The 144,179-nt window shown below is 41.5% G+C and overlaps 1 protein-coding gene across 1 annotated transcript; it reads right to left on the bottom strand.

The window, feature by feature from the left end:
- Positions 1–9,347: 9,347 nt before the first annotated feature.
- On the bottom strand, positions 9,348–96,518 carry LOC132400625 (protein LYRIC-like). Its single transcript, XM_059981783.1, has 12 exons — positions 95,962–96,518; positions 73,090–73,188; positions 61,756–61,840; positions 58,700–58,873; positions 37,478–37,723; positions 33,466–33,540; positions 32,268–32,366; positions 27,361–27,476; positions 15,849–15,965; positions 14,367–14,477; positions 12,890–13,037; positions 9,348–12,071 (listed from the first exon to the last, which is right to left on the bottom strand). Exons 1-12 carry the CDS (start codon positions 96,223–96,225, stop codon positions 12,004–12,006), a joined length of 1,602 nt encoding a protein of 533 aa, XP_059837766.1. The 5' UTR covers positions 96,226–96,518; the 3' UTR covers positions 9,348–12,003.
- Between the last annotated feature and the right edge of the window lie 47,661 nt (positions 96,519–144,179).

Raw genomic sequence — 144,179 nt, forward strand, 5'->3', positions numbered from 1 at the left:
GAGAGAGGGAGAGAGGGAGAGAGGGAGAGAGGGAGAGAGGGAGAGAGGGAGAGAGGGAGAGAGGGGGAGAGAGAGAGAGAGAGAGAGAGAGAGAGAGAGAGAGAGAGAGAGAGAGAGAGAGAGAGAGAATGAGAGAGAATGAATGAGAATTCTGCAGCCCTTCCTAAATAGCAGATCAGGTGCAAGTTCTTTGGGCGGTAAAATCAGCATTGTTTATGCTGCCCCGCTATCTGAACAGTTGCAGCTGCTTTGCGGAGTGTTCCAGTGCTGTACCCATGCATCGCCTGTCCTTTTACAGGTTTGAACTGCTTCATCCTCACCATCCATTGCTAGCAGTGAAGAAGGCAGCAACTTGTGTAAAAAACTGATTTTTGAAATTATGATATTGACTAATCTATTATTTAGGAAATCCAAAAGTTTCACCCTCTTTCTCAGTATAGCAAAAGCAGTCAATACAAAGAAAGCTCGCTTTCTTTGAGAACAATGGAAAATTAGTTACACCCAGATGAGCATCGGAGACATTATCCAAAACATATGAACAGGAAGAGGTTCTTGTTCCAGAACTGAATAAATGACAAGCTGAAGAATTGCTGAATTGCAGTTGGTGCTATCTGCAAAGATTGGCAAGGATATTGCATTCTGTAAATAGTGTGAAGTCCCTTGTTCATGGGTCATTTAGTGAAACAGTATTGCATGTTCAGTCTGAAGCAACTCCTTTGAAAAGGAAAAAAGTCTACAAAACGAAGGACCTCTACCACCCTGCTCATTTTGCAAATCACACCTGAAAATAAATGTCCATGAGGAGATCTTGGAAAATGTGGACCAATTCCCCGAACTCAGGATCCCATATTGACAAAATTATCTATTGTCTTTTATGGAAAAGAGTACAGTCAATGTTTCAAGTCAAGATCCTTCAGCAGGGGTGGAAAAAAAAATAAGGATTGGTCATTGTAAGTTGTCCCACGATTAGGCTAGGGTTAAACGGTAGGCAGGCCTTGAAGGGCCAGAAGGACCTTCTCCACGCTGTGTCTCAATGAATATTGTTTTTTCCCCCAGTCCTACTGAAGGGTCTCAGCCTGAAAGGTCAACTGTACTCTTTTCCATAGCTGCTGTCTGTCCTGCGAGTTCCTTCAGCACTTCATGTCTGTTGCTTGGGTTTTCAACATCTGCATATTTTCTCGATTATGATTGGATTACTACAATGAGAAGTCTTTTCCAGGGATGCCTATCCTGAAGACGTTTAAATCTTCCCTTTGATGGGAGTTCTGTGAAACCCTCTCTCACTGTTCCCCTCTGATCTCTCCAGCTTCTTGTTTTTTCTCCAGTCCTGCTGAAGTGTCTTGGCCCAAAATGTCAATCGTACTCCTTTCCTTAGATGCTGCCTGGCCTATTGAGTTCCTCCAGAACTCTGTGTGTGTTGCTTGGATTTCCAGCATCTGCAGATTTTCACTTGTTTGTGATTTATTATCTTTAGTAAGCCAGTGCAGCCACAAGAACGAGTGTTTAATTATCCAGACCTCCAGTGCAACAGAATTTTCAAGTGCATGGGGAAATATGCAGCAATTAAAAATACATTTAAGTCATGGTAGTGTTGTGGTTAGCACAATTCTTTGCAGTACAGGCAATCTGGGTTCAATTCCTGTAAGGAATTTATACATTCTCCCTGTGACCCTGTAGGATTGCTCCAGGTACTGTTTTCTCCCAGTCCAAAGATCTACTGGTTGGCAGATTGTAAGTTATTGTAAGTTGTAAGTTATTGCAAGTTGTCCAATGATTAGGCTAGGGTTAAATAGTGGGTTGCTGTGCACCATGCCTCGAAGGGCGAAAGGGCCTACTACACGCTATATCTCAATAAATAAATATTTAACAGATCTTCAGTGAAAATTACTGTCATTATGCTTTCATGCCTTGATGCATTCTTGTAAGGCCCTCACAGTGGAATTCAATGATGTCAAAGCTTTAAATTTTGGACGTCTAGAGCAGGATGCTTTGACTGAATCAAAGGATTTAGTAAATAGATTTTCTTTCTCACCAAGTTCAAAGTTTAAAGTAAATTTTATTATCAGAGTACATACATGTCACCACTTACAACCCTGAGGTTCTTTCTTCTGCAGGCAAACTTAGTAAATCTATACAACAGTAACTGTAAACAAGATCATGGACAACAAACCGTGCAAATGCAGGCATAAATAAATATCAAAAAATAATGAGCATGTAATAACAGGATAAAAGAGTTCTTAAATGAGTGTAGTTATCCCCTTTCGCTCAAGAGCCTGATGGCTGAAGGCAGTACCTGTTTTTGAACCTGGTGGTGTGAATCCTGAAGCACCCGTACCTTCTACCTGATGGCAGTAGTGAGAAAAGAGCATGGCTTGGGTGGTGAGGATCTTTGATGATGGATGCTGCTTTTCTACAGCAACATTTCATGTAGAAATGCTCAATGGTTGGGAAGGTTTTACCTGTGATGTACTGGGCCAAATCTACTACCATTTGTAGGATTTTTCAATCAAAAGCATTGGTGTTCACATGCCAGGCCATAATGCAGCCAGTCAGCACGCTTCTAGAGAGGTCTTTGATGTCATGCTGAATCTCCCCAGACCCCTGAGGAAGTAGAAGTGCTGCTGTGCTTTCTTTGCATTATATTTAATGATGGGCCCAGGACAGGTCCCCTGAGAAAATGACATCAAAGAATTCAAAGTTACTAACCTTCCCTATCTCTGATCCTCCTATGATTTCTAGATCATGGATTTCTGGTTTCCTTCTCTTATAGTCTATCAGTGCCTTGGTCTTATTAACACTGAGTGATAAGTTGTTGTTATTACACCATTCAGCCAAATTTTCTATTTCCCCCCATATGCTGATTCATCAGCAGCTTTGATACAGCCCACAACAGTGGTGTCATCAGCAAACTTGTATGTGGTGTGGGAGCTGTACGTAGCCACACAGTCATTATGTGTAAAGCAAATAGAGCAGGAGGCTAAGTACACATCCCTGTGGTGCTCCTGCGCTGATGGGAGATTGTGGAGATGTTTTGCCAACCTGAACTGACTGGGGTCTACAAGTGAGGAAATCCACTATCCAACTGCACAAGGGTACCCAGGTCTTGGAGTTTACTGATTAGTTTGGAGAGGATGATGGTATTAAACGCTGAGCTGTAATCGATAAAGGGCATCCTGATGTACGCATCTTTGCTGTCCAGGTACTCCAGGATTGTGCTTGGTCTCAAGACCTAGCATTATTAAAAACCCATTTCATAAACAATTACACATGGAAGGAGATTCAAAGCTTGCTGTAATCTTTCTTTTTCCAAGTCTCATTCTGTCACTACTTTCCCCTATTGGTAATAACACATCACCCTGCATTTGCACCTCAACTCAGTACTTCTCTTGTACCAGCATATTTGCGGATGCAAGGCTCAAGAAGGGTCTTGGGGCCAATACACAATATGCTGCAATTTATCTGTTGACTATCTTGCTCTCTAGTACCGCTATCACATCTTGGGGAAAAAACCACACGAAGGACAAAAATTGATTTACACTCTATCTCCAAGGCAAATCCCTCACAAATGCTTAATATGGTAAGGCACTTAGTGTATGGCACATTTACTTAAATGTTTCTGTATCTGATGCAAGAAAGGCACATGTTATGTTGAAACAATAACCTGCGTGGCTTGTGTTGTAAGAAAACTCTAATGTATGTAGACAGGATCTTATCAGCAGCCATGAGTTAACCATTGAACCCACACCTATTGTCCTCAAGCCAATAGCCTCCAACTTGTCTGTGGTCTGTTTGGAACAGGGGAGCTGGGGGTTGGTTTTACTGAGTAAAAGTATCACTGCCACGGCCAGGAAGCCTACAAGCAGCCACAGATAATGAGTATTTACAAATGGATACTTGCTGGTTTCAGTGCTCAGGTGGGACCACATGCATCCATTTGTGAAAGCCTGCAAATTCAGGCACATCCCATAGGTTGGTCATTTGCCAGATGCCACTGGGAAGGTGACAAGTCTAAGCCACTTTGCAAATAATTTAGCTGAAAATGAGTGATGCATCTTCAATAACTTTCGGAGACTGGAAGTGAACGATAGGCTTTTATTAACAGCGAAAAGGGAGCACGACATGTCGGAGACTGAGGGAGGAGCAGTGCCCCAATCGCCTTTATACGAGGTCTGTGGGAGGAGTCGCAGGATTAGTCAGCAGAGGGGCATGGCCAGACAGATATACACAGTTTACCACAATGAGTGCCGCAAATGTACTCATGTTTCAGTCAAGCACATTTATTATCAGAGACTGTGTAAATGATACACCTTGATATTTGTTTGCTTACGAGCAGCCACAAACCATGAAGAACCCAATTTTAAAAAAAGGACACCATAACCAGAGAAAGAAGAAAGACACACGTGGCATGCAGACAATAGGTGCAAACAACAGCACTCTGAATGAGACTGAGCTCTTAGATCTGCCCCCCCCCCCCCCCCCCGGAGCAGCAGTAGGTCCAAGCCTCCATCTCAAGTTCATCATTTTAACGGGGCAAAAATGCCGTGAAACTCACAGAGACAACAGCCACTAGGGAGAGGAATGAACATCACGGGACAGCGAGTGAAATGGGCTCAACCCTCGCCTCCAATCCCGACACTCGGGCATTCCAGTCTATCTGGGGAGGCATTTAAATTGTCCAAGCACCGAGTAGGGTCTCGTTCCAAGACCCGGGCCCAGTGCAGTGACACACCCAGACTGCACAGCCTGAAGCCATTCTTGATCTCACCAAATCTGCTCGGCACTTGCAGCGATCCAACCTCACACCCAGGTTAGGCTGAAGGGTATCAGAACTCTTCCGCATTGATTCCTCTCCAATCCAAATGAATGTCTCCAGTTGCTTGAAGTATAGAGGTAGAATTACTCCAGCTGCCACACATAACTGTGGCTAATTTCCTTGTTGTCAGTTCCAGTTGACATAAAACTAAGTGAAGAAGCTTTACAGAGTAATTCACTTTCCATGACAAGATCCTGAAGACTACATGCTGCAATGTCTCCTACACATCCGTTACTTGTTCTCTTCCAGTAGTTCTGACAGTTCCAGGTTTCCCTTCTTATTGATGCTGCTACTTCAAAATGCTAATGTCTTCAAAATTAATGTTAAGTTCAAAGTACAGATTAAAAATTATCAGAGTACTTACATCAACACGTACAACCGAGATTCTTTTTCCTAGCAAACCTATAGAACAGTAACAATGTAACAGTAACAGGATCAATGAACAACAAACTGTGCAAACACAAATATAAATAAATAGCAATAAATAACGAGAGCATGAAATTACATGAAATGAAAGAGCATGAAATAAAAGTTAGACCAAGAGTTGTGGGAACACCAGAAATAGTGTGAGTGTAGTTATCACCTTTTGTTCAAGAACCTAATGGTTGAGGGTTAGTAACTGTTCTTGAACCTGGTGGTGTGAGTCCTGAGGCTCTTGTATTTTCTACTTGATGGCAGCAGCGAGTAAAGAGCAAGGCCTGTATGGTGAGGATCTTTGATAAGGGATACTGCTTTTCTATGGCAATGTTTCATGTAGATGTGCTCAATGGTTGGGACAGCTTTACTGGTGACATACTGGGCGAAATTCACCACCTTCTGTAGGATTTTCTGCTCAAAGGCATTGGTGTTTCCATCCCAAGCCGTGATGCAGCCAGTCAGTGCACTTTCCACCACACATCTATAGATGTTTGCCAAGGTTTTTTGACATGCCAAATCTCCAGACTCCTAAAGTAGCCCTGCTGTGCTTTCTTTGCAATGATCTTTATATGATGGGCTCAGGAGAGGTTCTCTGAGATAGTGACACTCAGGAATTTAAAGTTACCCTCACAATTAAGTGGGTGCATGGAATACACTGCCAGCCAAGGTGGTGGAGGTGGATACAATTGGGTCTTTTTAGAGACTCTTAGGTACCTGGAGCTTAGAAAAATAGAGGCTACGTGGTAGGGAATTTCTAGGCAGTTCTGAGAGTATGTTACATGGTTGGCATAATATTGTGAGCCGAAGGGCCTGTAATGTGATGTAGATTTTCTATGTTCTCTCCACTTATGATCATACAATGCTTACTGGCTCATGGGCCCCTTATTTCCCTCTGCTGATGTCTACTATCAGTCCCTTGGTCCATTGACATTGAGTGAGGGGTTGTTGTTATCACACCACTTGGCCAAATTTTCATTCTCCCTCCTGTATGCTGATTCACCAATGATAAGGCCCAGAACAGGGGTGCCATCAGCAAACTTGTATATGGTGTTGGACTTGTACTCAGCCACACAGTCATAAGTGTGAAGCAAGTAGAGCAGGGGGCTAAGCACACAGCCCTGTGGTTCTTCTGTGCTGATGGAGATTGTGGAGGAGGAGTGGGGTCGTCTGCAAATGAGGAAATCCAAGATCCAATTGCACAAGGCCCTGGTCTTGGAGTTTACTGATTAGTTTTGAGAGGATGATGGTATTAAATTCTGAGCTGTAATAAAGAGCACCCTAATGTATGCACCTTTGCAGTCCACATGTTCCATCGCTGTCTATTTTACCATAAAATGAACCCACAGCCCTCCTGTAGTCCATAATGCATAGGCAAACTAACTAGGAACCCTGAAAATGGTGCTGGGATCAACTTTCCAGATATCAGCATTATGTTTTGCTGAATGGTTATAAGAAAAGATGAATCACACACACCCCGACATCGAATCCAGAAGGACCATTTGCTTTAAGCATGCCCTTATTAATCCAGTAAGCGACTTTCAGGAATATCAATGGAACATTCCAGTAGATGTGTTAGGATGTACTCACAGAGCAAATTGTAAGCTTAATATTTCATTATTAGACTTTCTTTTACTCCTGCTTTAATCCAAAATGAGTGAAATAGCACCAAATTTCCCTCGACATTGAATTCTGAAACTACTCAGACTTACCATATAAGCAGATTGTTCACACCTATTAGGCCCAATTTAATGCCTATCTAACATAGAAAAATACAACTTATTTTCTTTTTTATTTCAATTACAGTATTTGACTTTTACTTAAATTGGAAAATGCAAAAACTGAAGCCTCAATACTGACATAATAGCTCACCACTATATGCATTTTGAAAAGGTGGGTGTGGTGAACTACATATACCTGTCTGGACACGCCCCTCTGCTGACTGCTCCTGTGGCTCTTCCCACAGACCCCTGTATAAAGGAGGTTGGAGGCACTGCTCCTCCCTCAGTCTCCAGGATGTTGTCTGGTGGGCTCTTGCTACTAATCGTGGTCTCTTGCAGCTAATAAAAGCCTATCGTTCGCCTCCCGTCTCCGAGAGTTATTGATGGTGCATCAAAGGGTAACTGGAAATCCAGTTAATACATTTTGAGAGTCAAAATCAGTGCTTCATGAACCAGCAAGCTTCTTATTTTCCCTTGTAAGTTCAAATGAAGATAATTTATTTTAGGATATCTATTGACTTCAAATCATTTAATTAAAGCTTTGAAGCAAATGTGCACTTCTTGGATAAAAAGGGAATTTTTAAAGGACAGTATGGCTTTTGTTGATGTACTGAACATTATCTTTTGTATCTTCTAATGAAGGTTATTTTAGTGAAATTAATGAGACGTTCATCTACAAAAGTAATTGGTATTAAATTTTTGTCTGCCAATTTTCTTTCTTTTTCTCCTGAAGGCACAAGCTCACTTCAATTTGAAGGGCTCCAGCAGCTATCTGTTATGTTGAAGAAGGCACTTTGCATTTTAGACAATATATGCAGGCAGCTTATTTGACGATTAAGCCTGATCCTTTCATTAACAGATTTTTCTCTGTGTGTTAAATTTTACAATGGTAATCAGGATGATAACTTTGAATAACAAAGCTAACACCCATATCATTGAGAAACTCTGGAAAAAAAATGCAACCATATAGTAATGCAGACATTATGAAAAAAAAGTCTATATTGTGCTGTGGTGTATTAAATTTTATAAGAAATATTTGATGCCAGTCTGAACAATGCAAGTGACACTTTAGCTCTGAGTTTGCAGCATTGTGAGATGTCTGTGAAGTCAAACATTGTAGATTTGTTAAATGTTTGTGAATAGTGGCTGCAGTATAGGTCTGTTAAATGTTTGCTAATATCCCCTGGATTCTTTCTTAGCCTCCTGGTGCCAGTGGCACGAGAACGAAAGACCAAAGAGTTTATCTACGGATTGAATCCCTACTCATTGAGGCACCTTCTGCTCCGTTCTTGGGACTTCACCTAGACTGAGGAATTGCAATCAATTGGTGCTTAGGATGAACCCAGGGTGACTTCATGAGTTGGAATTCAGAGCTCCCCCCAACAACAGTAGCAATCAAGCCCCCAATGATGGCAACAAATGAGTGGTGACTAAGAATTATGAGCCTTGAAATCTCTGTGGAAATCTTGCTACATAGTGCTTAGATCACAAACAAGAGAAAAATCGGTAGATGCTAGCAAGCCAAAGACACACACAAAATCCTGGCCTGCTGTGTTCCTCTAGCAATTTGTGTGTGTTGTGTAGTATTTAGTGCAGTTAGGCTCCAAGGTTGAGATAGCCAGAGGTGGTAATGAGGACAAGCTCTCACCTGCCTATAAAGTGCTTCCACATGGCTTGCGTCTCAAATAGCCTCTGTCAACCAAGCCCAGGGCTTCACGTGATGGAATTGTTCCTACCAATGGTAGAAGGGGCAAAGGCAGGTCTCTGGCACCTCAAAACCAGATGCTTCGGGCAGGTGGGGCTTGTTAGTCCTGGTCGACTGCCCACCTAGGAGAAGGAAAACTCTGATTTTAAAACTTCCGCTGCCTTGCGAGCCACACCGAATCATGGGAAAGGCTATGGGAGTAAACCCTGAGAAGAAATCTGGAGCCGGAGTCCCGTAGGCGGTCAATAGGGAGGACTTCATCAATCTATTGTCCGGCAACTCCTGCAGCTGAAGAGGCCACCATGTGTAACGATCTTCGTGCAGGTGGATCCTGACCTCTGGGGCCGAGAGAGTGGGACTGTCTCCATGCCAAGGCTTTTTCACTGTAATATCTTTCACGCACAGGTCCTTGTGTTGTGCATCTTCATCTTGCAATCGTATCTGTGCTTTGGACTTCGGCCTCAGAAGTCATATGCGCGCCCACAGACGTTGACTGCGCAACACATCCGTCTTCCTCGGACTTCGAGAGACTACTACTACTAGTGTAGTTCATTTGTGCTTTTAGCTTTATGATAATAAATTAGGCTTAAGTTACTTTGTTGTGCTTGTACGCTTATTACCACATCTCCTGAACATTCCAGTTGGTTTGGGACTTTTGGGTCTGAAAACCCCAGCCCATTATAGCATTATAAGACTACAAATTCATTTCTAGACCAGTTTTGACCAAAGAACTGCTTTATGAATAGGAAATTTGTAAGCTTCAGAAAATTATAATTCAAATATGAAAATCACAAGTAATTTAGTAACTGACAAAGGTAATTCATTAGTCAAACAATTTTGCTTTCCTACTTAAACCTACCAGAACATCTGGTATATTGGCACTTACTGCAGATTTTAAAGTTTTACAAGCTATAAAGAAACAATTCACATACAGATACTTCATGCAACCTTACTACACAAATAATGAAAACAGAAAAAACAATCCATACACTGGATTTTCTGGTTATACAACATTTAAGTAAAACACCACTTTACAACACCATTTAAAACTCTTATCATTGTTAATATTTGAAATTCAATTTAATATTAACTGATGTAGCTAATTATAATTGCAGCTCAAAATCTTTATTTAAAAAAGCCAGGTACTGAGCCAACACAAAACAGACATAAACTTCAATTACATAACAAGTGGAAGTCAGATTTTTGAAAGAAATGAACCACAGAATTACATGAAAACTATAACAGTAAATGCTACATCACATTCCTATATGAACCACCTTTGCTGCAGGAGGGCATGAAGTGAAACATTCTCATTTATAAAAGGGAAACAAAAATACTGCCTTAATTAGTGAAAATTGTTAAACCTCCTATAAAACTGTTAAGTCAACATTAAGGCTAATATGGCCACTACAAGACCTGATAAAAAGTCATACTTTTGTACAGCTGGAAAATAAATCATTTTTATACAGTTAGAACATTCAGGACCTTGCATGAGTTATCACTGATTGATAAAAAATGTAATGGGTGAGCAACTGTAGCAAACACCTCTATAAATCTGGATAGTTTAGCTCTTTGCAAATAGTAAATACTATATTTAAGGATACTGGCTTAGGAGGTATTGGTTGTATATTAACTAGCAGGCTACTTACATCAAACAATAGGTTGGCTTGACTTCAAATTGCCCTTTGATTGATTTTTCTTCAAATAAAATTGGAGATTCTAACAATATTTTACATTGGTTTATAGCCAAAATTGAAAATGCAAGCAAATGATGTACACTATAGAATGTAGGGAAGTTACAAATACTGATTTATTACCATAAGATAATTTGTTCCAGTTTCTTTGCCTCCAATATGGTCAATTACGCTGGTTTTCCTTTGACTTCTTAAAAATTCATTGATTGTGATTCGGTCACAGCAAATAAACCGTAAACATCTTCTGTTTAAATAATTTTGCTTATTTTCTTGAAGGCTACATGTCTCAAGAGATCACACTGTTTTGTAACAATAGTGATCAACACTCATTAAGGTAAACACACTGGGTAGCTTTAGAAAATAACACAACCATTAATTAAAACTCACATGAGCCAACTAAATTTCAAACTCCACAATTAGCCCATTATATTGTAGAGCTTAGTGCCTATAACTAAATCTTGTATTTTATGATGATGACGACCACATTACATTTTGAAACAGTAACATTTCAAAGCAACACAAGTGGATTATTTCAAAAGGTTCCAGTAACCAACCTGGGTGATTCTTACCTTCATTCAGGAACCATGGTTGGATTTACAGCAAAGTGTCTTAAAGTGGGCACATTTCTTAGAAATGTGTTCCTTTAATACTACTACAGTCAATAACTAATATCAACTTAAAATTCCCTTCTGACTAGAATAAGTACTTCCATGAGTGGTGTCCAGTTGAAACCATTATCGGCTGATCTGACAGTCAGTCTTTTAAGACCTATCCTAATGTCTGGGATTATTTCTCTCTTTGTTTTACATAGATTCTGCAAATAAAATTGTCTAATATGAAACACTTCTAAACACGGAAGGAACAAATTTAAAATTATGGGCACTATGGACAAAATGGTACAAAAGATTTAAGGTAAAAGGGGGTGGGTTCTATGGCATGCTCCCCTGCACAGTTTGCAAAAATTATTTAGTGCATTTTCATCCCAAAAGATGCAAAATTATATTATTTAAATATTAAATCTGGACAAGCAAGGTTACTGAGTAATACCTGAAGTGCTATATTGCTATGAGCTGACAGTGTGGAAGCAAATCCATATGCAACAGCTCAAAACAGAGGTGAGAAATCACCTGTTCAGTTCCATCCTATTTCTCAGAAACCAGGATTAAGATTTAAGACACAGATAGGCAGCCACAGTTATTTGTAAAGTACAATTTCACAATAGGACACAAAATTGAGTATATCAGGAGAAGGAAAGTTTGAAACAGATTTGAATTAAATATGCAACTTTTAAAAAAACATCTAGTCTACTACTTTTATGCTGCCATAAAACAAGGCTGCTTGGAACTGGAAAAGCTACTTTGCATTCCATGTGGCACTAGAATAGAAAAAAAAGTAACAAAGTACATGGGAAATACATTCTTTTTGTGGCTTGTTACCTTTCTGTAACAATAAGTACTTGCCATTAGCAACTCCTTTAACTTTTGCTCTGTGGCTTCCATGTCTACATCAGAGTTTCCTACTCTATGTCCCTTTGTTCATTTTATGGACTTAGTGCAATGCTTCCTGCAAGCACAATGCCTGTGCCTAATTTAGAAGTAACTGGTGACAATTTCAGAATTAAAAATCTGAACCATTTCCATGAATAAAAAGGCAGTGTCAGGTTTCTCTTCTGGCTTTCATTTTCCTCTTCTCTGTTTTGGCACAGTCTAAAGTGAATCCATTTTCTGTGATAAATAAAAAAAAAAGTACTTCAGAATAATGACTTTTTAGAATAATTTGCCAACTGCTCACAGCATGTATAACTTCTTCAGCTGAAGGCAATTTCATAAAATTGCCCTCTTTCCTGTTAATTTTTGAAATCCGTTTTTGTCCGGTAGTTTCCAAAGACAAAAAGGTGATATCACACGTATTTTTAAACATAGAACCCTGAGCATACTTAAAATAAAAAAATGATTCAGCAGGGTAGAATGCATACATGCCAGTCCAGCTTCCTAATCTCAGAAATACAATGACTCTCACAGACCTCCAATGCCTGAAGTTACTAAGGAGGGTGCAGGGAAGCCACAGGCACTGAGGCCCTGCTATTTTAGCAACACCTCATAATTTAGATAGAAGAAAAGGAGATTTGGTGCGGGGTGTGGGGGGGGGGGGGGGAGATGTGGTTAAAGTTAGACCACATAGCAAATTGCTTAATAACTGCTTTACCAAAATACAAGAGTGATTTATTTAAAGCTTGACCATTACCCAATCTGATGACAACTTCTGATTCGGTAAACAAAAGAGGTGCTAATGACATTAAATTGATTGCGGATGAAAAAGAGGAATCACTAAAAACAGGAGAGACTAACTAAGCAATTTTCAATGATTTTGCTGCAAAAATGAGAATGTTTTGTACCAACCAGTGGTTCACTCCCATTCCCACGAATAATTGTAAGAAACTGGCTCAGATGTTGTTTCTTTTCATAGCACGGCCTTGTGAAGTTCTGAAAAATTAAGACATCTAATACTCAAAGTTTATACTACTTTAAAACACATGGCTTACTTTTAGTGCTTGATGTGCTGGTTCCATTATTCCATTGTTCAGTAAGACCAATATCTGTCAAACACTGTTCCACTTCAATTCCTGATCTTTGTGGAATTCCCTCTGGATCCACATCCACCAGAATCTTCTTCTGTACACCATCTCTGAGCTGTCAAGTAAAAAAAAACTATGATTAGCTTTATAACAATAACAGTTCTATTAATGTGCTGAGGTGTTACAAAGGCCTTCACAAGTGCAAGCCAACTCAAGTTTATTATCATTTAACTATATATATGTGTGTATACGTATATGTGTACTATATATGTGTACTATATATGTGTATATGGTCAAATGAAACACCGTTTCTCTGAAGCAGGGCATAAAATACACCTAACACATAATAATAAGGATGAAATCTACAGATGGTTAATATATAAATAAAGTGCATAAATTAAATATTGTAAGATATGGAACAGATAAACCAGTGACACTTAGAATGCGATATGGCAGGAAGTTCAGAAGCCTTATGGCCTGAGGGAAGAAACTGTTTCCTATGTTGACCATTCTTGCTTTAATGTATCAGAGTCCCCTGCCTGATGGTAGAAAGTTAAAGAGGATGCTGGATGGATGGGTGGGATTCTCGATAATATTATGCAGCGGTCCTGATAAATGTCCCCGAAGGATGGTAGGGAGACCGCAGTGATCCTCTCAGTCGTTCTCACAATCCTCTGTGGGGCCTTCCATACCAGATGGTGATGCAACTTGTCGGGATGCTCTCAATGGTGCTCCTGTACAGCGCAGTTAAGATGGCGGGGGGGGGGGGGAGGGAGGGAGGCCTTCCTTTCCTCGGTCTCCCTAGGCACTCACTATCCATTAAAATATGGCACGGAGTCATTAAAGAAATATTCTTGTACTATCTGCTCATCCAAATCACTTCTGTGTCCTGCCAGAACTGTTCACAGATTGGATGCATTGTCTACACACCTGGACAATCATGGCCTCACTTTATTTGAATGCTGTTAGTTATCTGCAGGATAGCCAAAGGCTCCTCAGTAGAGTGGAACCAGAATTATCACTTGCAGTAGTGAGAGGAAGGGAGTCCAGGTGGGAGGACATCAGAGCCGAACACTGGTAGGGCTAAGGGCATGACCACCTTAAGAGTTGTAGAAAGGAAGTCCTGGAGGAAGGAGTTCAACTAGACAATTAGTGGCCATAGAAATTAACATGTTTTTTTATTGTTGTCATTTCGACCATCAGCGTGCATCTATACTGTCCTTCACTATTATGGTGTTCTTTTACAAGCTCGGGAGAGGTTGTTAACTGTCCCTTTTCTGATCATCGAAGTAATTCTCTTGAAAGTCTGACACAAGTTTCAAATGTTAGAATACATCCTATAAACAGGACAGAATTCAAAAAATTCACATTGCAGTCAAACAATGTTTTGCTGTACTTCTACCTCCATCTGAAAAACTTCAGAACAAAACAAAACTTTACCAACCTTTATTTCTGACTCCGTTACAACAAAATGGACATCAGAGAAGCCAGGAGTAACTGGATGTGTTTTGCCTGGCTCATCATGTGATATAGAACCCGGTTTCTCCAATGTCATCTAGAAAACAAAATGCGACCTTACTCCTTGCCTTGTGAAATCTTTCTTACCTAAACCCGAGTCATTCACTTCCCAAAACGAAGAGCGACTTTTCTCCTTTCAAATCATTATGTTCTTGTCCTCCTTCTCCTGCTATTCCATGAAACACAATTTAATAATAAAGCAATAATTTGCAGAATGACAAAATTATTGTGTTTAACTGCAGCTTGTGTTAGCTTTTTGTGCAGTTGATGGAGGATCCAAGTAGCAGTGACTGTTTTTTAAGTGTGCTATTGTGATCTGAAAGGCAGTACTGGCTCAAACAGAGTCAACATTAACTTTGAAAATCAGGTGATATATTAAGGGGGTCGGAAGCAAGTTGGAAGGAAGGGAATGGGGCTAATGGTATAGTCTTTACAAAGAACCAGCTTCAGTCTGGTGAGCTAAACAGAGTTGCTCTAACTGTGATTCTATTGTTATTTGCTTTTGACTTGTAGGAAAGTTGATGAAGCTGGAAGGAAATTGGATTTCAGATGTTGCCACCAGGGAATGATGTGAGGGGACCTTAGAGGAAAGCTACATGTATGTTTGGGCACAATGAAAGCAATAATGCAATCCAGTTGCTGGCTCTCTGCTCAACTGAGCTGAACTCGATTTTAATATTTTCACAGCACAGAAGAAGAATGTGAAAGTCACCCTGCATCAGAGAACTTCCGCACTTCTGCAGTTATACGGCATTTCGCAGACAGAATTGTGTTGTGTTTTTTTTTTAAAAAGGGCTGATGATATAGATCCATCCCATTGTGGCCAAAGTAAGTGTGTTGTACTGAAAATACAAATATGGGCTGGAGTATATTACCAAAAGTCAAATATCACCCTGAACAGGAACAGATTTTATTCTCAGATTGGTATCCTTGTCTTTGAGCATTTAGATGCTTTGCATTCTTCTAGTAGTCTTAAAATGTACAAAATATTTACAGAGATAATCTGTCTCTTCTGCTCAACAATTATTACATTGCATGTCTAAACTCTGAATCCATTTTAAAACCAATTCTAACAAAATGTACTTAAACCAATCTTGTTGAAAGCTCTTAAATACATTGCATAGGAAATTTTACAAACAATTGATGATGCAAATTATTTTACTGTATCCTCTTGATTTAAAGTAAAATATATTCAAAAATATGAAAAAAATGTGAACTGGCAGGAATTACATCAAAAAATCTTACAAGAATAATAATTCAGTGCCATTATGTACTTGCATTGTGCCTTGAGGCATTCTGTTGTATTAGATATGCTCAGTTAGTACCCATATTTCTTGTTAATTAAACAACCATCAAGAATGTTTTTCAAATTTTCAAAAAGACTATTTTTATCTTTCATACCACATACCACTTCCCTTCCAGCAGAATCTTCTATATGCTTGCCCTTCTTCTTTCTCTTCTTTCGTTTTGACTTCCCACTGCTTGCAGGATTCATCTGAGACTTTTCTTCTTCTTCTTCAGACATCTAGGCAATAGGAACAAACGGGCACTCAGTTCATTGCATTGGGTATAACATTCCACAATAAATGTCCTGCTGCATACAAAGCTGCTCCCCGTCTTCACCTTGGATACTCTGACCAGTTACCTGATATGCTAATTCCTGCATACTGACTACTGTCAAACCAGTACAAAGGGAGATACAGACATTGAGTTTAAGAGCCAGGAGGTAATGTTGCAGCTACATAGGACCCTGGTCAGACCCCACTTGGAGTACTGTGCTCAGTTCTGGTCGCCTCACTACAGGAAGGATGTGGAAGCCATAGAAAGGGAGCAGAGGAGATTTACAAGGATGCTGCCTGGATTGTGGAGCATGCCTTATGAAAACAGGTTGAGTGAACTTGGCCTTATTTCCTTGGAGCAACGGAGGATGAGAGGCGACTTGATAGAAGTGTACAAGACGATGAGAGGCATTGATCGTGTGGGTAGTAAAGAGGCTTTTCCCCAGGGCTGAAATGGTTAGCACGAGAGGGCATAGTTTTAAGGTGCTTGGAAGCAGGTACTGAGGAGACGTCAGGGATAAGTTTTTACTCAGAGAGTGGTGAGTGTGTGGAATGGGCTGCCAATGGTGGTGGTGGAGGCGGAAATGATACGGGTCTTTTAAGAGGCTCCTGGATGGCTACATGGAGTTAGAAAAATAGAAGGTTATGGGTAAAGCCTAGGTAGTTCTAAGGTAGGGACATGTTCGGCACAGCTTTGTGGGCCAAAGGGCCTTTATTGTGCTGTAGGTTTTCTATGTTTCTATGTAGATCTGGCCAGCAGGACCAACATCAGTGTTGTGGGACATGTTCAGTGAGGTGGCCATCTACAACCAATATTTTAACATTGATGAATACTGCATGTGAGATCTGTGTTTGGCTACATAGAGAAGTACATTGAGGATGTCACCATTATTAATCACATTTACTGTATCTCAAAGCAAATCAGAAGCCATGGCTGACAGCAGAATCCAGGCATGGCTGAAAGATCAGGATGCTGCATTCAGATTGGGGGATAAGACAGCTCTCAAGTCAGCCAGCTGTGCTTTCCTGCACCAAAGTTCAAAGCAAATTTATTATCGAAATACATTGGTGTCACCATATACAACCCTGAAATTCATTTTCTTGCAAACATTCACAGTAAATACAAGAAACACAATAGAATTCAAGCACAACCACCCCATCCAATATGCAAAAACTAATGTCAGGTTCGTATATAGTGACAAATATGTACTTTGAAAATAAATTTACTTTGAACTTTATGGTGTGGGAAAGCACTGTGTAAGTACAAAAAGAGAATAAAGTAATAACAACAAAAAAGCTTATGTACCTAGTGACACAGCAATTTTTAAGTAAATCTCCAGAAAGCCACAATACTAAACACCACTAGAATAGTCCAAAAGTTCCTAGCAATTGAGAAATGAGTGCACTTGGCTATGCTCATTCCTCAGGTTTTACCAACTTGAACTGAGAAAAAATAAAAATACAACAATAATAAATAAATAAAGCATCAAAAGCATAACACTGAAGAGTCCTTGAAAATGAGTTGATAGGTTGTGGGAATAGTTCAGTGCTGGGATGAATGAGGTTGAGTGAGGAAGGCAAAACAGCTATTTCTGTGACACCAGTGACATGAAGTGCATGTGTCAGGACGTTCAGACAGTAACAGGCTACAAGTCCACCCTGCGCTTCAACAACAGTGACACTTTTTTCCCCTGATAGATACTTTATTGATCCCCAAAGAAGTTACAGTGTCGCAGTAGCATTACAAGTGCATGGATATACAAATACTAGAAGTATGAAAGAATAAAAATAAGTTACCTTAAAAATAAGATGTACAAGATTTACGAGTCAAAGATTACAAGTTCACTTCCCTGGCTATAGGTTGACTCATTATAGAGCCTGATGGCTGAGGATAAGAAAGACCTCATATAGTTCTCTTTGGAGCAGAGCAGTTACCTTAGTCTAGTATAAAAAGTGCTCCTCTGTTCAGCCAAAGTGGCACGTAGGAGGTGAGAAACATTGTCCAGAATTGCCAGGATTTTCTGCAAGGTCCTTTGTTCTGTCACAACAGAACCAGCCTTTCTAATCAGTTTACTGGTATCACCCATGTGGTTGCCATTGCTCCAGCACACATCACATAGATTACACTGGTGATAACAGGCTGGTAGAACATGTGAAGGAGAGCCCTGCATACTCCAAAGGATCTCAGCCTCTTCAGGAAGTAGAGGCTAGTCTGGCCCATTTTGTACCCTGCCTCTGTGTTGGCACTCCACCCATCTGTCATTCAGGTGCAGCCCCCAGGTACTTGTAGGGCCTCACCATATCCACATCTTCACCATCAGTAGTAACAGGGAGCAGTGCAGGCTTAGTCTTCCTAAAGTCCATCACCACCTCCTTTGTCTTACTAATGTTGAGCTGCAGATGATTCAGCTTGCACTATTTAACAAAGGCCTCCAACAGAGCTCTGTATTCATCTTCTTGTCCTCCTTTTATACACCCAACGATTGCCAAGTCATCAGAGGATTTCTGCAGATGGCACGACGCCATGTTCTATCTAAAGTGTGAGATGTACGGGGTAAACAGGAAGGGAGCCAATACAGTCCCTGTGAGGCCTCCACACTGCTTATAGCCATGTCTGACACACAGCTCTGAAGCTGCAGGAGCTGTGGTCTGCTAGTCAGGTAATCCATTATCCAGGATACAATGTAAGTGCCAACTTGCATTGAACAGAGCTTTTCCCCCAGCAATGAGACTGTTTGATATTGAAGGCACTAGAAAGATCTAAAAACATGATCCTCACAGTGCTGCCCTGCCTATCCAAATGGAAGTAAGCTCTGTCCAGCAGGCAGATGACAGTATTATCAACTCCAATGTGCTCCCGGTGGCAAGCCGCAGGGGATCGAGGGCTAATCTGACCAGGATTGGGGGTGAGCTAGGACCAGTCTCTCTAGGGTCTTCATGACGTGTGAGGTCAAGGCTAATGAACTGTAATCATTCAAGACTTTTGGTCATCCCTACTTGGGTACTGGGACCACACATAATATGTTCCCCGCAGTCGGGACCCTTTCCAGGCCGACCTTGAGGTTCACACCATCCAGTCCCAATGCTTTGCCATGTCTGGGTTTCCTCAGAGCCCTTCTCACCTGCTCAGTAGTGAAGACAAGTCCATGATGACCGCGGAGTGGGAGGAAGGTGGGGGATGTGAAGGTGAAGAACGGGATAGTACATGGAGGTATAGCTGGTATGTGCAGGAGGAGGAGGGATGTAGCCTGGGTCGTTCATCTACGTGTTGAACCGGAGGGGGGAGGAGGGAAGAGGGATGGCACTGGAACTGGTGTGCTGAGGGAGGTGACAGGAGGGCAATTGTCAAACTTATTGAAGAAGTGGTTTAGCTCAGGCTTCACGGCAGCTATCACCATTCTGGTGCCTAAGAGTGCTACAGTAATCTGCCTCAATAACTATTGTCCAGTAGCACTGACCTCAACGATAATGAAGTGCTTTAAGCAGATGGTTTGGACCACATTAAATTCCATCTTCCTGCTACATTGGATCCTTTCCAGTTCGCTTATGAATCAAATTGGTCCACTGATGATGCCTGTCTCTGCACTTCAGACCGCCCTGTCCCGCCTGGAAAATGGTGCCTTAAGTGACAGGATGCTGTTTATTGAGCTCAGCATAGCATTTAGTATGATCATCCGATCATCCCTCAGAAGCTGGTGGGTGAACTCTCCTCACTGGATCACAACACCTCTCTCTGTAATTGGATCCTGGACTTCTTGACAGTCTGTGTTGGCAGAAAGATCTCAAGCTCCATCATGTCGAGCACTGGTACTCTCCAGGACTGTGTGCTCAGCCCACTGGTGATACATGACTGCATTGCTAGATCCCGTTCAAGCTGCATCATCAAGTTCGCTAAGGACACAACAGTGGTTAACCTCATCTGTAACAACAACAAGACGGCATACACAGAGGACGTAGAGCAGCTGGTAAATGGTGTGAACACAACTATGTGGAGAAAACCAGACATAATTGTGGACTTTAGGAAGGTACGGGCTGAGCACTCCACTGCACATACATGGCTGCTCCATGGAGAGAGTTAGGAGCAACAAGTTTCTGGGAGTACACATAATGGACGATCTCAGCTGCTTCTTCAATGCCACCTCCTTGGTCAAGAAAGTACAGCAGTATTTACACTTCCCGAGGAGGCTTCATGGTAAATTTGTTATTAAAGTACATATGACAGCATGTACAACCCTGAGATTCATTTTCTTGTGGGGTGTACACAGTAAATCCAAGAAACACCATAGAATCAATGAAAGACTGCACCCAGCACAGAGACAACCAATGTGCAAAAGGCAACAAACTGAGCAAATAAAAAAAGAGAAAGAATTATAATAAGTAAATAAGCAATAAATGTCGGGAACATGAGATGAAGAAACTTTGAAAACGAGTCCATAGGTTGTGAGAGCAGTTTAGTGATAGGGTGAGTGCAGAGCCTGATGGTTGTGGGGCAGTAACTATTCCTGTTCCTGAACCTGATGGTGCGGGTCCCTCAGGCTGCTGTACCTTCCCCTTGATGGCATGACCTGGTTGTGTGGGGGGGGTTCTTTAATAATGGATGCTGCTTTCCTGCGACAATGCTCCATGTAGATGAGCTTTTACTGATGGACTGGCAGTACCCACTACTTTTGTAGGGTTTTCCATTCAAGGGCATTGCTGTTTTCATACCAGGCTGTGTTGCAACCAGTTAATATACTCTCCGTCATCTATCTATAGCTTCTAAGAGGACCACAACCTTGGTGGTTTGGAGGCTTGCATGAGAGCCAAAGCTGTGTTGGCTGGAGTGAGAGCTTTATGCTTTGGCCCTTAGTAAGGTCACCCATGCCAAAGGTGGAAGGCCAGACCTCCAGTCCTCCAGGCTGGGGGGTTCAACTCTGTGCTAACAACCCTGACTGGTAAAACAAAGTTGTTACGGAAACAGCAACGAAGAATCCTTTTACACCTGAGTGGACAAGGACAAACAGATGGGAGGGCCTTCACTGCTGCCCTAAACACCAGCAAAGTAATGAGCAGTAAATAATACATTAATAGAAGTTTGTCAAAGTTCTAAATGTCATGCTGAATCTCTGCAAACTTTTAAAGAAGTAGTTGTTGCTGTGCTTTCTTTGTGATTGCACTTACGTGCTGGGCCCAGGACAGATCCTCTGAAATTATAACACTGAGGAATTTAAAGTGGTGATCCTCCTGAAGTCAATCAGGTTGTTGTATCACCACAATGTCCCTCCTACAAGCTGAATTTGATTTGGCCAACGACAAACTTAAATATGGCATTGGAGCTGTGTTTAAACTCTCAGCCATAAGTATAATAGCAGGTAGAGCAGGGGACTAAGCACACCTGACTGGTAAAACAAAACTGTTATGGAACACCTGTGCTGATGAAGATTGTGGAGATGTTACCACCAATCTGAAATGAGGATCCAATTTCACAAGGAGGTATTGAGGTTAAGGTCTTGAAGTTTATTGATTAGCTTTGAAGAGATGATAGTATTGAATGCCGAGCAGTAATTGATAAAGAGTGTCCTGGTGTACGCACCTTTGATATTCCTGAGTGGAGTAAATAGTCAACGAAATGACATCTGCTGGGGACCTGTTATGTCAGTAGGCAAATTAGAATGGTTCCACTTGGTTTCCTAGGTGGGAGTTGATACGGTTCAACACCAATCTCTCAAAGTGCTTCATTACAATGGATGTAAGTGCTACTGGACAATCATCTTTGAAACAGGTATCACATTCTTCTTACACATCATATAACTGAAACATGCCTGAAGCTGGTGGGCAGACTGCCAAAGCAAGAGGTTAAAGATATCCGTGAACACACCAGCCAACTGATCAGCACAAGTCTTTACTATACTTGGTCATGTATCCCATCTGGGCCAGATGCTTTCAGTGGGTTCACGCTCCTGAAGGATGCTCTCACGTTGGTCTCGGAGACTGAAATCACAGGGTCATCTGGGGCTGTGGGAGTTTGAGAAGGTCCCACCATGTCTTGATGGTCTAAGTGAGCATACAAGGCAATGTGCCCTTCAGGGAGCGTAGCCTTATGACCTCTGTTGCTTGTTTCACTTTGTAAGAGGTAATTGCATTTAAGCCCTATCACAGCTGTCAAGCATCCTTCAGTGATTCAAGGTTAGTCTGGAATTGCCTATTTGTATGTGGGATTGCTTTCCAGAAATCATGCCCTGGACCTCTAGTGGCAAGTGAGGACCCCTCTCTAACCAATTTTCACAGGAGTACACTGTGACCGTCTTGACGAGCTGCATCACCTACTGGAGCAGGAATTGCAAGGCATCTGATTCCAAGTTCCTGCAAAGGGTTGCAAGAACTGCCGAAAGGATCACTGGGCCTCTTCCACCCATCAGAGATATGTATGAGAGCTCTTGGCGTTGTCAATGATCACTCGAGTCCGTTCAATCTCTTTGACCTACTACCATCAGCCAGGAGGTACAGCAGTATTAGGTTAAGAACTGTTAGGATGGGAAAGAGTGTTTTGCTCCAGGCCATAAAGCTACTTAACTCCCCACCGCCATCCAGCTCTCATCACACATGAAGTGCCAGTTGTGTTATATTGTTCACTTTATTATTTGTTAATTTAGAATCAGATTTAATATCACCTGCATATGGTGTGAGATTTTTCAAACTTTACAGCAGCAGAACAATGATATACATGATAAATAAATAGAGGAAAAACTTAGTTACATTAAGTATATGTGTCTATTACATAGTTAAGTTAAAATAAATAGTAGAAAAAAAACCAATAAAGTAATGAGGTAGTGTTCATGGGTTCAATGTCCATTTAGGAATCGGATGGCAGAAGGGAAGAAGCTGTTCCTGAATCACTGAGTGTGGGCCTTCTGACTTCTGTACCTCCTTCCCAATGGTAACAACGAGAAAAGGGCACGTCCAAGGTGGTGTGGGGTCCTTAATGACGTGGTAATATCATTTTATGTGTTATGCATTTGAGATATATGTAGTGTCTTTAGTATATGTATATACAAGTATATGTAGTGACTTTAGTCAGGAGGAACATTGTTTCACTTGGTAGTATACATATGTTCGGTTGAATAACAATGAACTGAATGCGATCTGAACCATCAAGAAATTTGGCTGGCACTCAAGTGTATTGTTGCACTGTTGTTAACTATCAACTACAGCAGGTTGTCATTCAGCTGGGACATTAGACATTAAACCAGTGCCCAAATACTCTTTTAGAAGAATGTAATTAAGATATTTTGACATCTTTCAAAAAAGGAACATGGGTGTAGACTCAGAAGCCTTGTTTGGTATTTATCCCTCAACTCACATCATTAAAAGGAGTGAATTTTACTGATAGCTCACCAAGCTTGCTTAATGGCATTATGTCAAGATAAGGAGTGACTATGAAAGGTGCATTGTAACATGATATTTTTTTTTAAACGTGTATTCACATCAATGCAAATTTCAAAGCTGTATGCTCATAATGACTGATCATATTGGATGATAACATTGAATATTTACAGTAAATGACAAAATATCAATCTAAATATTTAGATTTATAGTTCTAACCCACTACAGGAAGCCTCACAGATGTGTTGCTTGGCTGGAGGATGTTAGTTAAGAGGGAAGATTAGCTTGGCAATATTAAGAGAGAATGGACAGCAAAATTGAGAAGGATTAACTTTTCCCAAGCAGAGAAGTAAATAGCTGGGGTGGATGTTTTGCGTAGTGGTGAAGCAGGTGTATAATTTATCAAAGGATTTGTGGGGTTAGACATTGGAAAAGATAATTTCCCATTATTAAGAGGAATCACAGAAATGTAAAAAGTTGGCCACCTTGTATATGTGAGCCAATTGTACCAGCAAGATAATGGTCTATAGCCTGCAGGTTACTGTAATTCAAGTGCTCAACTAGGTGCTTCAAATAAATATTTATTTAGAGAGACTGCGTAGAACACGCTCTTTCAGTCCAGTGACTCACCCTATTTAACCCCAGCCTAATCACAGAACAATTTACAATGACTAATTTACCTACTAACTGGTATGTCTTTGGAATGTGGGAGGAAACTAGAGTACTTGGAGGAAACACATACAACCACGGGGAGGATGTACAAACTTATCGGAATTGAACTCTGAACTCCCAACACCCCAAGTTGTAATAGTTTCACGCTAACCAATATGCCACCGTGATGAGGGTTGGTGTTTTCCCCCTACACTTCCAGGCAGCAAGTTCCAGATACACACCATTTCCTCAATAATTTTGTTTATTCAAACTCCTCTCAAAACCTTCTAATTAGCTTAATTCTAACAAGGTTCTCCAACCCCATAATCCAGTTATTTATCTCTTTGATAAAGAATTTGAAACCTTCCTAATTATACTGTCTAGGCCTCTCCAAATGTTATATACACCCTATCCTCATTATATGCATCTTCAGACAATGCGGATTCACAATTATGTGAGGAACCTATTTCTACCAACTTGCTTTATGCATCCAAAACTCAGTTATGTGAGGAGCACTGCTTTCCCGCCAATACAAGTCAGGTGCGCGTGCCTCACAGTCTCACTCCCACCAGTCTCGCATTGGTTTTGGCAAGGAGTAGATGTGTGATCTTGCGCTCTTGAACTTCTGTTGTTTTTACCTACGCTGCAATGATTTTGTGTTTGAAATATTTAACTATGCCTCCTAAGCATCCGATGTCATGTCTTGGGCCATCAGCCGAGCAGCAGAGAACCACTTTATAATTTCCAACTTTTTCTCAATTATTAAACAGTGTGGCATCAGGTGAAGGTAACACAGCTCTGGGATGCTACTGCCGGGAACAGTATCTTGCCTTTAAAGTTCTTTTGTTGCTTGATAACGTGCCAGCCCATCCTAAACATTTGGACAGCATTCATCCTAACATAATGGAGTGTTCCCTAACACAATATTGTTAAGTCAGCTACTCAACCAAGGTGTGATATCCACATTCAAGGCATTTTTTTTTTTATGGCGAACTATCTCTCAGATGCTGCAAGCAACAGAAAATTTTGAAAATCCCAGGAGTTTACCAACGGTGAGGGAATGGTGGAAGTCCGAACACTTGGCACAAATGGCGAGGGACATGGACCCAAGTTTAGAATGGAGTCAGCATTTCAGTCGTTCCCAGCTGTCAACCCTTCTTCCCTACAAGCAAATTTATGCTGAGAAACAAAATGCTGCCAAGCAAACAACACTCACCACTTTCTTCAAACCGGTGTCATCTCCTGCTGCCGGCAGTTCTAACAGTTCTGTGAGTCTTCCTTCACCCCTTGCTGTGCTTGATATAATCCTGACGACCACAACCATCCACCTTACCCATGTAAAGCTGCCCGACACCCACAACAACCACTCATCTCCTGGAGCGAACACACCTGCCACTGTTGTTGAGTATTGTATAGTCAGCCCTCCTTATCCGCGAGTTCCGCATGCATGAATTCAACCAGCCACGAATCAAGAAAACCCAGAAGTGCTCTTCCAGCACTCATTCTTCAAACACGTACAGACTTTTATTTTTGTCATTATTCTCTAAACAATGCAGTACAACAACTATTTACATAGCATTTACATTGTATTAGGTATTATAAGTAATGTAGAGATGATTTAAAATATACGGGCGGATGTGCGTGGGTTATCGTGGATCGAGATCGAAAAAAATCATAAGTTCTCTTACTAAGTAAGTCGGAACAGCTACATCCAGTGTTATTTAGCACCAGTCAAATGTTTGTCTCAGAAAATAGTATATATTTAACCTTTCTATGGAGATAAAACACTTAAGAAATGTATGTATTTCAATAATTAAACCACTGCGCTGCTTTGTACTAATTGTAGCTTTCATCGGGGCAGGGCCTTTCTCACTTTATCATTTAAAATTGTTCAGATCGTTGACCGATGTAGCCTAATGCTTTTCCAATGACCGATGGCAATTCACCTCTTTCAGATCGCTTTATTATTTTCACTTTATTTTCAATCGTGATCGTGATTATTTTTGTGAACAGTAACACTGCAAATTCAGAGCTCTGCTGGGTCCTAAAGACCACTGCTCTGAAACTGCTTTAATCAGGTTAAAGGTTCCTAAAGTCCACCGCACTGAAACAGATTAAATAAGGGACTTGAGCATCTTTGTTTTTTGGTATCCGTGAGGGGTCCCAGAACCAATCCCCGTGGATAAGGCGGGCCGACTGTACACCCCAGTATGTTAACTTTCTATGATTTATTACATTAAATATTACCTTAAATTGATGAAATATAATACGAATGTTGCCTTGTGGTACTGCTTTTATGTCGTATTGGTATGAAAATGTGAATAAATTACAGATGAAACATATTTAGGAAGCCCTCTGGAACGCATCCTTATTTTTTCTATTTAAGTACTCACATTATGCGTCGACTGCAGGGAACGTATCCCCCCACATATAACTAGGATAGGGTATACATTCACTAAGACTCCCTTCAGCTTTTCTTTGTCCAAAAATAAACCAGCTTAGCCAATTTCTTCTCATAGCTCCAGCCCTGCAAAAACTTTGTATATCTCCTCTGCAAGTTGTCAAGCCATGTCACATCCTTTCAGTAAGGTGGCGGCCAGAACTGTGGATATGCTATAGCTTACAAGTGCTTAAACCATCCCGTTCCAGCATTATTCTCTTGCTGTTATGTTCTGTGCATCAGCCAATAAATGGATGCATGTTCTACATCTTAATCACCAATTTGTCCACCAGACTACTTTCAGGCAGCTGGGAACATGATCTCTGTTCATCTGCTCAACAGTATCATGCCATTTATCATGCATTCCCATACCTTACCCATACAACTCTTCAAAATGACGATTTATTTCCAAAAATTCATCTACTACCAACGTAAGGCAGAGTGGCCTTTTATTAAGTTTAATGCTTTCTCCACTATTTGAACAACCATCTCACTGGCATCCTTCCATCATTCAGAAATATGCTTGAAGTCAGATAGTACGGAAAATTATGGCTAAAACCACCATCAGTTTCACTACAGCTGGTCTTTTAACTGCACTATTCTGATTGAAAGCTAGTGTGCCAATACCAGTAGACCACCTTCATTCCACCTAAATTCATAACTGCAAGTCTTCTCTTGGTCTTGCGACTTGAAACACATTCTGCGCTCTCTATTCCTTTCCACCTCATTTCTGCCCTGGTTAGTGTTGATGTATTTCAAATCCCCTACAGAACTGGCAACTTTTTTTTCCATTTTTGCAAATTTACCTACATTTTTGAATTAGAACATATTTCTGTACCATAGGACATGAAGAACACCTGAGGCATTTAACTGGAGGTTCTGTTTGGGTACAATCTTCTCATCATTACCTTCAGCTTCTCCTTCTCAACTTCTTGAACTATTAAGATTTCCTCTCCTGTCCAGTTGCCCCATTCCTCTGTTGGTGGACTCCAATCTGAGTTAAGGTCAACTGCAAAGGGGTCATCTATAAAACAAAGATACTCAGGCTATAATTTTAAGCATTCACTCTAATGGATTAAAAATAGTTCTAAAAATATCAGAGATCCAGCAAAGGTGCTCAGTTCAGGAAGAAACTATTCAGTCCATTTTAAAGATCGACTACCTTCAACTTCAGAAAATTTACTCACGAAATGAATGCCTTGGTAAAGCAGGCAACTTACTGAAATTCATTACCTGCCTGATTTGGCCATAATGTGTAAGGAGTAGAATGAGATCTAATGGCTACTGCTCCATTTCTTTTTGTGAAGTAACTTTTAATTGATATAACTTCAAGTGCAAGGACTGACTTATGAGGACAGATTAAAAAGAATATTCAGTGGAGATCATATGAAGTAGAGTTGATCTCACAGAAACAATTTTTTGGTAAGATGACAGTGCATTCCCTCTAGGGGCCCAACCAAAAATGTTTTTGTCATTTTTACAATCGAAAGACAATGCTGGACAGCAAGAACTTCAGGTTGCGCAGGTCTAATCCATCAGCAAGCTGCTCGTTGCTGGAGGACCTGGTCTTTACTGCCTGCTACAGAGAGGTGCCAGAGTCGGTGTATGAAGGCAGCGTGCAGTCTTGCAGAGTGATTGTTTTGGATTTTTCTCCAGCAATTGCAAGACCCTGCTAGACATTGGTAACGTAAAATGCTACAAGTCCATTTTCCTTGTTTATTGGTGAGACAGACAGCAGGGAAACTGTGTGGCCTTGGTTGTAGTGAGGACTAGGCCTCAAGATGCAGGCTTGCCTGTTGCAGCAGTCCAGGAGAGGAGACATCGGAGCAGAGTGCGGTGTCCATACTGTGTTGTGGGGCACTGGCCCTCCCATCCGTGCTGCCCTCTAGTATTCGATTGGTTGAATGACAAGCTGGATTGCGTGTGTGCATATGTTTATCTTTGGACTTCTGAAAACTGCTTGTTCTTGCTGAAGGCATCCATGCACCATCAATTTTCAGGGCATTTCATTCAGGGACTTTGTTTTTTTTTTGTTTGACTGTATGCTTACTTGCTGACTTATATGTATTTTGTGCGGTGTTTGATGCCAATACTGTGTTTTGCACCTTAGCCCCAGAAGAACACTGTCATTTGGCTGAATGCATGGGTATTCACATATGGTTGAATGAGAATTGAACTCAGACTTGAACACTCTGAGAGGACATGAACAGGGTAGATAATGCGAGGCTACTAACACCATAATCAACAATCAAGAAAGCAGCAGTGGTCGCTATTTTCCTTTCACGGCTGGTGTGAGGATAAACCAAACAGTTTAGCATTGGTATACACTCAATTTAAGAATTCTCCGCATTGCAAACAATGTGGTGCAGAATAACTCTCAGCTTTTCCAGTTTCTACACAGCCCATTGATTTCTCTCTCAGGTGCTTGTGCCAAACAAGGAGCTACATTTGCTGTGTACTTATCTACTATAATTCAAGAGCATATCATTGCCCAAGCTCAATTCCTTTACTGAAGACAATAAATGGAAATCTTATCCTCATCAGAGAGGATTGTGTGGAAAGAGTATGGGCAGAATTTTACATGCAGCTGGAAAACTGATGGTATTAGAGAAAGCTTTGTCTAACTTTTCATAAACACTTGTTGGATATCTGATGCAATGTTTGGTTGTGACAAATGAAATGAGAGTGGGTATAAATGGAAGGGTTAATCAAGCGGTTTAGGTATTTATGACTGAATTGCTCACCCAACAGATTGTTTTGCAAGCAATGACTTCAAATTAAAACCTCGACTTCACTTCACCTACATTTGAGCAAACAGCTGTAAGAGTAAACAAAAAATGGTTTCCTTCTAAAGATCAATCAATTCTGTCTCAACAAAATCTCAAGACTAAGTGCAGGAAACTGCCTGACAGTATGTTCTTTGTGAAGGAGAACCAATGAAATTATGTACCCAGACCCCACTCAGTAATACTCAAAGAACATAAGAAAATGAAATAGGAACAGGCCATTTAGATACTTGTGCCTAATCCATTACTCAGTAAAATTTACAGCTAATCTTTCACCTCAGCCACAGTTCCCTGTTCGAATGTAATCCCCTCAGCCCCTTAACATCCAAGTATTTACTATGGTTAGCTTTGAATATACTCAGCATAGTTCTAAGGAATTTACTAAAATAAAAAAAAGAATCCAATTAATACAGGACTGCATGAATGGCTCTGCTGTGGAGAAAAGTAATCATTACAGTCTGTCCTAAGGCATTTATTTGCTTAATGTTTCACCTCAGGGACAGACCTTATGCAAGTTAACCTCTAACGATGTGATCCTGTCTGACCACTTTGACTACTTTAACCCCAGCTTCCAGATGCCACAGGGAATTCCACAAGATGTAACTGTGCCATTAATGAAAACAAAATTCAGAATGCATACACGAGTTTATTAAAAAAGGTTTTAACTTGACTTCCATGACTATATTTACAATATCTGCCGTTATGTGTGATTTCTTAACATGAAAAAAATACCAAAAGCATTTATTAAATTCTAGGAATCTTTTTCCCCCAAACAAAACCTTGCATTGTTGACCCTGTGTTAGATGGTTATGTACGACAATCTTTACCCCCAACCCCTAAAAGAGCTCAAAACTCAGGATGGAATGTACATCAACCACCTATTGGAACTTTGCTGAGAGTAAAGAACCCACTTAACATGGATCAGTTAATTACAAGTAAAAAAAAAGACATTTTCTAGAAAGCAGTGCTTTGTTATCACCAAGTATAATTCTCAAGGTTTTGGAGGATTACTCCAGGGAGGCTGAGGAAAACTGGAAATTTGAGGTCATTGGAAAAGAATAGATCAGGAAACTGAACCAGAATAGATTTCTGCAACAGAAAGCTGTATTCAATAGTAAACAAGTATGGCAAAGAAGAAAAGGAAATCTGATTCAATTTAGAAATGGGAACACAGAGATTTTCGGTGTGCTATAACACTGATCAAATTAATGTTAACTCCTGATGGGATTCTACACTCTACCCAAAAAGTGGAAATTCTTGAAGATGCAGTGTGAACCAGTAATAATGGTGGCTTATACCCAGAGCCAGGGCCAACTGCTGAAATACCACTCGTGAAATACCCAGCTGGATCATCCCAAGTTTCAATCATCTCCTGCCATTTTGCTGCACAATATCGAGGGCTGCAGCTCTTAAAAAGAGTGTTCCCCACAGCACTTATATATGCCAGCAACAGACACTTATAGACTGTCTTGGAGTAAGAAAGAGCAAAGGGAAAGATGGAAATGGTTTCTAGAATCACTGAAAGGATGTCCAAATGGTGAACCATAGGAATACAAGGGTGTCCTCAACATTCCCTAAGTGACCAGTCACAGAGCCATAGCCAAAAGGATGCTTCCAAGAAGGGAGTTCTACCAGAAGGAAAACTACTGAGAATCCATGGAGTAAGATTCTGGAAAAAATACCATCTGTAACTTTAAGTAACTACGGAATTTAGACGAGCACATCTCCCAAAGTTAGCTGACTCCACTTAAATAGTAATACATTAACAACCTGCTTTTACTTTTACGGAGTCTACTTCATGCTGGTTGTGGCGTGGAGCTTACTGTTGCAACTAACATTGATACAGCGAAGAAAATTAAATTTTGCTGTCAAACTTGACTAATTCAGTATTAAGGTGACTGACAGGATAAGAAGCAGACAGGTCTGTCTCGCATGTGCTGGCTAACAACAGATCATATGAATAATGAGGTACTGCTGACCTTTGTCTGAGAAGCAAAATGACTGACAGCTTGTCCGTCTGGCTAACAGGGGAACTGAATGTGGACATGTAGTTCTAATTTTGTGTACTGAATGGAAACATCTGTAAACTGGCTGATAGCTAATGTGTTTCCTGAAGTCATTGACCAAGTACATTTAGCTGAGGCTATTGCCCCAAGATTTACTGTCCAAATTTAAGATGTCACCTGGCATTGACAGAATCTTGAATGGCTCTCCGCGATCATGTATTAAAGTTAACAGGGTAAACTCTCCGACATACAGGTAGAATTGCGAGTTATGTTAACCATAACATAATTCGGTGTACAGTTAATGTCGGGGAATGTCAGATGCAATAACATGAATGGCACACTAAAGTGCAATTGAATCATGAAACATTTAAACAAATATGGCACTTCACCATCCAGTTCCTATTAACTTGATAGCATGAGGAAATTATTGCTAAATGCAAGTTTAATCTATTTCTTGCAAACAACCCAAGAACTGGTGGGAAGCAGCTCTTTTTATCATTTGCAGTTCACATTGTTATACTAATGAATAATTAATTTACAAGATTACTGAAGGCAAATGTTTTTTTTGAAGAAACTGACTTAAAGTAAAAAAGCGAAAGTTTTCAATTCCAATACCATTAAATGTATTGGTACATGAAGGTGATAAAAAATAATTTGCAGAAGTTGGACAGTATACATATGCCACTAAGACATTTGTTTTTAACTGTGCATAGCAGTAAATACCTTATCCACATGTCTCATTGTGCATACCATAAAGATAATTTACATGTTCTAATATGTCAATTTAAATGTGAAGGCTGTTAATGTTTTCACACTACATAGGTAATCTCAGTGTCATTTATTGCTGCTGTGCCACACCACACTTGGAGTGTACCCTCACCAAAAACACTGTAAAGGTTCAAAAAGGCTCATGACAAATTTTCAAGGACAATTAAGTGTGCACAATAAACGCTGACCTTGCTGGTGATATCCAGATATCGAAAATGAGCATAAAATATGTGGATAATGGAAGTACTCCCATACCTAATCCAAGCCATGCTTCATCAACTACATGTGATGACAGTGAGGCACTCAAGTGACATCTGGCTGGGCTATCTTGAGATGAAGTATTCTCTTGGGTAACTGCGGACAGAAAGAACAGTTTTTGTCAAACCAATTCCTGATGTCTTTAAAACACCGTTCAGTTCATAGCATTACTTGAAAGACAAGAATTGACATTACTTTGAACTAATTTACTGATTTTATGGAGATGAAAATATGGTTTGCTAGTAAGTGGTCTGTGTTAAGTTTGCACGTCTCACTGCTACTGTTGAGTATTCCCTCCCCAGTGCTCTGGTTTTCTCCATATTCCAAAAAACATGCAAATTTGCAGGTTAATTGACTACTGTAAATTGTCCCCAGTCTGGTAGAAGGTTGGGAAAATGGGCTACAGTGATATTGCGATTGCTCTGAAAGCTACTATGGACATGCTGGGCTGAACAAGTTCTTCTCTGCCATAAGGAAATTAGGAAAACATGAAGTGGGAGATCAAAGCCTCCATTGGAAAATTGTATGGCCAAGACACTGGATATTTGGAGGTAGTGTCTCGGTTAACTGGGGTCAAAGGTGGGTACTCAGAGGCTGTGGGAAGATTAGTGAGTGAGGAAGGAAGTAGCGTAGAGATGCACATCTCAGTATGCTGCAGCTCAATGAGAATATGGGTTGTCCGAAAATGGTTACTCTCAGGACAACAAGGGGAAATTTCTCCAATGGTGCTCCAAAGGAAATGCACAAGGAATGAAGTTATTTGATGCAACAGAAAGTGACTGGCCAACATTCTGGAGTGTCACAAAACAACTGAGAAATGTTATGGTGTTTCACCCCATCCACCTTTTTATTTCAATAGTGTAAAACAAAATGAATATTATTTACTAGAAGCTTTTTGTTTTTATATGGTGCAATATCTGAGAGGACCCTATGAAAATCAGTGCCTCATGGCTCTTTGTGAATTCAGAACCCCCTTACTGACAATCCAACTGCTGTTGACACTATTTATTAAACGTATCATAAATCACTTATCCTTTAACTGTTGGCATAACTTAATTGAAAATATTCTAATGTCCTGTTGCTTACTGGCTGCCCCACAGTCTCCCTTATTTATGCTACAGGTTGATGTACTGCACCTGCAATTAAATGAGCTCTCCATAGGAATGCATTGTCTTAAGAATTGTTGAACACTTACTAGTTTCAGGTGGATCAGGAAAGGCTCCAAAAGTGACGGGAGGGTTTTTCACACCTGCCTTATTGTCCCAAGTTCCTAAACACAAATCAGCAAAATCAATTCATGACAAAACATAAAATAGTTTGAATTGCTTAACATTAAATTTTGACCTAGCAACTAGGCTAATTCTATAATTTGCCATTCCCAGCAACAAAACACTGCGATGATATTATGGATTAGAAGTGTGCATCCTCTTAGTCATAAAGTAATACTGTATGGTAACAGGCTCTTTGACCCAACTCATCTATGTCAATCAAGCTGCCTGCTTGAGGTAGTCCAATTTACTCTATCTATATCCATGGCACATATCCCTCTACACTTTTCCTATCCATGTACCTATCCAAGTGTTGACATCTCTACTACTTCCTCTGGAAGCTCAGTCTATACATCAACTAACTTCTGTGTGATGAAGTTGCCCAAAGATCCCTCTTAATTCTTCTCCCCTCACCTTAAACCTATTCCCTCTAGTTTTAAACTCCCTGGGAAAAAGACCAGTCTAACTCCCCATATCTATAAGGTTACTGCTGGGCTTCCTATGCTCCTAAGGAAAAAGAAAGTCCCAGTCTCTCCCTATGGCTGAAGCGCTCCACTTTCAGTACCATCAGTGTGAACCTTTTCTGCACCCATTCCAGCTTAATGACATCTTTTCTACACCCAGGCAACCAGAAATGCAGATAGTATTGTTGTGACTAGATCCCCTTGTAAACTTAGTTAACACTTCCACAGTCCACTATACCACCATTAGGGATTCCTCAACAACAGGATGGCAGATTAGTGGAATTTGACTGTAGCTCTGTGTCTGAGATTAAACTAACCAGGCGCCATATTGTACTAGCCCATGCTTCTAAAGTGCTACTAATCCCAACTAGAACATACTGTCAACCTCCAGAATTCACATGATCTCATTGATCTGTCCCTTCCCCTGAAGTATGGAATATGGAATGAAACCACCAAGCTGCTGGAGGGACGCACTGGGTGAAGTAGCATCTGTGAAGGTAAAGGGATGGTCGATGTTTTGGAATTGAGACACTGCACAAGGACTGAAAGGGTAAAGGGAAGGTAGCAGTGAGAAGGATTGTGAGACAGAGGACAGTAGTTGACAAGAGGAATCAGAGAACGTAGGGATGATGAATAGACATAATCTGGTGGGTGTGGAGCGATGTTAAGAAAGGTAAACAATAGGAGGGGGAAACACAGGTACATAGGTATGTGGATGATGGGTGGATGAAACCAGGTGGAAAAGGGTAATAGGTTTCGATACAGATGACAAAAGCAATGGAAAAGGTTGACTAAAGGAGGGATATCTGCATGTTCTGATGGAAGTGGGAACAAACAAGGAGTGAGTTACATGAGATTAAAAGACTCAATGTTCATACAATTGGTCTGTAGGATACCCAAGTGGAAAATGAGGGTTGTTCTTCCAATTTGTGCTTGGTCTCAGTGTGACAGTGCAGAAGGTTGAGGGCATTCAGATCAATGTGCTAATGGGAAAGGGAGCTGAAATGTTATGCAACAAAATGGCTGTTGGTGGCAGTGCACGGTTGCTCTACAAAATGATCACCTACTCGAAATTAGATCCCACCAATGCAGAGGAGACAAGATCACAAGAACTGAACACAATAGACCCCCCAGGCTGAGGAGGTGCAGATGAATCTCTGCTTCCCCTGAAAGGGCTGTTGAGGTTTCTTACTGGTGATGAGGGAGGAGGTGAAGGGGTAAGTGTTGCACCTCCTATGGTGACAATGGGAAGTGCCAGGGAACAAGGAGCAAGTGGAAGGACTAATGAACCACTTATCAGGTGTTTGTCATTGCATGTGTGCTATAGGGACAATAAAATGTCATCCCTACTATATGTGGTGGTGGTGGGAGAGGTGTGAGGCACAAAGGGAAGGCCAGACTTTTTACGATGTCTGTCAATGATTTGGACTATGGGATTAACGGATTTGTCACTAAATTTGCCGATGATACAAAGATAGGTGAAGGAGCGGGTAGTGTTGAGGAAACAGAGAGGCTTAGATAGTTTAGAGAATGGGCAAGGAAGTGGCAAATGAAATACAATGTTGGAAAGTGTATGGTCATGCACTTTGGTGGAAGAAATAAATGGGCAGACTATTATTTAGATGGGGAGAGAATTCAAAATGCAGAGATGCAAAGGGACTTGGGAGTCCTAATGCAGGATACCCTAAAGGCTAACCTCCAGGTTGAGTCAGTGGTGAAGCAGGTGAGTGCAATTGGCATTCATTTCTAGAGGTGAAGAATATAAGAGCAGAGGTGTGATGTTTCAGTTCTATAAGGCACTCGTGGGAACACACTTAGGAGTATTGTGTGCAGTTTTGGGCTCCTTATTTTAGAAAGGACATACTGACATTGGAGAGGGTTCAGAGAAGATTCATGAGAATGATTCCAGGAATGAAAGTGTTACCATTTGAGGAACATCTAGCAGGTCTTGGGCTATATTCCCTGGAGTTCAGGAGAATGAGGGGGGATTTCATTGAAACATTCCAAATGTTAAAAGGCCTGAACAGTTCAGATATGGCAAAGTCATATCTCATGGTACAGGAGTCTAGGACAGGAGGGCACGACTTCAGGATTGAAGGATGTCCATTTAGAACAGAGATGTGGAATTTGTTGCCACGAGTGGCTGTGGAAACCAAGTCATTTGGATGCATTTAAGGCAGAGATAGATAGGTTCTTGATTAACCAGGGCATCAAAGAGTATGGGGAGAAAGCAGGGGAGTGGGGATGACTGGAAGAATTGGATCAGCCCGATTGAATAGTGGAGAAGATTTTATGGGCCAAGTGGCCTGCTTTTGCTCCCATACCTTATGGTCTTATGGACTGGTGGTGGGAGCCTGACAGAGCTGATAGAAATGGCAAAGTACGCGCGGGCTAGTAGGGTGAAAGGTGAGGACTGGAGGGCTGGGAGGGTCTATCTCTGCTCTGCATGTTGTGGTGTTGGGTGAGAGCAAATGTGTGGGAAACGTGTTGGAGGGTTCCATCGAGCATAGCAAAGGAGGAAGAGGATGAAGCAGTACACCGTCAGTATCCTGGTCACATTGACACACACCCACTTTCTCTCAGGCCATCACCACGTTCACTCTGATGATGTCACTTTGTTTGACAGTGTCTGAGGATTTCTACAACTGCATCACCGTACTGGGCAACGCTCATGGCTGTCTGTATGTTCCATTTCCTGCACCTTCCCTCCTCTACTCAGGGTTCTTCTGATCACTCTGTCTCACAAGCCTCTGTATTTATTTGGTCCTGTTCTGACATTACTATCAAGATCCTAGTGCCAACCAAATCCAAAGAAAGTGCTGTCTCCATGGAACGCTGGTAGAGAGTGTTGTTTATCCAGAGACACAAGAGGATGCAGATCTGGAGCTTGGAGCAATGCACAAAACACTGGAGGAACTCAGTGAGTCATGCAGGGGACAGTCGACATTTCAGGTCACAAACCTTCGTAATGACGGAAGGATAGAGGGGGATAGCCAGATAAAGAAGGTGGAGGGGATGAAGCAAGTGACAGAGAATCCAGGTTGGGGAGTGGTGGGGGGGGGGGGGGGGGTTGGTTGGAGTTTGTTGACAGGCTGATGGGGAAAGGAATGGCACTACAATCTGGAAGGTGATAAGTGGAAGTGGCAAAGCTTGAGAAGTAAATGTGGAAGGTGGAATGGGGGAGAAAGATGGGGAGGTCAGATGAGAATAGTGGCTGAGGAAAAGTAGTTGGAGGAGCGTGTGAGTGATAGGCAGATGGAGACACTGAAGAGTCTCAATGATAAGGGCCAGCTATATCAAGAGGGGAAGGGGCAGAGGGGAAACAGTTTCTGAAAGTTGGAGAATTCAATGATCATACTGCCAGTCAAAATGTGAGGCACTGTTCCTCCAATTTGCATTTAGCCTTGACTTGGCACTGTAGGAGCCACCACATCATCCAATCTCTGAATGTACAATCAACTTTAAGGATACTGACCTATATTGGAGAAGATATCCTTTTCAACAGAATCTACAGTCTCCCAGTCAGCTCCACTGCTGCTCAAGTCCTTAGTTGCTACTCCCCAACCTGAGGGAGCTGTTGGTTTGTCCGAGGGTCCCCAACCTACAGTGCCGGTGTCTCCACCCCCAGGAAAGTGCCAAACGTTGGGCTTATCGGTTGCTTCATTCCAGTTGGAAGCTGCATCACTTGCAGAGTCAGGCGGGGCCTTCCACACAATGGTCTCTGGAAGAAAATGAAGAATATCAGGTTACATGCCATTTGCTACAGGACTTGCAGCACTTTTACTATTTTATAATCAATTACAAATTGCAAGGTTCATCATTCAGTTCATATTTTATATTTCAAAACATATCCAGGAAAGGTGCATATCAAACTATAAACCAGTCAACCCAACACCAATATATAAACATTTCAGATAAACCTGAGATACCACACCCTCACTCAGGCTCTTATTGATCAGATACTTCCCCAGGAAAACAACAAAGAAAAATGACAGCTCAGAACAATAACTTTAGCAACTTTGAAGGATGTCAAGCAACACACACAAAATGCTGGAGGAACTCAGCAGGCCAGGCAGCATCAATGGAAAAGAGTACAATCAATGTTTCAGGCCGAGGCCCTTCAGCAGGATGCCAATCTTCTACACGATTGCACCTTCACTCCAATCTGAAAAACTCATTCTTCAGATTCCACCAGCGTGGACAAAAATACTCAATTTTTGCTTCATAGTTACTGAAAAAAAATCTCTAAATTAAGTTGAGTACATAGACAAGTGGGGTTTAAACTTTTAAAATCAACCAACCAGAGCGAAGTATTTAGAAAAAAAACTCTCAAGCTCCTTCTTTGTTCTTGCCAAACTTTACAAGCTGTATAAACTACAGCCTGCAGAAATTCTGACTACAAATAAAAAATGGGTGCATATAAAAAAAAAGAAAAAAAAAGGAAAAACGGTTAATGCTTTCCAGTTTAATACTTAAAAGTGTAAGGATGCCAGGAGAATCTCTCAGCAGAAATATACAGTAACCAAAGAACAGTTGACTAAGTCTGAGCTAATCACAGAGTCAACCATACATCAGGTATGACTAATTTTTGAGAATGACATTAACGCATTGGACAGAGGAACATCAATAGATGATGCTTATAAGACCCAACTGATAAGGTTAATAAAGAGATTATTCACATACAGTATCAGGAACAATGCTGTAACTCAAGTTGAGAGGTAGGACTCCGGCAGAAGAAACGCATAGAATGTGTTAGATTGATGAAAGTAGTACTATGAAAAGTTTCAACTTTTTAAACCACTTATCGTCAGTTAGATATACATCTTGCACATTTACATGAAATTCAGAAGCAGACAAAGGAAAAGGAGGAAGTAAGGAGGCATAAATGTACATGTTGAGTTAAACACTGGCAGACAGAGTTCAATGGAAGAGAATATAGCCATCCAATATGAATCTAAAATGCACTCATCAAAATATATACTCTTAATAGTGCGAGACTAAGAACAACATGGGGGTGTGGGAGGCAAATGTCTCTGTGCCTACAGGTTACTCAAAGTATGCGCAGGTGGTAAAAGTAAAATTATGTGAATGCGGATCTCCACTTCAGTGGGGCTGCAGTAAAACAAATAGTTCCAAAAGAAATAATTTAGTAATAAATGTCTCAGTCAGACTTTATGTTGTCTTAACGTACTCAGTTTTGGGCATTTCACCTCATGAAAGCTTTCCTGGGAGGCGCAGGGCATTTAGTAGAATGATAACAGGATGCAAAGGTTTAATTAGAAGCCAGGTCTCAAAACCGTGACTTTGAGGTTAGAAAGTTGAGGAGTGATCTGATCATTTAAAGTTATAGAAATCTTTCATTGGAAACAGACCATATAATTCCTTTGATGGGAAAATCCAGAATAAAAGGGGGTTAGGATTTAAGACCAAAAAGGCCAATCATAAAATGCACATCACATAAAACTACTTCAAATGTGGAATCTACATGAATACAGGATTAAATGAAATGATTAAGACAGATATGGATTTTTTTTAAAATAAGACTTAAATGATATAGATCCTAGGCAGGTAAATGTGCTGAGGTGTAGATCAAAATACAAATTATAGATTAGACACAAGAAGCTGAATAATCTACTCTTCTTTATGTGTCACTGCCCCTAAAAGTCTGAACTAAATACAATTCATTTTAAACTTTGTACAATGACTTGTGCTTTTGAATAACATCGTGGTTGCAGCATCCTACTACATTTTTCTGCATTAGTAGTTTTTGGATTACTGCTACTAACTCATTTCTTACTAACTGTATATGTTCAGTTATTGTCCAGCAACAGTGAATAAGGGAGCAAATAGACTGCTTCAAGTGAGAACTTCATTGATTCTTCTCTATTCTGAGGAATGGAGGTTCTTGGCAATAGTTCAACGGTAATGACTGCCTGGGAGGAAGTTGACTTCCGAGCCAGGTGTGACCACAATTCTGAGTATTAAAAATAGATGCAAAACTTTCAGTGATACAAAGCCATATTTTAGATCCCAACAAAGAACACAATGCCCATGGTTGTGGTTACCATTTTTATTATCTCAGTATCCATAAACTTACTCTGCAGCTTCTCTTTTCATTGCTGAGTGGGCCTTCAAGTTAATAACAGCTCCCAAAGGAGCAGTTGAAAAAAAAATGCTCATTTCCCTCTCCACTAACACAAATTACAGGACCTTCTTGCACAACAGCATCAAGGAAATACACTCTCTAGTAAAGTCACATGAAATAATGATGCTTGGCCAGCCCAATATCCCTGGAGAAATATAGGTCTTGGGAAAAAGACCTTACATGTCATATCTCAGTCACCTAGTGTTCACTTTACAATAATGGCAAACTTCAGAAGTCATCTGGACTTCTACATATATAAACTCCTCATATATCTGCCATTAAATTTATTGTGGTAGTGTTTTTTCCTAGATTTTCTTTAATGGAGGAACTAATTACTTCATTTAATTTAATCTTAATGTGTAAGGTCAAGGACATGAAAACAATGTTGTCTGCTTTGGAAAATAGAATTACATAGTAAAGAACTGATAGATACTGGTATTGGGAGTGACATCCAGTGTCTTTGTCTACTACTGTAGGATAATCTGCAAGGGACAAGACAACAAGAAATTGCAGTGTTGTTGACATTGTTCAGTCCATCAACAAAACCATCCACCCCACATTAACCATCTACACGTCCCACTGCCTCGAGAAGGTTGCAAACATAATCAAAGATCCTTCCCACCCTGAGCATTCTCCCTCCTTCCCCTTCCATCAGGCAGAACCTACAAAGGGTTCAAAACGTCAATCATCAGATTCTACCCTGATGTTATGACTCTTGAATGCACCTCATATGAAAAAGACGAATTGTTGACCCCCTGTCATGAGCCTTGCACCTTGTGTTGCCTTTATGGCAGTTATTTAGTTTATAATATTTTCGCTTAGTAATTTTTTTGTTAGCATTCTAGTTAAAGTTAGGATTGTTTAAAGTAAATTCGTTGCTGCGATATATCGCGGCATGCGATGACGTCACATCCGGTTTCGCCGCGTCCTGTGGGAAAATACTGGTTTGGAGAAATGGGAAGGTGGGGGGGTGGGGGGGGTGCAAGACATGTGCGAGTCCAGCGCAGCAAAGTTTTCTTTCTACGCACCAGAAACATAGTGAGATCAATGCTGTAAGTCATGAGATAATCGATATGTTGAATTAAAATGTTAACGCCGATCCTGTTAAAAGTAACGACGGTCGATAAGGTTTATGTTTTCGTTAGTTAAACAGTTGCGGATAGTTTGTGTTGAAGTGTATTTAAAGCAGTCAATGGCGTAGGTAGATTCTGACTGTATGCTGCACTTTAATGTAATGTAGTTGTTGTAGTTTTACTTTTGCACGTATTTACGATGTAAATGTAATATCAAGGAAACAAATGCTGTACAAATCTTGTATTGTTTTATCAACAGTTTTCACCATACGTTAATGTGGAAGAGTGAACAGTAAACGGTTAATCTTACTGTGATCCTGTCGTCATTGAAAAAGGTTTAACTCGCTGTTTAGTTCGGCGTTATCTTACACGCTGAGTGAGAACACTATACACCTTATTTGTCTACCTGCAGTACACTTCCTCTGTAATGGTAACACTATACTCTGCATTCCGTTATCGCTTTTCTTTTTGTACTGCGTCGATGTACTTACGTTTGGAATGATTTGTATGGATGGCATGCACAACAAAGTTTCTCACCAATATATCAGATTTTCTTCCAATTAGGAAAGCAAACACTATAGTCACTTTTAACATAAGTGGATTTAAGCACAAAGATGCCCTGCTGAGAATCATACTTGGAATATTGCACACACATCTGGCACCCTTATCCAAGGAAGGACATGCATGCAAATAACTTAATTAGTTCAGTGGATTTTTCCTGATTTATAACAGTGCCATTGAATAGAAATTGCTACCAAACTATCATTATTCATAAGAGGCAATCAAGAAATTACATAAGAACATAAGAGATAGGAGCAGGAGTAGGCCAATCGGCCCCTCAAGCCTGCTCCGCCATTCAACAAGATCATGGCTGATCCAATCTTAACTTTAGTTTTCACCAAATCCCACAAGGCAACAGTGCCAACCAACAGGGCACCATGCCGCCCATTTTATTTTATTATTCATCCCGCCCAAACCCATGTGATCACCCGGGGAAAAAAAACGATTTGCCAATTGAGGAGAAAAAAATCTGGAAAATTCCTCTCCCACCCATCCAGGCTATCGAAAACTGGCCCAGGAGATCATGTGGCTGATCTAAACCTAGCCTCATGTCCACTTACCTGCTCTCTCACCGTATCCCCTAATGCCACTTATATCCAGGAAAATGTCTATCTCCGTTTTGAATTTATTGAGTGTAGTAGCTTCCACAGCTCTCTGGGGCAGTAAATTCCACAGCCAAACTACCCTCTGAGTGAAGAAATTTCTCCTCATCTCAGTCCTGGATGACATCCCCTTATTTTAAGATTATGCCCCCAGTCCTAGTTTCACCCATCATTGGGAACATCCTCCCCGCATCCACCCGATCAAGCCCCTTCACAATCTTATATGTTTCAATAAGATCGCCTCTCATTCTTCGGAACTCCAATGAGTAGAGTCCCAATCTACTCAACCTCTCATCATACATCAACCCACCCATCCCCGGAATTAACCTAGTGAACCTTCTCTGCACTGCCTCGAGAGCCAGTCCTTTCTTAAATATGGACACCAGAACTGCACACAGTACTCCAGGTGTGGTCTCACCAATACTCGGTACAACTGCAGTAAGACCTCCCTGTTCTTATACTCCATCCCCCTAGCAATAAAAGCCAGCATTCCATTGGCCTTCTTGACCACCTGCTGCACTTGCATACTAACTTTTTATGTTTCCTGCACCAGGACCCCCGGATCCCTTTGCACAGAAGCACTCTCCAGTTTCTCTCCATTTAGATAATAACTTGCTCTATTATTTTTCCTGAAAAAGTGCAAGACCTCACACTTGTCAGTATTATATTTCATCTGCCAAATGTCTGCCCAATCACTCAGCCTATCTATGTCCCCCTGCAGGGTTTCAATGTCCTCCGTACTCATTACACTCCCTCCCATCTTTGTGTCATCAGCAAACTTCGATACGTTGCACTTAGTCCCTTTCTCCAGATCATTAATATAGATAGTAAAGAGTTGGGGTCCCAACACTGACCCCTGCGGAACACCACTAGTCACCAACTGCCAGTCTGAGAATAAACCATTTATCCCAACTCTCTGTTTTCTGTTAGAAAGCCAATCCTCCACCCATGCCAGAATATTATCCCCAATCCCATGATTTTTTACTTTAAGTAATAATCTTTGGTGTGGCACCTTGTCAAATGCCTTTTGGAAGTCCAAATACACCACATCCACTGGTTCCCTTTATCTACCCTATATGCTATGTCCTCAAAGAACTCCAACAAATTTGTCAAACATGACTTCCCTTTTGTAAAGCCATGCTGACTTTGTCCTATTAAGCTATGTTTATCCAAATGCCCCGCTACTGTTTCCTTAATTATCGATTCCAACATTTTGCCAACCACAGATGTTAGGCTAAATGGCCTATAATTCCCAGCCTTCTGTCTATTGCCCTTTTTAAATAAAGGAGTAACATTAGCATTTTTCCAATCTGCCGGGACCATTGCCGAGTCCAGCGAGTTTTGAAAAATTATCACTAATGCTTCCACAATCCCGACCGCCACTTCCCTTAAGACCCTAGGATGCAAGCCATCCGGTCCAGGGGATTTATCCACCTTCAGTCCCATTAATTTATCAAGTACCATTTCCTTGGTGATTTGAATCGGAGTTAGCTTCTCTCCCCCTAGAGCCCCCTGTTTATCCAGTGTTGGGATATTTTGAGTGTCCTCTACTGTAAAAACTGATACAAAATATTTGTTCAGCATTTCCGCCATCTCCATGTCCCCTACCATTAATTTCCCGGTCTCATCTTCTAGGGGACCAACATTTACTTTAGCCACCCTTTTTCTTTTTATGTAACTATAAAAACTCTTACTATCTGCTTTTATGTTTTTCGCCAATTTACTTTCATAATCTATCTTCCCCTTCTTAATCAATCTTTTTGTTATTTGCTGCTGATCTTTAAAAGCTTCTCGATCTTCAATCTTCCCACTAGATTTAGCTACTTTATATAACTTTCTTTTTAGTCGTATACTTTGCTTTATTTCTTTACTTAGCCACGGATAACTATTTTTTCTTTTACACCCTTTTTTCTTCAGTGAAATATATTTTTCTTGATAGTTGTAAAATAACTCATTAAATATACACCACTGATCAAGTACCGATCTACCCTTTAATCTATTTTCCTAATCCATCTTAAGCAATTCCGCTCTCATACCATCATAGTCTCCTTTATTTAAGCTCAGTACGCTTGTTTGAGATCCAACCCTCTCATCCTCTAATTGAATATGGAATTCGACCATGTTATGGTCACTCATTCCAAGGGGATCCTTTACTAGGACATTTTTTATTAGTCCTGTCTCATTACACAGGACAAGATCTAAGACTGCTTGCCCTCTTGTCGGCTCAGTAACGTATTGTTCAAGGAACCCATCCCGAATACACTCGATAAACTCTTCTTCAAGGTTGCCGAGTCCGACTTGATTAGTCCAGTCAATATGAAAGTTAAAATCCTCCATAATTACAGCTGTTCCCTTATTACAAGCCCCAACTATTTCCTGATTTATGCTCCGACCAACTGAGTTACAGCTGTTTGGAGGCCTATAGACTACTCCCACCACTGCTTTTTTCCCTTTACTATTTCTTATTTCTACCCAAATTGTTTCATTATCCTGATCCTTTGAGCCAATATCATTTCGCTTTATTGCAGTGATTTATTGCTTTATTAATATAGCCACCCCACCTCCTTTTCCTTCTCGCCTGTCTCTCCTAATTGTCGAATACCCTTGTATGTTTAATTCCCCGTCCTGGTCACCCTGCAGCCATGTTTCCATAATTGCCACAACATCATAACCATACGTAATTATTTGTACTGTCAACTCATCAATTTTATTCCTAATACTATGTGCATACAAATAAAGGACTTTCAAATATGTTTGACACTTATTTCCTACCTTTTCCTTTTGTACAACTTTATGCTTATCTCCATACATTCTTTCCCCTCCTGACACACTGTCTTTTTATTCCTCCACTTTTACCTACATCCATTACCTTCTCCATCGTCTTTTTAATTATTTGCTCTCTAGAATCCTCCCCCCCCCCCCCCCACTAGTTAGTTTAAAGACCTCTCTGCAGCCCTAGTTATATGATTCGTCAGGACACTAACCCCAGCCCGGTTCAGGTGAAGCCCGTCCCTCTGGAACAGTTCTCTCCTGTCCCAGTACTGGTGCCAGTGTCCCAAGAAGCAAAACCCACTTCTCCCACACCAGTCTTTGAGCCACGCGTTTAACTCCCTAATTTTATTTAACCTAGCCAAATTTGCTCGTGGCTCAGGTAATAATCCAGAGATCATTACCCTTGAGGTTCTGTTTTTTAATTTGACCCCTAGCTGCTCATATTCCTGTAACAGAACCTTCTTCCTCGTCCTATCTATGTCATTAGTACCGACGTGTACTAAGACAACTGGATCCTCGCCCTCCCACTGCAAGTTTCTCTCCAGCCCAGAAGAGATGTCCTGAACCCCAGCACCAGGCAGGCAACATAGCCTTCGGAACTCTCGCTCTCAGTTGCAGAGAACCCTATCTATTCCCCCTGACGATACTGTCCCCTATTACTACAACATTTCTATTGACCCCCCCCCTCTGGAATGGTCCCCCACTCCATGGTGCTATGGGCAGGTTGCTCATCCTCCCCACAGTCCCCGCTCCTGCCCTCACAGGGAGTTAAAGCCTCGAATCTGTTGGACAAGAGCAAGGCCTGCATCTCCTCCAGCCCTACCTCCTGGATTCCCCTACTTTTCTCACTCATAGCCACACCATCCTGTGCTTGACTGCAATCTACATTAGTTAATCTATTAGGTGTGGCTATCTCCTGGTACACAGAGCTCCCCCTCCCTGATGTGTCACAGTGTCTGAAGCTCGGACTGCAGCTCATCAATATGAAGCTGGAGTTCCTCGAGCAACAACCACTTGCTGCAAATGTAGTTGCCGTGTCCCTCAATGGGGTCTACCAGTTCCCACATCTCGCAGCAGTAACACATCACCTGCTCCATGCTATATAGTTAATTTAATGTACTAGTATTAGTTATGCAAGAACCCTTTGCCCCAATACAGCTAACTATCACACTACTTAACAATACTTTTAAAGTTATAAGTGTAAAAGGAAGCAGGACTGCTTACCAATACTTACCAAGCAACTAGCTGTGAGAGCTCTGCAGCTCCGGTCTTCCTCGCCTCACCCGGTTCCGCCGAAGCCCGTTGAGCCAAAACCCTTAGGTCTCCACTCTACTCCCGGCTCACTCCACTGCCCGCAACGACGAATTGGGGTCATTCATCTTTGCTTTTGGGCTCTAATAGTTTGAAAATGGATTTGTGGAGATAATGGACATTTGTGCAGCAAATTCTTTCAGAGGCCAGACTGAATATCAAATGCTTTCTGCAGATATACAAGAACCTGGGAATGAGGAACTGTGATAAGTCTCTCACACTTAGAGATCATGGCTGACCAAATTGTAACCGCAACTCACATTGCCCTTTACTTATGGTAAACTTTCAGCAACTTACTTATCAAGTATCCACCTCTGAATTAATAAAGATGCAGCTTCCACTGTACTTTGATATAAAGAAAAAACACTCATGATCCTCTGAGAAAAAAATTACGTTGCATCTGTCTTAAATTAACAATTTCTTGTTTCTAAAAAGAGACCGAGTTCTAGTTTCATCATCTCAATATTTGCCCTGTCATGACCTGGTAGGGATCTTACCACTTAATCAAATCCATCCTGGATGCAAGATTAGCCCCTCTACACTTTCCTTGTGGTATAAACCACCTATTCCAGGTATTAATTTAATTGCTTCTCTGAACAGCTTGTAACACATTATTAACATTCTTTTTTTTAAAAAGAAGATCAATACCGTATACTGCATTGTGTGAAATTTCTGGAATCCATTATAATCTCCACTTTTGTTCTGATGATGAATCTGAACCTGAAGTATTAATTGGTTCTCTTTCCACCGATGCTGCTGACTCCCTGAGTGTTTCCAGTATTTTTTGTTTTTCGACTCAGAGCAATGTAGCACAGATATTTGTCCTTTGACCCACCCAGGCAACACTGACTATAGTGCCCATCCATCTAGCCCAATTTCCCACATTCGGTTAATCCCCTGCTGCTCAACACACCTACCCAAGTGCTTCTTGTACCTGCCTCAACCACTTCCTCTGGCGGCTTATTCTATAAAATTACCAGCCTTTGGGAGGAAAAACATGCACTCAGATTCTTTGTAAATCTTTTTCCTCTCTGCCAAAATCTAAGACCCTAGTTTTGACCTCAGCTACACTGGGAAAAAGACTGTCATCATCCACCTTAACTGTCTCTCTCAAAATTTTAAACATTGGTTCCTCATTCTATTACGCACTTGGAATAAAGACCTACCCAGGCAAACATCTCCTTATAATTCTGGGCCTCTAGTAATGGCAACATCCTTACAAATGCTTTCTGCACTCTCTCCAGTTTAAACGTGGCTTTCCCATGAGTGACAAAAAAAGTTTACACTGTACTCCAACTACAGTTTCACCAATTACTTATACAACTACAACATCAACACCATCTCCTAATTTCTGGCTATCTGCAAACTTTTGATCAAGGCTTGTGTACTTGCATCCAAATCATTTATATAAATAATGAATAACAAGGACCCCTGCAGCACACCACTAGTCTCTGGCCTTCATTCCAAGAAACTCTCATCTAATTTCTAAGATAAAGAAATATTCTCTAAATCTGCAGAATTTTGTAAAATTAAACCAATGCAACACCATCTGGCTAGCCATAATGCAGGCTGGAAAACTTATCTAGCATCTGTGGATAGAAACAATTCACATCTCAGGTGAAAGACCTTTCATCAGAACACAAATATCATTGGGTATTTCTTTAAAATTCAAGAGAAAGTCCATGAATACTCAGATTTATAAGCATTCAGCATCAACTGTTTGAACAAAAATAAGTTGGAAGTTAAAAGTAAAATTTGTTATGAGTACATGCATGTCACCACATACAACCCTGAGGTTCTTTTTCTGCGGGCACACTTTCAGACCTGGTGATACTTTAATTTTACTTTAATTTTCTATTTTAAGTTTGATACACAATTTTCGATTAGGGCACATGGATAACAGAGCGGCTATCTACCATCGCCAGATACTACTACAATACAGAGATCGCCCAAAAACAAACCTCCACAAAGATCTGCTGGCTGAATTACGCAACGTCAGCTTTCTGAGGGGAATGGGCCTACAATCCTCGGACTTGCCTGATGCTGGGAGCCAGAGATGGAGACGTTGAAAGCGATGTGCAGGGAAGCAGAAGCGAGGCAAACGGGCAGGGGTCTGTGCCAGGCTAAAAGCAAACCCTAGCCAGCCAGCTTTCTTGTCCATTCTGCTCTCCAATGTCTGCTCCCTGGACAATAAAATGGACTACATCCGACTCCAACGTAATACTCAGCGGGAGTACAGAGTTTGCTCCGCGTATGTCTTCACAGAGACATGTCTCACTGATGGGATTTCGGACAGTGACATCCAGCTAGATGGGCTAGCTTTGTTTTGTTCGGACAGAGATGCAGCTCTCTCCGGTAAGGCTCGTGGTGGCGGTGTCTGTGTTTACATTGACACAGAATGGTGTAAGAACTCTGTGCTTGTTTCCAGACACTGCTCATCGCTAGTGGAGTTTGTGGCAGTTCGATGCAGACCATTTTATTTGCCACGGGAATTCACCTCTGTCCTTATATTCAGTGTCTACATTCCCCCCAGCACTACTGCTAAGGAGGCGCTCTGTGAACTGTACGGGGCTATTAGCGAACTGCAGAACGCACACCCTGATGGACTGTTTATTGTCACCACGCGAACCTTAAGTCAGCGCTCCCCAAATTCCATCAGTATGTGGACTTTGCAACGAGGGGGGAGAACGTGTTGGACCTTGCTTATACAAACATCCCCGACTCGTACTGGGCAGAGCCCCACCCCCACCTCAGATACTCAGACCACATCTCTGTTATGCTAATCCCAGCACACAGACCGCTCGTCAGGCGCTCCAGACCAGTTCAGAAGCAGGTGAATACCTGGCCAGCAGGAGCCATCTCTGCTCTTCAAGACTGCTTTGAGAACACTGACTGGCACATGTTCAGGGAGGCTGCAACCGATGGCAACTCTACCAACTTAGAGGAGTACACAGCATCAGTGACCAGCTACATCAGCAAGTGCATTGATGATGTTACTCTGTCCAAGACGATCACTATAGGTGCCATCTAGAAGCCATGGATGACCGTGGAGGTGCGTACGCTGCTGAGGTACCATGACTCTGCCTTCAGAGCAGGCGACAAGTCAGCCCTAACAACAGCAAGGGCCAAACTGTCCCGAGCCATCAGAGGGGCAAAGCGAGCACATGCCCAGCTAATCGACAGCCACTTCCAGGACAGCAGTGACACGCAGCACATGTGGAAGGGCATCCAGGACATCACCAATTACAGGACAACATCACCTGACTGTGCAGTGATGCCTCCCTCCCAAATACGCTGAATAACTTCTATGCCCGGTTTGAGGCAGATAACGACGTGGCGGCGAGGAAGTCCACCCCTCCTACAAATGACCAGGTGCTGTGTCTCTCCGTGGCCAACGTGAGAAGAACCATGTACAGGGTCAACCCACGGAAGACTGCTGGACCAGACAACATCCCTGGTAGAGTGCTCAGAGGATGTGCAGACCAGCTAGATGTTCTCACCGAGATCTTCAACATCTCCCTGAGCAGCGCCACCGTTCCAACATGCTTCAAGGCCATCACCATCGCCCCCGTGCCGAAGAAATCTTCAGTGTCCTGCCTATATGACTACCGTCCCGTTGCACTTACATCCATCATCATGAAGTGTTTCGAGAGGCTCGTCATGAGGCATATCAAGACTCTGCTGGCCCCCTCACTGGAACCCCATGCAGTTTACGTACCTTCCCAACCGCTCAACAGATGATGCCATTGCCACCACCCTCTACCTGGCCCTAAGCCACCTGGACAAAAAAGACACATACGTTCGGATGCTGTTCATAGACTTCAGTTCAGCATTCAACACAATCATCCCTCAGAAACTGATTGGAAAGCTGAGCCTATTGGGCCTGAACACCTCCCTCTGCAACTGGATCTTAGACTTCCTGACTGGAAGATCTCAGTCAGTCCGGATTGGGAGCAGCATCTCCAACACCACCACACTGAGCACGGGGGCTCCCCACGGTTGCGTGCTCAGTCCACTGCTGTTCACTCTGCTGACCCACGACTGTGCTGCAACACACAGCTTGAACCACATCATCAAGTTCGCCGATGACACCACCGTGGTGGGTCTCATCAGCAAGAACGAAGAGTCAGCACAGAGAGGAGGTGCAGCGGCTAACGGACTGGTGCAGAGCCAACAACCTGTCTCTTAATGTGAACAAAACTAAGGATATGGTTGTTGACTTCAGGAGGGCACGGAGCAACCACTCCCCGCTGAACATCGACGGCTCCTCGGTAGAGATCATAAAGAGCACCAAATTTCTTGGTGTTCACCTGACGGAGAATCTCACCTGGTCCCTCAACACCAGCTCCATAGCAAAGAAAGCCCAGCAGCGTCTCTACTTTTTACGAAGGCTGAGGAAAGTCTATCGCCCACCCCCCCCCCCCATCCTCATCACATTCTACAGGGGTTGTATTGAGAGCATCCTGAGCAACTGCATCATTACCTGGTTCAGAGTGCATCCACAAAGGAAACAGCATTATGAAGGACCCTATGCATCTCTCATACAATCTCTTCTCCCTCCTGCCTTCTGGGAAAAGGCTCCAAAGCATTTGGGCTCTCACGACCAGACTATGTAACAGTTTCTTCCCCCAAGCTATCAGACTCCTCGATACCTGAAGCCTGGACTGACACCTTGCCCTACTGTCCTGTTTATTATTTATTGTAATGCCTACACTGTTTTTGTGCACTTTATGCAGTCCAGTGTAGGTTGTAGTCTAGTACAGCTTTCTCTGTGGGTTTTTTTTATATATACATAATTCAGTCTAGTTTTTTGTACTGTGTCATGTAAACCATGGTCCTGAAAAACGTCTCATTTTTACTATGCACTGTACCAGCAGTTATGGTCGAAATGACAATAAAAGTTGACTTGACTTGGCAAATCTATAGAACAATAACTGTAAACAGAATCAATAAACAGTCCAACTGCAATAAATAAAGAGCATGAAATAACAAGATAAAGATTCAAAGTGAGAGCATCAGTTGTAGGAACACCAGAAGTAGAATGGGTGTAGTTATCCCTTTTGTTCAAGGGCCTAATGGTTGAGGGGTAGTAACAAAATTACTTTCTTAATACTTACAGTTTTCTTGAGTTTCATCCAAGCAAATTCCAATCTCTTGCTATTTATGGGATGTTACCTGTATCATCTATACTGGAGAATGATGCCAAGTACCTGACTAACTGATCTACTGGCTACTTATTTCCTAGGCTTTCTTTGTTAACTTTTCATTTTAATAAATACGGATGAGAAGATCATTGGTACCTCTCTTCCCACCATCACGGATATTTATACTACACGCTGCATCCGCAAAGGAAACAGCATTATGAAGGACCCCAGGCACCCCTCATATGGATAAATATATTCCTTTTTAAATATGTCTGCTTAGTTTAGACTTCTCCACTAATTCTTCCATCCTTGTTAATATTTTAGCCATTTATTATTGCCTTGTTATTCTTGCCATCCCTTTTACTCAATTATGTTTTTCCAATGAGACTGATATTATCGTCAACTTTTTTTTAAATCAACTAAGCCCAAATAGGTTGTTCTCTTGGAATTTTTCTTTTCCTTCTATATTGTGTATTCTGAACGATTCCCAAACAGGAATGTCACTACTGACTGCCTGGCCCCTTAACCTAATCTGAGGGTTCACTTTAGCTTTAGTTGACAAATGCAGACTTCAGATTTCACTGAACCAACAAGGCTGATTCAACACAGCTCTACCATTTTGGAGCTCATTGCTTCTGTTAATGCCTTCTTTTGACCATGAATAAATGATGCCTGACCAGCTCTATTAAAAGAGCTATGAACTTCCTACAACAGGAGAGGCTGTACTTGATCTGGTATTGGGAAATGAACCTGATCTAGTGTCAGATGTCTCAGTGGGAGAGCATTTTGGATATAGTGATCACAATTTTTACTCCTTTATGACAGTATTGGAGAGGGAAAAAAAAGCAGACAAGTTAGGAAAGTGTTTCATTGGATTCAGGGGAAATATGAAGCTATCAGGCAGGAACACAGATGCTTAAGTTGGGAACAGATGTTCACAGGGAGATGTACAGCAGAAATATGGCAAATGTTCAGGGGATATTTGTGTGGCAGTCTACACAGGTACGTTCCAATGAGACAGAGAAAGGATGGTACGGTGCAGGAACCATGGTGTACAAAGGCTGTTGCAAATCTAGTCAAGAAAAGCTTACGAAAGGTTAAAGAAAAACAACAAAAAAAAAAACAACTAGGCAATGACAGAGATCTATAAAATTATAAGGCTAGCAAGGAGCTTAAGAATGAAATTAGGAGAGCCAAAGGGGCTACGAGAAGGCCTTGGTGAGCAGGATTAAGGAAAACCCTGAGGCATTCTACAAGTATGTGCAGCTTAAGAGGATAATACGTGAGAGAGTAGGACCAATCAAGTGTGACAGTGGAAAAGTGTGTATAGAACTGGAGGAGGTAGCAGAAGAACTTAATGTATATTTTGCTTCAGTATTCAGTAGGACCTTGGTGATTGTAGAGATGACTTACGGCAAACTGAAAAGCTTGAGCATATAGACATTAAGAAAGAGGATGTGCTGGAGCTTAAGGAAACATCAAGTTGGTAACATTACTGGGACCAGATGAGATGTACCCCAGGCCACTGTGAGAGGCAAGGGAGGAGGTTGCTGAGCCTCTGGCAATGATCTTTGCATCATTAATGGGGATGGGAGAGGTTCTGAAGGATTGGAAGGTTGCAGATGTTGTTCCCTTATTCAAGAAAGGGAGTAGAGATAGCCCAGGAAGTTATAGACCAGTGAGTCTTACTTCAATGGTTTGTAAATTGATGATTAAGATCCTGAGCGGCAGTATTTATGAATATTTGGAGAGACATAATATGATTAGGAATAGTCAGCATGGCTTTGTCAAAGGCAAATCGTGCTTTACAAGCCTGATTGAAATGTTTGAGGATGTGACTAAGCACATTGATGAAGGTAGACCAGTAGATGTAGTGTATATGGATTTCAACAAGGCATTTGACAATGTACCCCATGCAGGGCTTATTGAGAAATAAGGAGGAACGGGATCCAAGGGGACATTGCTTTGTTGATCCAGAACTGTCTTGCCCACAGAAAGCAAAGAGTGGTTGTAGACAGGTCATATTCTGCAAGGAGGTCAGTGACCAGTGGTGTGCCTCAGGGATCTGTTCTGGGACCCCTTCTCTTCGTGATTTTTATAAATGACCTGGATGAGGAAGTGGAGGGATGGGTTAGTAGATTTGCCAATGACACAAAGGTTGGGGGTATTGTGGATAGTGTGGAAGGCTGTCAGATGTTACAGTGGTACATCAATATGATGCAAAACTGGGGTGAGGAGTGGTAGATGGAGTTCAACCCAGATAAGTGAGAAGTGGGTCATTTTGGTAGGCCAAATATGATGGCAGAATATAGTATTAATGGTAAGACTCTTGGCTGTGTGGAGGATCAGAGGGATCTTGGGGTCCAAGTCCAGAGGACATTCAAATCTGCAAAGCAGGTTGACTGTGCGGTTAAGAAGGCATACAGTGCACTGGCCCTCATCAACCGTGGGATTGAGTTCAAGAGCTGAGAGATAATGTTACAGCTATAAAGGACCCTGGTCAGACCCCACTTGGAGTACTGTGCTCAGTTCTGGTCACCCCACCACAGGAAGGATATGGATCCACAGAAAGGGTGCAGAGGAGATTTACAAGGATGTTGCCTGGATTGGGGAGCATGTGAACTTGGCCTTTTCGCCTTGGAGCGATGGAGGATGAGAGATGACCTAATAGAGGTGTACAAGATGATGAGAGGAATTGATCGTGTGGAAAGTCAGAGGCTTTTTCCCAGGGCTGAAATGGCTAACACTACAGGGCCCAGTTTTAAGGTGCTTGTAAGCAGGTATAGAGTAGATGTCAGGGGTAAGTTTTTTTTTAATGCACAGAGCGGTAAGTACGTGGAATGGGCTGCCGGCGACGGTGGTGGAGGCGGATACAATAGGGTCTTTTAAGAGGCTCCTGGACAGGTACATGGAGCTTACAAAAATACAGGGCTATGGGTAACCCTAGGTGATTTCTAAAATATGTACATGTTCGGCACAGCATTGTGGACCAAAGGACCTGTATTGTGTAAGTTTACTATGTTTCTATGTAACTGTTTTCATGTTAATTAATAATTTTCTCTACCCGTTGATACAAATCTACAAGTGTCTTTCTGTGACTGGTTCACGTTTCACACTACACGTGACAGAATCCACCCATTCCAGATTGCAACTGGAAATACTTGCCACATGTTAGAGACTGGCATTCAGTACTGTGTGTGGTACAAGGAGCACATTTGGCGTTTTATTCGCTTTTCCCCTAGAGGCTATAGATGGAAAGGACACACAACACTGGTAGGACTATAGGGCTCCTCAGGCACAGTGCTTTGTAAACGTTGCACTTCAACTCTGCACTTTACTTTTCAAAAAGCATTAATTTTGAAGTAAATTAAAAATTAAAAGTTATAAGAAATAACATTAATACAACTTGTAAGTATTTTATAAAAAAGTCAAATTAAGCAAAATCATTGCAAAAAAAGTAATTTACCCACTCCTTTGGTTCCTAGATCTTTGGGCCACATCCACCTGGAACTGCAGACAGCAATCAGTACTACCCTGCCTAGAAAAATTGGGTGTTGCTATCAAGTCAAAATCTTTCAACAGCTTTCTATAACTAATGCAAATTTGTAACTTGAAACAGTAACAAAATGCCAGCAGAATCGCTGCTGAAGGACTTGTTAAATAGTGCTGGTCACAGTGTTTTTCTTCCTTCATAGTCAACAGAGGGCACAAAATGCATTGTTAAGTTGGTCTTTAAGATACAGAAGAACAGCAAGATAGGCATGAGAAGATGTGAGCACTAATTCCAGAGTGGCAGACCCGATTGGAGACCAGGTCAGCACAACTCACCCCATTATTTCAGTACCTTGATGTAAAAGTTCAAACAACCTTTAACCTAGTGCTTGACTGTTTTTTGCTGTGCACTAATAACTTTGTGGGTAGTTTCCACTAACCTGGTACTGAAAGTTAAAGTGTTCCCTGGGGCTTTTCTTTGGTATACTTTACATTGAAGTGTTGACCTCTAGATGTGACTCTTCATGAAACATTGCAAACACTACATGTATTAGAGGATACAATTTCAGCTAGTCACAACCCAGATCAGAATACAGGACATGACAGCCGTAGCTATTTATTACAATATCATCAGCCAACTCAACTTCAATAATAGGATTCATCCAAATCTAATCAAACAGAACAGGCTCTGAAGTACCCACATACGTCTGAATAGGATCCAAACCATTTTATTTCCTAGATATAGCTTTACTTTTAAACTAAAACAAGTTCAGTATTTCTAATTATTTGGTAATATAATTGTATTTTATATTTAATCTATGGCTAGCCACTGAATGCATACTTTAAATACTTGTGATACTGTGTCCAGTCAGTTCCAATTAAGAAAAAGATCAGTCCAAACCCATTTCCTTGTTTGCTGAGGTTATATTTTAGTTTAGTAAAAATTATATTTAGGCTATGTAAAAAATATTTTCCATTTTGCTTTGCCTTGGGGTATTGCTAATTATAGAGTCTGAATCCTACAAGTTTATTTTAGGCAAACAGATGTTTACGAGTCTACCAGACTAAAATTTGGAATGTCCTAATACACTTATTTTGTCATGAAGAGCACATCTTACTGCAGAGTCAGTGTTGCCTATTGTCAACATTTATACTTATACAACAACTTGAATGTATAAGGCCATGCACCAAAGGGCAAAATCACCATTCAGGATGCAGAAGGCCCCTTATCTCTGCTAGGTGGTGCCTTTTCCAGACGCAGTGGGCATTTGATGCGTGAGTGATCGGCAACTCCGCAGTAAGCATGTCAAACCTCACAGGGGATCTGTTGAAGCACTCGGGCACTGAATCCAGGGCTCAAAGGGAGAAGGTTAACTGGGGCGGGGTTATTGTATCAGGATGGAGAGTTGGTAGACAGCAGCAAGCAGATTGTCGATGGTTTCCTGCTGCTCCTGATCATGTGCCCACATCAACAGGCGACTTCCTTCAGATGAGCATACTCTGCTGTATCAATCGATGGTTCACACATCCTCCTGGGAAATGTAGAAGAGGCTTAACCCAAAAGCAGAGTAGTGGAGACAATTCAGTGATGAATGATAACTTTATAGATTAAGAAAATAACAAGCCACAAAGGGACCACAAATGAGAGAGAACAGATATGAAACACCACAAGCAGAGTAAAATTGAAGATTAGGAGCAACTGGGTGAGGCTGACTGGTTCAGTGGGTGAACAAGGACTGTGGATGAGTTCTGACGAAGGGTCTCAGCCCGAAACATCGACAGCGCTTCTCCCTATAAATGCCCCCTGGCCTGCTGTGTTCCACCAGCATTTTGTGTGTGTTGTTGACTGTGGATGAGAGTTGGGTTCAAATAGGTTGCAGGTGATGAGTTGGAAATGAGTGGCAGGCGACTCCTGATAGCTGGTGGAGACTGGGAGCAGCCTGCCTATGCAAGCCTGGCGCTCTCAAATACCAATGCACAAGCAAAATCTTCATTGACATTTACTGTTTTGTTACTGCTGTTAATTCCATACCTTTGACATTTCCTGCCTAAAAGGGTAAGGCAGCAAAGCACCTGGAGTGGAACTATACCTAACATTTAAGCAAAGAGTCATGATGGCAGCTCATACCTTAAACTGGAACTCCACCTAACTTTACCATCCCTACAGCATACCTGCTAAGACAAACAAACTTTCTCTAATTTTAGGTAAAAATCAATAATTCCAAAAATGTAACCTATGGACTACGAAGTAATAGTTTATCCTGGAGAACAATGAAGCACCAGCAACTCTTTGAATCTTATGTTTCTAACATAAAATTACAAAAGAAAGAAAATTATATAAGTACAGAGAAAATTTACAAGCATCTTGCTGGGACTGGAGGACCGGAGTTATAAGACTGAACACATTGGCACCTATTCTATGAAACAAAGAGGATTGAGGGGAGATTTGACAGTGGTATACAAAATTATGAGGGGTATAGATAGGGTAAATGGAAGCAGGCTTTTTCCACTGAGGTTGGGTTGAGCTACAAGCAGAGGCCGCGGGTTAAGGCTGAAAGGTGAAAAGTTTAAGGGGAACATGAGGAGAAACTTCGACACTCAGAGGGATGTGAGAGTGTAGAATAGGCTGCTAGTGCAAGCAGTGAGCTCGATTTCAACGTTTACGAGGAATTTGGATAAGTACATGGACTATAGGGGTATGCAGGCTATGGTCCTGGTGCAGCTTGATGAGAGTAGGAGTAGGCAGCTTGATGGTTTGGCATAGACCAGATGGGCCGAAGGACTTGTTTCTGTGTTGTACCTTTCAGTGACTCTAAGAGAAAAATAAGGTACAGACTACCTGGCAGACCATATACACTGCACCTGTTGAGCCAAAAGAGTTAGTGGATGAGATCCATTATGAGATTGTATTTCTAAATATGAAACTACAGAAATAAAAATAGAAAAATGTAGTTTATTACAAAGTTTACAGATGTGATCTAAAAATGTAGATATTACTCACAAGATGAATTGCTGTAGGAGCTTTCTGATCATCCACTGTAACCTTAGAAACGAATGGTTGGAAGCCCTGTGAGAGTGTACACCTACTACTTAAGTTGCTTCTACAAGGCTACAAGGTTTCTTCAGATCTTTCCATGAAGTTACAGTGAAAGATCTGGAGATCCGTTTGGAAATTCAATCCCACATATTCAATGACTTAGTCAAATAATCAGGTGTCTCAAGAAAACAAACTATCTGTAAATAATACCACTACTCATCTAATCCATTTGAAAGGATCACCATTCACATATTAATCAATTCCTTCAGACTTCAGAAGAATTTTCCTGGCCAATTTTATCTACCTCACAAACTCGAAGCTGTTGTTATTCAAGTCCAAATTTAGTTCTGGTGTTTAGTACATGCTTCTGAGTTTTACTGGTGACCATAATCTAAATTGATTAAATTAAGACTTTATGCCAAAACTGGAAAACAACAAGAAAAAAATAAATTTACTGAAAAATATATTTATTTTCGCCGAAGATAAGCCTCACTGGTTTTTGAATTTTTAAACTTCGACCCAAGCATCTAATAAATCACACTGGTGACATTTTGAAATACCTTCTTGATCATCTGATCCTCTGTAATCCTTCACAGTTCTTGATGCAGTCCTGTTTCCGTCAGAATAAAGAGGAACAGTTGGATCAGCAACGCAGGTCACATCACATTTCTTCTTCTGGCGCTCCTTCCTCTGTTGACGTTTCTCTCGATTACTGATTTTTGTGACCCAGTCTCCTAAAAATCCACAAATGAATAAACCTTTCATTTATTTTGCATACACGAGAAGGTCTGCAGATGCTGAAAATCCAAGGCAACACACAGAAAATGCTGGAGGAATTCAGCAGGTCAGGCAGCGTTCATGGAAAAGAGTAAACAGTTGATGTTTTAGGCTGAGACCCTTCATCAGGACGGGGGGGGGGTGGTGGGGGAGATAACAATTTTTTTAAAAAAATGGAGCGTGGGGAATGATTCTAGCTGAAGGTGATAGGTCAAGCCAGGAGGGTGGGAAAAGTCAAGGGTTGGAGCAGAAAGAATCTGATAAGAGAGTGGACAAGAGGAGAAAAGGGGACCCAGGGAGGAGTAATGGGCAGATGAGAAGAGGTAATGGTCAGAGTGGGGAATAGAGGAAGAAGGGAAGGAAATTTGTTCACTAGAAGGAGAAATCAATATTCAAATTCAATATTCAATATCCATCGTCTTCTCCCCTTCGTTCTCAGCCCTGATGAAGAGTCTTGGCCTAAAACGTCAACTGTCATCATAGATACCCATGGTGAATATACCCGAGAGCAGCATTTCCATCTGTGACTACAAAAGGTATTACAATTTGTAGGTGACACAACTAACTCAAGTCACTGTTCAGTCACTGACTGCTACAAAGGAACAGCTGAAAATCCATGCAAATTGCAGATTTTATTATTATTTCAAAACCAAACAAAAATATTTTAAGTGCCTCTAGGTTTCCTTGTCTCCTTTCCTTAAATTCTAGTTTCTTTTATTAACATATTCCAGTTAGCCAAGCTTGGTAACCTGTAACATTCCTTGATCTTGACAATCACCATCAAAGATCTAACCATTATTATTTTGCAAGAAGAGACACAAAAAAACACTCTGGAATATTCTTTTTTTCCAAAAGATCTTTCTCCCTTCTATAAAAAGCAATAGTTCTTATATTTTCTCAGACTTTTGAATTTGCTTTGTAAAACTTATTTTACAAAGGATGTCCTACTGATAACCTTTAATAAAACATTGAATAAATATGTGTTTTATTTATCCTCAAAGAAGAGCAGTAAATCTTTGGAAACTCTAGTGCTAACTACTACAGATTAGAGTTGGTGATCTCAGTAATGCTTTCTTAAAATTTCTTCCTGTTGCAAGAGCTGCGTGGTCTGGCCAGGCATTTAAAGGATCCAGATTGAATAATGGTTTCTCCAATACAAATTGATCAAGACTCCATGCAGCAATGTTTAGGCCTGTTTTATGTGCCTTGGGACCAATATAACACTTCCTTCCATCAGGTACTTGATTGACTTTAGAATAATGAGGGGGGAAATCTCATTTAAAAAATGACTGAATATAAAAAGTCCTAAATAGAATGGACATAGAAAGGACGTTTCCAATAGTGGAAGAGTCTAGGACCAGAGGGCACAGCATTGGAATAGAAGGGTGTCCCTTTAGAACAGTGATGAGGAGGAATTTTGTACAACCAGATGGTGAATCTGTGGTATTCATTGCCACAGAAGCTGTAGAAGCCAAGTTATTGGGGATTTTTAAAGCAGAGGGTGACAGGTTCGTTATATCAAAGGTTACGGAAGGAAGGCAGGAGAAAGGGGTTGGGAGGGAAAATAAATCAGCCATGATTGAATGATGTAGACCTAATGAGCCAAATGGCCTAATTCTGCACCCATCTCCTCCTTTGTCTTATGGTCTTTCTATTTCCATTTCCCCCCCATCTAAATCAGGTGAATTTATTGAAATAATCACTACATCCAAATTTAACAGGAAGCATTACTTCTCTTTTACAGTTCTCATATTTTAAGAATGGGAATGACACAACTCCATCTAATGTCATGTTAGAACAGAAACGAAACTCAATAGTACATTAGCAGAGAAACTCAGGATAACAGAGTGGAGCAGATTTTCTGCTTGCCCCAAGATTGCCTGCCTTTCCACCAGACATCCTGTTTTTTTTAACCACTGCAATCTCAAGCACAAATGTCTGCTGCAAGGAGAGACAACATAACTCGAGTAGCAAGATCTGCAGGGTTTTCCAGCTTATTGTTAGAGCAATGTTTGGTTTAAAACATCTATCAAATGACTTCAGCCACCAACCGTCAAATCTGAATATAGAGTGTAGGTTTAGTTCAAAATGCAGCTCTGAACAAGAGGTTTCTAAAAGTCGAATCACAGACCAGATAATGCTGATTTCTGTGGTACGGGTGCGAATCAGGATGTTTGAAGTTTGTGTGTAGTTTCAAAGAAAGCATTGTATGGAATTGTTGTTTGATGTTTAGCATATAAAATAACGGATAGCGAGGGCCAGCAAGACCTTTCCACCAAAACTGTCTCAATATGATGCCTGTTGCATCTTGTTTCGTTGAATAAAGAGGCTGCTTCATATCTACCAGTAACTTCCTCTGGTGACTTAATTCATGCAACAATGCTCATAACCAGTTTGAAGCAAGAACTCATGGGAATCTTCATGGAGAAAGAAATTTGACATCTTTGTGAGAAATGCTAATTAAAATTCATCTAGGTTTAAGATTAGTTTATGAGATAGAAGAATACTGAGGACATAGATCCACCATTTCCAGGTTACGACCAGGTCTTAAACATAATCTCACTAGCATCTGCTTTGATTCTTTTTATTTGTTCATGCCTTAATCAATAAGATTTGTAATGGTGGTAGCATGAAGTGCTGAAGCCATTATGAGTTCCCCTCTCTCCCTCGAAATATGTTCAGCCTCATCACCAAGAGAAATTTGGCCATAATTCATCATAGAAAGGTTCTTTAAACTAATGAAGTAGACGGAAAGGAAATTAATCTATGCTCAGAAAATGATTTTCCCTTAACTGTTCTCATTTTTAGGATTCAATTTAATTGCAATTTTCAAACTCACCAGCTTCTTCCTCATTTTTTTCTTTATTTCCTGTAACATTCTTATCCTTAGGTCTCTCGTCAACTCGTTGTTTTTTCTTTTTGGCCTACGAGAGTAAAGTAACAATGACTTCAGATGTTTGTAATGTGCAAAATGCTTCATATAACCACAGGAGGCATAGAATATATGGGGGGAGAAAACAGTTTTACTGAACTTCCTATTTGGGCTGGCTGTTATTTTCATATCAAGTTCAGATACTAATGGGGTTAGATGGGCTCTAAATTACAATGAAATATTGACTAATAGCTTGCCTCAGAGCCCTTTTTTAATCTGGACTTGGCCGAAATACAAACTCAAATGACAAGGTAAACAGTAGCTTAATGCTAGTTTATCATAAAGCAGATGCTGTAAATTATCAGGGCTGTCTTTTTGGAATTGCCATGCAAGTGATCACAATGAAATGCTCAAAACTGTACCATTATATGTATCAATTTACACCCACATTTAACTCTTCTGCATGTCCAATAATAAGAATTTGAAAATAATTAATACATTGAACATAAACTTGGCAACAGATAGGTTTGTGAAAAAGCAGAGAATCAGCTGAAACAGTTTTTAGATTATTTAATGTAAGTAAGGATACATAGTGATTTAGCAGATATGAGCATGAATAGTAATCAACGGTTTCGTTTGTTTCAACTGAACCTTGCAGCTCATAGGAATTATAAGGTTTTTTGGGTTTTAGAAATTTTCAGTTCAATTTCTCAAAATATTTCTGATTGGATGATGGGACAGACCACACAAGGTGGAGAAAAGGTGTGTTTTAATATGGCACCAACTCACTGTCTCAATCTCAATCTTGACTGAAATAATCAGGTTGAACTGAGCTATGCAAAAGTGAGGTTGTGGCCTACCTCATCCCCCGACTTGGGGAAAACTCAACATACAAAGCAAAACTTCAAGGTTCTGCTGCACTCCCACACTTACAGTGGCATGCTGTAATCTCACGGTCAAAATTTCTGCTACTGTGAATAGCTAAGTGAGTAAAAGATGACCTGATTTCCAAAAGGCATAAAGTTAAGATGACACACTTCTTTAATATTTTAAGCATATTACTTTTTTTTATTTCCATCTTTTACAGTTTCAAAATAACAAAAAAGGAAAAGGGCCCAAAACAAATTTTGGGCACCCTGCATGGTCAGTACCTAGTAACACCCTCTTTGGCAAGTATCGCAACTTGTAAATGTTTTCTGTAGCAAGCTAAGAGTCTTTCAGTTCTTGTTTGGGGGATTTTTGCCCATTCTTCCTTGCAAAAGGCTTCTAGTTCTGTGAGATTCTTGGGCCATCTTGCATGCACTGCTCTTTTGAGGTCTATCAACAGATTTTCAATGATGTTTAGGTCAGGGGTCTGTGAGGGCCATGGTAAAACCTTAAGCTTGTGCCGCTTCAGGTAGTCCATTTGCGGATTTTGAGGTGTGTTTAGGATCATTATCCTGTTGTAAAAGTGATCCTCGTTTCAGCTTCAGGTTTTTTACAGACCGTGTGATGTTTGCTTCCAGAATTTGCTGGTATTTAATTGAATTCATTCTTCCCTCTACCAGTGAAATGTCTCCCGTGCCACTGGGTACAACGTAAGCCCAAAGCATGATCAATTTGCCCCCGTGATTAACAGTTAGAGAGGCATTCCTTTCATGAAATTCTGCACCCTTTTTTCTCCAAACATCCCTTTGCTCATTGTGGCAAAAAGTTCTATTTTAACTTCATCAGTCCACAGGACTTGTTTCCAAAATGCATCAAGCTTGTTCAGATGTTCCTGTGCAGACTTCTGACACTGAATTTTGTGGTGAGGACGCAGGAAAGGTTTTCTTCTGATGCCTCTTCAATGAAGGTCATATTTGTGCAGGTGTTGCTACACACTAGAACAGTGCACCACCACTCCAGAGTCTGCTAAATCTTCCTGAAGGTCTTTTGCAGTCAAACAGGGGTTTTGATTTGCCTTTCTAGCAATCCTATGAGCAGTTCTCTCGGAAAGTTTTCTTGGTCTTCCAGACCTCAACTTGACCCCCACTGTTCCTGTTAATTACCATTTCTTAATTACATTACAAACTGAGGAAATGGCTACCTGAAAACCCTTTGCTATCTTCTTATAGCCTTCTCCTGCTTTGTGGGCATCATTTATTTTAATTTTCCAGAGGGCTAGGAAGCTGCTCAGAGGAGCCTATGGCTGCTGATTGTTGGGAGAAGGTTTGAGGAGTCAAGGTACTTAAAAAGCTTTGAAATTTGCATCACCTGGCCTTTCCTAACGATGACTGAACAAACCAGAGCCTTAACAAGCTAATTAAGGTCTGAGACCTTGGTAAAATTATCTGAGAGCTCAAATCTCTTGGGGTGCCCAATCTTAAACATAGTGCTTCTTTCCTTTTTTCCCCCACTCTAAAATTGTACAAACAATAATTAATACAGTAATCTTGCCTTAAAATGTTGAAAAGAATGTTTCATCTTTAACTTTATGACTTTTGGAGATCAGTTCATCTTCTACTCACGTAACTATTCACAGTAACAGAAATTTTGACCAGGGGTGCTCAAACTTTTGTATGTCACTGTATGTAACTGCTGGCTTTTATTAAATATACACTTTAAAATTTGAAAAAAATCCTGGAAAAATATGAAGACCCTGTAATCTGGAGATTTTATAAATGGTACTTCACAAAAGCCGTTCAAATTAGCTCTATTTGCACTCAATATTGTGCTGATTTGCTGGTGAAGCCATACATTTGTATACTAACTGAACTGGAGTACTGATAAAGTACTCCAGTTTACTCCAGTTTAAAGTCACTGGTGGCTAGAATAATACAGTATGGAGAGGTCTTTCACCCCATCATCTAAATCTGACCTTTTACAATAATCCTAAAATTATTCTTTTTTTCCCTATTTCAGAATCAAGAACAGGTTTAACATCACCAACATCAAGAAATTTATTGCCTTGCTTATTTATATGTTTTTTCCCTACTTTCCCCACATTTCTATTAACTCTCCCCAAATTCTCATCTACACTGCATTTGCTTACCAATAGGAGTAACTTACAATGGACAATAGATCAGCATGCCAGCCTGCTGGAGATTTTTAAGGAGGTAGAATAGGCGAGGCAGAACAGTGCCTTTGGACCTTCAGAACATTTTTGACAGGGTCCTAATTAAGAGGCTTGCATACAAGATTAAAGTTCATGGAATACTGGTGTTGCTAAGATTCAGGTGAATAAACAACTGTTGTTCTGGGTGTCAGAGTATAGTTGGGGGCCCTAGCTATAGTAACACCTCCAAATCCACGGATTACACAAAGCTACAGGGTAATAGGTCCATTGGAGAGTAATTTGTGAGGAGGAAGAAGAGGTCCCAATGTAATTTGACAGGTTAAGTGATATCATCAAGGTTCTGAAAACAAAGGCCATTAAACATAGGAGCAAAACTAGGCCAGTCGGCCCATCAGCTACTCCACAATTTGATCTTGGCTGTTTTATTTTCCCTCTCAATCCCATCCTCCTGCCTTTTCCCTATAACCTTTGATGCCCTTATTAATTAGGAAACTATCAATCTCTGCTTTATTAATACACAATAACTTGGCTTCCACAACATCTGTGGCAAAGAATTCACTACCCTCTGTCTAATGAAATTCCTCCTCAAATCTATTTTAAGGGGACATCCTTCTATGCTGAGGCTGTGCCCTCTTGTACTAGACACTCTCAATGGAAACATCCTTTCCATGTCCAATCTATCTGGACCTATTACTATTCAGTAGGTTTCAATGAGATCTCCCCTCATTCTTCAAAACTCCATCAAGTACAGGCCCAGAGACATTAAATGCTCCTGACATGTTAGTCACTTCATTTCCATGATCATTTACTTAAACTTTCTCTGACCCCTCTGCAATGCCAGCACATCCCTTCTTAAATTTGGGGCCCAAAGCTACACACAATACTCCAAACATAGTTTCATCAATACCTTATAAAGCCTCAGCATTACATCCTTGCTCTTATAGTCTCATCCTCTTGAAATGACTGCTAACATTACACTTGCTTTCATTACTATTGATTCAACCTTTAAGTTAACCTTTAGGAATATTGCCCCAGTACTCCCAGATCTCTCTGCAGTTCTAACTTCTGATTTCACTCTGTTTAGAAAATAGTCTACATGTTTCTTCCTTCTACCAAAGTACATGACCATACACTTACCTACACTATATTCCATCTACGACGTCTTTGCCCATTCTCTTAATCTGCCCAAATCCTTCTGCAGACTCCCTACTTCCACTACCTGCCCCTCTACCTATCTTTGTATCATCTGCAAACTTGGTCACAAAGCCATCAATTCTGTCATCAAGATTATTAACATATCATGTGAAAAGTAGTGGTCCTAAAAAAATTACCGCTATGGGACACCTCTAGTCGCTGGCAGCCAACTAGATAAGGCCCTCTTTATCCTCACTCTGCCATACAGCCAATCTTCTGTCCATGCTACTCCCTTTCCTGTAATAACAGGAGCTCTAAGAATCTGGTAGATTCTGAAAGGAGATGCAATGGAACCTGGGTGTCTTTAGAGTGCTGGTCACCGAATTTGTGTTCAGGAGCAGCATGCAGGTAGAAAGGCAAATTATGTTTGCAATTTTTTTTTTATAAACAGGAGTATTTGACTGTAGCAGCAAGGGTTTCTTGCTGTACCTGTCTGAGGCCTCAATGAAATCCCACACAGAGCAGGTGGAGTTTTGCTTTCCTTATCTAAGGAAGGATGTTTTTTGCCAAGCAAGGAGTACAAACAACAGAATTCCACAGGTTCACCAACCTCAGCGTGAAAAAAATTTTCTTGATCTTATGACAGACCCTTTATCTGAGGTTTTAACCTGTGGTTCTGGACTTTACAGTCATGAGGAATAACCCTGTTTCTTGTGTACCTAGTTCTGTTAATATTTTATAGTTTTCTTTTGTGAAGTTCCCTTTCACCCCTCTGTACTTCAGCACATTTCAAGCTCCCTGACCCATGCTCTCTTATATGAGTTTGCATTCTGAGGAATCACATATTAGATCTTTAATATGCTCAACATTTCTGTATCTACTATCTGTTCATGTTGGGTGTTCCAAGCCAATACTCCACATTCAGAGAAAAAAGTCTTCATCACCCATTTAATCCTTCCGTCAATAATTTTAAACCCTTTAGTTTTTCAACATTATCTAAGAGAAGCAGATCTGTTTATTTAATCAATCCAAGCTCCCGATCACCTCCTCCCAGCAATGGGCTAACCACAATCAAAATTAGAATCAGGTTTATCATCAATGGCATACATTCAGTAGCCACTTGATTAGGTACAGGTTTCCCCCACTATCCGAAAGTAGAGCGTTCCTATGAAATCATTTATAAGCCGAAACGTTGTAAAGCGAAGAAAAAATTACCATTAATTTATACGGGAAAAATTTCTGAGCATTCCCAAACCCCAAAAAATAACCTACCAAATAGTACATAAAACCTAAAATAACACTAACATATAGTAAAAGCAAGAATGTATAAAGTAAATAAAGTATAAAGTAGAAAGTAGAAATATAAAGTAGAATAATATATAAAGTAGAAGTAGCTATATAAAGTAGAAATAATGTATGTACAATGTAGTTTCACTTACCAGAATCCGGAAGATTGAGCCAAAACCGATTTGTAGAGAAAGAAAAAAAAAACCAGCACGTACACGCATGTGCACATACCTGCCCGTGCAAGGCTTCAAAGTCATGGTAGTCTTTCTCAGGGTAAACACAAGTTTAAAGTGGGCGTCCTTTATCGTAAAAGCGAAAATCCTCTTTCGGTTAGCGAAAACAGGTAATAATGCAAGTCTTTTGTAAAAGCAAATTTGCGAAAATGAACGTTCAGAAAGCAGGGGGCACCTGTACCTCCTGTACAAATGGTTACTGAGTGTCTGTTCGTTGTCTTGTGCTGCTGTAGACCAAACATTTCAAGGCTTGATGTGTGATGCATTCAGAGATGCTCTTTCGCATACCACTGTTGTAACGTGTGGTTATTTGAGTTCCTGTTGCCTTCCTGTCAATTTGAACCAGTCTGGCCATTCCCCTCTGACCTCTCTCACCAACAAAGCGTTTTCACCCACAGAACTGCTGCTCACCAGATGATTCTTTAAAATTTTACACATTTTCTGTAAACTCTTGAGACTATTGCGTGTGAACTTCCAGATCAGCAGTTTGAGATACTCAAGCCACCCTGTCTGGTACTAACAATCATTCCACAGTCACTTAGATCACATTTCTTCCTGATTCTGATGTTTGGTCTGAACAACAAATGAACCACTCGACCATGTCTGCATGCTTTTATGCATTGAGCTGCTGCCACATAGATGGCTGATTAGATTTTGAATTAATTAGTAGCTGCACTGGTGTACCTAATAAAGTGGCCATTGAATGTGTCACTTTGCAACAGCAGCACATGGAAAACTAGAAATTACAATAAAAATAAACCAATCATGTAAAAGGTGCAAAACGGCCATTTACAAATCTGATGGCAGAGAGGAAGAAATATTTAATGTAGGTCTGCTAGTTCCTGTACCCCCTTCCCTCTGGCAGAAACGTAAAGAGGGCATGACTCTGATGGTGAGGGTCTTTAATGACAGTGCAATCTTCCCAAGGCACCAACTCTTGAAGATGTCATCAATGATGGGTAGGCTTTTGCCTATGATAGAACTGGCTGAGCCTTCAACCCTGTACAGCCTTTTGTGATCCCTGTGCATTGGAGCCTCCATTGCAAACAGTCAGATAGTTCTCCACTGTACATCTGTCGAAATTTGCAGGAATCGTTGATGGCATACCCATTCTCCTCTAACCCCTGATGAAGTAGAGCCTCTGGTGTGCTTTCTTCATGACTACATCAACCTGCTGCATCTAAGATGGATCCTCTGAGATGCTGACACCCAGGTACTTGGAGCTGCTAACTCTATCCACCGCTGATCCTTCAACCAAGACTAGTGTGTGTTCTCCACACTTTCCCCTCTTCAGTCCACAGTCAATTCCTTGGTCTTGAGTACGAGGTTGTTTTGTGACACCACTCAATCAGCTGATCCATCACATCCCTCATTGTTATCTGAGATTCTGCAAGAACAGTGGTGTCACTGGCGAATTTATATATGGTGTTTGAGATGTACCTAGCCACACAGTCATGAGCGTAGAGTAGATCAGTGGGCTAAGCACATATCCTTGAGATGTGCTTGTGCTGATCGTTAGCACTAAGGAGATTCAGACTGAATGCCTGAAAAGGAAATTGATATCCTGAAGTTGATGAGTACTGAGAGGACGATGGTGTTGAATGCCACGCTATAAAGGATAAACAGCAGCTTGATGTGGGTTTTGCTACTCTCTAGGTGTTCCAAAGTTGAATGGAGAGCCAGTGACGGCTGCATCTGCTGTAGACCTGTAGTGTTAGGCAAGACACATCAGGTCCAGCTATTAGGCAGAAGTTAATTCTAGCCATGACCAGCATCTCGAAGTACTTAGTAGATGTGAATGCTACCAGGGGATAGTCTAAATCAGGGTTTCTTAGCAGGGGTTCCACAGAACCCTAGGGTTCTGTGAGAGGTCACTAGTAATTCTGTGAGAGATCAGATTGAAAAAAAAACATTGTTTTTTTGAACTTCGCTCAACATGCGATGCGAGTGCTCGCAGTGATGGGCAATGACTGAGCAATCCTGTAGAGGTCTCTCAGCCCAGTATGGCATATGTTATTTACCTCTTATTATCTCCTCTTATTTACCCCTTGATCACGACCCCACTAAGGAGCACCAGGCCATTGTCTCCTATACCATCACCAACCTTATCAGCTCTGCGGATCTCCCATCCACTGCTACCAACCTCATAGTTCCCACACCCCGCACTTCCCATTTCTACCTCCTACCCAAGATCCACAAACCTGCCTGTCCAGGTAGACCTATTGTCTCAGCTTGCTCCTGCCCCACTGAACTCATTTCTTCATACCTTGACACTGTCTTATCCCCCCTTGTTCAATCTCTTCCTACCCATGTTCGTGACACTTCTCCTGCTTTGAATTTTTTCAAAGATTTTAAGTTCCCTGGCCCCCACCGTCTTATTTTCACCATGGACGTCCAGTCCCTATATACCTCCATCCCCCACCAAGATGGTCTCGAGGCTCTTCGCTTTTTATTTTGGATTCCAGACCAAACCAATTCCCCTTTACCACCACCCTCCTCCGTCTAGTGGAATTAGTTCTTACTCTCAATAATTTCTCCTTTGGCTCCTCCTACTTCCTCCAAACCAAGGGTGTAGCCATGGGCACCCGCACGGATCCCAGTTATGCCTGCCTTTTTGTTGGCTTTGTGGAACAGTCCATGTTCCAAGTCTATATCCATCCCCCTCTTTTCCTTCACTACATTGACGACTGCATTGGCACTGCCTCTTGCACGTATGCTGAGCTTGTCGACTTCATTAACTTTGCCTCCAACTTTCACCCTGCCCTCAAATTTACCTGGTCCATTTCCGACACCTCCCTCCCCTTTCTTGATCTTTCTGTCTGCATCTCTGGAGACGGCCTATCTACTGATATCTACTATAAGCCTACAGACTCTCACAGCTGCCTGGACTATTCCTCTTCCCACCCTGTCTCTTGCAAAAAGGCTATCCCCTCTCACAATTCCTCTGTCTCCATTGCATCTGCTCTCAGGATGAGGCTTTTCATTCCAGGATGAAGGAGATGTCTTCTTTTTTTAAACAAAGGGGCTTCCCTTCGTCCACCATCAACTCTGCTCTCAAATGCATCTCTCCCATTTCCCGCACATCTGCCCCCACCCCATCCACCCGCCACCCCACTCAGGATAGGGTTCCCCTTGTCCTCACCTACCACCCCACCAGCCTCCAGGTCCAACGTATAATTCTCCGTAACTTCCGCCACCTCCAACGGGATCCCACTACCAAACACATTCTTCCCTCCCTGCCCTTTCTGCTTTTCGCAGGGATTGCTCCCTACGCGACTCCCTTGTCCACTCGTCCCCCCCATCCCTTCCCACCGATCTCCCTCCTGGCACTTTTCCTTGTAAACAGAACAAGTGCTACACCTGCCCTTATACTTCCTCCCTCACCACCATTCAGGGCCCAGACAGTCCTTCCAGGTGAGGCGACACTTCACCTGTGAGTCGGTTGGTGTGGTATACTGTGTCTGGTGCTCCCGGTGTGGCCTTTTATATATTGATGAGACCCGACGCAGACTGGGAGAGCATTTCGCTTAACACCTACACTCGGTCCGCCAGAAAAAGCAGGATCTCCCAGTGGCCACACATTTTAATTCCACGTCCCATTTCCATTCTGATATGTCTATCCATGGCCTCCTCTATTGTCAAAATGAATCCAAACTCAGGTTGGAGGAACAACACCTTATATACCGGCTGGGTAGCCTCCAACCTGATGGCATGAACATTAACTTCTCTAACTTCTGTTAATGCCCCTCCTCCCCTTCTAACCCCATCCCTGACATATTTAGTTGTTTGTTTTATTTTCTCTCTCTGCCTGTTCTCCATCTCCCTCTGGTACTCCCCTCCCCCTTTCTTTCTCCCTAGGCCTCCCGCCCCATGATCCTTTCCCTTCTGCAGCTCTGTATCACTTTCACCAATCACCTTTCCAGCTCTTAGCTTCATCCCACCCCCTCCGGTCTTCTATCATTTCGCATTTCCCCCTCCCCCCACTACTTTCAAATCTCTTACTATCTTTCCTTTCGGTTAGTCTTGACGAAGGGTTTCGGCACGAAATGTCGACAGTGCTTTTCCCTATAGATACTGCTTGGCCTGCTGTGTTCCACCAGCATTTTGTGTGTGTTGTTGATGGCATACGTTTATTTGGTTGAGCCCATTCTCAGTTTTTGCCACAAGAGAGGGGAGGCCATTGATAATTGGTGAGTGCTATATTGCACGGAGGATGGTAAGTTGATAACTGGTGGGAACTGTATTGCACGGAGGATGGTAAGGTGATAATTGGTGCGAACTATATTGCACGGAGGGTGGCAAGGTGATAACTGGTGCGAACTATATTGCACGGAGGGTGGTAAGGTGATAACTGGTGGGAACTGTATTGCACGGAGGGTGGTAAGGTGATAATTGGTGCGAACTATATTGCACGGAGGGTGGTAAGGTGATAACTGGTGGGAACTGTATTGCACGGAGGGTGGTAAGGTGATAACTGGTGCGAACTGTATTGCACGGAGGATGGTAAGTTGATAACTGGTGGGAACTGTATTGCACGGAGGATGGTAAGTTGATAACTGGTGGGAACTGTATTGCACGGAGGGTGGTAAGGTGATAACTGGTGGGAACTGTATTGCACGGAGGGTGGTAAGGTGATAACTGGTGGGAACTGTATTGCACGGAGGGTGGAAAGGTGATAACTGGTGGGAACTGTATTGCACGGAGGGTGGTAAGGTGATAACTGGTGGGAACTGTATTGCACGGAGGGTGGAAAGGTGATAACTGGTGGGAACTGTATTGCACGGAGGGTGGTAAGGTGATAACTGGTGGGAACTGTATTGCACGGAGGGTGGTAAGGTGATAACTGGTGGGAACTGTATTGCACGGAGGGTGGTAAGGTGATAACTGGTGGGAACTGTATTGCACGGAGGGTGGTAAGGTGATAACTGGTGGGAACTGTATTGCACGGAGGGTGGTAAGGTGATAACTGGTGGGAACTGTATTGCACGGAGGGTGGTAAGGTGATAACTGGTGGGAACTGTATTGCACGGAGGGTGGTAAGGTGATAACTGGTGGGAACTGTATTGCACGGAGGGTGGTAAGGTGATAACTGGTGGGAACTATATTGCACGGAGGGTGGTAAGGTGATAACTGGTGCGAACTGTATTGCCTGGCCGGGAGGATGGTAAGTTAATAACTGGTGAGTGCTATATTGTCCGGCCGGGAGGGTGGTAGGGTGTTCAGGAGCATGAGGTGTTTTCCGAGCTTTGAATGGACTCGCCCAACTTGGGCTGTGACGTCAACATCCCCCTCCCGAATTACCTCACTGAAATTCCCCTTGCGGGCTGCTGACTGGCTTATGGGAGCAAACAAACTACCAGTGTAGTAGAAAATTGGAGGGAACTTTTCATTCTTTGATCAGCTTGTAATGCAGAATCTGGCCAAAAGTCTACATAAAACCCACTAGATTACTTCAAATATACTGCACGTATTGAATTATCCTCATTATCTCACAATTTTCACTCAAGTTAACCTATCCAGAACAAATGCATGCTGATATGAATTTATTGAATGTGCCATTGAGAAATCTCAAACATAGAATGAATTAAAGTATCACCATCCTCAATGTACCTTGAAAGATTTCTTCTCAGCAGCTTGTGAATCTTTAGTTTCTTCAACAACAGGCAGTTGTATGCCATTGGAAAATGGAGGATGCCCATTCACTGGTTCCTTTAAAAGGAAAGCAAAGGCAGATTTTCTAACTGAAATAAGGATGCAAAGTAAATGGATTGTTTTTGCTTACAAAATCGCTAAGTGTGAGAATACAAATCATTTGAATTATGAAAATGTTGGCTTTAACTCAAGGAAGATTCCTTTAGATATTCCACTTTAAATAATATATTATACAGGGGTTAGGAGCATATTAATCAAAGACTGCTCTTCTGCTTAAAAAGATTGTTCACTTATAATACACTGGTCCCCTTGATCAGGTAATCTCTTATGTACATAATACTGAATATTTTAATGCTAACTATCTGACTTTAATGCCAATCAAAAATGATCAGAAAACTAGAATGCAAAATGCATTTCATTAAATCAAATACAAAAATCCATTTGACAAAATAAATATCTCAAATTCTTGGTATTGAAAAGAGTATTGTTAGGAGCACTCTATTTGAACTGATACATGTGATTCTGGTTTTTGGAATACCTCAGTAGATGGCTAAACAAGCATTAATATTGCATTATTTACAATCAAGTAATGCAATAAAAATTAATTAAAGACTGATGCTCAAATGAATACTTTCATTAGCTTGAAATTTTTACTGTGCCATGCAATATTTCCTCGTAGCCCACAGTAGATAGGAATGAATATAAGCCTAACCTTAAAATGGTTATGTTTAAACCTGAATTAACATCTGCCAATAGGATCACAGTTCTCTGCACTGTTTTATCTTTTGCTTTGCACTTGTTGCAAACGGCTAATGGGAAATGCTTAGTTCAACTGTTTATTACGTTGTCTTTACAAGACTAATCAAAATATTAATGAAAAATTACTTGTAGAAAGTATCTTCCATTATTATTACTCACTGTACAACAATAGGATTTGTTTTCTATTCCCCAAGATGTATGTAAAGCAAAAGTAAAGAACATAATTTGAAAGAAACAGAACTATGAGCTGTTAGCAATTTATACGCGTTTCAGTTGTGGATCTCTGACTGCATTTAAATCAGCAGAGCAATGCAGTGTCAAAATCTACCATCACCGTACCTCAACAATATCAGCACAGCTCTGTCCTAACATAGAGATAAACACGAACCCAGAAAAGCCAATGGCACTTTTAAGAATAGACTAAGTTAATATTCCTAATTTCAGGTACTAGCATGCCTGGAAAGAGCTTCAAAAACAAAGATAATCAATAAGAGGTCAAACAGGCAGCTAATAGTATACTCAAATGAGTCTCAATCAAATTGTTTCTACCATAATCAGCCCAGCAAAAGTGTATTGGTACATTCCTCTGACACGCACACACCATCATATGTATGAAGGATTCCACATATACACTTTATTAAGTACAGGAGGTACATGTGTGTACATTTTGACCCAACTTCTCTATGAACAAAAAGACTATATATCTGAAAACTTCAAATTTGAACAATTACTTAAAGCAACAGTAAAAGTTAATTATTTTTCAATCTGCTTTTCTATTTCCATGTAAACTTCTTAATAAAAAGATGTATTTATACTTAATACCCCAAAATATGATCTGCAGGACAGTACACTACAGATTTATAGCTCTGTATGTCAAACAGCAACATCATATGTAACACACAAAAGCTGGAGGAACTCAGCAGATCAGGTGGCATCTATGGACTTTGAATCTCTGAAGGAAATGTACAGTCAATGTTTTAGATTCACAACTTTTCATTTGGACTAAAAAAATAACAGGGGAGATAGCTAGTATAAAAGGCAGCATCCTGTTCACTTGCATCGAAAGTCTACCACCAGCATCATGTTCTTGCCCTGATTACCTCAAGGAACCAATACAGGCTAAAAAAAATCATCTAAAATATCCATAGAGACTGCCATCTCTTCCCATTGTGATTCTTCAGTAATGCCAGAGAGAAAAAGTGTCAAGTACCTATTACAAAGTGCTTTCTGTCTACTTTCTGCAATGTAGTTTTATCTTTGTTTCTTATCATATTGTAGTACTATACTCAATAAGCAACATCTTCCTAAGCACTAGAGTGTTTACATACACATTGCTGCTCCGCGGACTGTTTCCTTGATTCACACACAGACACAAAGGATATAAGGTTAGATTGGAAGTACACTGCTCATTAAATCATTTTTCCACAGGGTTCAAAATCTGCAATGACATTAAGAGTGTCAATGATTCTATCCGTCTTCTTGATATGGTCCATTATTATAAATATTACATTACATGGATGTACAGGTGGCCCCCGTTTTCCGAACGTTCACTTTACGACACTTTGCTGTTATGAAAGACCTACATTAGTACCGTTTTTGCTAACAGAAGAGTGTTCTCACTGTTACGAAAAAAGGCAGCGCACACCCCGAGCAGCCAAGTGCCTCCCCCGGAACTGCATTCTAGCCAGCATTGCTTAAACACATGCCTGTGAGCATCTGTGCTTTATGTTGATTTATTTTGTGCATCCATTAGCAAGACGAGTTCTAAGGTATCAGAAAGGCCTAAAAGAGATCGTAAGGGTGTTACACTTAGTATAGAACTAGACATAATTAAGCGTTTTGATTGTGGTGAATGAAGTAAAGACATTGTCTGCGTGTTGAACCACTTGCACTTCATACGCAGAGAGAAAGAATCTTGAAAGCTGCCGATGTCATTGTTGGTTCTGCTCATAGCAAAGTGATCTCTCTTAGTTGGCATCCAATAATGGATAAAATGGAAAGTCTATTGCTTGAGTGGATTGATGGGTGTACAAAGCGTGGTATTCCGTTAAGTTAACTTATACTTGAAAAATCAGTCAGTCTTTTTAATAAGCTGAAACAGTAAGCACTGGATGATGGTGATGAAAGTGTTGCAAAAGTGGAATTTAAAGGTAGTCTTGGGTGGTTTGATCGGTTTCTGAGGCGAGGGCAGCTTCATAGCTTAAAGTTTACTGCAGAGAGTGCTTCGGCTGATACTGAAGCTGCCAAAAAGTTCCCAGCAGAAATGAAGAAAGTAATTACAGAAGGTGGTTATTCGTATAAACAAGTGTTCAACTGTGACAAAACTGCAATTTATTGGGAAAAAATTGCCAAGCACCCCAACCTCCTATCACTTAGCCTAACACAAAATTATCAGTGTGTTCGCTGTCTTTCCAATTCCAGTAAGTGAAACTACACTGTACATACATTATTTCTACTTTATATAGGCTGTATATTAATTTCTACTTTATATAGGCTGTATATTTGTCATATCATTTCTGCTTTTACTATATGTTACTATTATTTTAGGTTTTATGTGTTATTTGGCATGATTTTGTAGGTTATTTTTTGGGTCTGGGAACGCTCACAAATTTTTCCCATAAAAATAAGTTATTCACTTTATGACGTTCCGGCTTACGAACTGTTTCATAGGAACACTCTACCTTCGGATAGCGGGGGAAACCCATAATCAATTGAAATATGTGCTCTTAAACAACATATATGGGTTTTATTTAATGTAAAGCATATGCTTTGCAAGACAAATATGTTGCGACAACAATAGTTAGGGGAATTCTGCATGACTTTTAGTCCATTTTGAATGAGTAATGGAGAAACCACCAGCGTCAAGCAAACATTGTAACAAATGTTCTTTGGACACAAATCTATCAGCTTGTTTTCTCCAAAAATCAATGTGTAATTGATTGTAAAATGTTAATCAGGAAAGGACAGGCTGTATTTTGATGCTCAACTCTAAAACTAAATTATGCAATTAATTGTTTGCATTAGCACAGCTATTCAGATGAAAGATATTCCACGTTTTACCCTCTGCCTTTCCTAAATTTGTTGATCTACAGCAGAAAGGGGATGGGTCAGTCTCTCATCCACCTGTCATGGGCCTCTTTGATTCTGCTGAACACCCAACAGATGTCAACAGTCTGTCATTCGGTGAATGCTGCACCATATTGGTCTCATAAGAGAACATGTTAGGTCACATTTCCAGCATCGAACTTGTTCATTATTCCACCATTAATGGAAAACCCCACAAAAACCTGTAACTGACCTGAATCTTCATTATTATTGAGGGGAAGTTTCCTCATATTTAGCTCCACCACCGCACATTTTACCAACACATTTTGTAAACCTGCATTATGAATTGAATGCTACTCTACAGAAGTAAACACAATAGTTTATTTAGACCTTACCCAGATGACTCAAGTATAATCAAATATTTTAACATGGGATCTAAATACAATTTTGTTTTAGCAGTTTTAGTGGTAGCATTAATCTGTTTGATCTCTCATGGGAGCTGACAATCTGTTTGTGTAGAACGTGCCAAATGTATATTTCTGTGTACAACGCTTTTAAATCTGCAGACTTAAGATCCCCAGATAATATTAGAGCATAATTAATTCCACAAACAGAAACAAGGCTAACTCAGTGGTGATGACAAAGGCCAAGTACATCTATTTCTGCCAGTAAAACCACATTTGCTATTGACGGCATGAGCATTAGGCAATGAGGCGAGCTGTGTGAGAGGTGAGAGACTCTACCATCACTTCAGTCAGAATCAATGAAACACCAAGTGCGCATTTCCCAGATAAGTAACCAGGCAAAAATGCAAGTCTCTTCTTTTCCTACGTATATAAGCTGATGTTGCTCATACACAGCACTGCCAGTGGCTGTGTCATTTAACCCAAGTGCTCCAGTTTCCTCCTGCATACTAAAAGTATGGTGGTTGGCAGATTAACTGGCCACAGTGAACAATCCCCAGTATGTAGGTGGGTGGTAAAAATTGGGAGGTGTTAATGAAGAGACAATAAAATCAGTTGGCAGGATTAGTGTAAAATAGTTACTTGATGGTCAAGACACATTCAACAGGCCAAAGGGTGTGTTTCCATACTGACTTATGCACAACAGGTTTAACCATGAAAAAACATACTTGGTATTGACGTAATTACTGTTCATACAAATTCCACAAATGAATTTTATTGCCTATGTCCCATTTTTAGGTGTTGATTTGTAAATTCTTAAGAGCATATTTCCCTAACCCAGATGGTTGCAATGTTGGAATGCAGGGTCGCCTATACTGAGATAAAGATCATACTATGCCAATTCTGAGCAATATTTTTCTTCGCTCCTACTCGTGACACATGGGATCTCGTCAGTGGACACATTTAACCATTCCATCCAACTGTATATCAATTTAACTAGACAGAAGCACTCTAATAGTGCCAGTCCTGCTATCTGATTTTCTTTCCTGTCAGATTAAAATCAAAGCCAAACTACTGGGCAGATTCTTTAAGTATAAAAGAACCAAAATCTCGTCTGCTTGCCCATGTTCTTTTCTTATAGAGGTGCTATACACACAGAGGTTCTTTGGAAGTTCACTGTTTTTGTATAAAGAAATATAAATTTCCATTTTAGAACCAGAAAGAAAGTATTTTTTTCCATTCCGGGGAAGTGATTGAGCTGTGAACGTCAGAATAAAGCATGAGGAAACATCTGGTTTCCTCTTACTTTATTTTTCAAATGTGCAATTTACAGACTAGTTTCCAATGATAGCAGGTCTTTTAGTAAGTGCATTCTCTACCTTTCATTATTCCACTGCCACCCAACGCGCATCCCCCCCCCTCCCACCACCACTCAATTTTTGTACATGATTCAAGGCATCAATACAGTGTTTCCCATTACTCTTATTTGGAGAAAAATAAACTGTGCTTGTAGAAGAGTTAGCAAAGGAACTTCTGTGGATGACAGAGTCTGGGTGAAAAACAGGACGGATCTTGCTGGAAAGCACTCAGCAAGTCTGATAGCATCAGAGGAAAGAGAAACTAAGTTGAAGTTCCAGGTTGATGATCCTTTGATAGAAAGTATTCCCCCATCCCCAAATTGGATACTCTCCTTGAAGTAAACTCCTAAGCAACAGGACACACCAAGAAGGGAAAGGGAGTGGAAGCAAGGCTTACTTTACTTGTGTAGTTGTCCTAGGAATATACAATCCATTGATTTATGATGGATTTGAAAATGCCTAAAATGTTAATAATGTTAATACCTCCCTGATTGTTATGCCATAATTATTGGAAGTTTTCATATCTAGTCTCTAGCGTGTTGGTGAACTGGCATGTGTGCTTAAGGTTGCACACACAAAGAATTTTTTGGCATCGAGCATACAGTACAACCCCTAGATTCTTTAAACCCCACCCATATTAAAAGATACATAATCTTGATTATCTTTATGCAAAATGAAGCACCAATTTTTTTTTACAATCTGAAAGTAAAATGTTTTCACAGGAAATATCTCACATTGGCTTAGGTCCAGCTAGACAGTGACGGATACAAGAAAATTTCTAAGTCACTGAATATCCCTTGGAGTACATTGCCATAAGTCAATCATCAAGAAATGGAAAGAATATGGCAGAGCTGCAAATCTGCCTAGAGCAGGCTGTCCTCAAAAACTGAGTGACTGTGCAAGAACGGGACTAGTTGGGAGGCCACCAAGAGACCCATGACAACTAGAGGAGTTACACGCTTCAGTGGCTGAGATGGGAGAGACTGCGCATACAACTGTTACCCGGGTGCTTCACCAGTCACAGCTTTATGGGAGAGTAGCAAAGAGAAAGCCACTGTTAAAAAAAACTCACATGAAATCTCAGTTATTTGGAAGAAGGCCTATGAGAGATTCTGAAGTCAGCTGGAAGAAGGTCCTATGGTCAGATGAAACCAAAATTGAGTTTTTTTGGCCATCAGACTAAATGCTATGTTTGCACATCATCAAAAACACACCATTCCTGCTGGGAAGCATGATGGTGGCTGCATCGTGCTGTGTGGATGCAGCAGGGGGTAAAATATATACAACAAAATATAAAGGGAAATCCTGGAGGAAAACCTGATGCAGTCTGCAAGAGAACTGTGACTTAGGAGAAGATCTGTTTTCCAGTAAGACAATGACTCCAAATATAAAGCTAAAGCCACACAGGAATGGCTTTAAAACAACAAAGTTAATGTCCTGGAGTGGGCAAGTCGGAGTCCAGACCTCAATCCAATTAAGAATTTGTGGCTGGACTCAAAGGGCTTTTCACTCATGATCCCCATGCAGTTCTGTAATGGGGAAAATTTGCAGTATCCAGATTTGCAAAGCTGATAGAGACCTAGCCACACAGACTCAAGACTGTAATTACTGCCGAAGGTGCATTTACTAAATACTGACTTGAAGGTGTTGAGTAATTATGCAATCAATTATTTTGTGTTTAATAATTGTAATAAATTTGGACCAATTTGTAGAAATTTGTTTTCACTTTGACACAAGAGTCTTTTATGTTGATCGGGGTCAAAAAAGCCAAATTAAATCCACTGTGATTCAACATTGTAAAACAATAAAACACCAAATTTCCAAAGGGGGGGGGGTGAATACTTCTTATAGTCGCTGTATTTATGTCTGTCTCTATTATATTTTGATTAAAACAATGAATACATATAAATACCAGGACTTCCTTAAAGTCCATAATTGTTGCTAACATAGTAATTCAATGGTGGTTGTGATACATCTAGTATGGTAGTTCTTGTCACTCTCATGTTCAGCTTCCACCACTGGCTAGCCGTCTCGCGAAAAGGTGAGCTGAATGTGAATGTCTCTCTCTGCCAGTACATAGTCTCTCCAAAAGCAAGCCTTGTGCCTCCTTGCTGGCGACACGCGGAATCTGAACTCCTTTTGGACTCTGGTTGAACTACAGAGGACGGGGAGGAGGTCTGGCCCCTGCGCATGTAGCACGCAGGCCCACCAGCATGTGGACACACCATGATGCCTGTGAACCAGATCCCCAACTATGGATAAATAACCCCACTACCTTATGGGCAGCCTTGGGAGAGACAAAGGCTATGGGAGTAAATCCAGACAGAAAATCCAGAGTGGAGCTCCTACGGTGGCTGGACATCATTATCATCCTTCCAGCAGCTCCTGCAGCCAAGCAAGTGCCAACGTGTTGCTTCATAAGCTTTCCTTTGGACTACACTGGTGAGGCTGAGAGGGGAATCTTAATGACTGGGCATCTCAGGATCTCCATACCTTCGGGCCTGGCTTTTGATGATGATCATCATCACCCCTTGTCCTTCGAGAAAGACTGATGCTAACCAACCAATAACTCAATAATCAACGATAATCTGCTCAAAGTTACCATGGCAGGTGAGGAATTTTTAAATTTTTTTTTTGAAGATTTTTCACCAATTTGGGCTCTCAAATCAGTTTACCACCGCAGCTTTTGGTATTCTTAGAAGGCACGTGCTATGGCCAGGCTAGCATACCGTGTATATTTCTAATCTCCCTTGCAAAAAGTAATGTAAACCAGTATGGGGCCAACTTCTTGATTCTATCCCAGAATCGACACTGGGGAAAGCAAATACAGACTGGATGACCGTTTTGTGTGGCACCTGCAGAGTCCAGGGGCCCATCACCTTCTGCTTGGTACCGCGCAAGCACTGCCGGACAACTGTTATAACACGCAGCCGGTGTGAACGGCGTGAGAGTTAAATTGTAAAGGGAGTTTCTTAAATAGATCCCCTAAATTGATTTGATTGAGTCTATCTTTAAAAATATTAATGTTAGAAATACTGTGCAGGGCTGGCAGCAGAAGATTCCACTCTCTTGTTGATCTTGGGTAGAGGGAGTACTGGTAGCAAATCTTGTTGAATGAAGGGGTTTCCTGTATGTAAGATCCAGTTTGCTGTCGAGTTGAACTGACCCCATGATGAATTTGGATGTTTGATGGAGGGATATTATGAACTTCTTTGAAAATGGAGATTAACCGTAGTTTAGTTTTCAAGTGGTGCCCACTGAAGGTTAGAGAGCATGTTGGTGACACTGGATTTCCTGCTGTAGTCGTTTAGCACAAAGTGAGCAGCACAGTGTTGGATTTTTTTTGATGGACTTCTTGTTGTTAGCTTGATGGGGATCCCATATGGCCTCGCAATACTCAAGCTCAGGATGGACGAGTGTCTCATATGCCAGGACCTTGACGGGTTTACTACATTACTACTTTAGTTCTCTGCCCCAGTCTGCATTGTGTCTGTTGGCTGCTGCATTGATGACAACACCTAACACGAGTTTGAAGATCCAGCATCAGCTAGGTACATTGCAGCCGCCTTCTTCAGTATCAAATTCAACAACTTCACGTAGTTCACTGTATCAAACTGACTAGGTCATCCATTTGTAATAGCGACTCTGTTTTTTACCTCTGCAGTAGCACAGTCTCATCTGGTGGACATGTTCCATAGCTCTCCATTTCAAAGTTATTACATGTTCCTTTGTTTATTTTCTCCTGCTCACTCCCAGCTCATTAACCTATTAATCACATGTTTCCGCCACAGCCTCTCTTCCTGGTGGGCTGAATGTCTTTGATACATGGTTTGACGTACAGAACAACATCCCAACAAGAACCCCTCTGTGAAGCAGGCACACCACCTGGCCACCACAGATGTGGAAAAAGGCCCTGACCAGGGTCAACCCACATAAAGCTGTGGAGACTGATAACATAACTTTTCAGTTGCTGAGAGACTATGTAGCTCACTAACAGACATCTTCGACATCTCTCTGCAACAGTCAACTGTTGCTGCAGGCTTTAAGGCAGTCACCATCATTCTGGGACCCAAGAGGATAACAGTATTTTGCTTTAATGACTACCGTCAAGTGATACTGAAGAAGTGCTTTGAGCAGCTGGTTATGGATCGCACCAAATCCCATTTTCCTGCTACACTGGACCCTTTTCAGTTTGCTCATCACTCATATCAATCCATTGACCTCCATTCCGTCCTGTCCCACCTGGAAAATGGTGCCTCGTATGTCAGGATGGTGTTTATGAACTTCAGCTCAGGATTTATGATCCTCATACTCATACAAGTACTCTGATAATAAAATTTACTTTAACCTTGTGACATAAATACACCTTGCTATCTGTTGATTTATTTGTGGTAATGTTTGTGAGTTATACGTACTTTGTTGTGAGCACTGGTCAGGAGGAACATTATCTTGTTCAGCAATATACATGTATACAGTTGAAATGATAATAAACTTGAACTTATTACCATGGCAACCTTTAACTGTCTTATTAGAGAGATTCTTTCATGCTACCATGCAACTTTCATGCAACTTGTTATAATATCTTCTCTCATTCTTAGCCCTGTCAAAGTCTCTTCCACCTGACATGTTAACTCAGTTTCTCTTTGTACACTCTGCCTGACTTGCAGTGTTCTTTGCAAGTTTTGTTCTTGTTTCAAATTTCCAGTTTTTAACAGTGTTTTTATTCTCAGGCATTATGGATGTCTCATCTTAGACAGCCAAGTCTGTTCACGGTCCTTGCCAGAAGTGTATAGTTGTCATTTTCAATGGGCAAACTACTGAAATGAAGGCTAGTAATTTTAAACTTGCACTGGTCTCTCACCAATTGCAGGACTAAATCTTCCACACAAAGCAAAACAAAATTAATCTTAACTGTGACACTTTAATGGCCAAACTAGTCTGTGGGCAATAATATTCCAGACTTGCATATAAAGTACCGAAAACAATCAGTGGAACTGCATTCAGACAAGCAGTTAAAATGTTTGGCTGGGGTGTAAAGTAAAAAAAAATTGGTGAAAATGGGAGAAATAGTAAACGTGATTTTTATCCAGTGTATGCTAGACATTCTTTGAGAAATATGATAGCCTCAGGACCAGAACTTTAAAAATACAGTACACCAAATATGCCCAGTGTATAATAGAATTGCACTACATTAACCATTATGGTATCTTGAATTATTTCACCACCCTGAGTTTTAAGCTTTTCTGCACAAGACACTATAAAAGTATGAGTATGCAAAAACATCTGTGAGGGCACTTAATAACATGCCTGGGTATTAATAGGTATCTGCCCACAGCATGCACTTTTGCAATCAAAGTAATGTGCCATCACAGGAAACACTGTATTGCAAATGAACATACAACTCTGCCTTTCTTCTGCAAAAAAAAAACTTCTCTTGACTGGATACCAGAGTTTGGTGCAAAAAGAATGAAAACATTGTCTCCAAATATTGCTAAAAAAAAAATTTTCTCTTGTGCATTTTGAAAATTCTGTGGACTTTCTTCCCCATCTCTGTGATCAGCTCCAGCACAACACTCTGGATCTTAGATCATTGGTTAATTCTGGTTTACACTATCATGTTTTCACACACTTCATGACTGGCAGCTGTGCTTTCAGCCGTTGGTACTCTATGCTCTGGAATTCCCACTCCAGTCTGACCCCCTTTAGGACATTAACTTTTCAACTTAGCACATCTTTTGGCCTTCTATCCCAAAATCAGAGTGCCACACTTTGCGTGATAACGCTTTATGAAGGAATGTGAATCACACCAGACAACACACATGCTGCCGTTGATTTAGGAATTACTCCTTAAGCACCAGAGACCCAGAAGAGCTTGCACATTCCCACGTGACCGTGTGCTCTGGTTTCCTCCTGTGCAGGCCAGCGTGGTATGTTGGTGAGTAGAAGAGCTTGAGAGGAGTTGATGGGATAGTATGAGCTCAAGTTGCTGATAAATGGTCAGTATGGAGTTGGCTGTCCAAAGGCCCCGTCTCACTGCTGTATTTCTCAATAACAGTGACTTGCATATAGGAATCAAAGAATCACAGCAAGTGGCCCTTTCTGCCCACCTTGGCCATGTTGACCGTGGTGTCTAAACCCTTTTGCCTGCATTAGGCCCATATCCTCCTGTGCTTTTTCTATCCAAGTAACTGGTCTCAAATGGTCCCACCACCCAGGTATTTACCACCCTCTACCCTTCAGCTCTCTTTTAAATTGCTGTCCTCTCTCTTTAAACCTGCGCCTTCTAGTTCTAGACTCACCAGTCACAGATCTACTATACCATCTATACCCCTCAATAGACAATAGACAGTAGGTGCAGGAGTAGGCCATTCAGCCCTTCTAGCCAGCACAGCCATTCACTGTGATCATGGCTGATCATACACAATCAGTACCCCGTTCCTGCCCTCTCCCCATATCCCTTGACCCTGCTATCTATAAGAGCTCTATCTAACTCTCTTGAATGCATCCAGAGACTTGGCCTCCACTTCCTTCTGGGGCAGAGCATTCCACATATCCAACACTCTTTGGGTGAAAAAGTTTTTCCGCATCTCAGTTCTAAATGGCCTACCCCTTATTCTTAAACTGTGGCCTCTAGTTCTGGACTCACCCATCAGCGGGAACATGCTTCCTGCCTCCAGTGTGTCCAATCCCTTAATAATCTTATATGTTTCAATCAGATCCCCGCTTATCCTTCTAAATTCCAGTGTATACAAGCCCAGTCGCTCCAATCATTCAACGTATGACAGTCCCGCCATCCCGGGAATTAACTTTGTGAACCTGGGCTGCACTCCCTCAGTAGCAAGAATGTCCTTCCTCAAATTTGGAGCCCAAAACTGCACACAATACTCCAGGTGAGGTCTCACCAGGGCCCTGTACAGCTGCAGAAGGACCTCTTTACTCCTATACTCAATTCCTCTTGTTAAAAAAGCCAGCATGCCATCAGCTTTCTTCACTGCCTGCTGTGCCTGTATGCTTGCTTTCATTGACTTATGTACAAGAACACCTAGATCTCATTGTACTTCCCCTTTTCCTAACTTGACTCCATTTAGATAGTAATCTGCCTTCCTGTTCTTGCCACCAAAGTGGATAACCTCACATTTATCTACATTAAACTGCATCTGCCATACATTTGCCCACTCACCCAACCTTGTCCAAGTCACCCTGCATTCTCATAACATCCTCCTGCCATTTCACACTGCCACCCAGCTTTGTGTCATCATCAAATCTGCTGTTACTTTTAATTCCTTCATCTGAATCATTAATGTATATTGTAAACAGCTGCGGTCCCAGAACCGAACCTCGCAGTACCCCACTGGTCACAGCCTGCCATTCCGAAAGGGACCCGTTAATCACTACTCTCTGTTTCCTGTCAGCCAGCCAATTTTCAATCCATGTCAGTACTCTGCCCCAATACTATGTGCCCTAATTTTGACCACTAATCTCCTATGTGGGACTTTATCAAAAGCTTTCTGGAAGTCCAGGTATACCACATCCACTGGCTCTCCCTTGTCCATTTTCAAAGTTACATCCTCAAAAAAAACTCCAGAAGATTAGTCAAGCATGATTTTCCCTTCATAAGTCCATGCTGACTCAGACTGATCCTTCTACTGCTATCCAAATGTGTCATAACTTCCTCTTTTATAATTGACTCTAGCATCTTTCCCACCACTGACATCAGGCTAACCTGTCTATAATTCCTGTTTTCTCTCTCCCTCCTTTCTTGAAAAGTGGGACAACATTAGCCACCCTCAAATCAGCAGGAACTGTTCCTGAATCTATAGAACATTGGAAAATGATTACCAATGCGTCCACGATTTCTAGAGCCACCTCTTTAAGTACCCTGGGATGCAGACCATCAGGTCCCGAGGACTTATCAGCCTTCAGACTCAGACTATCCAACACCGTTTCTTACCTAATATAAATTTCCTTCAGTTTATCCTTATACCACCTATACCCCTCAAAATATTATAAACCCCTGTCACTTCACCTCCCAGTCCTCTGAACTCCAGTGAGATTAATCCTATGTTTAATCTCTCCTTATAACTACAGTCCTCCTTTTCAGGCAACATCCGAATCAATCTCTTCTGTACCCTTCCCATTGTAATCATACCCTTGCTGCCTATTAACTAAGGATGGGTTATTAGTCGACAATGATGGTGGGTCTGGAGTTAAACATGGTCAAAATTGCAGATTTCTTTCCCTCATAGGACACAGTGAATGAGATGGACATATATGACATTCGTGGTTATTGTTACCGAGACCAATTTATTTCTGGATTTTATTCTATTTCCACTTCATTTACTGAATTTAAATTTCCCAGCAGCCGCAGCGGGATTTTGAACTAGTGATCCCGGACGATCTTGAAATTCAGCTACAGATTGGCAAATACAACGTTGTGGTCATCTCTGAAACTCAGCTAAAGGATGGCTGCCATTGGGAGTTGAATATCCAAGGATATACGGTGTATCGGAAAGATAGGTTAGTAGGCAGAGAGGGTGGTGTGGCCCCATGTATAAAAAATAATATTAAATCATTAGAAAGGGATGACATAGGATTGGAAGGTGTAGAGTCTCTATGGGTTGAGTTAAGAAATGGCAAGGATAAAAGGACCCTAATGGCAGTTGTATACAGGCCTCCAAACAGCAGCTGGGATGTGGATTACAAATTACGGCAGGAGACAGAAAAGGCCTGTCAGAAAGGCAACGTCATGATAACCGTTGGAGATTTTAATATAAAAGTGGATTGGGAAAATCAGGCCAGTACTGGACCTTAAGACAGAAAATTTGTAGAAAGTCCAAGGGATGGCTTTTTATAACAGGTTGTTGAGTCCATTAGGGGATCAGCTGTGCTGGATTAGGTGTTGTGCAATGATCCAGGGGTGATAAGAGAGCTTAAGGTTAAGGAACCCTTAGGAAACAGTGATCACAATATGATGAGTTCACTTTGAAATCTGAGGAGAAAATAAATTCCAATGTGTTGCTATTTCAGTGTAATAAAGGAAATGACAATAGCATGAGAGGGGAACTGGCCAAGGTTGACTGGAAAGGGACACCAGCAGGAAGGACAGCAGAGCAGCAATGGCTAGAGTTTCTGCGAAAAATGAGGGAAGGGCAAGACAGATACATTCCAAATAAGAAGAAATTTTTGAATGGAAGGACACTACCGTGGCTGACAAGTGAAGTCAGAGCCAAAGTAAAAGCAAAAGAGTGCATACAAGGAAGCCAAAGCTAGTGGGAAGATGGAGGATTGGGAAGCTTTTAAAAACTTGCGGAAAGAAACTAAAGGTCATTAGGAGGGAAAAGATAAATTATGAAAGGAAGCTGGCGACTAATATCAAAGAAGATACTAGAAGCTTTTTTTTAAGTATATAAAGGGTAAAAGAAGAGTTGAGGCTAGATAGAAAATGACACTAGAGATAGTGTAATGAGAGATGCAGGACGGAAAAGGAACTGACTGTGTATTTTGCATCAGTCTTCATGGTGGAAGTCGTCTGTAGTATACCGGACATTCAAGATTGTCAGGGAAATGAAGTATGTGCAGTGAAAATTACAACTGAGAAGGTGCTCAGGAAGCTTAATGGTCTGAGGGTGGATAAATCTCCTGGACCTGATGGAATGCACCTTCGGGTTCTGAAGGAAGTAGCTGGAGAGATTGCGGAGCCATCAACAATGATCTTTCAAGAATCGATAGATTCTGGCATTGTACTGGATGACTGGGAAATTTCAAATGTTAATCTGCTATTTAGGAAGGATGGGAGGCAACAGAAAGGAATCTATAGACCAGTTAGCCTGACATCAGTGGTGAGGAAGTTGTTTGAATCAACTTGTTAGGGATGAAATTACAGAATACCTGGAGGCACATGACAAGACAGGCCAAAGCCAGCGATGGTTTCCTGAAAAGAAAATCCTGACAAACCTACTGCAATTTTTTTGAGGAAATTACAAGCAGGGTAGACAAAGGAGATGCAGTAGATTTGGTGTACTTGGATTTTCAGAATCCTTTGACAAGGTGCTGCACATGAGGCTACGTAGCAAGATAAGAGCCCATGGAAATACAGGGGAGTTACTAGCATGGGTGAAACATTGGCCGATCGGCAGAAAACAGAGACTGGGAATAAAGAGATCCTATTCTGGCTGGCTGCTGGTTAACAGTGGAGTTCCACAGGGGTCGGTGTTGGGACCTTTGCCTTTTACAATGTATGTTTTAGACTATGGGATTAATGGATTTGTGGCTAAATTTGCCGATGATACAAAGATAGGCGGAGGTGCGGGCAGTGTTGTGGAAACAGAGAGCCTGCAGAGAGACTTACATAGTTTAGGTGAATGGGCAAAGAAGTGGCAAATGAAATACAATGTTGGAAAGTGCATGGCCATGCACCTTGGTGGAAGAACTAAATGGGCAGACTATTATTTAAATGGGGAGAGAATTCAAAATTAAGAGATGCAAAGGGACTTGGGAGACCTTGTGCAGGATAAACTCCAGGTTAGGAAGGCTAACCCCCAGGTTGAGTCGGTGGTGAAGGCGGATGTGATGTTGAGCCTCTATAAGGCATTCGTGAGACCACACTTGGGAGTATTGTGTGCAATTTTCAGCTCCTTATTTTAGAAAGAACATATTGACACTGGAAAGGGTTCAGAGAAGATTCACGATAATGATCCCAGGAATGAGAGGGTTACTGTATGTGGAACGTCTGGCAGCTCTTGGGCTGTATTCCCTGGGGTTCAGGAGAATGGTGGGGGATCTCATAGAAACATTCCAAATGTTAAAAGGCCTGAACAGATTAGATATGGCAAAGCTACTTCCCATGGTAGGGGAGTCTAGGACAAGAGGGCACGACTTCAGGATTGAAGGACATCCATTTAGACCAGAGATACGGAGAAACTGCTTTAGTCAGAGGGTGGTAAATCTGTGGAATCTGGTGCCATTAGCAGCTGTGGAGGCCAAGTCGTTGGGTGTATTTAAGGCAGAGATAGATATGTTCTTGATTAGCCAGGGCATCAGAGGGTATGGGGTGAAGGCAGGGGAGTAGGGATGACTGGATCAGCCCAAGATTGAATGGTGGAGCAGACTCAATGGGCCAAATGGCCTACTTCTGCTCCTATATCTAATGGTCTTATTCCAGTAGGTTATGTATTTTACAACCAGTGATTATGTAGCAAATTTGCAATGTTGATACCAGGTAGATCATTAGACATTTTGGTTGATTATTTCCAAGCCAATTATGAGTAATTTGCTTTTGTACATTCAACTAAAAATACTCCCTCATTTCATCATCCTCATATGTTCAATCAATTCAAAAAGTCTAATGTAACTGACAATATTAACTATATTGTACGGGCTTATGAGCGACAGATTTTTAAAGATGGTGTGGGTATTGTTTAACAGCTTGTGAAAAGTTACATATCACTGACACTAAATACTAAATCTGATTTACAAATTGATCCATGCAGCACCAATTCTCCAAAACTTTACCTAACTACTGTAGTGTCAGAAAGACCATGCGATTCATCGAACTTAAAACATTTTATAATCAAATCGAGGATGTACTCTCACCAGAGGCTAGAAATTCTGTAGATTTCTAAACCACATTTTTGCAAGAAAATAATAATGGCTCCACAACCATCTGAACATTAATGTCAAAACACAATATTTTTATTGTTGATTCCATAGGAAATCTGTAGCTTAGAACCTAAAGGGAGATTCAGAACTGCCAATTAGTTTTCTATTACTATTGCCTCAGACTGACATGACACAGTGAGAAATAGATTTTGCAAACCATTACCAATAGTCAGATCACTCAGCAGGTTCTTGAGAAAGGGAATTTGCATACAGATTGCCTAGATCAATCCTTAAATGAATAGTTTTGCATGATTCAAGCAGAGGATCTGCCACAGGACCACAAAGGATCTTCAGCATAATGTCTGAACTAAGAGTAACTCATACTAAACTTAAGAGGAAGTGCACTGAAAAGGCAATGGGTTCTCAGCCAAAGAATAAATAATTTTAAAAGAGGATTTGAATTATGTCTATCTATCCCATTCTCTCCTAATTCTGCTACACCTGAAAGGTTAAAAGTTCTCACTTGGGATATTCAATAGAATCGGAAATTCCCGTGTTAAAAAGTTCCTCCAATAATTACAAATTTTAAGGTCCTCTAAAAGTCCTTGTGAATTATGCAAATGTACTTAACCAACATTTGTGTGAATCCTACCAATTACTTGTACTTATAATGTGTGGGTAGTGGTTGCTGCATATAATTCTCCGATCTTCAGAAAGCAATGTTTCAATCCAACTAATAAAATTATAAGGGTAGCTATTGAGTCATTGCCACTGAATCTTGAGTTTTATCACCAACTCCATTGATAAGCAGTGTGAAGTAAAGACAGTTAGCTAATAGTCTTTCACCATCATACATTACAACAGCCTTAAGTATTGTGATAAGCTTTCCTTATCATGTGCACCTTGATAAGTTTAGTTATGAGAGGAGCACTGGGTCCTGATTTTCACTAAGGTGGTATTTCCAATATAAGATTAAAAAGTATATTCCCAGTTTTAATTTACAATGTATATCTTTAATATAACAGGCCCCCCCATTAGAGAACTCAACAGGTTGATGATATTAGGTCACTGTCTTCAAGATTTGATATTGTTTAAATTTATTTCCAGTAAACAAGAACAAAGGAGAATAGAATAATTGTTACTCAGGATCCACTGCAGCACAAAAAAAACCCAATAAGATAATGAACACAGTAACAAAAAAGCACAAGTATAAATACAAAAGATAACCTCATTATACATTGATTGTATGTCCATAAAGTGATGCTGGGCACAGCAGTGTCTGTACATGAGATGGCTGACAAGAAATGATAAAGTAGTGGTGGTGGAGGGTGAGTTATTGGGTGAAGGTGCTGATCAGCCTTACTACTTGGGGAAACTAACAGATTTTGAGTCTGGTGGTTCTGCCGTGGATGCTACATAGCTTCCTCCCTGATGGGAGTGGAACAAACAGTCCATGAGCAGGGTGGGTGGGATCCTTCATGATGTTACTTGCCCTTTTCCACCACCTTTCTGCACACAGTTCCTCGATGGCAGGTAGGCCATCATCTTGATGCCAGTGATGCGTTGGGCAGTTTTGACCACCCATCATAGAATGTTCCTGTCTGCTAAAGTGCAGTTTCCCTACCACGTGGTGATGCTACTTGTTAGAATGCTCTCTACTGCACATCTGTACAATGATGTGGGTAAAGATGTGCACAGTCCATTTCTTTGCAGCAACTTCAGAAAGCAAAAGTGTTGGAGAGCTTTACTGACTGTGTGGAATATGTTCTGAAGCCATGGGAGGTTGTGCCTGATGTACACACCCAGGAGTTTAAAACTGCTTGCAGCTTCCAATGCTGTGCCTCCGATGTGAAGAGTGGGGAGAAGATGAGGAGTTGGAGGCAGAAGGTGGGGAGAGGGGACGATGAATACCTTCTTGTCTAACTTCAAATCCTTCCCCCCACACCCCCCCTCCCCCCGGTCCTGCTGAAGGGTACTGGCCCAAAACATCGACTACTTCCTCTTTTCCACAGATGTTGCCAGGACTGCCAAGTTCCTCCAGCATTTTGTATGTGTTGCCTGAACCATAAAGATTGCCTCCTTAGGCCATACAGCAATGGGTTTTCTTGTCTGGTTTCTCCATTTTCAGCAGCAGCTGGTATGCTGGCATTATCATTATGGAGATGCGGTCAGAGAGGCCAAGATGTGGGCATGAGATGGCTTCGTAAGAATCGCGTCTCTTTGTAGATATGTGCTCCTGTCTCTTTGTTCCCCTAGCGGCCATGCTGACATGTTGGGGGAATATGGGTAAAAGGTCCTGCAGGCTAACATGATTGAAGTTTCCAGCAAACACGAGACCATCTGGATGTTTGTTTTGTAGAGAGCTGACGATACTGTAAAGCTCTCCCAGGGTGTCCTTGGCGTTCACACTCGGGGAAGGGGGGATGCAGACAGCAGATGCAGGAAATGACTCAGACAAGCCAATAGCCCAAACGCTGGTAAGAGCCAACAGATCTTGAGGTGGGAAGAAAGCAATGTGATTTAGAGGGCCAGGGTGATCATGGAATTGTAAACAAAGCCACAGTATTCCAGGAGGGTTCAAATATTATGAGAGGGTACAATTACAAAGAGAAAATCAGACTAGCCTGCTACTTGGATTATAGAATTGCTCGTGTAGATGGCTTCAGTTACAGAACGGCTCGCATTAACATTTAGCAGTCATTTAACAAGAACAATTATAACACAGATGCACAAGAGGAAACCTAAATCAAAATATAAAACATGAAATTACAGAATTATTTACAACTTTTATCTGTTTTGCTAGATATTGCACATCTGTATAAACTCTGGAGGAATTGAGTCCATTGTTAAATGATTTCCTCTCATTAGAGAAGAAAATAGATTTTTTTTCCCCCAGAGATAACATCAACTTCAATTCTCAAATTTAGATTAGTAGATTATGAGAGCAAATATTCATACACAATTCAAGCAATTAAGATTAAAATTCTCTCATTTTATTTATCTTCTGCAACTATGATGAATGAAATGCAGCAAAGTATTAAGCTGGCTGGTCTTAAATCAACTTCAGAAGCTGCTGCTTAGCTTTGAACAGCTATAACTTCAAAGAATGGTGATGGAGTTCTGCACTGTTGATTGTACTAAGATGCTGACAAAAGTCTTTTCTATTTTCCAGATGAAAGTTTAAAAAAATCATAACTGAGCAAGAGATGCATGAGATACATCCTGGACAAATTATCATCAAGGAGTGATAAATAATCACACTGCTGTTTGCAGATGACTCCTACATGCAATGCTTGCTGTTGGATTTCCAATATTAGATAGATTTAATGACAGTGGTTCATTGGCTATAAACTGCTTTGGAGTTGCCAATAGGACAAAAGGCACTATGGTCTTTTATCAACATATTGATCTTGTTTTTCCTGTTCATATACTTTCCACATCCCCATCTATGCATTATACTATTTGCCAAACCATTTCAAGCAGTAGAAATATTAATTATTACAATAATATCTGAGGAACATTACTTTGCAGGTGGTTAACTCAGTTCTGACAAGGATTAGTTCAATGCTAAATTAGATACTAAAATGAAAAAATACTTAAAGGTTTAAAATAAACTACTATTCAATAAATACAGCTGATAAATTATGTGGCTGCTTTATAATGTAGATTGGATAATATATGGAAATATATTCAAATTTTATCTAGACCAGGGATTCCCAACTCTCTTTATGCTGTGAACCTCTACCATTAACCAAGGGGCCCACGGACCCCAGGGTGGGAACCATCAGTCAGCCTTGACTGGCTTGTACTTTTTCTTTTAGTAACACTGTTTTCTACAAAGTGCACTGGGGTAGAATGACAAGAATGAAAACAGTTCTCCTGTTTAATAACCACGTGACTTAAGCAAGAGCACATCATAGAAAGACTTCAGAGTTCTAGTCATATGTATTTAAAGATACATTTACCACAATTTCACAAACAAAATGTAGCTTTATAATAGCTGAAATATCATCTTCAAGTTCACGTTTATTATCATTCAACCATATACAAATGAAACTGTGTTGCTTTGGGTCCAAGATGCAAAGCATAGCATATATAGTCACACACAGCGTATACAGTTATGATTCAGCACATACAGCCATTGCCTGAAGATTGACAGGTTGACAAAAGAGTGCAAAGAGCATGTTTATGTAAGGCAGTATAATGTTACTGGCACTATTATAATTGAGCTAGCAGTTGTATTAATGTATGAAATGGCAGCAATAAAAGATGAAAAGTGACCAGTGTGGGATAAGAGTGTGTGATTTGGGAAGTGGGGCAGGGTGTGGGGGAGGAAGAGGTGGCAGGGCATTCAAACAGAGTATACACGTGCTGGGTGGCAAGAAGGTGTTGTTAAGTTTAACAGCCTGGGGGAAGAAGCTCTGATACTTATGCTGCGCTACCTCCTGCCTGATGCAGAAAGTCAAAAAAATTATGGGAAGGTTGGGAGGCATTTTTGACAACATTGGAGACAATGCACACACAGTGCTTCTGATATATGCTGAATGGCGGGTGGCGAGGGAGGAGAGAAAGAGAAACCCCATATACATGAATTAGTAATTACTTAGTAAAATATAGCAGCTGGTAAAATTAGCAATGGCATTTGGCCTCAGTGATAAGCTGTGTCAGCTCTCTAGGGTAAATTAGTCCTACACATGCTGACTCCCCATGCCGTATTCCTTAATGAAAATGTGTTTTTCAAATGAGGAAAATGAGTAAATAACAGTGACATTAGCATAAAATATTAATCGGTTTCTGATCGCTATTTGAGTGTGATGGATCTCTTCTCCCGCACATACAAGTGTATATTAATTATATCAGGGTCAAAGGCTGCTTAAGTGCAGAGGCCTCATCCATGGTAAATTTTAATAGGATTCCAAAAGGAGCCAGGCAGTATTCCCAGAGCTGGCAATTTATTTTTTATAGAATCAACATGTCTAGCATCAAAAACTGGTGTTTTTTTATGGGAATATACCATAAATGCCACTGTACGGAAAAGAATCATGCCATACACTTTGAAATAAGTTGGGTTTTTTGTAAATATACACACAAGACTAATAGAAAACAGGAAAGGTTTATCGGGCCCGACAAAATGAAAATCTAAGCTGTAGTAAAACTGAAACAATAGCAGAAAATACTGGAAACACTCAGCGAGTCAGTTAGCGTCTGTGGAAAGAGAGGCAAAGTTTGCCTTTCGGGTCGAAGGTCGTTAGTAAAATTAGCGTTTCTAACGAGAGGTCATCAACTCGAAACGGCAACTCCGCTTTGCTCTCCCTCCGCGAGTGTTGCCTGACCTGCTGAATAATTCCAGCGTTGTGTAGTCGTTTCGGGGCTTACAGCATCCGCGGTTTCTTTTTGCTTTTCCATTAATCCTGTCCCATTGTGAAGGACTGTTACATTGCATTGATTAGAAACGCCATTTCTATCTACCATGAACGCAGTATCTTAAAAGTTCCATCATCACGGAAATTCAATACTGGTTTGTTTTTGTTTAACTCGCGGTTCTGAGAATGACCCGGTACAGACTTATTGTTCAGCTGCTGCTTTGAAAACGATCCCGTTCACGCTGTTATTAATCGCCACACGCACCCCGCCTCCCCGTCCCATTCTTCCCTTCAGTATTTTACCTTAGCCTTCTCCTTCCTCTTTTTCTTCTTCGGCTCTTCGTGCTGTTTCGGTTTCTTCCAAGAAGCTGCGGGTGTCTCCAGCAGCAGACGCTGGTCGATGGGCAGGGCCTTGCTGGCACTGGCAGCAGCATGGTGGCCTCGACCCTGCACAAAAACAACAACAACCAGGAGCACCACACCTACCAGCAGGCTGAGAGCGATCGCGGGGTCCGAGAGACCGCCTCCGAACAGCACCTGCAGCCAGCGAGAGAGCGGCTCCGGCATGGCGAGTGGACCGGCCCAGGGGCCGCCGTGTGCTCCAGGTTTGAACGCGAGCCCCCGTCAGCCTCGGGAGGCGACACAAAGCCAAGCTTCACTTTCACACGGGCGACACAAACTTTTCTTCCTGCAATGCTTTAACTTCGGCGTGCTACTGTAAACGTGACGGTGGCCATGGCAGACCAAATCGTTCAAAACACATTTCAAGTTAAAGCTTGATTGCAGGCTGGCAGAGCGCACATAGTAATAGCAGGAGCGGACTAGGCTGTCAGTGTTTGTGGATTAACTAAATTAGTGGGGGGGGGACAATATCCATTCGGGGAGGAGTGATTATTTCCATAGCTTTACGTGTTAGTAATGTTGATTGGACGATTGCAATCGACTGCCTCAGTTTTAGCACCCCACCACCTATTACCCCTCCCCTCCCCCCGTGATTGACTTCAGATTACACAGTGTAACTTGCTTATTGCCTAATACACGGAGGATGAACACCTCAGCTTTGAGAAATGGCCCCAGTGTCGGGCAATACAATTTAATCGAGTTAATTGCCGTGTGCGAATTACTTCCGCAAAATTGCAAAAATAGAGGTAGATTACATTTCAAAACGAGAGCGGTTAACTGACAACCAGTCACAGGGAAAGATTGGTCTTATTCTAGGCGTTTCGGGGAGAGGCTTCGGCGGAATATTTTATACTTAGAAAAAAAATTACAACTTGTCCTCATTGTATGTACAGAAGCATCTTGCTGTACATTTCTTGTGCATTGATTCATGTATCAACTACAAATGTACCTGTAGAAGCTGCATAAGACAGTAGTATATATATAGCTGTCATATATAAAACAATTGTTCCGTTAACACACCGCCCACACCTGCAAAAAACCTCAAAGTAAGAATTGCATTGTTACTGTGTTATAGCTTTGAAACTCATCTCTAATTGATAATTGAAATAAGGAGCAGATTCTTTTGTATTTGGTGTTTGCTAGAAATGTCTCTCAGAGTAAATACTTATGACGATACTTAAACGTAAATGCCTAGAACGACAAAAGCAAGTCTTAACCCAGTGTATTGTAATTCTCGAAAGAGGTAACAGTTGCCGTTCCTCTACCCAATGGGTCACTCAATTAAAGGTACAAATTCCGCTTCTTTCCATGATATGAGAGCGCATATCATGAAATAACAATTTTCCAGTGATTAATGATAGTGAGTTGAATGTTGCTGACTAGGATTTAGCCATTTTTGCATTTTTATACCTTTATTGCCAAGTCAGCCAGCATATTATAAAGTTTTGTGCTCCGAGCCCTAAAGCGTCCTGAGCCTTCAGAGAAGTACCGACGCATTAAAGTTGGAAACTAAAGCCCAACCAAGTTTTCAGAAGCAAGGCTAGAAGGGAATACCCGGTCACAAAGTTTTAATTACTAGATAATTACAGAAATTTGTTTTGTTTGAAGTAAGATGAGCGAAAACATTTTTGACAGTCAAAAGACTTCCTTGTTCTTCAGCAAGTATTAACGGGGGCTAAGAAATCAAATTCGTTCCCGTCTTCTGTAAAACTGCACGAAATGTATAATAAGGAGATGCAGGATTGTAAAATGACCCCCCCCCCCCCCTCCAACACACACACATTCACACACTGTCTCTGTCTGTCTCTCCTCCCCAACCCCACCACCACCTTCGCTGGCTCCCTATTAATTAGCCTGAGCCTGTATTCTGTAATGTTTAGAAAAATCAAACAGGGCTTTTATTGAAACTAATCATTACAGCGTTTGAATGGGTGGACGCAGAGGAAAGGGGAAGAGTGTTTCGACTGGCGGAGAAGCCCAGAATTAGTGTTCACCGCCCCAGAACAAGGTTGTTTCGGATTGCGACGAGGAGATATTTCCTCAGAAAGTGGGTGACAATTCTTAGAATTCTCTATCCCAGAACATCGTTCAGGCTCCATCACGAAGACCATTCCAAACACATTGGTAGATTTCAATTTCTGTTAAGGGAATCAAAGGCATATGGGGGCAGTGCAGGAAAATGGAAAAGGGCTATGCATATCATACACTAACAGGATAACCAACGGAGAAGTTCTGCAGAGAACGAAAGCAAAACGTACATTACTTTAAAAAATCAGAAAACAGCAATCAAAATTCTTTGGACACATCACGCGAAGAAAGACGTTTAGTTACAACTGGAAAGCTGGAAGGAAAAAGAAGCGGAGGCAGAGAGAGAATGAAAATGATAGACGGATTAACATCATGGTTAGAAATGGGAGACAACAACTACAATTCGGAGGGTCAGGGACTGTGATGTCATGACCGCCCACGCCGAACGGCAAGGCACCTGAACACATGCAGGAAAATGGCAGTGAGGTAGAAGATCAGCCATGATCTTGTTGAGTGGCAGAACAAGCTTGAAGGACCAGAGGGCTATTCTACCCCCAAGTAATATTAAACATTAGTAGAGCAATAGGTTTATAATTATTCAGGGAATCTTGGGTAGGAGGAATTAGTGCAAGAAAGTGAACATAGATCAGTACAGCACAGTATGGGCCTTCAACCCACAATGTTGTGCTGACCTATATAAACCTAGTCCATGATCTATCTAAGCTAGAAGATCAGCCATAATCTTATTGAACGGTAGAGCAGACACCATGGGCTGCTTGTTCCTGTTCCTACTTCATATGTTCTTAAATCAAAAGTTTATGTCGGGGATGAAGTTACGAAATTCTCCCGACGTCTCCTCATTATACTTTTGGTATAGTTTTCCTGAAGGTGAAAGTTAGTAAATCTGTGTTGCTCTTTGATGGTTTCATGCTGGTGGTGCTGCACCATGTTGCGTTTTGTTGGCCTATTGTTCTGCAGCTTGTATATTGTGGACAGGTGGCAGCCGTGGTGTTAGTAATGCCATTCCCTAACTCTGTGAAAGCCTACCTCCCAAGAATGGTGGAGAAATCTCTATTTCCTGCGTCACAATCAAACTCTAATTTCTTTATGACATAGGATTCTGCCCATCATGTCCATGGAGGTTCTCAGTCCAATTTTCTTTTTCTGTAATATCTGCTTTAAAATTCTCTTTAATACCCATATTACTCTCTCTTAATGCTGCGGCCATCAACCTAATTTACAGCAGCCAATTGATCAACTAGCACATCTTTGTGATATGGGAGCAAACCAGAACACCTGAAGGAAACCCACAGGAGTTGTACAATGTCCTTCCATTCAGCACCTGAGGTCAGGATTAAACTCAAATCCCTGGAGCTGTGAGCAGCAGTGTTAACTGCCATGCTGTTTAATCTTCCAACTTCACTTGCTTTAGACTCTATTCCGAGAAATAACTTATCCTTCAAGACCTCACAAAAATACCAGCTATTGGTCTTCCATTATCAGCATTAGACTGCTCCCTCCACTGACTCCATCTACATTTCATGCTTTTTCGGGAAGACAGCCAACATAATCAATGACCTCTCACACTCCAGTTATTCATTCTTCTCCGCTCTTCCACCAGGCAGAAGGTACAAGGCATAAGCCACCAGACTCAAGGGCAGCTTCCATGCCACCATTATCAATATACCTGAACAGACCCCTCATATGCTAAAGGAGCCCCTAACCTGCTTAGTCTTGGCCCTTGCATTTTATTTGTCTATCCACTTTGCAATTTCTATAACTAACTTTATATCCTTTTATTCCCCAGTGTAATAATGCATGGCATGATTTGGTTGAGTGGAATGTAAAAAAGAAAAACAAGCTTTTCACTGTATGCTTGTACATGTACCACTAACAAACTAGTACCAATACTTCATGGGTAGGAGTCCAATGGGATCATTCTGATTGTTCTAAGGGCTGATATGGACCCAACGGGCTGAATGGTGAAGGATTTGCACCCGTTACACCCTTATATCTAGCAGTTTGGTTATTTCTTACTCATAGCCAATGAAGTAGTATAGATAAATGATTTGGTGAGAACATATTAAGCTCTCCTCTGCCAAAATCTTCGGTGATTTCAGGATTAACATTAAGACATCTTAAAAGTGATGTGTAAGAAAACCACCTGACTTTTTTTACTACATCTCCATCTATTTCTTAAAGTTCCTTTTCCTGTATGAAGACTTCATGACTTTCCTTGTCATAAAAAGAAAATAGAATAACATCTATGTTTTCCTACAATGATAAAGAGGAGAGGGTAGTAAAAACATTGCATAGACTCCTTTTCACTTGCTCATCAAGAATCATTTCACTTGTAAATGATATTCAAAATAAGCTGTAGTTCAAGACCTGAAGTAAAATCAGAAACTGCTGGAAGCACTCATCAGGTCAGGCAGCTTCTAGGGAAAGTGCAACAGTTAGGGTTTCAAATCGAAAACTCTTCGTAAAAACTGAGAGGAAGAATAACAAGTTAGTTTTGAATTCTCTCCTCCCACCTTCTCTGGAGCTTAAAACTACATTGTTTTTCTAACTTACTCAATTCAAACAAAGGATATTTACCCTAAAACAACTGTTTCTTCTTGCACAGTTACTGCCTGACATGTTGAGTTTTCCCAGCTTTTTCTGTGTTAATTACTATTATAGTTTATTTTACCATTGCCCGTAAGTTACATCATTCTCTAGTTTTTCTCTTATTTCCCCTTTCATTTTATTTTGGTTTATCTAAGAGATCCTGCTTTCCCAATATCTTTCCCATTAAACAGCTGATTATGCAATTTCTATTCCTGGGCCACATTCTTGGTGAAATTGCAAATGGTTCCCTTTCCCTTTCCCTTTCAAACTGGACATCACATCCACTAGCCTTGCTAACTACTACTATCTATAAACTTCCTTATCTCCCCATACTCTATGAATGTCTCGCATACATACATATATATATATATATATCATTCCTGCAGGTCCATGTTTAAAACTCTCCACTTAGGTATGATACAAGCAATGAGATATCTCAGTAAGTTATTACAATCTGCAGCTGTGACAATAGTGCACTACCCTATTCAGTCTTCTCAATCAGTCTAGAGCTATGTACATGGTAATGAGAAGATCTTCTTCTGATCCCTTTACTCTGTTCTCCAGAGTGGCCAGAATATACACTTGACAAAATCTACTCTTCTCTATCCAGTAGCAATAAACCTCTTGCATAATCTTTTTATCCTACCTCCACAATGCCTACAAGGATTCAGTATTAAACTCCTACTTTTCTTAGTCCCATACATCCAGATGTTTCTGAAAGATAGCAAAAATTAAGACAGACAAGGACTTTTAGTCCAATCTTTAAAACTCCCTTAGCATGCATCCCATACAGAAGCAAAACAATCTTCCCAAAAAACTTAAATATCAGGGTTGGAAAAGACACGATCCTCTTGGGAAGGTGTAATTAGTGAGGAGGGAATATGGAAAGCTAACTTCAGTGGGGTCTTCCTCCTGACAAAATGCTTGACACCCAATCTTGTCACAATCAGTCCAATGCATCAACAGACAGCGAACACGATTTGTACAGAATGCAACAGGGTTGAAACAGGGAGAATGCTTTCACTGTCTGAAGCATCTAAACCAGGGGCTGACAATATCTACATTGTAGTTTGGCAAAATAGGCAGGAATCATGAATTTTTTTTACCCAACATGATTAATTCTTGGAATTTGATGACTGAGGTTCAGGATAGTAAGTCACTGATGATGTTCAGCAGAGATTGGTAAATTGCTAGGAAAAGAATCAAGGGATATGAGGTTAGGAAATAAGTGATGAAGTAGAAAATCACCCATCATCTTACTGGATAGTGGATAGACTTAGAGGGGTTGAATGGCCCACTTTTGCTCCTATTTTTTAATGTTCACATGTGATGGAATTTACCTCCTGGGTAGTGGACAACTTGCTCATGTTTACCAAGCTCATTTTCTAAACACAGCAGCTGCCACTTGTAAGTAATGTTCCAACTAATATTTCTTTGTTTAGCTTCTGGTCATAAATAGAAGTCTGTCTTCATTTCTTAAGATATAGCTCACTGCACCTGGATTATTGTTGCTTGCTGTTCAAGAGTGCAGTTTAAGACAATGAACTATTTAATTTGGCCTGTGTAAAAAACAGGCAAACTGACTAAGTTGCTTTATTCAAAGGCGCTTGCAGACCAGATGGATCATAACTGATCCATTAATGTTTGGAGTTTTATGTACTCAAGGAAGTTAGCTTTCCAACATTTAATGCATTAGCTGAGGTCTATGTCTTCAAAAAGGCTTTTAGACTGTTTGTACAAATAGGGTACCCAAGGAAATATTATATGCATGTGAAGTCACCCAAGTGGTAGAGAAAAAGGGTATAAGTGTAGACAATGGTTTAGGCTTGGGAATGGAGTAAGGAACATCATGAGACATCAAAGAAATATGGGGTGAACTAGAATAATAAATTTTCTCTGGTTTTGATATCTGTGATGGATGATTTGCTCGTCTGCATTGTTGGTATGTCTTTCTAGTTTATAGGAATTTTACCTATGTTTTGTAAATAGTTTGTAAGTTGGAAATGTTTAAGCTGGTAGTTAAACACTGTGAGCTTTAAATGTGTTTTAAGAATGTTTTTTTGGATTTGAACATGTATCGATGAACTGTGTTTTAAACTAACTGGTTAGCTGGAACTATCTTCTCCTTGGTAGGGAGAGGGGACCCAAACCTCGAGTAGTGTGTATTGGCAGCTAAACTTGTCGTGGAGAATAAACAAGAAAGTGAACTAGTCTTTGAAGTTCGGGTAATTACAATATAACCTCCCTTTTATGAGGGTACTCATCACTATTTATATCTGATAGGTCTTAAGGGCTTTCTTTGAGTTTAGAACTTTGCAGTCAGCAAACCCAATACCATTCCACTCACAGCGACACCCTTTAATCAGACACAACCATTAGTCAAATTACATAATCATGTGTTACTTCAAGACTTTCATGATAGGTTGAACTGAGCACAGCTCATTCTGCTCTTTTATCTTAACCAGCTAGGCCTACAATAAAGGAGGCAATAAAAACAGCACGGCAAGAAATTCAGTGTAGAAGATTTCAAGGTACACACAAAGAAGGCTGCTATTAAGCAGTGTTTCATTGACAGTCTGGTGATCCACAACTAACAGGAGCCACTAAGTGTCCACAGAACATGGATTGGGCTGAGGTTGACTATTATTATCTCCATTGAAGAGACCTTGGCATCTCTAGCAGAAAATATCAAGAATGATTTGAAAAGAATGACAAAAGCATCCAGAAACTAATTAATCCCAAGTGTAAAGTGTTCTTGGGTTGAAAATTCCACTATAATAGTGGAGGCAAGGAAAGAAGTTCAACATGTTTCACAAGACTAAGGTCCAACAAAATATGTGGCCTATCGAATAAATGGAAAGAAAGCAACTTGTTGATAACCAAGACATGCACTGAACCATCAGTGAAGTCAAGATCTTCCGTAGCTCAAAGGCTACGCCCACCCTGCTCAGAGACTCTGATTTACAATGGACAAGAGGGTCCTCAAAAACTTCTGAACCATGACTCTGTCCTTGGCATGACCTTGATTCAATCACATATTAAACTATCTGTTCTGGTCTGATTTCCAGCTCAGACTAACAAGGAGTCAAAAATATTACATTCCTACACCTCCACCTCTGTGGCATGAGTCTGACTGGCACTCAGTCCTGAATTCAGTTTCCTCCAAAGAAATTTGGGAAGTCCAGACAAATATTCTGTGGTCACCATATACGTATATATTTTCCTTGCCTTCGAGTTCTCTGACAAATTGTACATCAATCTCCTTAACAACTTCTGTTTTGTTTTGGTGCCTTTTTGTATCTGATTACATTAATATAATTATCAGCGGGTGTTTACTGATATTAAAGGAAATACACAGTATATGTTGTTATGAATGTACCACAGCTCTGAGGGGCCAAAGGGTGCGGGGTAGCCCCCTGCTTTGTGAGAATCGCAAGAGCATTATTGGGTTGGGTCAGAGGACCGAGGAAATGAGAGAGAGAGACCTGGGCATTGTCTCCTGGAGACAACGTTTGTGGATTGAGGACTATGCTACGTGGAAGCCCTCGGGCAAAGTGGGCTGGTTGAGAGAGAGATTGCATCACCCCAACCTGATTGACATCTACTAGCCGGTGAGTTAAGATAAAAGGGGAGCTGTAGGGACAACCCCTCAGACGCACCAGAAGAAACGCCAGCGATCCCGTAATAGCGGGAAGCCATTTGAAGGAAGCCACGTGCATTTGGTTCCCTTGCCTGGGGGCTGGTGGCTGGTACCACGGAAAACGACTTGGAACTAACAATGGGGAACCAACTCCCCCAACTCAACAGATTGGCCTCATAAAAGACCCGGGCAAGTTTCAAACCGTCTCTCTTAAACCCAAAGAGCTGCAGCTTGAAAGGACAGTGACTTTTATCTTTCCATCGGACAATACAATATTCCCTAGACAAACGATAGAGCTATTGCTTAATTGATGATTATTATTATACCCGCGTTTTTAGATGGAGTATTGACAACGTATTTTATCTGAATGTCTGTATTAATCTTATTTTTGTGCCCCTTTATAAATAAAGGCTTTTAAAAATGGTACCATCAGACTTCAACGGACCTCTCCATCTTTGCTGGTAAGTGATCCAGTTACGGGAATTTCATAACAGTTGGGGTTCTCGTCTCGGGATTTGAAACCAAATTGGGGAGCCAGTGAATCGGGCTTGTGAGTCCAAACTTGGATCTGGTGCGCGGGTAGCCAGACGGGAAACCAGCAAAGATGGACATGGATGAATTTATAGAAAACCCGACTCTGGAGGGGCTAGAGGCGGCCACCAAATCAGACTTGGTAAATTTGGCGAAGGGGTTAAACCTCGCAGAGGTGAGGTTGTCAATGAAAAAGCGGGAGGTGCGAAGGGCCATAACTCAGTATTATATTGGGAAGAATGTGTTTTCGGCTGGGGTATTGGAAAATATCCCTGAAAAGGTAACAGCTAGTGGGACGGCTCAGTTAGAGTTGGAGAAATTAAGGTTGGAACATGAAATTAAGTTAAAGCAGCCAAGAAAGAGCGAGAGAGAGAGAAAGAGAGAGAGAGAGAAAGAGCCGAGAAAGAGAGAGAGAGAGAGAGAGAGAGAGAGAGAGAGAGAGAGAGAGAGAGAGAGAGAGAGAGAGAGAGAGAGAGAGAGAGAGAGAGAGAGAGAGCCGAGAAAGAGAGAGAGAGAGAAAGAGCCAAGAAAGAGAGAGAGAGAGAAAGGGCCGACAAACAAAGGGAGCATGCGCGCCAGCTAAAGGTGTTAGAGGTGAAATGGGATCAGGAGCTCCAGCTAAGGGTGTTAGAGGTGAAAAGGGAGCAGACAGAGCTGAGAAGCAAAGAGAGCATGAACTTCAGTTAAAAAAGCTGGAAGCAGCTGAGAGGGAGAGGGAGGCAGAGAGACAGAGGAAACATGACTAGGAGATGGAGAAGTTAAAGCAAGAGCAACGCGGTCTGGGGTCAGACCGAGAGGAGCGGTTTGATGTTAGTCGGGCGTTGAGGTTAGTACCCCCGTTCGAGGAGATGGATGTTGATAGTTATTTCTTGCTTTTTGAAAAGGTGGCAGTGAATCAGAAGTGGCCCAGAGATCAGTGGGTGGCGTTGTTACAAAGTGTGTTAAAAGGGAAGGCACAGCAGGCATATGCGGCATTGTCCATGGAGGAGGAAGAGGAGGAGAGTTATGACAAAGTAAAGGCGGCCATTCTCCGGGGTTACGAGCTAGTACCTAAGCATATAGACAAGAGTTCAGAAATTTACGGAAAGGGTGGAATCAGACGTATACCGAGTTTGCCCATGAGAAGGGTGTGCTCTTGGACCGTTGGTGCTCTGCATAAATAGTGGACGAGGATTATGGGCATCTCAGGGAGTTAATTTTGATTGAGGAATTTAAAGGTTGTGTTCTGGAGGAGATCCGGATGTATTTGAATGAGAAGCCGAATAAGGCCATCTCAGAATTTGCTAGCTTCGCAGATGAATATGCTCTAACCCACAAGACAATGTTTTCCTCGAATAAAGGTTCCTCGAGAGACCACGGGAACGATCGAGAAAGTCCGCCGGCTGACGCAGAGGTCCCGCCGGGAGCTAGTGGTAAGGTTGAGGGGGAAAGGCAAGATGGCGAGAGATTTCCGGGCTTGACCTGTTTTAATTGTGGGAAGAGCGGGCATGTTGCGTCTCGGTGCTTTGCTCCGAGGAGGGAGACGGGAAAAGGGAAAGCAGCAGTCCCTCATGGATGTGCAGTGGTGGTACTCAGTAAATCGACAAGAGAGCCCCAGGTAGACAGAGTATGAGAAGGGTCTGAGACTTGTCTGTCACATGGAACCATGTCTTTGAGGAAGGGGGACCCACCAATTCCCGTACGAATCTGGAGAGACACGGGGGCTGAGCTGTCGTTGATCAGCAGTAAGGTACTAGAATTTGGTCGGAAAATGGGAATGGTAGCGGTGAGGGGAATAAGTAAAAGGATAGAAATGGTGGCCTTACATGAGGTCATTATGGATTGTGAGCTGGTGTCTGGACCCGTTGAAATAGGGGTGCCATCAGAATTCCCGAGAACTGACGCGGACGTCCTTCTCGGTAATGATTTAGCAGGTGGTAAGGTTTGGGCAGCCATGCCGGGGACCAGCCAGCCGGTGAGTGTTGAGGCTCCACCCCTAGAGTCCCAGATCTATCCCGCATGCGCGGTCACTCGCAGCATGTCGAGAAAGGCAGCTGAGAATGAGAGCAGTTTAAATCTAGCCAGTTTTGGTTTGGCTGAGACGTTTCTACCGACCCTGTACCATGAGAGTTTAGAGGGTGGTAAAACGAAGAGTAGTAAAGTGAAAGAGGGTAAGGGAGCGGAGGTAGATCTGCCCTTAGCGAGGAGAAAGGTCCTAGAGGCAGAAAATAAAGATGAGGAACCGATAGAGCGGTTAAGAGGTCCAGAGTTGGACAGGGATGATCTGTCTGGTTTGGCAGAACTGTTTGAAGAAGTTGAAAATCCTAAAGGTGTTCCTGAAAATGAAATGAGGGCAGCCCTAGATAAAAAGGGTGCCCTTACCTCGAAGAAGTCTGCTGGGTTGGCAGATTAGGTTGTTTCAGCCCGTGGGGTTGAGTTTACTCCGGAAGGGAGTTGCCCAGAGAGTACCTGGGAGGATCGGGGGAACTTAAAATTTGAAAAGGGTACAGGTATTGAAAGCCTGGAAGAGGCCAATGTCCCGTTTTAGTGTGACCAAAATGGGGTTGCACGTGGTACTGAACCTAGTAACGGAGCTCAGAAAAAGTCTGAGGTATTTGATTCAGTGTTCGGGACGGCCGTCCTTGTGGGTCAGATAGACTTGGTTCAGTGGGAAAAGGGTTAACCTTGGTAACAGTGGGAAGTGAGAGTTCCCAGGTGTTTGTGCTCGAAGGTGTGTTCAAACTTAATGTGGAGCTCAGGAATGGGGAGATAAATATTATTATTGAAGGAAACGGAAAGTCTGTAGTTCCCAAGTCGAATGAAGAAATTTTAAACCTGGCAGATCGCTTACAGAGTAAGCTGGGAGATAGCGGGGGCCCCCCACGCTATTGTTATGCCAGGATGTGGTGTGAAGAGGCCGAATTTGAAATGCTGCTTGAACAAAGAGTTCAAATTAAAAACCAATAGCCTGAAGGGTCCTGATGAGAGCACTAGCCATCTGTGTAAAATTAAAGAATTGTGTGGAAGTGGTCTAAATTTGGGACACGTGTTGATAAAATAACCCCTCTGAAAAAGGTGGGCGGGAGTTTGCCTCACCAGATTACTCAAGTTCCCCACGTGGGAACTCACCGGAAAAGAAGCGACGGTTAATGGGGATGCCATTTTAAATAGCAAAGCCGGTTGTACGGGATTTCGACAAAGCCTGTGAATAATAAAGACAACCCCCCTGGAAACCTGCCTGTTAAGTGAAAACGACCAAAACGATTAGTATTCACATAAACTTTTGTAGATGCACATAAGCTAAGATCACAACTCCTTAGTTTTGTTGCTGAAAAAAAAATAGGTGGTTATTAAGTTGAAGTCTGATGCTACAAGACTTTAGTAAGGTACAAGATTTTAAAATATTAAAGGAAATGCCACTGTAAACGTTAACCGTTTGGATGCTGAATTGAATGTATCACTGTATTACCCTGTAGAAAAAAAAACTTTTGTATTGTGTTAGATTCTAAAACCCTGTAAGACTCTGCACTACTTCGTTTCACCGCTGGTGAAAATGCTTTGAAGAAAGGGGGTGTTAGGAATGTACCACAGCTCTGAGGGGCTGAAGGGTGCGGGGTAGCCCCCTCCTTTGTGAGAATCACAAGAGCATTATTGGGTTGGGTCAGAGGACCCAGGAAATGAGAGAGAGACATGGCCATTGTCTCCTGGAGACAACGTTTGTGGATTGGGGACTGTGCTACGTGCAAGCCCTCGGGCAAAGTGGGCTGGTTGAGAGAGAGATTGCATCACCCCAACCTGATTGACATCTACTAGCCGGTGAGTTAAGGTAAAAGGGGGGCTGTAGGGACAGCCCCTCAGACGCACCAGAAGAAACGCTAGCGATCCCGTAATAGCGGGAAGCCATTTGAAGGAAGCCACGTGCGTTCGGTTCCCTTGCCTGGGAGCTGGTGGCTGGTACCACGGAAAACGACTTGGAACTAACAATGGGGAACCAACTCCCCCGACTCAACGGATTGGCCTCATAAAAGACCCGGGCAAGTTTAAAACCGTCTCTCTTAAACCCAAAGAGCTGCAGCTTGAAAGGACAGTGACTTTTATCTTTCCATCGGACAATACAATATCCCCTAGACAAACGATAGAGCTATTGCTTAATTGATGATTATTATTATACCCGTGTTTTTAGATGGAGTATTGATGACATATTTTATCTGAATGTCTGTATTAATCTTATTTTTGTGCCCCTTTATAAATAAAGACTTTTAAAAATAGTACCATCAGACCTCAACGGACCTCTCTATCTTTGCTGGTAAGTGATCCCGTTATGAGAATTTCGCAACAATGTAGATTTGTTTATTTAATGCTTGTGTCTGAAAATATCAATCTGGTGTGAGACAAATCTCCAGGCTAAGTGAGAGGTTGCAAGTGTCTTCACAGAGACGGTGACACTTGTTATAAAAGTGCCAATTATTCTCCTGTTACTGCTACCAAGACAGAAATTATGAAAACAGGATGAATTCGTTTTACAGCTGGTGCTTCAAAAATGTTTGATTCTATGAGTAATAATAATATGTTCAAGTTCAAAGCAAATTTATTATCAAAGCATATATATATGTCAGCATATACTACTTTGAGATTCATTTTCTTGCAGGAATTCACAGGAAAAAGAACAAAAATACAACATTTTATGAAAAAATATATAAACAAAGACTGGCAAACACCAATATACAATTTGCAAACTGAAGGCAAACTGCAAATAAAAATAATATTGAGAACATGAGTTGTAAACAGTCGTTGGAAGTGAGTCTGTAGATCATAGAAGCAATTCAGATTAATGATGAATGAAGTTATCCACATCAGTTCAGGAGCCTCAAACAACAACACACACAAAATGCTGGTGGAACACAGCAGGATAGGCAGCATCTATAGGGAGAAGCGATGTCGACATTTCGGGCCGAGACCCTTCATCAGGACTAACCGAAAGGAAAGATTGTAAGAGATTTGAAAGTAGTGGGGGGAGGGGGAAATGCGAAATGATAGGAGAAGACTGGAAGGGGTGGGATGAAGCTAAGAGCTGGAAAGGTGATTGGCGAAAGTGATACAGAGCTGAAGAAGGGAAAGGATCATGGGACGAGAGGCCTCGGGAGAAAGAAAGGTGGTGGGGGGGAAGCACCAGAGGGAGATGGAGAACAGGCAAACAACTAAATATGTCAGGGATGGGGTAAGAAGGGGAGGAGGGGCATTAACAGAAGTTAGAGAAGTCAATGTTCATGCCATCAAGTTGGAGGCTACCCAGCCGGTATATAAGGTGTTGTTCCTCCAACACAGCTCTGGGGATCTCCCATCCACTGCCACCGACCTGATAGTTCCCACACCCCGCACTTCCCGTTTCTGCCTCCTACCCAAGATCCACAAACCTGTCTGTCCAGGTAGACCTATTGTCTCAGCTTGCTCCTGCCCCACTGAACTCATTTCTCCATACGTTGACACTGTCTTATCCCCCCTTGTTCAAACTCTTCCTGCCTATGTTCGTGACACTTCTCATGCTTTGAATTTTTTCAATGATTTTAAGTTCCCTGGCCCCCTCTGTCTTATTTTCACCATGGACGTCCAGTCCCTATATACCTCCATCCCCCACCGAGATGGTCTCGAAGATCTTCAGTTTTTTTTGGATTCCAGACCTAACCAAATCCCCTCTACCACCACTCTCCTCTGTCTAGCGGAATTAGTTCTTACTCTCAATAATTTCTCCTTTGCCTCCTCCCACTTCCTCCAAACCAAGGGTGTAGCCATGTATGGGTCCCAGTTATGCCTGCCTTTTTGTTGGCTTTGTGGAACAGTCCATGTTCCAAGGCTATACCGGTATCCATCCCCCTCTTTTCCTTCACTACATCGACGACTGCATTGGCGCTGCCTCTTGCACGTGTGCTGAGCTCATCGACTTCATTAACTTTGCCTCCAACTTTCACCCTGCCCTCAAATTTACCTGGTCCATTTCTGACACCTTCCTCCCCTTTCTTGATCTTTCTGTCTCCATCTCTGGAGTCGGCCTATCTACTGATATCTACTATAAGCCTACAGACTCTCACAGCTACCTGGACTATTCCTCTTCCCACCCTGTCTCTTGCAAAAAGGCTATCCCCTTCTCACAATTCCTCCGTCTCCGCCGCATCTGCTCTCAGGATGAGGCTTTTCTTTCCAGGATAAAGGAGATGTCTTCCTTTTTTAAGCAAAGGGGTTTCCCTTCGTCCACCATCAACTCCATGCGACTCACTTGTCCACTCGTCCACACCCCTTCCCACCGATCTCCCTCCTGGTACATATCCTCAAAAACGGAACAAGTGCTACACCTGCCCTTACACTTCCTCCCTCACCACCATTCAGGGCCCCAGACAGTCTTTCCAGGTGAGGCGACACTTCACCTGTGAGTTGGCTGATGTGGTATACTGCGTCCGGTGCTCCCGGTGTGGCCTTTTATATATTGGCAAGACCTGACGCAGACTGGGAGACCGTTTCGCTGAACACCTACGCTCAGTCCGCCAGAAAAAGCAGGATCTCCCAGTGGCCACACATTTTAATTCCACGTCCCATTCCCATTCTGATATGTCTATCCATGGCCTCCTCTATTGTCAAAATGAATCCAAACTCAGGTTGGAGGAACAACACCTTATATACCGGCTGGGTAGCCTCCAACCTGATGGCATGAACATTGACTTCTCTAACTTCCGTTAATGCCCCTCCTCCCCTTCTTACCCCATCCCTGACATATTTTGTTGTTTGCCTGTTCTCCATCTCCCTCTGGTGCTCCCCCCCCCTTTCTTTCTCCCAAGGCCTCCCGTCCCATGATCCTTTCCCTTCTCCAGCTTGGTATCACTTCCGCCAATCGCCTTTCCAGCTCTTAGCTTCATCCCACCCCCTCCGGTCTTCTCCTATCATTTTGCATTTCCCCCTCCCCCCTACTTTCAAATCTCTTACTATCTTTCCTTTCGGTTAGTCCTGAAGAAGGGTCTCGGCCCGAAACGTCGACAGCGCTTTCCCCTATAGATGCTGCCTAGCCTGCTGTGTTCCACCAGCATTTTGTGTGTGTTGTTGTTTGAATTTCCAGCATCTGCAGATTTCCTCGTGTTTGTTCTTTAAGTTCAGGAGCCTGATGGTTGTAAGGAATAATCTGTGCCTCCTACTTGATGATAGTTCAAGAAAAGGGATGATGAATGCTACTTTCTTTCCTTTGGCCATGTAAGTGCTGGGGATGGCTTAGCTTGTGATGGACTGGGCCATATCCACTACTTTCCATAGCTGTTGTGTATTTAATATTTCATCACTGTCAACCCAGCACTAAGAGTAGATCAATACCCTCTGCCCAGGATAGAGGATACTCTTGCAAACCTTTCGTAAGAAAATACAAAGTGGACTTAGCTGAGGCCAACATATAGATGGAGATGGAAGAAGAGTCCAAAATGTTTTTCACCATAAACACTCACAAACAGTTTTATCACTACAATAGACTTAATTTTGACGTAGCGTCTGCACCTGCACTCTATTAGGAAGCTATGGACCAGGTACTACAAGGCTGCGCAGACTCTCAGTGTTACCTAGATGACATTATTGTTACTAGTAAAGATGACAAGGAACACCTCTAAAATCTCAGGACAGGGTTAAAAATATTAGAAGATTATGGGCTCAGAGCATGGTGCAAAAAGTGTGAATTCTTCAAACCAAGCATTACTTACTATGGTTACTCCATTGATTAACAATTATTACACAACTGTGCTGAGAAGATTCAAGCAGTGGTGTATGTCCCAAGGCCAATGGACGTGACACAGTTGTGGTCCTTTAGGATTTGTCAATTACCATTACAGATTCCTGCCAAACATGCGTACTGTGCTCTACCCCTTGAACTCATTACTACAGAGAGAGAAGAAATGTAACGGACAAAGCAGTGTGAGGTGTCCTTCCAAAAGGTATAACGATGGTGATGTCGGACACTGTACTTACACATTATGACCCACATTGTTCCCGTGCAGCTTGCCCTGCATTGTTCAGGATATCCACATGTCCAAAAGAAGGGTGTTCAGAGTTGTCAGAACCACTTCCTGCAGTATCAGAGTCAACACCACAGAGGAGGCCCCGGAACTTGTGAATGTTTCACAACCACGTCTCTACTGCCAAGCAGAGTGACTGTGCCAACACCCCCCCCCCCCCAATCCCACCCCCACTGGTCAGGAAATTCATTATACCACCAGAGGAAGAAATCCTCCACAATTAAATCTTTAGGCCTGAATGGGACAATTTAAAATTCACTATGCTGTGAATGTTTATATAGTAGTTGTATAGTATACTCTATGTTAGTTGAAATGCATTCTCTATTGAGTTGGAGTTTATAGCTAAGCAGGGAGGAGTGTTGTATATTTAATACTTCAGTAATATTGTAAATATATTGTTTGATTAAGCATTCTTGTTTGCTTAAATAATTTTACAATTTATACATAAAAGTTCATCAATAGCATACACCATCATGCCACCACGTCATAGGCATGCATCTCACTAAAGTGAAAACGAAGCTACGACATGTTCGCCTGGGCTCCTGTCATTTTGCTTTCGACTAGTTTTATGTTTTGCAGTTACAAAACATAAGAGTAGCCTTTTCTGTTCCTGGCCATTGATGTTTCCATACCAGGCTGTGATGCCACCAGTTAAGAAACTCTGCACAAGAGATTCTGCAGTGATGGAATCCAAAGTAATACACACAAAATGCTGCAGGAATTCAGCAGGTCAGGAATAAAGATTTGATGTTTCAGATTGAACTTGTCATCAAGATTCAGGAGTCCTGATAAGTGGTCTTGGGCTGAAGCATTGACTCTTTATCCTTTCCAAACTTTGCCTAAATTGCTAAGGTACTCTCTAATGTGCATCTATAGAAGTTTGTCAAAGTTTCTGGTGACTTTCTGAATCTAACCAAACTTCTAACAAAGTGGAGGCTCTGTTGTGTCTTCTTTGTGAAGACACTTAGCTGCTAGTTCCAGGACAGATCCATGGATATGTCAATGCCAAGAAATTTAAAGCTCCTGACTCTCTTCATCTCCAGACAGACAGACATACTTTGATTCTGAGGGGAACTGGGTTTTGAAATATAGCAATATAAAACCATAAATAATTAAATAATAATAAGTTAGTCATGCCAAATCGAAATAAGTCCAGGACCAGTCTATTGGCTCAGGGTGTCTGACACTCCGAGGAGGGAGTTGTAAAGTTTGATGGCCACAGGTAGGAATGACTTTCTATGACGCTCAGTGTTACATCTCAGTGGAATGAGTCTCTGGCTGAATGTACTCCTGTGCCTAACCAGTACATTATGGAGTGGATGGGAGACATTGTCCAAGATGGCATGCAACTTGGACAGCATCCTCTTTTCAGACACCACCGTCAGAGAGTCCAGTTCCACCCCTACAACATCACTGGCCTTACGAATGTGTTTGTTGATTCTGTTGGTGTCTGTTACCCTCAGCCTGCTGCCCAGCACACAACAGCAAACATGATAGCACTGGTCACCACAGACTCGTAGAACATCCTCAGCATTGTCCGGCAGATGTTAAAGGACGTCAGTCTCCTCAGGAAGTAGAGACGGCTCTGACCCTTCTTGTAGACAGCCTCAGTGTTCTTTGACCAGATTTCCCTAATAAAGGGACTCCATTCCCTTAATAAAGACTTGTTGATTGACCCCAGGCTTCTTTCTCCTGTAGCTCTTTGGTTTTTCTGAGTGAAGATTTAGTGTTGTAACACCACTTAACTAGATTTTCAATTTCCCTCCTATATGCCGATTTGTCACCTCCTTCGACAGTATCACTTTCAAACATATTGAGCACTGCACAATATTGATTGCATTTTGCAAACCTGTATTTTGTAAGCTTCTGGATAAAAACCTGAAACTGGACATAACTGGTTACATGATTATTTAAAATTAATGTTTCCTGCTGCAATAATGGAATGCATTCCGCTAGATAAAGATGTGTCAAAGTTTAATTTAAAGAATTAAATACAGCTTGCCTACGTATTTCTTTAACCATAGACACTTGAAATTATAAAGTTGCAAACAATGAAAAATTTGGCTTTTGAAAAATGTTGTTTATTTTGATGAATGCTTGTTGACATTGACTGAAATCAGATCAGTTTTATGAATGTTTGTGTGATAGTTGCTATATATAGCTCTGCTAAACTTGTTTATTTGTTCATAGACCTTCAACAATGCACATACATTAATTACATAATATGAAGCTGCCAGGCCTTGTGATGATTTTGATCAACAGAATAATCACTCAAATCCAGATAAAGAAAGAATGATTAATTAATAATAAAGGGTGGAAAGCAAGTTAGGTGTGCAAAACTTTATTGTGTAGTCCATTAAGCTGAGCCTTCTTTTTGATTAACATGGTTAAAGAAAAGTTTAATTTATGAAGAGTGTTTGATAACTATGGGCCTGTACTCACTGGAGTGGGGGGGGGGGGTGGAATCTTATTGTAAACTATTGAATATTGAAGGGCCTGGGTAGAGCGGATATGGAGAGTAGTCTAGGACAAGGGGCCATAACCTCAGAATAGACAGACATCCATTTAGAACATAGATGAAAGAGAATTTATTTAGCCAGAGTGCAGAGAATCTGTGGAATTCATTGTCACAGATGGCTGTGGAGACTAAGTCATTGAACATATGTAAAGCAGAGGTTGATAGGTTCTTGGTTAGTCAGGATGACAAAGGTTACTGGGAGAAGGCAGGAGAATGGTGTTGAGAAGGATAATAAATCTGCCATGATGGATTGGTGGAACTGACTCGATGGGCTGAGTGGCCTAATTCTGCCCATATGTCTTATGGTCTTATGGTCTTTCTGATTAAATTCATGTTCTGCTTAAAACTGCGAGAAATAAAGATAAAATATGCAGTGAGGAAAATTACATTTAATGAATCCAAATTAGCAGCCCAAATATTAATGAAAGATGGAAACTGAAAAGTTTGAACTCAATGCCTATTGAAGTATGTCTAGTAAATACACATGAAGTACTACGTAGAGCAGTGGTCCCCAACCACCGGGCCACGGTCCAGTACCAGGCCGCAAAGCATGTGCTACCGAACCTTGAGGAAACGATATGATTTGGCGATATGCAACAATATGAGTCAGCTTGTTTCCCTAACAAGCCATAGGTCATCAAGCTGCAGATCCAGTTCTCTAAGATGGTTTCTAAGGAGCTGCATCTCAATGCACCTGATGGAGATGTGGCCATCAGGGTGGCTGGGAATCTCCTGGAAATCCCACATCTGACACCCCGAACAGAATAATGGCTCTGTAGACATACCCCCTATTACATCAAGATTTAAATAAGAAATGAATTTAACTACTTACCTTGCTTCCACCTGCTCTCTCTGAAGCCTTGTTGAGCCAAAGCCTTACTGCTCTGCCTCAGACTACCCCCATGACGACTGCTCTCACGATGACTGCTCTGCTTGGCAATGCTTCTCTTTTATATGGACTGGGTTTCCTGTCAAAAATCTTCATCGGACCTGTGTGGGAATGTTCCTGTTGCCTCTACGCAATACTCCAATCAATGACTCCTGTTGAAAAACTTGCTTTTTCAGGCTCTTTGTTGGACCTGTGAATGAACGCTCCTGTTGCCTCTGCACCCCACTCCAATCCCTTGATATTCTCCCCAGTGTAGCATTGGTATCAAAGGAGGATGGTAATACGGGAATACAAAATTATTGCTAAAACAAAGAAGGTGTAGGTAGAGATTATGAATGCGGTGGTCATGAGATTTGCTGAAATCCATGCAACCTTTCAAACCTACAGTTAACTTTGGCCATCAAAGATCAAATCCTGTCTACTGAAGACATCATTGCTAGATCAAACTATTCTGAGGTGCTTGAGCTTGGAGTTTTGACCTTCATTGGGACCTGCATTTTTGTATCAATGGGTTAAAACATAACGTGCTAGGGTTACCACCCAGAGAGATGGGAAAATTCCTTTCATTTTATTAACAGTTGTGCAATAGGCCTGTGTCCCTTGGAGCTACCGGCCTAATTTTATGCTGTCCCAAGAAAACTCAGGAAATGCTTAAACAAAATATAAGGGACAAACACAGTGAAAGTTAAGTATGCACATCTTTTCCTGACCAGGAGACACAGAGAAATTGCTCTTCCAAAAAGAGCTGTAATTCATAGATTTTTAAATTAAAAGTAACAGGAAAAATAAATTACTTTTGGCTTTATCTATAACTAAATTTAACCATGGTCATTCTTTCTTTAAAACCTAACTGAAGAGCATTCAAAGAGAATGCCTCCAGTACTGAACAGACTTTTTATCTTTGTGATATTACATTCTTTCAGTTAGATTCCTTCCCTTAAACTCTCATAAATCTTTTCCTTCACAGAAGCACTTGCTCTTCTTTACAGGTACCACAATCATTGTTCTCTAATGGCCTGTTCTCCACCACTCTCCTCAGTATACAGTATTTAACTTCTAGTATTCACCTCAGTCACTATTTTCATTCAGTGTCAAGTTTGTTTTCTGACACTAATGGTTTGCTCTCGTAGCAGACTCTGCCATGGAGTCCTGAAATCTTCTCTCCTGCACCAAGATCTGGAACCTACAGCTATTGTGTGAGTTGGAAGCTAAGATGAGCGAAGGAGCATTGTGGAAAGAGTGGAGGTGGTGTTAAGGGAACTGAACCAGTATACTGCTGATTCTGATACCACAAGTTGGACCATGAGTCAGGGTCCGGTCCGGAACCGCGTTCCGGGTTTTGATCCAGTCCGGGGGCTCTGGACTCCGGGTCCTGCAGTTGTCCCTCCCGTCACCCGTGATCCAGTTAGGACCCCCATGGTTCAAGGAGGCACACCTGTAACTCATTGAGCTGCAGGTGTTTATAAGGGGCCTTGGGACTGGGACCAGGCGGGTGGTCGTTTTGTTCTGTTTCCCGTTTCTCCGCCGGCTCCAGACTCTGCTTTGCATTCTGTGATTCCGCCTGGGCTCAGGTCTTCTCTTCATCATGCTTCTCTGCCCCGTGCCAGTACTACCAGGTTGGTCCGCTTCCCCACCTTTCTTCCCATGCACTGTCCTGCTTCTCCGCTCGTTTGTTTTACGCACGGTCGCGCTGTCTGCAGGCTGTTTCCGAATTTCCTGTTGTTATGACTGTTGTGTTGGTCACGCTGGACCTATGCCCGTTCCTACCCCTTGTCTCCGTCGGGCAGGTCCGGCCAACCCACCACTGCCCGACAATGGTTTTGCCCGTTCCTACCCCTTGTCTCCATCGGGCAGGTCCGGCCAACCCACCGCTGCCCGACAATGGTTTTGCCCGTTCCTACCCCTTGTCTCCGTCGGGCAGGTCCGGCCAACCCACCGCTGCCCGACAATGGTTTTGCCCGTTCCTACCCCTTGCCTCCGTTGGGCAGATCCGGCCAACCCACCGCTGCCCGACAATGGTTTTGCCCGTTCCTACCCCTTGCCTCCATCGGGCAGGTCCTGCCAACCCACCGCTGCCTGACAATGGTTTTGCCCGTTCCTACCCCTTGCCTCCGTTTGGCAGGTCCGGCCAACCCACCGCTGCCCGACAATGGTTTTGCCCGTTCCTACCCCTTGTCTCTGTCGGGCAGATCCGGCCAACCTGCCGCTGCCTGGCAGTATTTCTGCCCGTTCCTACCCCTGGTCTCCGTCGGGCAGGTCCGGCCAACCCGCCGCTGCCTGGTGGTGGTTCTGCCCGTTCCTATCCCTTGCCTCCGTCGGGCAGGTCCAGCAGACCTGCTGCTGCCTGGTGGTGGTTCTGCCCGTTCCTATCCCTTGCCTCCATTGGGCAGGTCCGGCTGACCTGCTGCTGCCCAGCAGTAGTTCTGCCCCATCCTTCTCTTCTGCCCAAACCCTGGGATAGTGCCCCGCACCCGCCTGGGGTCCGCGTCATGCCCAGACCTCCGGTGTTTCTGCCTGGGAGGCGGCCCTACCCAGGACATATGCGGCCCGCCCAAGGAAGGCTCTCTTCTGCCCCATCCTCCTCTTCTGCTCAAACCCTGGGATAGTGCCCCGCACCAGCTTAGGGGTTCGCGCCTTGCCCAGGCCTCCGTTGTTTCCACCTGGGGGGCGTCCCCACCCGGGATATATGCGGCCCGCTCTCCACCAGCTTATCTAGCCTGCCTGACAGAACCCCGGGGACCTGTCTACCTGCCTGAAACCTGGGAGCCTGTCTACCTGAACTCGAACTTCGGGAGCCCGCTCCACTCCGCCTGCCTGAACTTTGGGAGCCCGCTCCGTTCTGCCTGCCTGAACTCTAACTACCTGAGCCCCAGCTCTACCCTTAAATGCCATGGCATCCCCATCCTGTCCTCCCCCTAGTACTTCAGTGTCTGCGTCCTGCGTTTGGGTCCACCCAGCCCCTCCTGACACCATGACTCACAGCATTAAAAAAAATTGCACTATGCTCCATTAAAGCCCCACTTGTGTAAGTCCAGAAAGTGAAGAATGTTTGGGTCGGAAATTTCACGTTTGTGCTTGTACTCTCAATGCGACTGCTGATTTACCTTGCCCAATGGGACATATGGACTTATGTCTGTTATACTGGAGAAATTTGGTGTAGAGGGTTGGGCAAAAGTGATGTTAGCTTGAGCAAATTTCCTACAGGATCAAGATGAAATGGTCTAGAAGGCTGATGCAGCATTGAACATGGATCATGGATCTGTGAGTCCAAAAGGATGCAATTGCAAATAAAAACTAACCAATCCAAAGGTATCACAAACATGAGAAAATCTGCAGATGCTGGAAATCCAAGCAATACACACAAAATGCTGGATGAAATCGTTATGGAGTGTCTTAGCCTGCAACATTGACTGTTTGCTCTTTTCCATAGATGCTGCCTGACCAGCTGAGTTCCTCCAGCATTTTGTGTGTGTTGCAACTCAAAGGTATGCTGCTGCAGTTTGGCAAACTGACCTCCGTGTAGCCTATGAACACTAACTTTCGAACATCCACTTTTACCTTCTACTGGACCATGAACCACCACTCCTCTCCACCTCCACACCCCTGGGCAGTCACTGACCTCATTTTCTCAGTGGAATCTTCCTCCACAGCTTTCAAACTCTAAGTACACTCACCTCACAGCCATCTTCTGCCTCCCATCCAAAGTCCACAACAGCAATTGATCAAGAATCAGATGAATGATGCTCTCAGTGTGGTACGGAGAACAAGAACATTCCTTACTTGACCCTTGCACTACAGAACTTACTTCTTTCTATCTTAATTCTTTTCATTTACAACCGTCCTACCTCTGATGATACCTGTCATTTTACCACAATCCCTCTCTAAAACCTTTCCAAAGCAAGATGGTCTGACAGTCCTTCATTTTTTTCACTGGATAGACTCTCAAATAGTCTCTCCAACTTCTCCTTCAACCTCGCTAATTTACAAGCCAAGCTATAGGAAAAGAAACGGGAGTGGGCTGAGCAATCAAGGGTAGGTCATCCTGAGAAGTGCCCAGTCAACTTTCTAGTTTTGCATGAAATGGCTCAGAAATGTTTGCTATCATATTCCACAGAAATAAAAGGGTCATGAGATTGAACTTCTATCCTATTATTTTGCTACACGGCTATACACCTGGAATCTAGCTACTACAACAGCTGAGATGACGGGCAGTTTACTTAAATATATCTCACTTTGATTCTTTTGATATCTGAGCTTAGTTGTTAGTGCTTATCCTAAATGTTGTGTGATTGAGAGCAATACTCTGGCATCCCAGACACTGCTGCCTAACAGTAGATGGCAGCATTTAACTACAATATTTTGGCTTTTATCAAGAAATGGATTTTCATTGACAGCATGATTCATTTTGCTTTTGAACAATGTGTAGTATACTTTCTGTGAAGAGAAACATTATTCCTTTGTCTTATCTTTAAGCCAGCAGAAGCAGTTATATTCAAGTAGTATCTTCAGTACAGAAAAAAAAGACACTTTGCAAAATCTCACCGAGATACAACCAGAACAAATGGGTGACAGGATTAACAAATCAGGAACTGATACAGTTTTAAGGAGACTCTCAACTGAGATAGAGGGAGTTTAGGATACAATTCCAGAGTCTGAGGTCTGAGCAGCTGGAAGCTTGCTGGGCTGTTGCAGTGGGAATGGAGTGAAAATGCACAACAGGCCGGACTTCAAATGCAGAGGGACTTGACTTGGTATTGGGTATCAAGGTAGGAAGTGATGAGAACATGAAAGAACGTAAGAACCCTGAAGCAATATAAATCAAGAGGACTGGTGAACTACATATACCTGTCTGGACACGCCCCCTGCTGACTGCTCCTGACCCCTGTATAAAGGTGATTGAGGCCTGAGCCCAGCCCTCAGTTTCCAGGATGTAGTATGATGGTCAACTACTGCTTGTTCTTTCTTCCAGTCAATAAAAGCCAATATCTCGCCTTCACGTCTCAGAGAGAGTTATTGATCAAGTGCATCAAGTGGTAGAATTAATGGTAAATTAGGGACAGGAGAAGGACAGGAGAGCATTGAAATATTTGGGTCTGGAGAAGACAAAATTATTATTTCATTGGTGGATGAATTGAATCAGGACATACGTCCACATGGGTTAGAAACATGGGGGTTGGTAGAATTGTTGAACCGAGTTTGTATGTTGCTGAGTTCGCGAACTGACAGAGGCAGCAGGCAAAGAAGGATTGCAGTTGATGGCAAAGGTACAAATCAGAGTTGAAAGTAAAGTAAAATTTGTTATCAGGGTACATACACGTCACCACATGTAACCCTGAGATTCTTTTTCCTGAGGGGGCTTTCAGCAAATCTATAGAATGGTAAAAGTAAACAGGATCAACGAAAAACAAAATGTGCAAATGCAAGTATAAATAAACAGCAATAAATAACAAGAGCATGAAATAACCAGATAAAGAGTCCTTTAAGTAACATCATTGGTTGTGGGAACGCCTGAAATAGAATAAGTGAAGTTATCCTCTTCTTGTTCAAGAGCCTGATGGTTGAAGGGTAGCAACTGTTCTTGATGGTGTGAGGCATTTGGTTCTTGGTTGGTTCCTGAGGCACTTATGCCTTCTACATGCAGAATCTCTGCAGGCTCCTAAGGAAGTAGAGGAGATGTTGAGGTCTCTTCGCAATTACATTTATATGATGGATCAAGGACAGGTCCTCTGAGATAGCGAGACCGAGGAATTTAAAGTTTCTGACCCTCTCCACCTCTAATCTTCTGATGAGTACTGGCTCATGGACCTCTGGTTTCCCTCTCCTGAAGTCTATAATCAGCTCCTTGCTAACACTGAATGAGAGGTTGTTGTTATGATACCCTCATGAAATCTTCAATCTCATTCCTGTATGCTGATTCATCACCACCTTTATCACAGTTCCTTTTTTGGAAGGGGTACAGATTCTATACGCTTTAAAAGGAGCCACTTTGTTATGTACACCTGTGCACCTACTTGTTAATGCAAATATCTAATCCACCAATCACGTGTCAGCAACTCAATGCATGAAAGCATGCAGACATTATTAAAAAGTTCAGTTGTTGTTCAGACCAAACAGTAGAATGGGAAAGAAATATGATCTAAGTGACTTTGACTGTGGAATGATTAGAAATATAGAAAATCTACAGCAAAATACAGGCCCTTCGGCCCACAAAGTTGTGCCAAACATGTCCTTACCTTAGAAATCATCCAGGGTTACACATAGCCCTCTATTTTTGTAAACTCCATGTACCTGTCCAGGAGTCTCTTAAAAGATCCTATTGTATCCTCCTCCACCACTGTTGCCGGCAACTCATTCCACGCACTCACCACTCTGTTCCAAAAACTTACCCCTGACATCTCCTCTGTATCTACTTCCAAGCACCTTAAAACTGTGCCCTCTCATGCTAGCCATTTCAGCGCTGGGAAAAAGCCTCCGACTATCCGCACGATCAATGCCTTTCATTATCTTATACACCTCTCTCAGGTCACCTCTCATCCTCTGTTGCTCCAAGGAAAAAAAGCCACGTTTACTCAACCTATTCTCATAAGGCATGCTTGTAAATCTCCTTTGCACCCTTGCTACGATTTCCACGTCCTTCCTATAGTGAGGCAACTAGAACTAAGCACAGTACTCCAAGTGGGGTCTGACCTGGGTCTTATATAGCTGCAACATTACCTCTCAGCTCCTAAACTCAATCCCACGATTGATGAAGGCCAATGCACCATATGCTTTCATAACCACAGAGTCAACCTGTGTAGTAGCTTGGAGTGTCCCGCTGTAACCTCTGACAGCTCTCCACACTATTCACAACACACCCAACCTTTGTGTCATCAGCAAATTTATTAACCCATCCCTCTACTTCCTCATCCAGGTCATTTATAAAAATCACAAAGAGAAGGGGTCCCAGAACAGATCCCTGTGGCACACCACTGGTGACTGACCTCCATGCTGAATAGGACCTATCCACAACCACTCTTTGCCTCTGTGGGCAAGCCAGAACTGGATCCACAAAGCAATGTCCCCTTGGATCCCTTGCCTTCTTATTTTCTCAATAAGCCTTTCATGGGGTACCTTATCAAATGCCTTGCTGAAATCCATATGTACTCCATCTACTGCTCTACCTTCATCAATGTGTTTAGTCACATCCTCAAAAAGATGATTCAATCAGGCTTGTAAGGCACAACCTGCCTTTGACAAAGCCATGCTGACTATTCCTAGTCATATTCTGCCTCTCCAAATGTTCATAAATCCTGCCTCTCAGGCCAGATGGGTGGTTTGAATATTTCAGAAACTGCTGGTCTCCTTTGATTTTCACGCACAGCAGCTTCCAGAGTTTACAGAGAATGGCGCGAAAAACAAAAGACACATCCACTGAGCGGCAGTTCTGTCGGCAAAAATATCTCATTGATGAGAGAAGTCAGGGGAGAACGGCCAGACTGGTTCAAATTGACCGAAAGATGACAGTAACTCAAATAACCACACATTACAACAGTGGTGTGCAGAAGACCATCTCTGGATACACAAAACATGGAACCTGGCAGTGGATTGGCTACAGCAGTTGAAGAGCACGAATATGCACTCAGTGGCCACTTTATTAAGTACAGACGGTATCTAATAAAATGGCCACAGTGTGCACGCATTCCATTTCTGATGTTTATACTGTTTATTTATAATGATTTTTTATTATTAAAGTGTTTTCCTTATATGTAGAATCATGCATATTTTCTAGTATCTGAATTAGGAAATGTATAACTAGATTAGGCAAGCTGAGAGTCATGTTGTCTGGGCCATTAATTTCCAGACCAACTCTCCAAGCATCATTGCTAAATATTTATTTGATTCTGAGTAAGTCTAGTCTAGTTCTCTCGTCAAACTTAAGGAATAACTATGTTGGGGAATTAGTGTTCAGGCTGGAGGCTAAGCCACCACTCTATGTTCAAAGGCTTGTGACATGGACATGGTCAGATCTCGGGCCAGCAGACCAGTGAGTAACACACACAAAATGCTGGGAAACTCAGCAGGCTAGACTGCACGTATGGAGAAAAGTACAATTGACGTTTCAGGCCAAAACCCTTTGGCAGGACTGGAGAAAAAAAGCTGAGGAGTAGATTTAAAAGGTGGGAGTGGTGGGAGGGGAAGGAAGGATGAGGTAAAGAGCTGGTATAGAGAGTGAGGGCAAGTTCCGCTCGGCAGAGAAGAGTGATGGAGAGGAACTGGTTAGGTCTGGCATCCAGAAGAAAATGGAGAGATCTGATGCCTTTCTGTTAGGGAATGTAGGTGTACAGGGACTGGACATCCATGGTAAAAATAGGATAATGGAGTCAGAGAACTTGAAATCCTTGAAAAGATTACGAGCGTGTGAGGACTGAGCTGGGGGGTGGGTGGAATAAAGCAGAGTCAAGGTCTGCCGATATGAGTTCAGGGGGGCAGGGACAAACTGAAAAAATAGCTCCACCTGGACAAGCGGGTTTGTGGATCTTGGGTAGGAGGTAAAAATGGGAGGTGCGGGTTGCAGAAACTATGAGGTTGGCAGTGGTGGATGGGAGATCTCCAGAATCAATAAGGTTGGTGATAGTGTGGGAGACAATGGCCCAGTGTTCCTTAGTAGGCTCCTGTTCGAGGGGTAAGTAAGAGGAGGTGTTTTAGAGTTAGTGCTGGGCCTTGGCAAGGTAGTTCACCAGACTAGTACAGCACATCCCTTGTCTGTGGCTTTGATGGTGAGGCAGTGTTCCTTGATCAGAGTTCCGTGGAGGCAGGAGGCACGAGGGCTGGCGAAACCTGAGGTACGTGAATTGCCGAGACCAGATTTTGAAGCCTAGTGTTTGGGTTCCTTCATCGGCAATTCTGTTGGTCGAAGTCTGGAGTTCAGGTTGTCTTCAAGGGTCCCCATTCATCTTCAGTTAGATGTTGGTAAGCATCTGAAAATAAACTTGGTCAATTCCTTGTGTTATCATTGTGGAGGACCTGTCCTGGGTCCAGCACCTAAGTGCAATTATGAAGAAAGTACAGCAGCACCTCTGCTTCCTTAGGAGTTTGCAAAGATTTGGCATGACATCTAAAACTTTGACAAATTTCTATAGATACGTGGGGGGAGAGTATATTGACTGACTGCATCACAGCCTGGAATGGAAACACCAATGCCCTTGAGTGGAAAATCCTACAAAAATTAATGGATATGGCATAGTCTATCACAGGTAAAGTGGCCCTCTCACTATGCAGCAGGAATGCAGCATCCAGAATCAGGGATCACCACCACACAGGTCATGCTCTCTTCTAGCTAGTGCCATCAAGAAGAAGGTACAGGAGCTTCAGCACTCACACCACTGGGTTCAGGAACAGTTATTATCCCTCAACCTTCAGACTCTTGATCTAAAGGGATAACCTGACTTGCTCCATCATTAAAATCTCCCCACAATCTATGAACTCAATGTCAGGCGCTCTTCATCCCATGTTCCTGATATTTATTGCTGGTTATTATTCTATTATGGATTTATTAAGTATCCCTGCAAGAAAATGAACGTCTGGGTTTTATATGCTGACATACAGTATATGTACTTTAATAATAAATTTACCTTAAACTTCAGTTCAGCTCAGCGTATATGTAGTACACTGAACAAAATGATTATTTTCAAAAATGTTAAGATGAGAATGTCTAAAAATTATTGAATAAGTAGGGATCTAAGGCCCCAAGGAATGCCTAACTCGGGAAGTTCATGTAAAACCTGTTGATAATTTCCTTTTGAATAAGAAAGTGCAATCATTATTTCACAATATGTGGTGTGATGGGGCTATTACATATTACTCACACAGGTTAGAAATTTAAAAGCCTGCGGCTTGGGTGTTGCTGTGATCTTGTACACCTCTGATGTCAGTTCAAAACTAATGCAATGAGTCAGTTCTTAATTCCAAATGAAACCAATTCAGTCAGGCCTGACCCAGCCCTTAATTGGTGACCATTAGCTTCTTTTGTACCAATCAAACTCAACTCTTACTCATGAAGTATCTTAAGGTGCCTAGCTACCCTTTGATAATTCAAGCAGAGAAGGTGTTTATAAAGTGTTGTGCATTGATAATACTGTTAGTCATTGCATTTATTCATTAACACATGTCATTTTAACTCTTTCCTAAACATACTCTGACATACAATGAGCTCCCTAATGTTAGATGTCTTCAAATAGTGATAAAGGTTAATTTGCAAAATACTGAAACAGAAACTAAACCTAATTCAAATATATCAACATTAGGTTTTAAGTGTGGCCTATCCAATTGAAGGAAGTGGATCGATCATTTATGTATTATGACTATTTATATATTATATTATAAGTAAATAAATGGTCTTAATTTTACCCATTCTATTTTTAATCATAAATATTTCCATCAGATTCAGTGAATATAGTTAACCCCATAGTTCCCAAACTGTGATCTGTATTATTGTCCTGACCATCAAAGGGTCTTTCCAAGCAATGTTATACCCCCATTAGATAACCCAATGTTCTTCACACTTTACCCTACTCTCCTATCACCAGAATTTTCTACTTCTTTGCTGTGTCGAATTCCCTTATAATCCGTGACTCTCATAATATCTGTACCTCCCTATTCTAGCTGGAACTTCCTCTCTGCAGTCCAGTCTGTTCCTATGAAAAGATACCAGAAAAGATAGAGAGGTCCATTGAAGTCTGATGGTACTATTTTAACAGTATTTATTGATAAAAATACACAAAATAGTATCAATGCAAACATACAGATAATATATGTCGTCAATACTAAGTCTAAAAGCGCGGGTATAATAATAATCAATAAGAAATAGCTCTATCGTTGTCTAGGGGGATAATGTATTGTCCGATGGAAATATAAAAGTCACTGTTAGTTAGTTCAAGCTGCAGCATTTTGGTTTGAGAGAAAGACGGGTTAAAACTTGCCCAGTCCTTTTATGATGTCAACCCTTCGAGAGTCATTGAGAGTTGGTTTCCCCATTGTTAGCTAAAAGCCGTTCTTCCGTGGTAAAAGCCACCAGTTCCAGGGCAAATGGAACCGAATGCACGTGGCCTCCTCCCATCGGCTTCCGCTATTATGGGATCGCTAGCCTTTCTTCTGGTGTGTCTGAGGGGCTGTCCCTACAGACCGTCTTTAATCCTGACTCACAGGGTCTCAGATGTCAATCAGGTTGGGGTGATGCAATCCCTCCCTCAACCAGCCCACTTTACCTGAGGGCTTCCACGTAGCACAGTATTGTAATACACAATTCCGTCTCCAAGAGACAATGGCCGTTTCCCATAGCTTTATACCACCGGGGGGGGGGGGGGGTGGGGGGTGGTGGGGGTGTCAAGACATTCCGCACGTCTCTCTCTCATTTCCTGGGTCTCCTGACCCAAATCAATAGCGATCCTGTGATTCTCACAAAGGAGGGGGCAACCTCGCACCCTTCAGCCCCTCAGAGCTGTGGTACATTCATAACACCACCCTTCTCCTCCCATCCCCAATTGTTCAGGAACCACTTGCCACTATGATTTCTTAATATCCGTCTGGTAAACAGGCTTCCATCTGGGAACCCCACTTTTAGAAGATCTCAAGTTAAGTTCTGTGGGATATTTAGGACTCATACTCTTCCAGTTCTCCGTACTGCAACAGTTTCCTCTCCTCTATCCCTGCCCTTTCAGGTTTAAATCCCGATCCACAAAAGGAAATTCCAATAATCTAGAAAATAAGCTAGCCAATAATATTAAAGAGGATGCCAAAACTTTCTTCAGATACATGAAGTGCAAAAGAGAGGGGACCACTGGAAAACAATGCTGGAGAGGCAGCAATGGGAGACAACAAAATGGCAGATGAACCAAAGAAGTATTTTGCTTCAGTCTCCACCCTGGAAGACACTAGCAGTATGGTGGAAGTTCCAGGTATCAGGGTGCATGAAGTGTGCGAAGTTACCATAAAGCAACAATGAGGCAAAGAGTGGGAATGAAGAGAGTCTTTTTTGGCTGGCTTCCAGTGAAGAGTGATGGTCCACAGTGGTCTTTGTTGGGACCAATTCACTTTATGTTATATGTCAATGATTTGGATGATGGAATTGAGGGCTTTGTTGCAAAGTTTGCAGATGATAATGAGATAGCTGTAGGGGCATGGAGTTTTGAGGAAGTACAGAGGTTACAGAAGGACTTGGATCAGGAGAACGGGTGGAGAAATGACAGATGGAATACAACGTCAGGAAGTGTATGGTCATGCACTTTGGTAGAAGAAACTGAAAGATTGATATTGAGTCCTAGTGCAGGATTCCCTGAAAGTTAATTTGCAGGTTGAGTCTGTGGTGAGGAAGGCAAATGCAATGTTAGCATTCATTTCAAGAGGACTAGAATATAAAAGCAAGGATGTAATGTTGAAACTTTATAAAACACTGGTGAGGTCTCACTTGTGAGCAGGTTTGGGCCCCTTATCTTAGAAAGGATGTGCTGAAACTGGGGAGGGTTCAAAGGAGGTTCACAAAAATGTTTCCAAGATTGAAAGGCTTGTCATATGAAGAACATTTGATGGCTCTTGGCATGTATTCACTAGAATTCAGAAGAATGAGAGGTGATTTCATTTAAACCTATCGAATGGTGATGGAGTGGATGTGGAGAAGATGTTTTCTATGGTAACAGAGGCTAAGATCAGAGGAAACATCTTCAGAATAGAGTGGCATCCTTTTAGAACGGAGATGAGGAGGAATTTCTTTAGCCAGAGAGTGCTGAATCTGTGGTTTTCTTTGCCACAGGCAGCTGTGGAGGCCAAGTCTTCATGTATATTTAAGACAGAGGTTCATAGATTCTTGATTGGTCAGGGCATAATGGGATATAGGGAGAAGGCAGGAGATTGGGGCTGAGAGGAGAATTGAATCAGCCATGATGAAATTGTGCAGCAGACCCGATGGGCGAAATGGCCTGATTCTACTTCTATGTCTTCTGGTCTTATGGCCTTAGATAAGCTATTGACAAACAAATATTTCTTGTTTTCTGGTACAGTGGAGATAAACTGCTTGAGAAATACTTCTGCTCCACTGTCAACAGGTTTTCTTTGAACTCCAGCTGCAGCCATAGCTTGTGGAATGGGAGAAGCCTTGAGGAAATTGTGTGTTAAATGACATACAGGCTATCATTGGTTACGCAAGGCATCTGCACCAGAGAACTGACGATTACTGATCTTTTGTAAGGCAGAAATAATTTCCTTAAAACCATAATATACTGTAACTGCTTTACCCAAAACAATTGAGCTTCCCCTTCTGAATGTACCACTTCATTTTCTCTCAATATTGAATCTTGCTATTTGTTTTTTATAGCTACCTATATCATTTTGCTTTGCAGACACTTCATATTTTTATTTCGTTTTATTGAATATCTTCTATATTCATTCAAACATTATCCATAATGAAAGTTTATCTAGTTGTTAATGACAAAGTATTTTGATATTCTTGATGTCAATAAAGCATATATGGGACAATTTGCAACAAGTTAGATTTGTGTCAGTCAGGTATACTGTATTCTTGGAAAGCTTCTGTAATTTCTTGTGATTGCCAAATATGATTGTTACAGAGTAACATCAGGGAAGAAGACACGTTCCCAATTATGTCTGTGGGAAGATGCTGAAGTTTAAAGTAATTGTGAAAGGTTTATTATTTTGCATGAGTCAGACGGGAACAAAACAACAACAGAAACCTGTTTTGTCAAATAATGAAATATGCCTTGATGTATTACATGGATAGAGTATTATACAAGGGTATGAATATTGTGTTGGTTGATTTTGAAGACATCATGCAACTCAACACAATGAATCAGCAGAAGCGGCTGTCAGAACATTCACATGCACATTGTTATTGAAATTCAGTACAAAAGTGCTAATCTAAACAGATTTCTTATGTTCTCTCTTTGGGCTGAGGATGACTACCTTTCACTCTAGTTCTTTGGGTTCTGAGGTATCTGCTAAGGCCTATGCAGATTATCAGACTTTGCCACAGATAGGACAGGAAGTGCCTGAGAGGGCAGATGGGTGGGTTGATTGAGACATTCACTGATCCTACTGCCATTTTCAGTTGGTCCACTGGAGCACTGGAGCAATAGGTGCAGAAGTAGACCATTCAGCCCCTCGAGTCTGCACCGCCATTCTGAGATCATGGCTGATCATTCACTATCAATACCCAGTCCCTGCCTTGTCCCCATATCCCTTGATTTCCCTATCCATAAGATACCTATCTAGCTCCTTCTTGAAAGCATCCAGAGAATTGGCCTCCACTACCTTCCGAGGCAGTGCATTCCAGACCCCCACAACTCTCTGGGAGAAGAAGTTTTTCCTTAACTCTGTCCTAAATGACCTACCCCTTATTCTCAAACCATGCCCTCTGGTACTGGACTCTCCCAACATCTGGAACATATTTCCTGCCTCTATCTTGTCCAATCCCATAATAATCTTAAATGTTTCAATCAGATCCCCTCTCAATCTCCTTAATTCCAGCATGTACAAGCCCAGTCTCTCCAATCTCTCTGCATAAGACAGCCCTGCCATCCCAGGAATCAACCTAGTGAATCTACGCTGCACTTCCTCAATTGCCAGAATGTCCTTCCTTAAACCTGGAGACCAAAACTGTGCACAATATTCCAGGTGTGGTCTCACCAGGGCCCTGTACAAATGCAAAAGGACATCCTTGCTCTTGTACTCAATTCCCCTTGTAATAAAGGCCAACATTCCATTTGCCCTCTTCACTGCCTGTTGCACTTGCTCATTCACCTTCATTGACTGATGAACTAGGACTCCTAGGTCTCTTTGCATTTCTCCCTTACCTAAATCTACACTGTTCAGACAATACTCTGCCCTCTTGTTCCTGCTTCCAAAGTGGATAACTTCACATTTATTCACAATGAATGACATCTGCCAAGTATCTGCCCACTCACCCAGCCTATCCAAGTCTCCCTGTATTCTCCTAACGTCCTCTTCGCATGTCACACTGCCACCCAGTTTAGTATTGTCAGCAAACTTGCTGATATAGTTTTCAATGCCCTCATCTAAATCGTTGACATAAATCGTGAAGAGCTGTGGTCCCAATACAGAGCCCTGTGGTACCCAACTAGTCACCTCCAGCCAGTCCGAGAAACACCCATTCGCTATATATGACCAATATAAGATCTCATATATTATTTCTCTTTTTGTGCTTGCTCTGTTCATGACATCCTCATTAAATATTCATTTCATCCATAATAGTATTTGCATCTTCCTCAAAAAAACCACATCTCCATTCTTCAGTTCATTTCCTCATGTTACTAGATATGGTCCAACATCCTGAACCATATAACATAACTGGATAAACATAACATTTCAGTACTCTGAGGTGGGTTGTCATGCCTAGTTTAGTGTTGGTCAGTGTACTTTTCATTCTCGTAAAGGTGTCTTTTGCCATCCCAATTCTCCCTTTGATGTGCATGTCGCACCTGCCGTCTGATATCACCCAGCTTCCTAAGTATCAAAAGTTCTGTACTTGTTTTATGTCTTCCCTGTTTATTCTCAGCCTGCAGGTAGGATTCTCCTTCTTTCTGGATATCACCATACATTCTGTCTTTTTTTGCATTGATAGACAGACCCATTTTTGCACTTTCTTCAACAACTATATCAATTAAGTTTTGTAGTTCTTCCTCCATACTTGCAATTAACACAGTGTCATCCACATATCTGAAACTAATGATGTTTTCACCACCAACTTTGATTCCCAAGGTGTCTCTTATTTTTTGTAATATTGTTTCACTGTACACATTAAACAAATTGGGGAGAAAACATTCCCTTGTCTAATGCCTCTCTTGTTTTTTGTAAACTGACTCACTTCTCCATCTATTCTTACAACGGCATTTTGTTCCCAGTACAGATTTCTGATTAGGCGGAGGTCTTTCGAATCTGGATCTAGAATTTTGTGTAATATTTCAAATAACTTATTGTGCTTCACTTTATCAAATGCTTTTGTGTAGTGGATAAATCTTTTTGCATTTGAATTGCTCATTCTGATAGTATCCTTAACATCAATATCGTGTTTCTTGTACCTTTGTCTTTCACAAAACCACATTGTTCTTTACTTGTATCAGTTTGTATCTTACTTTTAGCTCTTGTCATCAAAATTCTTAGAAGTATCTTGGTGATAAGACATTAAACTTATGGTGCTACGTAATTCACATTTTATTGCTCCAGGTTTCTTAGGAAGAGAGATACATACTGATTTTTTCATCTCTTCTATTATTATTCCAGTCTCATAAATGTAATTGATTAAATCAGTAAGTTTCTCAATTCCATAATCTTCAAGGGTGATAATTTGTTCTAATACTAATTCATCAGGACCTGCCGCCTTTCCTTTCTTCATCTTATTTATTGCATTATGAACTTCAGATTTTAAAATACTTGGACCTTCAATGTTCTTCTTAATTTCTGGTTTTTCACCTCAGTCATCTTCAAACAATTCCTGAATATACTCTGTCCATCTGTTCATAATCTCATCTTTTTCCATGATAACGGTACTGTCCTTTGCTTTCAAACATCCACCTGAAGAACAGAGGAGCTTTTTACCAGTGATATTCTTGATTTGTTGATGTAACCTTTTTTGGATCAGTAATAGGGATTCTTTCTAGTTACTCACATTCCTGGTTTAACCATTCTTCTTTGGCTTTTTGACATAAGCTTTTAACTTTTTCATCTAAGGACTCATATTCTATAGGATTTGCTTCCTGCCATCTCCTTTCTGCCATTAGATTTTTGATTTCATCTGTCATTCATTTTATTCTTTGTGCTTTTTTCTTTTTTAGGAATTACTGACGTTGCTGATTCTACCAAGGCATCCTTTGGAGAGTTAAACTTCATTTCTACATGATTGCTATCATATTCAACAGTTCCTATTCCTAGATATTTGAAACCTATTCCTTACTTCAATTGTAAACTGTTGTCTTAAGTGTTCTTCTTTAATTCATTGCGAGTAGTTCAGGTTTTCGCTTCATTAGTTTTTTAAGTTTTACTTTTACATGACATATTACTGGGTTATGGTCACTATTACAGTCTGCACCTGGATATGTTTTGCATTGAGTCACTGAGCTTACAAATCTTTGGTTTATATTAATAAAGTCAATTTGATTTCTGGTGTTGTCACCTGGACTTTTTCAGGTCCACAAGCCTCTTGGATGGTTTTTAAAGCAGGTGTTCATAATGACCTGATTATTCATCTTGCACCATTCTACCCATTTCTCACCTCTTCCATTTCTTTCCCCAAGTCCAAATTTTCCTGTGGTATTTCCATCAGCACCGTCCTACTTTAGCATTTAGATCTCCCATGACAATAACAATATCTTGAGATTTGCATCCATTTTTTGTTTGTTCAAGCTCTTCATAGAATTTATCTATATCCTCATTTGTTCCATCTTTTGTTGGTGCATATACCTGTAAAACTGCTAAATCAAATGGTTGTCCATCTAACAAGGTATCTAACAAGGTGCACTCTTTCTGATATTGCCCAATGTCCTAAAACACTTTTTGCCATATTTTCACCCATAAGAATTCCTACTCCATTAGTATGGGATGTTCCACAAGAATAAATTAGTGTTCTATTTCTATTCTGACATGTTCCAGCACCTGTCCAACGAACTTTGCTAATGTTAATCTTCAGTCCTTCCATTTCATTTATCACATTGTCCAATCTTCCTGCTTGATATAGGGTTCTTACATTCCAAGTGGCAATAATTTTCATTTGTGTTACTTGAATTTTATGAGCAGTAGCTTGATGACGGTCAGGGATGCCCTGCTGCCCAGTATCAACCTGACTGAGTGAGACATCTTCAGAATCGTCTTGAAGATCCTCTTGACGCTGTTGTTGTGTGATACATTCTGTGACCATGGTTTTCTTAGCAAATAGATTCTAGGAAACCTAGTATCTAGGAACGGTGGTTTGCTATTGCCTTCTGTTGGGCTGTTTACTATGCCTGTGGAATTTCATGACTTTGCCGAGACGATATTGCTGGTAACTCTAAAGCATCCACACATTTTAACAAATCAACAGAAGTTACAGTTTGAGATTCAGTCAAAAATATTAATCTTAGAACATAAGAAATGGCCATCTGGCCCTTTGAGCCTGCTCCATCATTCAATAAGATCATGGCTAATCTGGCTGTGGACTCAGCCCTATCCCTGTCTTTTCCCCATAACCCTTAATTCTCCTGCTATGTAAATCTATTTATTTTATATAAATTTTTATTTTATTCAGAGATAGAGACAGTTTTGGCTCAATTATTCCCATGTGACCAACTAACATAATAATCCACACAAAATGCTGGTGGAACACAGCAGGCCAGGCAGCATCTATAGGAAGAAGCGCTGCCGATATTTTGGGCCAAGACCCTTCGTCAGGACTAACCGAAAGGAAGGATAGTAAGAGATTTGAAAGTAGGAAGGGGACGGGGAAATGCAAAATGATAGGAGAAGACCGGAGGGGGTGGGATGAAGCTAAGAGCTGGAATGGTGATTGGCAAAAGTGATACAGAGCTGGAGAAGGGAAAGGATCATGGGACGAGAGGCCTCAGGAGAAAGAAAGGGGAGGGGACCACCAGAGGAAGATGGAGAACAGGCAGAGTAATAGGCAGAGAGAGAGGAAAAAAGAGGGGGGGAATAAAATTAACTATGTCAGGGATGGGGTAAGAAGGGGAGGAGGGGCATTAACGGAAGTTAGAGAAGTCAATGTTCATGCCATCAGGTTGGAGGCTACCCAGACAGAATATAAGGTGTTGTTCCTCCAACCTGAGTGTGGATTCATCTTGACAGTAGAAGAGGCCATGGATAGACATATCAGAAAGGGAATAGGACGTGGAATTAAAATGTGTGGCCACTGGGAGATCCTGCTTTTTCTGGTGGACCGAGCATAGGTGTTCCACGAAATGGTCTCCCAGTCTGCGTCGGGTCTCACCAATATATAAAAGGCCACACCGGGAGCACTGGACACAGTATACCACACCAGCCGACTCACAGGTGAAGTGTCGCCTCACCTGGAAGGACTGTCTGGGGCCCTGAATGGTGGTGAGGGAGGAAGTGTAAGGGCAGGTGTAGCACTTGTTCCGTTTACAAGGATAAGTGCCAGGAGGGAGACTGACTTCTCTAACTTCCGTTAATGTCCCTCATCCCCATGACAGGTCCTCTGAAATGATAACACTGAAGAATTTAAAGTTGTTGACCCTCTCCACCTCTGATCTCCCAATAAGGACTGGCTCATGAAACTCTAGTTTTCTCCTCCAGAATCCAACAATCACCTCCTTGCTCTTGCTGACTTTGACTGCGAGATTGTTGTGGCATCACTTAGTCAGCATTTCAATTTTCCTGCTACATGCTGACTTATCATCACCTGACTCTGCCAACAACAGTGGCGTCATTGGCAAACTTAAATATGTCATTGGAGCTGCACTTATTGTCATAAGTATAAAGGGAGTAGAGGAGGGGCTAAGTACACAATCCTGTGAAGCACCTGTGCTGAGGAAGATTGTGGAGGGGATGTTGTTGCCATTACAATCTGATTAGGGTCTGCAATTGAGCAAATCAATAATTCAGTTGCACAAGGAGGTACTGAGGCCTTGGACTTTTGAAGGGATGATAGTATTGAATGCCAAGCTGTTTATAATGACATCGTCGCTGTCCAGATGTTTCAGAATTGAGTGAAGAGCCAAAGAAATGACATCTGCTGTTGATCTTTTATGACAGTAGGCACATCGAAATGGATCCAAGTTACTTCTCAGGCAGGTGTTGATATTTTTAATTACCAACCTCTCTAAACTCCTCATTACAGTGGATGTAGTGCTACTGGCAGATAGAATCGAGGAAGGTTAGCACATTTTTCTTAGGCATCGGTATAATTGAAGCCTTTATGAAGCCCTGTTTGGGCCGATGCTTTTCATGGGTTCACCCCCCAGAAGGATCCTCTCATGTCAGCCTCAGAGACTGAAATCACAGGCTCTAGGAGTTTGTGAAGGTGACTCCATGTTTTCATGGTCAAAACAAATGTAAAATGCATTGAGTTCATCTGAGAGCAAAGCCTTATTGTCACCTACTGTCTGTCTTAGTATATAATGGTGATTCTGTAAATCTTCACTCAGGAATATTCTAGTGAATTCTAACCAGTTTTGTCATGCCAGTCGAGAAATTTTCCTCTTAACTCTTGGCAGATTTAGCTGAAGTCTTCTGATTAGCATAGGTCAACAAAAATAGTTTGGAAATGAGAACGAAGTCATTACATAAATTTTTAATAAAGGTATTTTTAGATATTTTGTGACTGCTTTAGTATTTTATGGCTGCCTTAGAGGAAGATAATGTCTGTATAGAATTGCATAGTTTATTGCTTGCTTTTAAAGCAGTTGTCACTGTTCACTTCATTGATAAATCAACAAGAACAGATAGATATAGTTAAATCTACAAAACTTGAAGGCAAATGATGAAGTATTAATGAATGGAAATCATAGAGATTTATTTTCTGGTAACGCTCACACTTACCTTGTGAAGTGTACACTCAGAGGAGTCGGCAAGTTGTTGTCTTTTTCATAATACAAGATTTCAACTATGAACATGTTGTATTTGCCATGAGTTAAGAGCAGAAGTTCTCAACAGAGGCATGACACAACTGGTTAGAATTAGCTAGAATATGCTTGAGATGAAGATTTGCAGAATAAATTCCTTGGTTAATTTTTATTAAAAAACCCATTGTACTTTGAGAGATCACATCTTTGGGTCTGATGATCCAAACAACTTGATCATTATTTTCAAGGGAAAGTTAAAAAATACCAAATGATTAAATGAAACTATTTGTGTGATGTTTGGTAAAATCATTTGATTTAGTCAGTTCAATTTAATGTTTGAAAGAAACCGGCTAAAAAAACTCAAACTACAGTACGTACATTGTTTTCCTTAATCAAATTGTACCTGCAACATCAGTGAACATCAACAATAGCCTGTCTGGGTTCAAGCATAATGATGCCATGGTCAAGAAAGCTCCCTAGTGCCTTTCCTTTCTCAGGAGGGTAAAGAAATTTTACATGTCCCCTTTGACCCCCGCCATTTTTTAAATTCATTTTTTTAATTGAAGTTCATCATCAAACAAACATTTCCATAAGATGTATTTCAGACATTGTACATATATAATCATATAATCATATATATCACAAATCTCCACAAAGTATTTATCTGAGGTATACACTTATAGAAAAGAGTGGAAAGAAAAAACAAGCAAAAGGAAAGAACTACGTACAAGTAGGGAGTGATCTTTTTTTTTACAACAGATTCATTGATTTGTGAGAATAAAATCAGGCCTATGAGGCATTACGTAGTTAAACTATTTTTCCCAGTATGAATCAAATTGTTTCAGCTTATGATTAACAGATGCTGTTATCTTCTCCATTTTGTAAATGTCCATTGTAATTTCCATCTATGTATTTAAAGTTGGGCTCTCCTGTGATAACCATTTCCTAGTAAGAGTCTTTTTACCAGCCACCAACAGTATATTCATTAAATATTTATCTCTTTTCAACCATTCTTGAGGTATATATCCAAGATATATGGTCTTACTCTCTAAGGGTATTTCACATTTAAAGATGTCTTGTAAGGCATTGTGTATCCCCCTCCAATAGATTTTGATAACAGGGCAGTTCCAAAAAATATGATAATACTTTGCATTTTGATTTCCACAATTTCTCCAGCAAACAGAGAGGTTACTATCATAATGGGATTTCTAAGAGGGTGTAATCTTATCAAGTTTTTCCATCCAAACACCCTCCATTTCTGTGAACTGGTACACTTCCATTGATACCTCCACATTGTTGTCCATTCTTCCTCAGATATGATTATCCCACCTTCCTTCTCCCATTTTGTTTTAATGTATGAAGTCGAATGCGTTTTAAGATTTGACACCCCCTTATACATGCTTGAAATGATTCTACTACCATTATCTGAATTATATGCTTTTCTAAAGAGCTCTATCAAGCATGTACTTGCCCTGGTTACATTTTCAAGCATCTTATTAACATATTGTTGCATCTGTAAATACCGATAAAAATCTTGCTTTTTTAATAAGTGTTTCTCTTTAAGCGTTTCAAAACTGAACAATGTTCCTTCTTTCATTATGTCGCAAAGAACTGTTATTCCTTTAGCTGACCAGTCCTTAAATCTAGCATCCAATTTATTTGGTGACCCCCACCATTTTTCATCAATGCACCACAGTAAGCATTCTCTACAGATTCATCATAGCTTAGTACGACAACTCCTCTCTCTGTAACCACAAGAAACTGCATAGAGTTGTGGAAATAGTCTGGCATATTATGGAAACCAATCTCCCTTCCATAGGGCTCTGTCTACCCTTCTCCCTACCTTGTAAAATCAGCCAGCATAATCAAAGACCCAACCCACCCCAGAATTTTGTCCTTTTTACACCCCAATCAGGCAGAAGATACAAATACCTGAAAGCATGTATCACCAAGCTCAAGGACAATTTCCATCCTGCTGTTGTCAGTCTATTGAAATGCTTCTGAGTATGATAAGATAGACTCTCGACCTTACAATCTACCTCATTAGGACTTTGCTCCTTATCGTCCGCCTGCTTTGCACTTTCTCTGTAACTGTAATATTTTATTCTTCATTCCATTATTGCTCTACCGTGTACTACCTCAATGCCCTGTATAAAGAATTAATCTGTATGAACAATACGCAGGACAAGTTTGTGTATCTCAGTATATATGATGATATTAAAACAATTTACCAATTTACAATACAGAGCAAAAACAAAGTGACAAACACTCACAGGTATTATTGATTTCCAGCACTGTCCTTCAGCTTAGAAACATAGAAAATAGGTGCAGGAGTAGGCTTTTTGGCTCTTCAAACCTGCACCGCCATTCAGTATGATCATGGTTGATCATCCAACTCAGAACCCTGTACCTTCTTTCTCTCCATACCCCCTGATCCCTTTAGCCACAAGGGCCATATCTAACTTCCTCTTAAATATAGCCAATGAACTGTTCTCAACTGTTTCCTGTGGCAGAGAATTCCACAGATTCACCACTCTCTGTGTGAAGAAGTTTTTCCTCATCTCGGTCCTAAAAGGCTTCCCCATTATCCTTAAACTGTGACCCCTCATTCTGGACTTTCCCAACATCGGAAACAATCTTCCTGCATCTTGCCTGTCCAATCCCTTTAGAATTTTATACGTTTCAATAAGATCCCCCCTCAATCTTCTAAATTCCAGTGAGTATAAGCCTAGTTGATTCAGTCTTTCTTCATATGAAAGTCCTGCCATCCCAGGAATCAATCCGGTGAACCTTCTCTGTACTCCCTCTATGGCAAGGATGTCTTTCCTCAGATTAGGGGACCAAAACTGCACACAATACTCTAGGTGCGGTCTCACCAAGGCCTTGTACAGCTACAGTAGAACCTCCCTGCTCCTGTACTCAAATTCTTTTGCTATGAATGCCAACATACCATTTGCCTTTTTCTCCGCCTGCTGTACCTGCATGCCCACCTTCAATGACTGGTGTACAATGACACCCAGGTCTCGTTGCACCTCCCCTTTTCCTAATCGGCCACCATTCAGATAATAATCTGTTTTCCTGTTCTTGCAACCAAAGTGGAGAACCTCACATTTATCCACATTAAATTGCATCTGCCATGAATTTGCCCACTCACCTAACCTATCCAAGTCACCCTGCATCCTCTTAGCATCCTCCTAGCATCCTCCTCACAGCTGACACCGCCGCCCAGCTTCGTGTCATCCGCAAACTTGGAGATGCTGCATTTAATTCCCTCGTCTAAATCATTAATATATATTGTAAACAACTGGGGTCCCAGCACTGAGCCTTGCGGTACCTCACTAGTCACTGCCTGCCATTCTGAAAAGGTCCCGTTTACTCCCACTCTTTGCTTCCTGTCTGCCAAACAATTCTCTATCCACATCACTACCATACCCCCAATAATTGATTGCATTGATGAAATGGATCTGGGTTCTCTGGAGAACTTTTTTCCCTATTTGCATAATTTGCCCCTGGCATTTCAGAATTGTTATTTTGCAACACCTAGTAAATTGCATGCTGGAACTGCAGTAAATGTGCATGAGGAAAGGTACCAAATGGACACTTCTTTCTCATACATTCATTCATTGAGTAGCTAGTTTATTTTGTCTATTTATGTAAGCATGGTTTGAGACAATTTTCTCATAAATATAGTAATAAAACACAGTGAACAGTAGGGCATCGAGTTGTGCGGCAGAACAAAAGGATCTGAGAATACAAGTCCATAATTCATTGAAAATGGCATCACAGGGCAATAAGATTATAAAGAACGCTGGCCTTGTGTTGAGTACAGGAGATGGGATGTTATGTTGAATTTGTATAAGACATTGGTAAGGCCTAATTTAGAGTATTGTGTGCAGTTTTGATCACCTATGTACAGGAAAGATGGAAATAAGTTTGAAATAATACAGAGAAAATCTAAAAGATGTTCAACAAACACGAGGAAATCTGCAGATGCTGGAAATTCAAGCAACACACACAAAATGTTGTTGGAATGCAGCAGGCCAGGCAGCATCTATAGGGAGAAGCACCGTTGACATTTCGGGCTGAGACCCTTCGTTAGGGCTAACTGAATGGAAAGATGCTATCTTTCCTTTCAGCTAGTCCTAACGAAGGGTCTCGGCCCGAAACGTCGACAGATAGATGCTGCCTGTTCTGCTGCGTTCCACCAGAAATTTTGTTTGTATTGCTACAAAGATGTTGCTGGGTCTGCAGGACCTGCATTATAAGGAAAGTTTGAATAGGTTAGGACTTTATTTCTTGGAACATAGAAGACGAGAGGATATTTGATAGAGGAATACTAACTTATGAGCAGTATAGATCTGGTAAACGCAAGCAGGCTTTTTCCACTGAGGCTGGGTGGGAGTACAGTTAGAGGTCATGGGTTAAGAGCAAAAGATGAAAAGTTTAAGAGGAACATGAGGGGAAACTTCTTCACTCAGAGGGTCATTAGAGTGTGGTGAGTGCTACCAGCGAGCTTGATTTCAATGATTAAGAGAAGTTTGGATAGGTACATGCATGGTAGGGTATGGAGGCCTAAGGTCCCAGTGCAGGTGGTTTGAAGTAGGCAGTTTAAATGGCTTGGCACAGACTAGATGGGCTGAAGGGCCAGTTTCTGTGCTGCAGTTTTCTATGACTCTATTTCCTGTTATTGAAAAGCACTAATTCTGCACTACTAATATGGTTGTGCTCCAGCACAGTTGACTAATTCATTGCACAAAGAAAAACATAGTCAATCAGTTATTGTTACTTATGCCTTTTGCATTAAAAGTAGAAAAGAGATTTCACCATTAAACATGAGTATCATCTCAGAAAACTTAATTAATTTTATTAATATATACAAAGGAATGGAGAGCTGATAACTGTGTAACCATACCATATGTTTTTATAACAGTGCTGATACAACATAATACTGAAATAATCTTGAAAGGACAAAGTTTGCAGATGCTGGAACCTAAGAATAGAAAACACTGAACAAACTCACCAGGTCAAGAAACATCTGTAGGGAAAGAAAAGTTCGCAACACAGGTTAATGACTTTTCATCAAAACTGATACTTTAATTCCTAAAATATTCTCAATGAATCATTATGTGATACATTTCCAGACTGTTGAATGGGTAAGAGCTACTATTTGTTGGGAATCTAGACTATCCAAGGCGAAGCACTCCAGTGATTCTTCTAAAAGTGTTCATATTATTAGATCATCTTACAACATAAATGGAGAAAAGGTATATTTTAATAAATAACATATACTTTGTATATTTTGTGTGCATGAACAATCTGGTTAGTTCATTTCTGGAGTGAGAAAGTGATGGAAACTAAACATCTACCTCAGAAACTATTCCAGTACATGTGGTTCTTCTGAATCAGTATTAAAACAGGCCTTTAAGTTGGTGTTCTCTCACCCAAAAATAGTGGGAGGTCTTTAAGGCTGGCAATTAGAATTCTATATCTTGTTTCTGTCCTTTCATAAAGTCATAGAGATACATTATGGAAATGGGTCCTTTAGCCCACTGAGTCCATTTTAATCATCAACCATCCATTTTGATACTACTCCAATCCTAATCCATTTTATAAGACCATTTATTCAAAGTTAATAAGTACATTTATTATCAAAATTTGTATATGTTATACAGCCTTGAGATTCGCCTCCTTACAGGCAGTCACGAAACAAGAAAATGAAAAGAACACACTGTTCAACAAACACCCAATGCGCAGAGAGAGAGAGAGAGAGAGAGAGAGAGAGAGAGAGAGAGAGAGAGAGAGAGAGAGAGAGAGAGGAAAAAGAAATGTAAATTGTGCAGACATAGAAGAAAGGAAAATAGAATTCAGAATGAAAGCGACTCCATAGATGTGAAGCCTGGAGCAGGCCAACAGCCTCAGCTTCAGTTCTTCACACAACAGAGCAAAATGTCCCATGTTTCCATCACTTCAGCAAGATCCTGTCACTTACCCGCACAAAAGGAGCAACTTACAATGGCAAATTAAGTTACCACCCTTCATGTATCTGGGAAGTGGGATCTGCTTCCTTCTTGCAGCTGCCATCAGGAAGAATGTACAGGAACCTCAGGACCCATAAGACAAGGTTCAGGAACAGTTATTACCCCTCGGCCATCAGGCTTTTGAGGGGATAACTTCAGTCAACTTTACTTGCCCCATCATTGAAATGTTCCCACAGTCAATGGACTCAATCAAGGACTCTTCATCTCATGTTCCTCAGTTATTTATTATTATTATTGTATTTTTATTTTTTCTCAGGTCAAGCTGGGAAGACCTGAGGTATGAGCATAGCCAAGCATACTCTTTTCTCAATTGCTGGAATTTTCAGCCTATTCTAGAGGTTTTTAGCATTGTGGCTTTCTGGAGATTTATATAAATATCGCTGCGTAGGTGTAATGCTGCTGTGTGGTGAGTTGGGATGATACGAGTTGTAGTTATTATTATTGGGACAATGGTATACGCTGTTCATGTGCCATAGTCTTTTACTTTTCCTCTTTAATTCAGCATATTTCTGGACCAAGATATTATGCCAAAAGAATATGTTAATATAGGTATATCAAAATCATTTATTGCCTTTGTTATATTTTTACTATTGAGCTCCGACAGATCTTCTTAAGCCTTGAAGTAAATTGAAAGGTTCCTGTTATTGCACTATGATCTATTTTCTTTGCTTGTTGATATCCATAGTCATCCACTGGCTGTATTGTTTCCTGCTGCTCTGTTTATATTCTATTAGTTCTATCGCACTTTTCTTTTACTCAGTTTTAGACCACCAGGCCAACTAAAACACCTACGTCAGGATACTGTTCATTGAGCATAGCTCAGCATTTAACACATCATTCCCACAATCCTGATTGAAAAGTTGCAGAACCTGGGCCTCTGTACCTCCTCTGCAATTGGATCCCCAACTTCCTAACCAGAAGACCACAATCTGTGTGGATTGGTGATAACATCTCCTCCTCACTGACGATCAATACCGGTGTACCTCAGGGGTGTGTACTTAGCCCACTGCTCTACTCTCTCTATACACATGACTATGTGGCTAGGCATAGCTCAAATACCATCTATAAATTTGCTGGTGATACAACCATTGTTGGTAGAATCTCAGGTGGTGACGAGAGGGCGTACAGGAGTGAGATATGCCAACTAGTGGAGTAGTGCCGCAGCAACAACCTGGCACTCAACGTCAGTAAGACGAAAGAGCTGATTGTAAACTTCAGGAAGATGAAGGAGCACATACCAATCCTCATAGAGGGATCAGAAGTGGAGAGAGTGA

Source organism: Hypanus sabinus, chromosome 10 (genome assembly GCF_030144855.1).
Source record: "Hypanus sabinus isolate sHypSab1 chromosome 10, sHypSab1.hap1, whole genome shotgun sequence".
Classification (NCBI taxonomy): Eukaryota; Metazoa; Chordata; class Chondrichthyes; order Myliobatiformes; family Dasyatidae; genus Hypanus; species Hypanus sabinus.

Excerpts from the sequence above, each read along its gene's own strand:
- LOC132400625 (XM_059981783.1), bottom strand. The coding sequence starts at position 96,225 with ATGCCGGAGCCGCTCTCTCGCTGGCTGCAGGTGCTGTTCGGAGGCGGT. Across the intron at positions 61,841-73,089 it reads CTGAGAAGAAATCTTTCAAG|GCCAAAAAGAAAAAACAACG; the intron begins GTACATTGAGGA and ends TTACTCTCGTAG. Across the intron at positions 13,038-14,366 it reads TAACGGAGTCAGAAATAAAG|CTCAGAGATGGTGTACAGAA; the intron begins GTTGGTAAAGTT and ends TTTACTTGACAG.